Source organism: Rhinolophus sinicus, linkage group LG07 (genome assembly GCF_036562045.2).
Source record: "Rhinolophus sinicus isolate RSC01 linkage group LG07, ASM3656204v1, whole genome shotgun sequence".
In the NCBI taxonomy this organism is placed as follows: Eukaryota; Metazoa; Chordata; class Mammalia; order Chiroptera; family Rhinolophidae; genus Rhinolophus; species Rhinolophus sinicus.
In genome coordinates, this window is record NC_133757.1 from 3,170,710 (window position 1) to 3,314,888 (window position 144,179).

At 48.7% G+C, this 144,179-nt stretch overlaps 1 pseudogene; it reads left to right on the forward strand.

Annotated features, from left to right (window-relative positions):
• The first annotated feature begins 138,305 nt into the window (after positions 1-138,305).
• LOC109445727 (pre-mRNA-splicing regulator WTAP) lies at positions 138,306-138,730 on the forward strand (annotated as a pseudogene).
• Positions 138,731-144,179: the final 5,449 nt, after the last annotated feature.

A 144,179-nucleotide genomic window follows, 5' to 3' on the forward strand; every position in this document is an offset into this window, starting at 1 on the left:
CTTTTGCATGTTTCTCATGAACCCACAAAGGGAGAAAGAGACCCAAACAAACAGCAACCCTGTCCCCTGCCCCACAGGCCCGGGCAGGAGGTGTGGGGGGTGCAAGTCTCTAGTTCCTGCTGTGACTGTGGTGCTGGATGGAGGAGCCAGGATCAATGTCAGGTTTCTATTAGGCTCGCAGCCAGTCCCTGAGACTTCAAGTGCATGCTGCAGCAGTGCCAGACCCCTCGCTCGCTGTGCCTGAGTCTGTGGCCGTGTGCACTGCCTGGCTGTAGGGTTTTTCCTCAGGGTGGAAACACAGTAGACAAGGCCCATGCAGCTGCCCAGCCATGACGTCCTGCCTCCCTGAGCTCCGGCCCCTTCTCCGGCCACAAAGGCGCCCAGCCAGGGGCCCCAGCGCTGCCCAGCTCCACCTCCTCTCCCCTCGCGGCACAGACGCCTCTCCAGCCATCTGGAACCGCCTTCCTGTCTCCACCTCATTAATTCGCCATCTCATTTCATACTTCCTCAGAAAATGTCTCTTTTCTCCTCTGTCTCTCTTGCACCCTGTCCTAAAATACCTGTTTGCCTCAGCGAGTTTACAGTCCTGCGATTGCCCACGGCGTCCCAGAGCCCAGGGACACTGGACGGCACAGAACCCAGGAAAGGGGCCAGCCTTCCTGGGGGTCAGAGGCCTGGGCACCCGCACGTGGCTACCCCAGCATCCCCTGACCACAGGGGCTTCCATCTGCCGAGAGGGGCAGGTGGGACCAGGGAAGGACCCCAGCAGAGCGGCGGGCGACAACACGGGCCCAGCAGCTGCAGGGAAGGTGAGCAGGTGCCCCGGGGGCATCACTTCGGCTGTGGGGGGGGGCCCTTCCAGCCCCCACTCTCCACCCTGTTAGAGAGACAGATGGCAATCCCTGTGACATTCTCAGAGAGAGCTCCCCGAGGGTAGCGACCACTCCTGCACCAGCCTGGCTCTCGGTTTGGATGCTGTGACAATAACCAGAGGGAGGAGACGAGAAGCTTGCCCTGGAGGCCAGGAGGCAAAAGAGTGGGGGGGGGGGTGCAGGGGCCCCCACCCCAGGCCAGCTCCTGGGGCGGCCCCACCTTGTGCAGTGGCCATCTCTCTGGAAACCTTCCCATGCCGACATGTGTAAGCTGTCCCCTCCCAGGGTCACGTAGCACAGACACTAAAGTTGGAAAGATGTGTGGCTTCATGGGACCCTCACCAGGCCTGGGAAGGGGCAGACTCTCATGGTCACCCCCCCTGCAAACGAGGAAGTGTCCAGACTCTCTCCCACCCTCACACTGCATCTACCCTGGGTTGATGTCTTCGCCCGTCCCAAAGCAACCACTAGGCCGCCTCCTGTTGGGAGAGATGGCCACTGGGGAAGCTATGCCAACCCCAGTGGGGTTGCAGAACAGGCCTGAGCAGCCCAGACGAGGATCCCAACCCTCCTAAGGGCAGTCACAACATGATACTGACCGGCCTTGGTGCCCACGGCCACAGGAAGGTAGGCATGCCTGCCACTCGGCAGTCCCAAGAGTCTCCTGGCACACGGAGGAGAAACGTCTAGGAAGACAGATCCCAAAGTTTGAAGCAATTAGAGGGGTCAAGTGGAAGGTCACTGCTAGGAGTGCGATATTTGGGACTCTTCAGAGAAAGCTAAGTGTGTTGCAATGACCCCAGACACGCTACCACTCAATGTTTTAAACATGCCTCCACTCACACACGAAAGTGACAGGTGTGGGGAAGTGTGCCCCGTCTGCAACCCAACAAGACCCACGCACGCTAATTGAAAAAACTCAGAGACCCACTGTACACGCACCACTGTATGTACTTAAGTGTATTTGTACATATATCGCGCACATGCTATATGCTAAATAAATAGTTGTCGAGTGAATGGGTGTGAGACTGGAGGAACATCTGCCTGTAAAGCTGTCGGGTTGGATTTAACGCCCGGGCCGTACTACTTAGAGTTAATTTTCCTACTCGTACGACAAACACAAACCATTTTTTCCTTTCCTCCACCTTCTGTTCTCCCGAACTTCTCTTTGGAACTTGTCTAAGTGTTATTTTCATGTTTTAATGAACGGGTCAGGCAGGGTCCTTCGCTCAGGATTGCTGTGCTGGCCGTGGGGGGCCAAGGTCCGGGGGTAGCCCAGGAGGGAGCAAGTGCTCCCGTGGTGGTAGCTGCAGCCTGCACTTCATCGGAAGCCCCTGTGCTTGAACATGAAACCCCCTGCCCGTGTTTTTCAGGGTTCAAAGAGCAAGCTGACAATGAGTTAGGAACTCACTTCAGACCCCTTCACTTCAGACCCCTTGATTTGCTGTGTGCTACAACCTCTGCGTGGCTTCTGGAACTTAACTGCAAACCCAGGAAGAGGCAGCAGAGGAAGCAGGAATAAAACGTATGTCCTAATCAACGTGGGACAAGGGGGCACTCTTTTAGGAAAGAGGCTTGTCTGAAATGTGAATGAAAGAATCCCAGCGTCCCAACTTGTGCATTAACCGTCCAGCCCCGAAGGGCTGGCACCACACAAAGTCAGGGCCAGCCCGAGGAAAGCCGGATTTCCCCCAGGGCTGAAAACAGTCCTGGATGCTACCAAAACTGACGCTTCTCAAGTCGCGCCAAAGAATTAGCCAGAGCAGCCCCGACCCGACCAGCAGCGCGAACCCACCGCACTCTGCCCAGCGAGGCACCAAGGTCCTGAGCAGCTTTGGGCAGTGCCCAACACGCTGGTCTCTGGTGACAGGAAAACACGACTTTTACACGACTTAGTTCTGGGTGGACGTGGCCAGGAGGTGAGGTGGAGACAGAGGTCAGACATGAGGGCAAAATCAGGATCAGAACCACCCAAGAAAAGCTGCCCGGGTTGCTGTGTGCCCAGGAAAGGACGGAGCCCGGTGCCAGCCTGCGGGGTCATCCTTGGTGGCTTGTTGCAGTGGGTCCAACACCCCGGCTCTGAGACCATTGTTCGCAAGTCCGTGATACGGGTAAAGCTTCTAACCGCCACCCACCCCCATCCGTAGGTCAGTACCTGTTCTTCATGGTTCCAGTCACTTTTGGTACAGAAATGGGAGAGGACTGGTCTCCCCGACACCCTGCAAGTGCCCCCCCACCCCATCTGCTATCCCCATGTTCCAGGTACACAGCACCTGGCACAGGGATCTCTTCGCTCCTGGGAGGCCGAGGGGAAGCCAGCCTGGGCCAGGCCTGTGTCGTGCTCTGAAGCAGCCTCCAGGAGCATCTGTCCTGAGAAAGAGACACCTGCCCTGGAAACGAAACTTAGTGGGCGGTTTCATAGACCTCACATTTCTCTGGAAGGGCTTGAATGGGAAAATTCCACCACAGGACACCATTTATTGAAAAGAATGTAAGCGCTTTATTCACTGTAGAATGCTTGTCTTTGGGAAGAAAAAAGTCTATTTCAGTTTCATCATTTATACACCCTTCCCAAGATCCACCAGTTCTTTTAAATACAACAAAACAAAACAAAACAAAACAAAACAAAATGCTACTCTGCCTCATTAATAATAACAGCGTGCAATTGCAGAATATTCTCTGGTAATGACCACTAGAGCCTCTGTGGCTTTTGTCACCCTGATGGTAAGGTGAAATTGGGATTAGCAGGGCTTTCCATTTTTAAATAAGCCAAACAAATTTGAAAAAAATCTTTTTTTTTTTTTTTTTTTTTTTAAATCTAAGTGAGCACATTGAGCACTGCCGGGCACAGAGGGGGGTGGGCAGCAAAGCCAGGCAGGCCAGCGTGTTGGGGTTCGTCTTTGTGCTAGCAGCATGCTCCTGGCACCGGCTCTGGCAGCCCCGGCTGGCTGCCTTGTGCCGCGCCCACCTGGGGGACGGCACCGTGGCACAACCCCGGACATCTCACAGGAAAGGACACTGTTCCCGCTCCTCCCTCCCAGCCTGCCTCCTCTGTGCCCCGAAATATTTGTGTTCCTCAACAGGGCCCCGTCCTCCCAGCTTCCTGTGGAAGAATGCAGCCGGGCCGGCCCCTCGCGTGCTCAGCTATCTGCTTGGCACAGGCCCCGCTCAGCTGGGACTTTGCTAAGGATCTCGCTTTCCTGGGCAAACACAGCTTCACCTGCCCTCCAAGTCCCTCTCTCCTGCTTCCCCAGCCCTCCCAGCTGAGTTATGTTAATCAGGTGGGGGACACAAGGTAACATTGAAGTAATTCAGCCAATTAGGCCCTGAATTGTTTGCATCCAACAGCATTTTGTATTTCTGCAAATGTGTGAAATGCAAAGTGTGCCCTCCAGCAAAAACGACAGCAGCCATGTACTGGCAGCGTGTCAACAGATCCTGGGAGCGGGCCCTGCCGGCTAATAGAGGCGCGCATATGCTGGGGAAGGCTGGTCTTCTTTATGTGTGTGAGCGCCGGCGCGGGAGGCAGAGCTGGGGGTCTTGGTGGCAGATGGGCAAGGGTAACAGGGATTGGCTAATCCCAGATCTGCATTCTCTTCTTCACGTAGCAACTGGGGAAAGATGGGGCCAGCTGTCAAATGGAAGACTTTCATGGTCCCTTGCACACAACAGCTGCACACGCCCTGCCTGCTTGGTTCTAAATTATTAAACATCTTTTTAGTTTGTTCCAGCTGCAGGCATCAGTGTGTTTATGCAGCCTTTGTGCATTTTACATATGATTCCTTCTCCCCTCCTCTCATCAAAATGCTGTTTGTAAAAGTCATTATCCCATCTGTGCCCCAGTTTGGCCAAACAGCCTAAGACAAATCCAATGCCATTCTCCTTCTAGGACAATTTGGGAGTTGAAGATGATTGCTGTGACTTGAGACTTCAGGGGGCTGCCGCACTCTCTCAGCCACCTGTAAGAGGCGGTGTCATCGGCACAGCTCAGGGTGCCCGGGCATAATGGAGTCTCCGCAAGTAAGACTTCATTGTTGGGGGTTTACGGCTTGAGAGAAAACACAGGGGCAGAGGAAACGAAACACGGCTCCTCCGTCTGCACAGGGTTTCGAGGAGGGAGGGCAGTGGGGAGGCTTCTTAAAATCCTGGCTCCCTGGCAGCTCCTGTCCCTGAAGCGTTCAACAACACGAAGACGGTTACTATTTTCTGTCATGAATATTCACAAACAGGTATAAATAAAGTGCCACTGCTTCAATGGCCTCCTTTGGCAAAGAAGTCATTGATGGATAGGCCTGAACCATCTTGAAAGCGATAAGGTCACCAACACACCCTGGCAGGTCAGAGCCTGACCTGATGTGTCAATTATGTTCCTGAACCCAGAAATGATTTGTTGGAAGTGATTGCTTCCTGCAGGATATTGTGGTGGCAGCCAGATTTCAGCTCAAAATAAAAGTCACCAGCAACAGTTGCTGTGTTTGCAGCCAACATTAACTCCTTCATCCAAAGCTCGCCGTGCTCCCGGGCCATGGGGCCAGTGATCTGGGGACGGCTTGGCCGCTCTGTCCCACTCCTCCAGAGCCATGGCCGCTGGAGGTCTGGGTGTTGTCTTGCCCTTCACTCACCTGCAGTGTCACTTCCTGGCCCTGCTCCGTTGCCATTGGTTTATTTTTAGTGTAGTGACACATGCTTCAAACGGGCTTCATGACGGCGCCTGAGTATGGTATTTCCCAGAGAATGTCTGTCAGTAATTGTCCACAGCCCTGTTTCCCCACTATATCCTGGGCACAGCCAGCACAGTGCCCGGCGTGGCTCTCCTCACAGGGCCGAGAGGGGCAATAGGCAGCTTTCCTGGAGCCGCCGATGACTGTCAGAAACACTTCCAGACTGGGGAGTGGGGAGGCACTGCCAGAAGCTGGAATTCTCCCAAACCCAGGCAGCGCTTGCTAAAAAGATGCCAGGAGGGCTACAGAGAGAAGCCAGAGCGAAGACGCCCTAGTCTGCTCAGGGCTGGGGGCCGCAGGGGGCCAGGGCTATACCTGCGAAGCCTGGGAGACACGGAGATGCGGCCGTGGGAATCACCAGGGTATTGATAGTACATTTCAGAATGCCCAAGAGCCCCCTGAAATACCATCTCTCTGTCTCCAGAAAACACTGCAGTGCCGAGGCCAGATCAGGAGGCGAGGCCTTACAGCCCTCAGCAAAGCGCCCCTTCCCCGGAGGAGAGGGACAGCTCCAAGAATGAAGTTTTGACTTCCGTATCCTAAAAGGCAAGTCGGCTCCTTTGGCCCTTTTGTGGGACAGGCCTGCACTTGCAGGACGGAGACACCCTCGTCCTAACTGTCAAATATCACTTAGTGGGAACGGAATTTGCTCTGAAATGTCTTAGTGAAATCCTAAGCACTTATCAAACTTCACTTCCTTTCACTGCAGCTGCTGAAAATCTCCAAGGACGATGAGGAAACCAAAATTTCCAGGGGACGTGAATTCCAGCTTCGGCTAATTTTGAGGACAATGATTTCTCTCCTTTATGAGGTGCATAATGAGGCGGCCCATAGTCTCAGCAGAGCCAGGCTCTGGCAGGCAGGGCGGGGAGGAGAGCAGGGGTCCCCGTCCCCAAGGCTGGGGAACGCAGGAAAAGTGGGCTTCACACTAGACAAATGACTCTTTTGTTTTACTTCGTTTTTAATTAGCCTCCTTTTTAATGACCGGAGTTAATAAGTGTCAAAAGGTGCAAAACACAGCGTGGTTTTATTTCTAAAATAGGAATTTGCCTTTAATCTCTGGGGTGCTGGGTGAGTCTCATCTGCGCAGGCAGTGCCTCCGATTGGCTTTGCCATCACAGGCCAGCAGTCCCTGGGCACTTGCCTGCCGGCACAGTGGGTAGCAAGCAGCCGCTGCGATGGCTTGGGGTCTGGGCTCCCAGCACAACGAGCTGCAAGCTCCCACTGCAACACACCTCTGCGAGTTCGCTCTGGGTTCCCCTGACAGCCCCAAAGGAGTAAACTGGGGGCACCGTTCTCGGAGCTGCCTGTATTGGAGAGCAGGAAATGGCCAAAGGGGTGGCAGGTGGTTTTACTCCAGCAGCCCCGAAAGACAGCACAGCTCCCATGTTGCCAGGCGACGGGCAAGGTCCGAACTGCAGCGTTGGCAGCTGAGTTCACTCTCCTCCTTCCGCCATTACCATTGCCTCGTGGCTCATTTCACCTTCCTCATTTCCTTTACTTCCTCCGTCGGTGTCAAGGCACAGGAGGGACCCAGAAGCACATGGGGTAAAGGGCACACAGCTGCTGCTGGCTCTAAGACTTTTCCTGGTACTGCCTGCCAGGGTGCCAGAATCTCTTGTGTGTGTGCACGCGCACGTCTTCCCCGCTCTGGTTTTGGGGCGGGGATGAGTCCCATTCCATTAGACTTCTGTAGTATAAAGCCACCAAGGGGGTAAGAATCCTCCCTGCTGAGTGACAGACAGAGCCAGCATCCCCTTTCCGTTTCCTTGGACCCAGTGCTACAGGTGTGCAAGAGGCAGATGCTGGTACAGGCTGCCCAGACTGCCTCACCGGGGAGAGCAGTGGTATTAATTCTGTGGCATTTCATTTGTGGCATGGGTAAATATCCCCCAAAGGCCAGACTCCAACCACAGTGATCCATTTGTTTCTGCTCAAACAGAGTGAATAAACAGTTGATGGTCAGTGGTGAAGGGCTGACGCAGGATCCAAACCACGGAACCACTTGACAGAAATGTATTATCCATCACACAAGCCACGTTCGAAGCTGCTTCCTTTTCTGCTACAATAAAATCACATGAACGCAAAGCCTTGCACCTTAGTCTACCCTGACGGTTATCCGATCTGTCAAAGACTTTTGAGTAAAACCTAAAGCAAATGTGCCTGGGGGGTCCAGACGAAATGGGTGACTGGATTCCAGAGGCTATTTGTAACAAGAGAGCCGAGAAGCGGGGGTCCACCTCCAGAGACTTTCTGGCAAACTCCCAAGTCATTAGGAAAAGCTCAACTCCACTCAAGATGAGCAGACGTCCTGAAGGCCACAGAGGAGCTAACCGTGATGGGTTTTGCGGTGGATGTATTAAAATGCACTGCTAAATATATACACATAAATAAAAACAGGCTGGCAGTTTAGCTTTGTTTGTGCAGGTAATTTCCATAAAAATTAATATTCCTGACTTTACTGGAACTAAATAATTAAGGAAGAAAGTATATTACAATAATAAAATTATCAACAGAGTTTTGACAAGCAGTCATGTGCTTGTAAATGAAATTTATTTAGGTGCCACTCAAAACATTGTAATTAAGAGGTACAGAATGCATTACCAGATGGTTCCTGTTTAGTATCTATTTCCTTTAGAGAACAAGGGGATTGTATTGAGCACTAACTAGCACCCGAAATACCCGATCACCCCAAGCTGCCAAAACAGCACCCCCATATGACGTTTCTGTAGTGTGAAATACAGTTGCTAAACACATGCATAATATACAGTTATGCAATCACAAGTTAAAAATAGACAAAAGGATGGAGAGATAATGACTGTGAAAATATCAGGGCTTTAAAACCAAAACTTAAGAAGTTAGTAAAAATGCATTCTGATACTACACGGCTGCTAAATTCTTCTGCTGTGCCACGAAGTTACTGAGGAGCCCAAAGGAGTGAGTCAGGTGGCATGTGTCTGGTGAAGACACTAGGATCACTCCGTTCCTTTACTCAAATGACAATGACGAGCTTATTTTCCCGGGATGACAATCATAAAAGTGGTTACCTGCTACGTGGGGGAGACCGTCAGAGGCAATCACCTGAGAGCCAGAGGACTCAAAACTGCTCCTTGCACACGTAACGTCTCTGAGCCTCAGGGACGTACACCAAGCGAGCTGCCCAAGGTCACACAGGAGTTGGTTGGTACATTGCTTTGCTCCAGCTGCCTTAGCAAAGTCCCACAGACAGGGAGAAGGGGGCTCAACCAACAGACTTTGATTTTCTCACAGTTCTGGAGACCAGAAGCCTGCGATCAGGGTGTGGTTTCTGGGAGGCCTCACTCTTTGGCGTGTAGACGGCCACCTTCTCCCTGTGTCCTCACACGACCGTCCCTCTGTGCCTTCTGTGCCCTGACCTTTTCTTGCAAGGACACCAGTCACATGGGAGGAGACCACCCCAATGGCCTCGTGGAACCTTCTTTACCTCTTTAAAGACCCATCTCCAAATGCAATCACATTCTGAGGTCCTGAAGGTTAGGGCCTCAACATACGAATTTTGAGGGGCACAGTTTAGTCCATAACAGGCAGTGATCCTAGCGTCTCGTGCCAACCAGTCTTTTGCTTTGTCCCCCATATCCTGAGACTTAAGGATGCCCGGAAGCCCATCCAATGCAAAAGGTCTCTGTCAAAAATAAGCTGTTACTATCATGGCAAGTAAGTCTTTATAAGCACACGTGTCTCACAGGACAGGACAGGACAGAGCCCCAGCAGCCCCTCACCACGCAATGACCTCTCCCCATATTGTGGTGGGTGGGGAGAAGGAGGCGGAATTGGAGGCTGTGGTCTGGCCGGAAGTTCAGTGCCCCTGGTGGGAGGGCACAGCCTTGTGGTCCGGGCCGCTGCCGTGCAGCTTACTGACTCCTGGAGCAGCAGACAGCAGGGCTGGGAAGTGGGAGCAGTGTACCCCCAGCTGCGGTGGGCGGAGGAAGTGCCAGCCAGGGGCCAATCCAGGAGGGGGTTCAAGTGGGGCAACAGCCTGGCAGGGGAAGAAATTGGCTGCAACGGGGAGGATTGAGCAAATAAGAAACTGTATTAAGGCTAACGGGAGCTGGGTATTCATTGTCTAATAAGGGAGAAACGATTATCCAAAAGGGGAGCCTAGAGTGAGACCTGAGGCTGGACTGGACTTGAAGGTATTGGTGTAGAGACATGGTTTTCACAGATCGATGTAAGAAGAAATACAGACGTAAATGCATCCATTTCCTGGCTCTGTCCACTGAGCGAGGGCAGGGGTGGGGGGTGTGAACTTAGCAACACCCCAGTCACAGGGAGCACGTGTAGTGCCAGATCTTGGCTTCTAAATGCCAACCTCCACTAAAAGGAACCTGGGCTCCCCAGGGAAATGGCCGATTCCAGGGCTGGGCTGGGAAAGTGACAAGGATATGCCGGAACATCCTTTACTATCAGAAAACAGACAAGCTTGCAACACGAGGAAGGCATATGCAAAGGTAACAGGAACAACTTCAAGGGCAGCTGATGGCCAAACCTCAGACAACTGGGGCGGCAAGATACATAAATACATACATACATACATACATACATGTAATGGATTATAATACAGGGAGTGAAATAGGGCTTAATGTACACACAGTGACATAAACAAACAAACAAGCAAATAAATAAAGAGAAAAGAAGATGGTTCCTTACATTTGAATGCTGACTGATAAACACAGAAGGAACAATGGAGGTAGAAAATCATCATTTGGAAAACATGCTAATAATTCACATAAGCAAGAAACATGGATGGATGCTAAGTGAGTAAACATACAGTAAGAAATGGTGTTCCATAAAGTCTCAAAATACCTGCTCTCAGAATATGTGTCCATAAGAACGGGGTGGGGGTGTCACTGTGCAGAGGACAGACCTAGCAGATGTCACCGTAATCAAATAACCAAAGTGCACCCCACTAGAAATGACCCAAACTGACATCGTGCCCCATGGTGACAAGCACATAGCACTTCTTATGTGCTCTTCTGGAAAAAATAGAAACCACAGATCTAATCATGAGAAACCCTTGAAGAAACACACGTTGAAGGATACTCTGCAAAATGACTGGCCCATAGTCTTCTAAACTGTCAAGGTTATGAAGGTCAAAGACGAAGGAACTGTTCAAGATGGAAGGAGCCTAGACAGGCGTGACCTCAGGACATGGCGTGGCCTGGTCCAGACCACAGGTCCCAAAGGGACACAGCTCAGGGAGAAACATGAAGGCGAGAGGATATGAGGGAGGTCTTTGTGCTATGCTTGCAACCTTTCCGTGTTGGAAATTGTTTTACAATAAAAAGTTAAAAAAAAAAAAAAATACAGCATCGTGAAGTTCTTTGCCATCTACATGATGAAAGCACACCATTAGCTAACCTCTTAGAAAGGTGTGGCCGTGAAAAAGAAACATTCCAAATGACCAGGACACAGAGGGTGAGGAAAAATAAACATTTCAGATACAAAAGGATATTAAGTCATATTCTTTCTTACAAGGCTGGTGTGTGTGCACCTGTGTATATATCCTCTTTCAAAGGCATGTTGGCAGTATATACCTTCAGACTTAGAATATATTTTTTCCTCTGACCTAACAATTGCACTTCTGGGAATCTGTCCTATAGAAATAATTCAGGAAAAGGTTTATGTCCAAATTTATTCATTGCAGAGTTATTTATAAAAGCAAAAGTTTGGAATCAGCCTAACTGTTCAACCAGAGGGAAATGGATTCATAAATGTGGAGATTTACTCAGCAGAATTATAAGGAGCCACTGAAAGCAGTGTGTATAAGGAGGTCATGATATGGGGAAATTCTAGTATTTGTTTAAAAGAAAAAGAAACGCAACTTTTGGTAGAAAATGATTGAATGGACACTGTATATTTAAAAAGTATGTATTTAATCTAACCTTTAAAGACTAGAAAAATAGCAAGGTGCTCATCTATGAATGAAAGCATTAGTGATTTTCTTCTTCTTTCCATTTTCTGTACTCTCCCCAAACCTGGTAATATGTGTTTTATAATGAGAAAACAAGATCGACTTGTTTTTGTTTTGCTTTGTAAAGAAATTGAACTATGAAACTTTAAATGCTGGGAACTACAAAAGAAATAAAAAGTCCGACTGATTCAACGCCAGAGGGGACAAGAACTGGAATTCGTTATCTTACTCGTGATAAGATGAGGGTTCCAGGCTTTTGGGTCAGGACAGAACCTTTGCGGCGGACGGCAGGGACTACGAGGCAGAATGGAGGGATGATGCATTTCCAAGGAACCATCGTGGGCATTTGGACAGAGGACCGAGTCAGCATAGTGTAAAGGGGGGTGGCGGCGGCCGACTAAGAGACAGGAAAACCCTGATCCTGCCTTTGAGGTCTCCAACAGTCTGGCCCTTCCCAAAGACTCCTCAAAAGACCCCAAGGCTCTTACTCGCCCCACAGATAAAAAGGAGTTGATGCAGTTGTTGGGGTGATTAAGACAGCAGTTACCCTCAGGGCTGGGGCGCTGATAGGGAAGAAACCCTGGAGGCGCTGAACTAGGAACCCAGAGCCAGCAGGGTGAGAGACTCGGGAAACAGGTCCCCGCGGGGACAAGAGGAGCAAGATGGGCAAAGCTGAGGAGGAACGGAACCGGAGGATGCCCCGAAAAACATCGCTCTGCATGCAGGAGCATGAGGGGGCCCTGGATTTGGCATTTTTCTCAAGTATTTGGTCTTTAAAGGAATCGTTCGGAAGTCAGATTGCAAGGTTCATTTTAGCACCAACTTAAAATTATGGGATGGAAGCCTAAGCTTCGCCCATGACAATAAGGGCCAGACAAGGCACTTCATGGAATATTTCACCTGTTTTCTCATTTCTAAATGGTACTTAAATTAAGATCAACTGACTTGTTATAGCGAGTACAACATCCATATGCCTGTGAAGTTTCCTCGTGGACACAGGGAAGGAGAATAGAGAGACCTGGAAACGACCTACTGGCAATTTCACAGCCACAGGTATTTGTGACCAAGTGATTTAATGTCATTAGCACATGTTCAGCAACACTTACAGTGAAAGTTTGTTTCAGATATTCCCATCCCTGCAAACATAGCCGCCGTTGTTACATGGAACATACCACCAGCACCAGTGGTGCTGTTCCTACTAGACATTGCATCCCTCTGTACCCAAGCGTCAGTGACATCACTTGTTCTTAAAGAAACAGCATGATTTGGGGGCAGACATGTGGGGGTGACAGCAAGACTCTTTGAGGAGATCACTCCGGAGAAAATCTATGCTGGTGAGTTACCTGGCCTTGCAGGAGTCTCAGGGACAGCATATGGCCAAGCTGCGTGTCCAGGCAATTTTTGAATTTCCAATCTCCTTTGGAGTTAATTTATTGATAAATTGTCTCTCCGTTCACTCAGTTTTAAGTGCAAGAAATTTACTTCTCTCCACACCAATATGAAACGATTCTTAATGTTTTCTGCTTGCACATTCTAAAAATCTTAAATGGCGCAGGGGCTCAGGTCAAAACGCCTGGTAAGGAGACCCAGACCTCACTAAGTGACTTCTCATCGCACTGGGAGTCTCTGCTCCCTTACAGAGCACAACCCTTTGATGTCCTTTCTGAGTGTGCAGGGAAATTCTTCGTGTGTGGGCCTCTGATTTTCACAGAAGCACATTAATCTGCTCAAACACTACCTTCCGTGTCAGGCAGGACCTGTGTGCCCACTGCCAGGGACCAGGGCAGCTCCCATCGCAGGTGTATCACAGCCACCTCATGTTTGACCCCCAGCCCACCTTCTCTTCTCCCAGCCCCTCCACTGCACGTGCCTCAAGCTTGGACCATTTTTGGAAACATGGCCTTGTCACTCTTGAAGTCCCAGCAAATTCTAATTTATTGTCCTCATTCCATCAAATCACATCCAGTACAAGTGTGTCAGCTGGATAGCATAACTTTCTTCTCTCTACGCGCAACGGAATTTACCCACAACTTTATTTGATACTATACTAATTTTTCTCCCCCAAGAATGCAGCAATCCCGAGCCACCCAGGACTCGCCCATGCAAGTCTTTGCAAATGGTGTCCAAGAGGCCCACAACCAGGCGACCACGGGCTGATGGGTGCCTGTTCAGACTGAACTGTTTGGTTCTCCCTCCCTAGGTTTTGTGAGTCGAGGGGGAACATTTCAAGGGGTACGTGTCTGGAGCTGTAACAGGCAGAGAAATACAAGTTCCTGGGAAGAACGAGGTGCTTTCAGTGGTCCCATTGGTCCCAATTTCCCTGAAATTGGCCAAGTCTAAGACATCACCAAGGGTCCCCCGTATTCTAAGCAACTCCCTCTGACAAATCCATAAACTGTCAATCACACCAGCCCCTGGCTGCTCCCCAGTTGCCACCTCCAGCTTCTCTCAGTGGAAAACCCAGCCAAAGCCACCTCATCTTGGTAAACAAGTGAAGAAAGATTTTTCCAGAAGCCACAGGGTGAACTGCTTTCTGGAAATTGGTTGTTAGCTGCAGGCTTCTGTTTTTTCGTCTGTCTTCCACTTTAAAGCCAGTGCTGCTGCCACCGCCGCCAACACAATGACAAGAGGTCAGAGAGCACCAGTTGTGCATGAAAGATGTGAAAATTTACTGCAAATGAGACAAGAGCACTAAATTCATTTTTATTCAAATTACTGTCATCATACATTACCACGTCCCCTGTAAACATTGTGCTTCAGACAGGGTGACAGCATATTATTATTTGTGAGATTATACTATTATTAAGCTATTACCATGTCACCCCCTGCTTGAAACAATGACTCAGCTCAGTTCTGCATAATAGGACAAGTGAGGCAGACAAGCGGAGGTGACAGAAAGGTTAGTTTTAAGAAGGCAGGCGGGTGGAGAGTGACAGCTGGCACTTATGGGCTCACGGAATGAGAGGCCTGTGCATGTTTTCATTTGGGGACCTTCCAAATCATATCATGACACCAAAGACTTTGTTTCATCTCCTTCAGAACACCGATTGCCCCAGCATCACTGATTAGTGCAATGGCTGCCTTCAAAACCGAAAGGACAGGAAGCTTTCAGTGCAAAGGAGCGACCCCCAGGTTAGCACCTGCCTCCTGACGAGGGTTCCTTTTGCTGTGATGTCAGGCTAACAGTGGGTGTCCATCCACGCCTGCAGGGAGGGCAGAGAGCTGGTCCTGCTGGCACTCTGACCATCCAGGGGCACAGAGCGCGAGACGGAGCCCTTGCCAGCTCCACTGCCTCTGCACATCCTGCAGGAGAGTGGTCTCAGAGCCTTTGCCTCCGGTTCTCGAGGGCTCGCTAAGATTAAAATGGTATAGCCTGTGGGCTCACAGGCCATTGGTGTAGCACGCCATCCAGTTCCTGGAACATATAGATCACACTGGGCCTTCCTCTCACCTTCAGTGAATACTTGGCGACAACCCCCTATCAGAACCAACTAAGTAGCCTACTTGACAATGTCTGCTTGATTTGTGGGACTTTTTCTGTCTCCACTGCCGCTACCCCAGTGTCAGTGGAGACAGAGAAGACGCTGATCACCTGTGGTAGCTTTTGCATTTTCTTAAGGTTCCCAGCAGTCTGCACTGTCTCCTCCCACTGAGGGCGCACACCCAGGCCTGGACGAGCCCCCCGGCAGCCCTGCAGGTGTCAGAGCCATTCCCCCTGGCGTAAGACAGCCCCGTTCTGCAGCCTTGTTTGCTGTGCGTGGATCTCGGGTTCACCTCCCCACCAGTCCTGCTCTGTGAGGTGGCTGCTGGTTATGTGGGAAGACATTTATGTAAATTGAGTTTGCTTCACGCTCTCTTTTCAGTGTTTTGCAGGCTCCTGTGGACAAAAATGACATTTTGTGAAATCAGGTACAGAGCACGTATCGGATGAGTTTTGTTCTAAATTAGTTGGGAAGGAATCTTGTGAAATAGAACAAACCGAGGGGCACATTGGTGCCTTACTGATGATCACATTTCAGTCTTGGTGAAAAAATAACGGGGCAGTTCAGAAGGTTTGCAGCCTCAGAGGCTGTGTCTGTGTGGAATCCTGGCAACGCCCGTGCCACCCCGACTCCTAGGCTTGGCGGTTAGAAGCATCTTTTGAAAGACAGCGTCCCACGCTTTAAGAACAGGACTTTGATTTCTTGAAAGCTGTGTTGCACGTACTATTCTGATAAATTGTCCTGAAACAATTAAGAAGCTGAGATATTGGCAAAGTTGAACCATCAACAACAGGTTTTGAGCTGGATCTTTTCCCACTGGCAGGCTGTTTTTTTCATTCTGCCTGTGCTTTTCCTACTAGGTTCCTGGATGGCAAAGGCACGCCTCACCCCTCCCACTGGGGATCGTGTCTCTCTCCCTCCAACACCATCCCACTCATCTTTCTTTCTTCAAGGAACAGATTCTCACTCCCACAGCCAAGGGTCGCCTCTGCTTCGGGAACCCACCGTCCAAAATTGTCTCCACTCGGTCACCCCGGGGCTTCTCTTCAGTACTAGGGTGGACCACATAGCATCCCCCAACCCCACCATCACGATTACAAAAGCGTCCCTTCCCTCTTTTATCCAAACATGCAACTTAACTCTTGGTCATTAATCTCTCCCCATCTCTTCCGGTCACAAATCCTCAACAGACCAAATTCTCTTCTTCACAATTCGCTCTCAAGTTTCTGGCATCAGTGGAGTTCTGTACAAGGGGCCGAATATGCCGTTTTTCTTCCACGTCTGCTTTGTGTCAGAGCGATAACCATAATTGTGAAAGGAGAAAGTTGAAAGAGTTCGCTAGGTTTCATCAAGGGACAGTCTGGTGAGATATTGCACATGCGTGGCTTTGCAGAATCGCATGCTAGAAAGTGTCCACGGACCTTCTGGTCCGTCTCCTATCCTCACACACGTAAAACTGTCTGTCTTTCAGGAGATATGACCAAGTCCAGGGGAGATGAAATGTGATAAGCAAATTCGTTCCGTGGCGTGCCCAAGCTGGCTTGGCCAGCAGTGGCAGAGCGCGACTGACCCCAGGTCTGGCGGTGAGCCCTGTGCCCCTGCCCCTCTGCCACCTTGGAAAAAGAGCTCGGCACCCACACCACTCTACTTCCCAGCACAGCCAGGAGTCAGCACTGTTCTGGGGTGGAGGACAGAAACCAGTTGTGTGGTCCATCATTATGCCACATGGACGAAAAGAAATCTAGTAGCAACAGATTCCTGGAGAAGGAAAAAACGAACAGCAAACAGGAGAGCAACAGAGACCAAGTAGCTGTGTGTTTCTGTGTAATGTTAGGATGGTAACTATTTGAAGCACAGTTTCTGATCCTCAGAGCAGCTTTTGTCCACTGGCCCACGGCTGCCCACTGGCTCTGACAAAACATGAGATCTGCAGGAAGAAGGATGAATCCTGGAGCTCCAGGCTGGGCCAGCTCCACCAGCTATCCACACGGAAGCCCTCAGGGGGTTTTTCAAGCTGGTCATGCACCGAAGAAGTGGAGGGGCTGCGATGAGTGTGGTGCCACCAGCTCCCCCTCTGGCAGGATCGCCTGAGTCTTTACCAGCTACTACGTCCTCGTCACCTGCACAGCCTGGCCATTCCCAAACGGAGAGCCTCGAATCTAGACATTCTGACCACTTGTGGACTGGATGGACACCCAGACCAGTGGGCAGCTCTCCAGGCCCAGCCCCCACACACCTGCGTGAGGAAGTCTGCCCATAGCTCCAGAACACACCACGCCCAACCTATGAGAAGGTTGCTTCTGAGAGAAGACAGGTCTTTCCATAAGTAGGGTGGTACTGCATGCGAGCGGAATCAGAAGTGCCCCGGGAATTGTGAGGCAAATCTTTTACTGTGGTAGTTACAGGAGTGCGTTCCGGAGTCGGGATGCTGAGTTTGAACCTGAGGTCAGCCACATGTGACTCAGGCAGGTACTTAACCTTCTTCTGCCCCAGTCTCATGTCTGGGAATGGGGTGATAACACTGGGCCCTGCTACATGGAATCAGGCCTGCATTGAGGGTTGGATGACCACAGTAAGAGGTTGTTCTGCCCATGCAGGTTTCCTGTGAGGTGGCTTCCCAGAGGCAGCCCGCCTGCTGGGCTCTCCACTGTATACCCATTGCCTGGTGTAATGGGTGTTCAGTGTGATTGAATAAATGGACACGGCACATGTCGCCTACTCCACAGGCACATCGATGGAGCTCAGCCTGCCCACGAGACTCACGCATGGCAAACCCACAGCAAGCAGATGGCCACAAGGATCGCCTCAGCCAAACTGACCTCTGCTGAGTCAATATTCAAGCCAGCAAAATGGAAGACAGCTGCCCACCCTCCCACATCTGAGCTGACACCGGAGGGAGTGACTGTCCATCTTTCATTTTTAAGTAAAGCCCAAAGGGGCCCAAAGAGTGCGGGTGACTACTGTCAGGGAGAACAGGGACACCATCACTGTTTAAGATCGGCCCCTCCCAGCAGCTGATAAACCCCCTGATAGCAGATGCCACGCTTGTGGTTTCTATGACTGGATTCCCAGCACCCACCAAGTGCCGGCACACTGCAGGTACCTAACAAAGACGTGTTCACTAAACAAATAAGCATGTGTCTCACTTTCCCATGAGGCTGTGAACCCTTTGAGGTCGGGTCCCACATTCCAGCTCTGTATCCACCAAGGCTAACACGTGCCCAGCTCATAGCTGCCTTCATGAGTGATTGCTGCCGGAATGGAGGAAGGCGGCCATGGCGATTCCAAGGAAATGTGAGGTGTTTGGAGCCAACAACAAGTGTGCATGTGTGTTTCCTGGGCTGCCCTCCTGAACCTCCCACGTGGCCCCCTCCTTCCCCATGGCCAAAGGCTTAGGGGTGCATAGGGCACAGTGGAGGCTGGATTGGGGTGGCCCTCATGTTCCTCAGACTGTCCACCAGCCTCTTCCTCACCGTGGCCTCCATAAAACAGCATCCATGAAAGCCACATGCTGGCCTTGCAGACACATCTTCAATCAAAGGAGTCCCCTTACTCCTCTTCACGTCAGATTGCTACCTCGGATGTCCCTTTCTGGGGCCCTGGCTCTGCCCCCATCCCTGTCCTGTCTTACTAAACGTCATCACGCCGCGGTCCTTGCCTTGAGGACGGGACCATGTTTTGTCATCCTTTACACTCAGTGCTACAGAGCAACGGCCTCAGTGATAACTATCGAGCTGGACAATGACCTTCTCAAGTCCATTCACCGTCCGGCTTGAGGAGGGACATGGTGTTGTGTTTGCCTCAAAATTAAACCACCACAAACTCGCTCCTTGGAGTTTTCCTTGGAAAACGCCATGGGAAATACCTGTGCAATAGCACTGCAATTCAGCTGAAGAACCAACATCCACATAGATCCTATGAGCTCAATGAATAAAGACACACGGATTACTCTCTGGGAGTATTTTAAACAAACATGCAAATTATGTGATAACTCTTTTAGGTGGATTATACTAGAATGGACTGAAAATTATCAGCTATATCAAGTCCTCCCCCAAACAGGAAACAATTTTTTCCTTCCTTGTGTGTATGACAACCAGGGGTCCAGTATGGACAGAAATGGGACCATGCAGACAAAGAACATGGCCAGGAACCTTAAATAGTAGCAACTTGACTGTATCACTAGCAAAATCTTTAGTACTGGTAAAACTCTTTCTTCTCACAATGGTGCTAGTAAAGCCAAATCGAGTTAGATGCAAAATGAAAGTGGTTTAAGGTCCATGGGACACTGATGTCTGGGGACAATGAAAGTCCCCCTGACAACAAGATTTAAGCTGACCAAGACCAGCCCATGACCACTGGCGAGAGTGTACAAGTTTCTATCTGGGGACGGGGGGTGGTCATAGGCCAAATCTGGCCCTTTCCCTGTTTTTTAAACAAAGTTTTATTAGAACACACTCACACCCATTCATTTACCAGTTGTTTGTGGCTGCTTTCAGGCTACAATGATAGGGTTGAATAGTTGCACCAAAGACCGTATGGCCCATGAAGCAGAAAATATTTACTATCTGACCCTCTACAGGAAAGAACCGTGACATTGGTCCTAAGTGAATAAGCTAAGGAAGTAACATTGCAGGGGGGGTTCTGTACTGAGTCATCTGCACACCTTAGCTCAGCCATCCTTGTAACAACCCCTAACGTAGGAGTTACTATGGTCCACACCTTCCACGTGAGGTCACTGAGGTTCTGCCGAAGGACAGGACCAGCCTGGTTCCAATGGGGAGGGGGCAGCAGAACTGGGCCTGGCCCCAGGCCACGTGCGTCGACAGCCCTGCGCACGGTTCGTCTGACAACGCTGAGCACAAGTGCAGCTCCCTCTTGGAGGGTCCTCCCTCATCTCAGGGTGGTAACCTCTTCGCTACACCTGGCTCACCCCACCGATCCATCCTACAGAATTAAATGTGACTCCCAGGTATTGCAGTCGTATGATTTCAGGGTTTCCATGAGACAAAGCAAGGCTGAAAGTGGCATTCCTGGTACCCTGAAAATCTCCGCCTATAGTGTCACAATTATATTTCAGGTGTCCACTGATTTACGGGACAGGGGTCTAAAAAGTCTTCCCAGTGTGGTGAGGCAGGTGTGTCACGAGCTGGATGTGGGATAGATGTTTCTTTTTGAAACACGGGGGTATTTCTAGAAGCGCGGTCTTCATCCATTGTAGATGCTCTCGGAAGCTGTGATCTTAATTAGCCAAGGAGATAAGGGGGGAGGGGCAGTACCGAGGACAGATAATCCTCTAGTTCCAGCCTTCTCTGATCCCTCAAATCTACAGCAGCTCATAGGTGTTTCTGCGTAAAGAAATATTAGGTTAGTGCAAAAGTAATTGCAGTTTAAAAGGTTAAAAATAATTGCAAAAACCGCCATTACTTTTGCACCAACCCAACATGTTAAATTCAAATAAGGCATCTCCTACCTTTGCTACTAAAAGAAAGTGTGGAACTTTTTTTTTTTTTTTAGATTAAACACTAGATTTTTATACTGCTTCACAAACTCTTATTGTTAAAAAAAATTGTCTGGGACAGAGCTGCTGCTTCAGAACAAACAGAAATCATTTCAAACTGCCTGAAAGAAAAAAGCACTGGGGAGGGACGCTGTGAAGCACCTACCGCACATTAGCTGGCAAGCTCAGCCCTCCCTGCTGCCCGCCCTCCCTTCTGCGGGCCAGTCCCTTCCTTTTCTTGCGCCACGAAGAAGTCAGGAGTAATCAAGCGTGCATGCTATGCATACAGAGCAGAGGCAGCCGTGTGCCTGAAACAGCACTGGCCCCGGTAATGCAGGGACTACCACACGGCAGGCAGGGGACGTGGACACTGAGCTCGTGCTCTGCAAGCATTGCCATCTCCCCAATGATACCAGACTCAGACTCTCCCTCAGATGAGCTCCCGTCCCTCAATGCAGAGGCTGGGGGGCTAACGGACGGCCGAATGTAGGGGAGACAGAGAAGGAACGTACACTGCCTTCACTGATAGTCTGCCAGTGTCTAACCTGTGTGCAGAGCTCTGTCACACTGACCCTGGGGACAGTGCCCGATGGCACAGGAGCACAGGCCCCTGAGAAGATGCCTGTTCTCAAGGCTGAAGCCAGGAACCCTGGGGTGTCACCTCACCAGCAAGGCTCATGGAGTTGGCATGGAGTCTGAGCTCCAGGCCCTGCCAAGGTGCAGCCTGGCACCTCACCTACTCAGCACTGACCGGCCTGCTGGCCCGGCAGGCAGGGGATGGCAGGGGCCCTACCTCACAGCCCTGGGCCCTTCTCCTGAGCTGATTCTCCGATGTGTTTCCTGACTGGTTGGCTGCCGTTAGGCCTGCGTGGGTGCTGGGGGAGGAGTCTCCTGAGTCAGGCTGCTGGTGGGGACGCCTGCACGCTCAGCTCTGAAAAACCTCCCATCCGGAAGCCTGGCCGTGTCAAGCCCATGGTTTGATTTTTTGTATTTCACTGGAAAAGAAAGTCCCTCCATTGCAGCCATGGCCCTCCTTGAGCTGAGGGTGGCAGCTGAGGCACAGACCCTCAGGGTAAAACACGGGCACAGGTGAGCCCTGAGCTCAGCAAGGTGAGTGCCAGATGATGAGCAGGGTCAGGAGGAAGGGGGCTGGGGACGCTAGGGTTGAAACCCACTTCTCAGTGAGTGAGACAGGACCCCTGGGCATCTACAGTGGAGGGCCTTGCCCCCTCTGTTGGTCAGCTCAGACCCTTCGAAGGGGGGTGGGTGAGGAGGAGCAAGCAGACCCAGGTGGACTCATTACATCCCAGGACAGGCACTGAGGGAGGAGGGATAAGCGACCGCTCAGAGCCATGGCTCAGACCCTCTAGCTGCAGAGAGAACGGTTATGCCCAGCACCTACTGGTTTGAGCTCTGTCAAGTTCCTCATGTAACTGGGGCAGTGCCAGTCCGACCTGCTGCATCAGGGCAGAATTCCACCCCACAAAGAGCTAACGGCACGACACAAAGGCATCACTGCATCTCGCACGTGAACCGGCCGTGGACCTGACCCAGGGTCTCTGGCTTCACTCAGATCCGCACAGAGGATCTCAGGAAATCTGAATTCCAGCAAAGTTCCCAACAAAGAAGCTGCCCTTCCACATCCCTCGATGGCTGCAGGGGGTCTCAGGGTGGCTGGGTGTCAGGTCCCAAGTCCCACGTCAGGGGCCGTGCGTCCTCAGCTTTGCCTCCTGCCACCATTGTGCCCGGTGGTTGCTGGGTGCCTGGAACTTGTGAAAGCTGCTGGATGACAAATTCACCCACCTTACTCCAGCCCTTTCTGAACGTGGGATCGCGAGTGTTTGCCACTGCTGAAGCAACATCGTTTCTCTTATCCTACTGGGCTCCACACGAGCAGTGGAGGCACTTGCCTTGATTGCAAAGTCGCAGACACCAGGAGAATTTGCTGATTGCTAATGAGGAAGCCCAGGTTTGGTTCATACCATCTGGGACCCTCTTGCTGTGGGCTGAGAATAGAACGAGGAGTTTGACATAACACACCATATTAAGCAGGCAGTGACTTTGTTACGGGCTCAGCATAACTTTTCATGTCTGCTGTACGCCAAGAGCTTAGCCTGAAACACCTTTTTCCAGAATATGAAACATAATATCGCGTGCTCATTGCATTATTTAAAAAGGGGCAATGTGGTTCATAACTTTACATTTATTGCATACTTTTAAGCCACTTGACCCATATAAATATTGCTATAGAGTTGCCCTCAGTTATTAAATTCTTATTGCTTATAAAAGGGGCAACAGGAAGTATATAGCCTGCAGTGGGAGGTGTGCGGAGAGCTGCAAGGCCGGGAGACCAGGCGGGGTGTGCGGGTCGCAGGGAGCAAGTGGGTTTCAGTGCTGTTCTCTGCTTTCAAGCCTGGGACAGGGTTTTATTTTTTTCCTCCCTCGTTGTGGGCAGCAGCCTGTTTTACTTCAGCTCAAAGAATCATGTATTGACATGGCTAAGCGACATTTTGCCTTTCTGCTAATTAAAATGGAACCCCACTTTTAAAAGAAATTGGTTGAAATATTATTTTTTTTTTATTTCTTTTTTATTTCAGAGGCACAGCTGAGACCAGATGAAAACAGGGCCTCCCATGCATCAGGGTTCCAAGTCGAGTCGCCTCACTGAGAAAGGGAGCAGCACACTGAGCCTTCCCTGGCAGGCTCGTGTTCCTGTCAACACCGCCTCCTGGTTCTCCTAGGAGGCTGGCCGGCTCCCGCCGCAGCGCACACCTGCCCCGGTGGAGACAGGCTCCGCCAACACGTGCCGACAGAGGCTCTCTCCTGGTGTGCACATTTTGGAAATGACAGAATGACCATAAGCACTTGAAGACACCTCAAAGCTGTTCGACAGAGAAAGTTTCCAAAAAGCAAGTTTCCTTGAGTGCCAGTGTGGCCCATTCAGGCCAGCCCCACGTCTGGAAAACACACTGCAGGGAGATGGCATCTGACCGTCCCCAGCACGAATGGGAGTGCAGAGCCATGGGGTCCCAGGCTGTTCTGGAGACATGATTCTTCCACACATAGTAAGAACACGGGTGTGGGGTGATACGTGGCATCACCAGCCCTTGCATATTTGGGACACGGCACTGGCAACGTGTTAACAAGGGCAATTGCACTCCCCCCACCCCTTGCTTAGGGCAGAACCTCTACACTTACAGGTTACTGCTGTCAACGCAGGACCTTTTTCCTGCTGTCACTTCTTTCAGAGATGAAGGGGAAGGTTTCCCTTAGCCTACAGCATTTAGTGTGCAAACCCTCCACCACCACATCGTGAAGCCGCAGAAATCATGAAGCCAGCCTGCGACCTTCCAGTGCAGTGACAGGACAGGCGTCCCTGGAGCAGTGGATGGCTCCTCTGATATTTGGAAAAGTGTCATGTTTTCTTTACAGAAAAAGCTGTCAGGTTGCTGTTGGCATACAGCACAACACTTCCTGGGTTGTGATTTGCTTGGTGGCTACAAAATGTCACCTGGGCACATGACATGTTTTTGTTTTGCTCACAGTCACTCTGTACTTAAGATATTCAAATGGAGCCAAGAGAAAGGCCAGATCTGAGCCCTGGTCCATCCTCAGCTCCGTTACACACCCTCCACTTCCTGCAGAAGGAGTGACCGTTTGCAAACCCAGAATGCGCTCCTCTGAGGGCAGTGGCCTGACTCCCTCGTTTGGGCTGAATGAAAAGACTCTGCCAATGCTTGCTTACCCTGTTGATGTGCTCTTTAGAAAACCTCTGGAACAAAGACAGCAATTACGGACCACAGCTGGTCATGCTGTTTTAAAAAAATAGAGGATATAATGTGAATAACTTAAGAAGACCACCACCAGCCCCCCTCACCGCCCTCTACCCCGGAGGGTTGGCCAAGCTGGGCTGTGGTTCCTGAAAGAGGACAGATGGCTAAAGTTAGCTGGTCACCTGTGCATGTCACCCGCAACTTGTCAGTGTAATCTGGCCGTTGTACTGCGGTCAGCCTCAATCTCCCAGCCTGGATAACACTCATTTGCAAATTCCTTGTTTCTCCCATTCCTGGGTACTACTCTTAGAAGCACACAGCAGGATTTAGACGTAATAAATAGTCAGTGATTTAGGTGACATGAGAAAAGAGCTTGAGGAAATATAGTATCCGTGTTATTTTCTTTTTACTGCTTTGAAGACCTGAAATAGGAAAAATCTGTCCCTCTGCAAGTCTTGTGTCTGACAGACAGAAGTGCAGACGTTTAAATAATGTCCGTCTTTTTTTGTTTTTTGGTGTGTTATTTTTTTTTTTCTGTTGTGAATTTAGCACATAAAAGAAACACGATCTAAGGAAGGGATCCTGCAAAATTCAACTGACTATCCGAAAGTGGTGCTGGAGATAAAAGCAATTCCCTTTGCGGAGTTTCTCTCCAGCCCTAGGAGGGCGAAGCGGTTTGGTTCAAGGAACAGGGGAATCCTATCCTAAAGATGACAAATGCAAAAAAAAAAAAAAATCCAGCCCCAGCGACTCCCTGGTTTCCCGGTCCTTTTGCTCCAGGGGTTGGAGTCAAGTGCAAAATAGAAAGAAAACAATAGCACAGCCACAGCGAGGATTTATCCCTGGGTGATACCATCGGGGAGTGTTTCAGGCCACAGTGAAAAACATAATCACATTCCGAGCTGACCATACCAGTCATTTAGCCCCTAGAATGCAGACTTGAGGATGGAGGTGAAATGGCAGAGGGGTTTCGTTTATTTTTTAAAGGTTTGAGTGATTTGAAAAACATGTCGTGCAAACCAAAAACATGCCCTAATTGCCACCAAGAACACCCCTGTCTGCTGGGACGGTAGCGAGAGAGCTCTGTGGTTAGGGCAGATTTCAAGACATTCTCTCTCCTTCAACTCTTTGTGCGAAAAATACAGAACCTGTTACCATGTCTTTCCCAGAAGTCGGAAATTAATTTCTTGCATTTATATACATACAAATTGCAGCTCTGGACACCTGCCCTTCACGATCCTGCCTCTGGATTGTGATAACTAGCCAGTTCTGCCAGATTTCCATTGAATATAAATTAGGAAGCACCGGGAAATATGGCCTTAGTGCATTAGGACTTGCATTAAGATTTTTGGTTTTTCAGTTTTCTGTTTCTTTGTCTCCATTGTTGCTGAAATAAAACTGCTGCACCCTGCAACCACAGGGCCCGTGTGGCCAGATGCATGTGGCCAGATGCTGGCTGCATCCTTGGAAGGCAAACACCCTGAAATAGTACAGGGACCAGTACCTGTGACCTGCAGGGGGACTGTGGCAACATGGCATATTTCAGTGTCACTAAGAATGCAGCTGGCAACTTCCCACTTCCACCCCAAAGACAGCAGTCGGGGGTGATTCCTCCTGGGCATTTGCTGGTGGCCCTCCTGGTACTTTAAGGGACTACCTGAAAGGTATGGAGGGTTACAAAATCTACCGCAGACACTGGACAGAGAACAAGGTACTTGCCACTACACAAGATACTGTTTCAAGACAGGATTCCATATGTAATCTATTTTCTAAAGTCAGAGGTGATTTTAATAGGAAAGCCGAAAAAAAAAAAAAGAAGAAAAAGAAAAAGGAACTGGATGAATGGACTCCTCTTAAAATGGAGGTTTTTTCTGGGGAAAAAATCCTTCCCCTGGCATTTCCTTGGAATTGAACTGTGGCCAGCCACTGGCAGCTTTGTATAAAAAGATTCATGTTTCGTCCCTTTGGACGTCACCATTGGTCAACGGTGCTGGTGGCACAAATATACCTGCTGAAGAGTCCTGCTCAGAAGATACCCTTCAGGAGGACAAAAATCCACATTAACCAAATCAGGTGTTTTCACTTAAAAATATGAGCGTTCTTCCCCTATTGCATTAGAGCAATGTGAACATGTCTAATCTGGAGCAAGGCATGTTTCACAGCTATGTTTACATTATGCTTAGCTGGCTGTTCTGCTCACGTAACTCACTTCATACTTAAAAAAAGATTGCAGGAAAAAATTAACATCTTTTTTTTTTTCCTCCTTGAACATTTCAAGGCAAGCACCTACCTTCTAATGGTAGAACTTTATTTTCTTCCTCATAGTAATATATGGTACTGAAATTCCAAAGGTTTCTGGTGCATTTCAGCTGTCACCTCAAGTCAAAACCATAGACTCCAGCTATAAAAGAATATAATAAATTTAACCTGACCTAACTGGGGATTTTTAAGCAGCCAATTTTTTTTTAATTGTGTATCTGTGAGCTCCCTATGCCCACATATAAATGCTTTTTTTCTTGCCTGGTTCTTTCTTGAGTTCAAACATGTGTACCTATGTGAAATTATCTATGCTTACATAAAATGCTTTCAAAGATTTGAAGGGAGATGCCACTTTGGAAGAAAATGCAATTCTAAGATAAACTTTAAATGAGGTATTTGACCGAGCTGCCTCGCTCCTGAATTTTCCGTGCAGTCCTGTCCTGGGCAACTATTGTAGGATCCTTCCAGCGGGTTCTTCCTCTCCAAGAAAGGTGTATGGCCGGCCTGGGCCCAGGGACACCCTGATCCCCTCCCAGGCAGTTCACTATTTAGCGCTCACCAGCCTGCTATCTGATAGACCGAAGTAAAAACTTCCGCACTCCAGTTCAAATGTAATCAATGTTTTTGTTTAGCAGCCTTTGTAGATTGAGTCTTTGTTAGGCGGCGAGCACGTCTTGTTTCTCGAACACCCGCGGAAATCCCGGCGTCAGAGTGCCCCCAAAAGGCAGCCCGGGAAATGAGCAGGGGCGCGCTGACCTTTATCGAGACAGCTAAGGTTATGCACATAACATTTGCTTGTTTACTTTGCAAAATAAGCAACGAGTTGGAAACTCCGGGCTCCGCCGGCGCCTCCGCGCACTTAAAAAACAACAGCACAAACCAAGGCCGCTGGTCGTCCCAGCTCCGCGCGCGGAGCCCTTATCTGCTTTGCTCTGTATCTATCGTGATGCAACTTTAATAGCGTTCGCCAAGTCGGCTCAGAAAATCACAGCTGTAGCTGGAGGCAAAGAAAAAAAAGAGGAACAAAACCCCGCTAAAACGAGGTCCTTCGCTCTTGCCTCACCTAGGAGCCTGGTGGCGAGGGGGCAGGGGCCACCGGATCGATGGCCGCAGCGGGCTGATGGCCACTGGTCGTTTTGATGGATATGACTGTAAAAAAAAAAAGTCCAGATTGGTTCACAGTGGACCTCAAACCATGTCAGCTAAAACCAAAGAGACAAAAAAGTGACAGCTGTGGAGAGTGCACTGCAGGCAGTCAACGGCGCCTGTGATTTATTGTTCCATCTGCCTCGCGCTGTGAGGACAAGTTCCCCCTGATTTGGTTAAAATGAAAAGGACCTCAGAGAGCGCGACGTGGGTTTTGAAAATGTGCAGAAACTTTTTTTTATTTCCTGATTTATGTCCCTTTCCCCCTCCAGAAATTCAGCCCTGCTCCGGGAGCTTGGCAGGAGAGAGAGTTTGCCCCCCCCCCCCACGGCCGCCCCATTTCGGGGACGCAGGCCGAGCGCCCCCCCCCTGTACCCGCCGGTGCGCTGTGCGGGGGCGCGCGGGGCCCGCGGTGCAGTGGGCTCGCGGCGGCAGCGGGTGCAGATCCGCGGGGACAGGGCGGGTGGGGTGCCCAGGGAGCCGAACCCCAAAGATGGGGCAGGACCCGTGGAGCGCCCCATGCGGGTCCTGACTGCACCCTCCCCACACCGTCACTCCCCGGAAGTTCAGCCCCCTGTACTCGGATTCTAATAAAAGTTTTATGCCGGTCAGCACATTTTCAGCCAATTTCCCATGAAGAGGCCTGTTGGTTTCGGTGGTGCATGGAAAGTTCTGCTCTCGCCTGCCTTAGCTCTGGCCCCTGGAGCCCTGACCCGGTGGCCAGCACTTCCTGGCTGGACGTTTTAGACCTCACAGGTCCAACCTGGTGTCAAAAGCTGGCCTGTCTTCTGTCTCAGGATGTTGGTTTTACCTCTCAAGTGTTTCCTGAATTTGTGAAAATTCCTTTTCTAGCCGCTTGTCCATAGTGGCTTAATGTTCAAAAAATATTTACTTTTTTTTTTTTTTTTTCTTGAGAGAGAGAGAAAAAAGAAAAGGGGAGGATGGGGTGGGGGAAGGGACTGAGAAAGTGGCAGAAACAGGGAGAAAGAGGAGGCTTGGCAGCTACTGTGGAGCAGGGGCTGCCCCCAGGGGGCCAGTTCTACTTTGGGAACGTGTTCCTGTCAGGCCGGGGTCAGCATCTTTTACCTCTTTTTTCCATTATTCAAAATAAGTATTGATGTTATGTTTTAGCTATTTAAAAGCCAGCTGCCTTGCTCATTTCAGATACTTTTCCTGGTATGATTATATGTGGTAATAGCTGGTCTGTGTATCGTCTTTCACAAAATCTAGCCTTTCAGAGCCTCAGTCTTCAAATGATATCAATCAAAATTTATGCAATTCAAAATCCATATGTATAGAGTCCCAGTTCACCTCATTTCATGATAATAGTAAACCACATGTTGTGGACATGTCTAAAACACTTTTCCCGTTCTTGACTGTGTTAACCCTACCGGCACCCTATGCTGTGCAGCCTGCCCAAGTGAGCAGCGTAGTACATTGATTAATACTCGGCAACAACGGAAATCTTGAATAACAAACATGGTGAAAGAGGTAAAGGCAAACTAATAAAACAAGGAGAGTGTCAATAATACTTGAAGATGTGTGTTAACATGAACAACCAAGGACAACCAGATTGTCTCTTATTAACCATTTCAAGGTCGATCTTCATTCAAAATAGATGTAGTGACAAGTGGGAAATAAGCCATTTGGTCCAGCCGGGTCCTTCCTTGAGTTGGTGGGGGGGGCTGTGGAGACCTCACTCCGACCTGGCCAGCTCCTGAGGCTGGCCTGCTGCTTTTGCACGGGTGCCTGGAGCAGAGAGTGAGCAGGGACAGGGAGAATCACTGTGAAATTAACCCATCATTATTATGCCTTCATCCTAGGTGGGAAAACTTAAAGTGGGGTTTTGGAGAGTTCATTTGCATTAGCTTTGAGACCTGGTCAACAGAAGGCATAAAGCTTTTTGTTGTTGTTGTTGTTGTTCCTTCAAAGAATAGCTGATAAGTAGGTGCCTCCAGAAGACAGTAATTCCCGTACTTGGGTGTTAGGTCCAGATGGGCGTGTTAGAATCGTGCACAGACGGTTAATAACTACGCAGATATGTACCCTTTAAATGACGCAATCCTTCATGCGATCTATTTTTATCAAAGGCAAAATTGGTAACTGTTGGTAGTCACACAATAGCATTTGCCTCTGACAGGATGCATTATTTACTTCGGATTTAATATACATTACAAATAAGATTTGCTTTCATGGAAAAGCATTAAAACATTTGGCAGGAGGAGAACTGAACATTTTCCTTAATTTGTTTTGGCAACTCTGAAAAATAGAGGTCATTACACACACTTCTCCATTCCAGAAACATAACAAGGAACAAATATTTTAAGAAAATCGAGATATAATTAGAAATCCCACAAATGTCTTCAGAACCGAGCAGGCGTGAGGCAAAGGTGAGTGTAACCTGCACGCTGTAGCCACGGGGGCCCATGGAATGGACTTTCCAAGGAACTGAAAATGAGAGGTGAACATCCTGAGAGCATCACTTTTGGAAATCCTTAAAAAACACACAACATAACATCCATTATCCAGCATCCAACTGAACTGGTTTCATGTTTTCCCCCTGAAAACAGGGGTGTTTCATGCACCTCCCTGTGTATTCACATCTGTCACGTGATATCAAACGTTTATATGAAAATTAATACTGAAAAATTAAGCACACTTTTGTTTTGATTAACTGCAATCAGTTCCTAAAACCACAAGGTGGAAAAGCAGTGAGCACTGCAAATGTGTCTTCCCTCTCTGCCCTCCAAATGAGCCAAGCCGAAGCAGGAAAGCTGTTGACAAATTAATACTTTAAGAAAATAAACTATGGTCATGTTCAACACAGAGCAACTTTATCCTGATTAATTTGTGTTGGAGGCTCTCCAGCCCCCATTTACAAAGCCCGGCAGTTTGTACAAATGTAATTTCCTAATATTTACATGAGGAAAGCCTCAGCAGTTAAGCTTTGCCTCCAGTGTGAGTTTTGTGGTTTGTAAAAAGACAATAAAAATACAGAGAGGTAATTGTAAGCACATTTGAAAAAGAAAGGAAGAAAGAAAGGATTTTTTTTTTCTATCCTCCCTGCACAGCCCTATAAAAATGGGCTGTGTGTGCTGACGCTCAGAAGGGAAGAAGCGAGCGTTCAGCCAGCGGAGTTTTAAGTAATGTAACACCTCACGCGGACTAACACAGCCAGGCACTGAACACAGCTGAGAGCCGGCCGAACACACACGGTTGTTCCTAACGTGGATCTTTTGCGTCCTGACCTAATTCATCTTTGTCCATCTACGTGGGCTTGTCATTTTATGCCTTTATTTATATCTCATGGAAGGCACTGGTATGACTGTCTGATTTAATAAATAGGAAAAAAGAAAAATGCAGTTGTAATGTGTTGCTTTGTTCTGAGAATATTAAAAAAATAACCTTTAGTTTTAATGAGATTTTCCCCATCAGTTTACACAATTTTCCAGATGCAAAATGAGCTTTTGGCTGTAAAATATTTTATCACATTGTCTTACACAATAAAGATTAGATGTTTTCTCTCTCTCAACTGCACTGCAATTATTTTTTAGTGTTTGCAAATCATAATATCATTTAAAAACCATATTTTATACCTCATCTAAAATACTTTTATAGCAGTATGATGAAAAAATAGCATTCTATTTAACTACTCTTTTTAAGTGGCTGTTATGTGCTGTAGTATAATTTCCCAGGAAAAGGCATAGCTGAAAAGCTTAGCTTTCCTTGAAAACATCTCTCTCAAGCAGCATCTTTGCAAAAATCCTCAGAATTTAATTCCCCCGACTGGAAAGCCCAGAGTGCCTGAATGTAAAAATAGTAGCCCTGTCATTTCACATTCATTAAGTGTGAAACTCAGAAATTAATAATGTAAAAATATGCTTTTTAATTAGTCTTACATTCTGCCCAATGTACTTAAATGGGATCAGCAGCTCCCTAATGATTTTTTTCTTAATAAAGTATTAGCCTGTGATGCACTGAGGTTGACAGGTATGATAAACTGGAAAGTACTTTTGGAGGCGTATGAATGATACCAAAATAGTACTCGCCCATTTAAATGTAATTAACATCAGGGAGCAATATTACAAGAGAAGCCGGCAAGATTTTTATTTCAGGTTTTTTTTTTTTCATTTCTTATTTTATGAGTAGTTTGATGATTGCGGCAGTGATTTTATAATTTAATTACCTTTGCTGAAAGCTAAGCTTCCACTAATAGCAGGTCAACAGGACCATAAAGCAGTCTTCAAAAATATTAAAAAGAAAGTAAATTCCCTTAGATAGATTCTTCAAGTATAATGTATGCGTGTACGAGTGTGTATGGATATGTATGTACACATATATGTGCACATGTGTATGTGTATGTGTGTGTGTGTGTCTACACACAGATACATAGAGACAGACAGATAAATGGACATTTGCTGTGTCTGCGTTTGTCTACTCGGGAAGTATTTCACTTGTGGTGACGAGGACCTTTGGGAAGAAACTATGGCTACTTGTCCTCTGAAGAGAATTGATGGCAGGAATTCTTCAACACCTCAGTTTGGGAAAAGGCAAAAGAAGACCCAAAAAAGTGTATTTGATCAAACACATACATATGTCAAGTCACTGCAGAATAAGAAACTCAAGTCAATTGTCACCTGATTGTCCTCTAATGTGCAGCCTCCGAAAGACAGCTGCCACTTTGATTGGCTCTACTATTTTAAGTCACCAATAATACATGGGAAATGGATTTCTTAACACATATGCATGCTGACTATCACCGCTGTTTACTCAAGGACTTACCCTCAGATCTAGGAGTATCTGAGTCCCCAGTGATGGCCCCTTTCAACTCAGTAAACATGAGTGACGCGGCATGTAAAATATGACAAAACCCCAAAAGTCTTGAGTTTACCCCTTACCAAAGAGGGGTGGCCACAGACCAGGTTCCATACCTATTGTGGGAGGGTCTCCTGGGAGCCTGTGGGAAGCTGAGAGCTGGAGTGACAAGTGTCTGATAGACTTTCATGGGCAACCACACAGCAGCTGAAGACCATTGGGAGAGCGCCCCAGAACGAACACTTACGACCCACAATCTGTCTGTCCACGGAGCCCACAGAGTCTCAGGAATTCCTTCCTAATTAACCTCAAGGACCAAAGATAGAGCAGGCCCATGACTCAGTTTACCCAGACAGCCCTTGCTGAGCCCTGACAGCACCTACATTCTCATATGTTCCAGAAGCAAACTAGAGTAGGAAGAATGTCAGGTCAGTCAGTTGGCCACATCTGTGGAATTTAGCTCAGTGGTTGTAAGTCCTGCCTATTCTCTAATTGCATCTTCCTCATGGATACATTCCTCCTCATACACATATTTACACCAGCTTTCAACATTTATTGGAAACCCTTCAAGAGGAGACAGAGCAGCTGTGTTAGGGAGATTCCTGAGCCCTGGACAATGGGCTGTGATTTCTGTATTTACACGACTCTATCAATCATTTCTCTGGTGTATTTTTAGAAGGATAAAGGGGAGCACTTGTATAAGGTACACTGATTTTCATACTTCCTTACAATTCATGTGGACAAAGTTTCAACTGGAAGCTCCCTGAGGGCAGGTCACTGAGTCATTGCCAGCTCCTGGCACCAAACCCAAGCACATGGCACGTGTAGAACGAGTGTCAGATGAGTGAAAGAAAGTCGGATATTAAGTCTTCTCAGTGTCACCTCAGATCCAGTCAAAGCCTTGATAGGTGTTGTTTTCTGGGTGCTTTTCTGACATAAATTGGACATCCATGATTCAGTTTTTTAGCCCATCACACAAAGTACTTAAAAAGTTACTGCCACCCTGAAAACACAGTTAGAAGATGAGTAAGTCCTGGAGATCTAACACACAGCATAGAGATTATAGTCAACGATACTGTATTATAAACTTCAGAGTTGCCAAGAGACTAGATCTTAATTGTCCTCACAACACAAAAAGGAATGATAATTATGTGACGTGACAGAGGTGTTAGCTGGCACCACGGTGGTAATCGTGTTGTAATATGTGAGTATCAAGTCAGCATGTTGTACGTCTAAAACTTACACGCTGTTATGTGTCAATTAGATCTCGATACAAAAGAAGGAGACACAAAAGATGGCTGCAGAAAGCCAAGTGTTTGAGGCATCAGAGGACGGGGACCTGTCTTTACAGCCCTTAAGCATTCAGATGTCATCACTTCCTAAACCAGCCAGTGGAAAGCGAGTCTTCACTTCTACTGGGCATTTCATCATATGGATACTTCTGAAGATTGGCAATAAGCTTACCTAAAAACATGAATTATAGCTAATACGAAAGATTTCTGTTACTCCTATAAAATGGATAGTTTTTTTCTCTTACCATTTTACATGTTTGCCCTTGCTATAGATTCTTTCTACTTTGTGGCAGAAATATCAAAGTGTTGACTAAGTTTTGGACCAGTGATTATTTTAATTACATTCATTGTTTCATAAAGAATTTTTTTCAAAATGATTTAATGCACGTATTAATGTGTCCTTGAATCATATAGAATAAATAATTTAAACTGATTTTAGGAATCTGGGACTTTTATAAAATCTCACTGAACTTCAAGTTGTTTAGAGAGTATTGGGACTGCCATATTAATAAACTAGACTCCATAACTGCATTCCATACAAAAGTAAAGCCAATGAAAACTAAGTGAAAACTACCTATGAATAAACCAGGGTAATATTTCAGAGCAGAGCTTCGAGACATGATCATGGCCAGCCAAATAGACTCTACTTATTGGGCATGTGTTAATGACGTCATTTGCAAACGAGGGAACTGAGGTTCAGAGAGTGTGGCTTCCCCAAGGCTCCGCATCATCTGCAGGATATTCACAAGAGGCAAAGCCAAGAGGACACCAGAAGCCAAGGGGGTTGACTCACCTACTAAGTAACCTCTCAAAGGATGCTAGAGATGGTCCAGGTGTTGGGGGACCTTCACCTGGAAGAGTGTTGATAGCTTGCATTTGGTACCAACTATCTAGGTCCTGAGATGCAGAGATTTTTGAGTATGATGACTTGGGAAATATTTGTAGTCACCTCCATTTCACCAAGTATATTTCAGTACCCTCACATGTAGCATGAGGGCTGTGTGGGCAGTAATTTAGAGAATGAAAGTCATGCCAAGCTCACCCCATTTATTTGCATTAACTTGATTGCAAATTTCATTAAGGCAGGATTAAAAATCCAAGAAATAGTGACTATTACTAAAAAATGGTATCCATGAAAATAACAAAATATACAATTAATAATTTAGCTCCAATGAGTCCCCTGAGTTCCTTTGTCCTCTCACTTTTGTTTTCTTTCTTCTCTGCTCCTTCCTCTGCCCGCCTCTTTCTTCTCTTCCCTTCTTTCTTTCTCCTTTCCTTCCTTTCTAATTCTCAAAGCCAGCTGTGTGGTTGACATCGCTTCCTTTGTATCAGACTTTATCTTCCTGAAAAATACAGCCTGGGCCATTCCCTTCAGGGGGGTTTCATTTCTTCCCAAATGAAGGGATTTGCACTGAGATTTTCACCTTATGGGAAGGGAACCAGGGTCTCCCATACTGTCTGGACAATCCTGGGGGCCGGACACCTGTTTTCTGGAAACTTTAGTATTAAGTTTGTGGTCAACCAGGGTCACCACAGAGCAGACAGCCCACGTGTTACAGAGGGCTGCTGAATTATCCATCCCCCCCATGACAGACCAGTGGGTCATGGACCCTCTGCTTGCAGACCCACCAAGAGAGCAGCTCCAGGCAGACAGGACATGCCTGCTGCCCGCCCGGCCTCGCCTCCGAGGCCGCTCCAGTTACCAAGGTGCGATGGTCCCAAAGTGTACTTTTTGTGGATCCACAAAGGATTCCAGTTTGCTTGAGTGTGAAATGAAACCAGAGTCATTGGTGGAGACTTAAAGACAAATCACTGAACACAAATGGATGAAGCTAGAGCACACATCACTAAAATCAAAAGACTTGCTTCTAGGGGACACAAGAGTCCCAACCCTGGAATGGAGGAGCAGAGACATCATGCCGGGGACATGTTTCCTTCCCGGGAGGATGGGACAGCTCCCATAACAGGCTTTCTTATGGCCAAGCCATGCACTGGTATTTGTGCAGGAACCCGAGGGACTGCTTGTTTACTGACTAGATGAAAGAACACGAGGCAGGGTTAGGGACGCGGGGCTGGGAGAGACCAGGGACATCCCCGGGACACCAGGAAGATACAAAGCACTGCAAATGGTCCTGGTACACAAGTTCCAAGGATTTAATCACCCAAAAGTGTTTCTGCGTTCCAAGGAAAAGTTTTTCTGCATTTCCCTGCAGAGACCCAGGATAAAGATGCAACCTGGCCACCGCGGGTCTTTGTCCAGAGTCACTCTTGCCTCCAGCCAGACAAAGGGTGTGCCCGGCAGCCGCACTGCCAACACCTACACTTGCATTCTCCCATTCCATTCCACCCGAGGCCACACAAGGGAGACGCTCTACTGGGTCCAAAGTTCAGAAACAAATCAGGATTTCAAATGGAATGTCAATCTGGATATGCAAGATGACATTTCACCGAGAAAAGAAAACAAATTCATTATTAGGTTTCATAACTTGTCCAAACAGTGAAGTAATGGACGAAAGTTATAACAGTTGGTGAAGACTACAAAAAAAAAAAAAAAAACATTCTTGAGCAATCAGTTGACAAATATAATGAAATAATTCATCCCAGAGCTGTGTTTTGGCAGGAAATATTCCTAGTCCTGGAGCCCCCTCCATGGTGTGTGAAGTACACCCCAGCTCAAGCAGGACGAGTGTGGCTTAGAGAAACCCTCTTAAGGCCCGAGACTCGGGGGAGGCAGCTCATGGCTGCCCTGACCTGTCGTTAGAACTCGCAGTGATGGTGCATATTGCGGAGGGAAACAGCGAACTGAGTGCTAACGTTCATGCATCTGTTGTAGGCAGAGCAACTGTCTCCCAGCTCAGGAATTGCCATGGTGCTGCCAGCTGATGTTCAAAGGCAGGATCACAGTGCCGTGGTACAAACACACAATCTTCACATCCTGTGATGTGCAGGGCGAGTCACCTGCTTGGTGAAGTGCAACGTGGTGGCAAGAACAGAACGAGATGGCGTGGAACTACGAGCCCAGGACAGAGGCTGTCCAAGGGATGTCGGTCTAAACCAAAGTCCATTTAACTATTGTCAGAGGAAGAGACACTTGACAATTTAGCCTGAATAATCCTGACGCGGTTCTTGGCCAAATTGGGGCACTGAGCTCTTTGATCAGAGGTGTGACGGGCCTGGCAATTCGTCACACTTTTGGAAGAAGGCCTGCATGACAATGGCAGGGGCTGGTGATGGACCTGGAGGCTCTCTAGGGTTCACCTGTGAGAGCATCCCACCCTAGGGAGGGTTCAAATACTGAACTGAGAACCCACCTCCCTCCCATGAGGGCCAGTGAGGCAAGCTTGCCAAAGCTGACCTTTGCATGGGGGAGGCAAACATTGCCTGCTATCCAGACAACCTCTAGGATTAATCTAAAATAAGGACAGGTTGGTGGGCTCAGGAATTTACTCTGATGTCACAGCTGCCGAGGGAAAGGATTCTCTGCCCCAAGATCCATAGCCTGAAACTGAGAGGGGCTCAGCCTCTCGCTGAGTGCTTCCACAGATTTGGCAGCACAGGGAACTTCTGACTGCTTCCTGCTACAAGCGGCTCTCCCACCGTGTTTGCCTAGAGTGCACTCATCAGAAGACACAGTCACTCATCTCGCGAGGGGTGAATTTTTACAGAGTAAATCCAAAATGCTACTGGGAGTATGGGATGGAAAATCAGGTCTTTCATAATCCTTAACACTTCCACTAATGAACAGCAGATGGGGCTACAAAAACCACCAGATTTAAGACGTGGGGGAAGAAAGAACCTTCCAATCTAAAACCCGACTCACTCAGAACCATTTCAAAGTATAAATAGGGAGGGCTCCTCTTCGTGGTTTCAAGTATCAGCGAGTCTGTTTCCTGCTGGAACCTTGGCACAGGATTGCGGATATTCTCCTGAGTTAAAATTAATTTTTTTAACATGGTAGCCTTTTAAATAACTCCTCCTCCTGTGTTCCTCTAAGCATGTTACAATATGATTTGCTAGATGACAAAACAATTATCTGTAATTAATTTAATTACAGAAATCCCCCCCACACCCCAATTTCTCAGAACGGAGACAAAACCTCTAGAGTCCAGTCTTATTGCCGTGTCATGCAACTACACACACCTATGTATTCCATGCACGCACGTTCCTGAAATAGTCATTTTATCCAGTTAGGTTTAATAGCCTGAAGAAACCATCACAGCCTGAAGATACTTAGATATCAAGTTCAGGCCATGCACCGACTTATGTAAAATTACACAAATATGAAGGATGCAGGGGAACTGGACAAGTGAGTGTCTTGTTGAAAAACAGCACAGGCCGAACCCGGAAATCAATTTCTCCCACTTGACTCAGCAAGTGAAGACCACAAGCCCTTGGATTTCCTTGTGGCGACAGCAGAGAGCCCATCCTGAGCAGTCGCTGCAGCCGGGGCCATGCCTTCTGAGGCTTCCCTGGTTCCAAGATGTTTTCTTAGCAGCCAGCCGAGTCCACCTGGGGAAAGAGACGAGCCAGGAGCAGATGGATAGATGCCACTTCTGGACAAATTCCGTCCACACGTGTGTCAGTGAATCGAAAACTGCTAGATATGGCTGTGCACTGGGGTCCACTCTGAACCCAGAGAAAGAAGGAGAACGCTCCTGCCTCCGGCAAGAAGGAGATGCGCTGTAGCTGCGATTTTATGCTTGTGATATAGATTGGAGCAGTTAACAAGTATACATTGTTTCCAAACAAGCTTAAATCTGCATTTTATGTGTGCAAGTTTCCAGCTGTAATGGGATTATGATGTCAGCAGCTGCAGCGGGCAATAGAGGTAGCAGGCAGCTGTTCAAATAGAGGACTAATGGTGATTAATTCTTATTACATGTCTGAAGATTTCACAAAGAGTTCAAGACCCAACCCTTCCCACAGGGGATGAACTGAAGGAGGAGCATTCCTGGAGAAAGGGACTCGGAGGGCAGCGCTCCGTGCTCACGGCGCGGCCACGACTGTCACACTCGCCAGCCCAGTCCTTGCGTCGTTCAGCTCTTAATTCGGTTCAGTGTTTTTCCCAGCCAGATACTCCAGGTGTCTGCAGGGTCACACTTAAATAAGTCGGGATACAGTGACTGCTCACTCTGTCCCCCACCAGGCCGAGGCCAGGCGTTCATCACGTCCCCTCTTTGGAAAATGCTGCCATCAGTTCTGGGAACATGACCCACTCTGCCAGGGAGCACAGTGTCCCAGGCTGGGCTCACTGGCAGCCTGGAGCTTTACAGGCTTGGCTGGTGGGCAGCAGCTGTGTGTGGAAACCAAGATCTCTCACAGGCCCTTGGAAAACTCTTTTAAAAATCCATGTTAACTGTTATCTCCAACCATGAGTGCATCTTGAGTCAGGTAACAGGGCAGTAAGGCGTTTGTTCATTTCTGAGGTTTTCTGTAACTTGGATTCTTATAAAAGGTGGTCTGTTTCCCTGTACCTTTGAATAGAAACTTGAATATTATGTTCTTAATGGGGGAAATTTAAAATAAAATTTAAAAATATGATGCCACAAAATAAGAAAATTATATAAACTATAGCTAAAATTATGCTTAAAGTAACGGGATAATTTTGCTATAAAAAATTAAAATAAGAGAAACTTATTTTGCAAACTGTAATGCAAAATATGCTATAAATTGAAGTTTGGAAGTATGTAGTCTGGAAGTCAACAGGGGTTCCTCCTCCTGGGTCAGCAGTTGACTAGCTAGAAGGGACTGGAAAAGCAGCTTGTCCATTTGTAAAGTTTCTTTGTCAATCGAGGGTAAAGAGGGCACGTCCATCTTTAAAATGCGTTCCCTTTAAAGGAAGAACAATGATCTTGTCACAATGGTGTAAGTAGATACTGGACTCAGAACCCACCAACAGGAAGCCAGACAAGTCTTCACCACCCATAGCTGGACTACCATGTTTCCCCAAAAATAAGACCTCGCCAGACCATCAGCTCTAATGTGTCTTTTGGAGCAAAAATTAATATAAGACCCGGTCTTATTTTACTATAATATAAGACCAGGTATAATATAATATAATATAATATAATATAATATAATATAATATAATATAATATAATATAATATAATATAATATAATATAATATAATATAATATAATATGATATGATACAATATAATACCAGGTCTTATATAAATTTTTGCTCCAAAAGACACATTAGAGCTGGTGGTCTTATTTCTGGGGAAACACAGTAGCTTTCTTGCAGAAGCTTCTCAGGCGCCGTTTCCTGCACTGGGTGGAAATCAGCGTTGTTAATGTGTACGCTGACCGACTAAATTCAGAGGGGAAAGAAGCAGGCAGTGACTATTGCAGGGGGCCAGTAAGCAGAGGCCGGGTATGTCCAGGAAGGGACCCTGAGACCATGACCACTGAGGGTAGGACATCGTCAGGCGCTGCATGTTGCCCCTGGCCCCTCCTGGGATGGGATCTAGTACGTTGCTTCTTTTTGCATTCCCCTACACAGGTCAGGAGCAGACAGGCTGACATGGAAATGAGGCAGAACAATGACGGCATCATGTTCAGCTTGGCCTTCTGGCACTGACAGAAGTCCTGGGCTTCAAGGAGGGAAACAAAGAGCCCTTGTGTCCCGCTTCCTATCTCGGCAAAGATCAGATTGCTCAGTCCTCACTCCCCCCTTCACTCTATTACACAAAAAAAAAAAGGAGGAGGAGGAGAATTACAGCACCTAAGCCAGAGATCAAGTCTGAACCCCCTCACAACAGTCTCGCTCTGCTGGGGAGGGAGCAGCGGCTGTGGAATCCCACTTCGAGCACTGGATCCCTGATCCACGGCTGCTCACATAACTCACAGGTTCCGGGGCCTCCAGCCTTCCTACCCGGCTTCCCTGGGAAAACGTTTCGAGCTCGCCTAGTTTTCCTGACAGCATTACTGCACCTCAGTAACTTCATTACCACGGGTGACTGTTGTTGAGGTGATTTTATTTTGAAATGAAACTGGAGCAACCTAGCAGTGACCACTTCCATCTCGTCCTTGCCTGCATCCTTCCCTCAGGAAGGTCGAAGGGTCTTCCGAAGCAGATCTGAGCAGCATTCATCCCAAAGCGGGGTGTCCCCAGAGTGCCTTTTACTGGAAGCTTCCAACTGGGCAAAGTCAATCGGAGGGAAAAGCAAGAATTAGGGACGCACTTAACCTACAGTTTCCCTTGCTCAGGGCCTTGGTCTTGGGGCCCTGTTGACTTTGGTTGAGTGGGCACTGAGACAGGCCTTCTGAGTCCTCTTTAAGGACAATTTCCCACTGGAGGTGGGGGGGCTAGGCAGCTGGACCCTGGTCTGAGGGCTCTCAGCCCGTTTGTGCACGGGTGTCCCCAGTGCTTTGCAAGCTGCAGCAGATGAAGTTTCCATTCAGCCTTGTGTCAGGGCCCAGAGAGAAGCGGTCACAGCTGCTGTGCTCCGCAAGCTCTAACAGCCAGAGGTAGGGGTCCTGGAGGGGTGCCAGGAGCTGCCTGAGAGGTCAGAGGGAGGCGGAGGCTGTGGGGCTGCAAGGGGGAGTGCGGAAGGAGGTTGTAATGGGATGGCAGGATGCCCGGGATTCATGGGGCATAAAGACTGGGAGGAGGGTGGGGCAGTGAGGGATTGTGGGGAGGCAGAAGCCAGGCTGGAGCAACACGGAGAAAACTGGGATGTGTCACAGAGAGTGGCCCAGAAAGGCAGGTCAAATGGAACAGATGCAGCATCGAGACACACTTTCCAATCTGGTTTTAAAGTGTCAACAAAAACCTAGCAGCACATCTTAAATAATAAATTGCAAAATGCCGATTGGATCCCAAAGAAAGTATATCTTTCTCTGCACAAAGGCCAGTGTTTCCATACTTTGCACACTTTGCCTACGAAAATGGGCAAATTAAGGTATGTTTGTGTTGCCCAGACGAGGATGCTCCACAGGTTACAGACAATGTCTCGTGACAAAACTGCTCAAATTCCTGAGTTGCATAGGATAGATATATTTCTAAAACCGATTACTTCTGATTTTCCCACTGCTTTATTTCAATTTCCACTCCTCTGCTTCAATGAAAATAAACTTTTCTCCTGACAGAGCACACAGCCCTGCGCGGTTGGGCTTATTCAGATCATGCCTGCAATTCCTCCTCCTTGTTGGGCAAAAGAGAGACTACAATCCAGGAGGTGAATGAGCCAAGGGCAGCCATCGATGAGCCTCGGTGGGCATCCAGGGACCAGAGAACTAAAGGACAGTGCCGGGGCGTGAGAGGCAGGAGGGACGACGCAGACGGGGAGAAAGCAGCGAGAGAAGCCCAGGTGAAGAGGTGCATGGATGGGATAGACAGGTTAGGACAGGAGGAGGGCAGGCACATGCCTGGATGCCAATATTCTTTGCCAAGACTACATGACAGGCCCTAAGCTCAGAAAACTGGCAAGGGAGCCATCCAAAGGCCATTGCCATCTTCTGTTCATTCTCGCTTGCATTCATACCTACCACCTTCTAGCAAACCATATACCTCATTTGTTTCTCATGATTATTTTGTTCTGTCCATCCCACGCCACCAGAAAGGAAGCACCGTGAGGGTAGGAATTGTCTGCTTGCTTCATTGATCAATCCCCAGTGCCTCGAGCAGTGCCTGATACATGGGGGACGCTCCATAAATGTAACAATTAAATACCCCTGTAATAAATGAAAGAAGTCAAACGCATGATCGTTCTAACTGGCACTTCTGTAGTGTCACAAGGAAACAAGAACATGGAAACTTGAGGGACTTTAGAAATGGTTCTATCCGCCCAGAAACATCAAGTGGCGACTCAAGATAACTTAGGAAATTTGAGCCAGTCAAGTTTATTGCATGTCACCAGCAAGTACCTTCTGGGACCTAGGGAATTAGCAAACAAATTCCACAAACCACTGGCAGTTATTTTTAGCGAGGTAGTGGCAAACGAGAGCCTAGAGGAGAAATGGCAAGAATGGATGTGAGAGTGATTTTTTAACTCGAAAAGAAGATTGATCCTGATTCTTACCATCTGGGAGCTAACCTAAATCCCTAGGAAAATAAGGCTCCCTCCAGCCAATGTAAAATTAAGGAGACATAGCAATCCATACTCATTAATAGTTCCATAAAACACCAAGAAGAAAAGGACTCTCTCACTCTCACTCCAGTTTCCTGGCTGGTTGCAGGCAGTCGTCTTAGAAAGGCATATAGTAAATATATTTACATTGTTTATGAATGTGCCTTGATTGCAGTTAAACAATTGATGGAGGTTAATCCCATTTGGTTTGTATAAAAAATGGTTGTTCAGAGCCTGAAAACATTTCTGAGTGATGACAAATTGGGTTTACTGATTTGGGGAGATAGCCTGTAGGGATGGGAACTGATGAAAAATACACGGGCAGTTGGGATATCGAAGCAGGTAAATGATTTAAAGCAGATTTGGAAGCAGTTTGTTAAAAGAGGGTTGCCAAGAGAGTTGCCCACCCTCATCGGGGAGGTGGGGGTGTCTCTTCCCTTTAGCACACAGTCCAAAGCAGGATGTAACTGCCCCCTCCCCACCGCACCTCTCCTCTTGTCCTAGACCTTGGGGCTGTGAGCCAGTAACTTGCTAATGACTGGGTCAGTGGCCATGCCACTGGGTACCGCTAGGACCACCGTGCCCAAGCAGGCAGGGCCAGGAGAGCCCTACAGATCACTGCTGTCTTCAGCCACAAGAAAGCGGGCGCTTGGAGAGAGCAGAGCTCTGGGCATTCAAGGGGTGCCTGAACCCCCTTGATTTGCAGTTGAGAATAAAGTCAGAGAGAGAGGGGGAGGGAGCGCACTGCATACCCTGACTCGTGACTGATGGGGACAAAACCCCAACCTGCTTCCTTGGCTACCAGCTGCCGCCTCTTCTCTTCAAAGAGAACGGGGCCATTCTGACACAATCTAGTTCTCTCACCCTTTCCGGAAGGACAAGTTCTCATCCATCACTTATTTTTAGCCCACCTTGGCAAGTTTCCAGTTGCCCAAGGCACAGAGGTGACCTGTTATTTTTTTTCTACGTTTATAGAACATTCTGAGGAATGGAAAAAAAAGCATTAAAAAAAACAAACAAAAAAAACATTCTATGTACCCACAGGTGAGCTGCAAGAACAACACGTCTTTTCATATATTCAGTTATCTACGAGTTGATATATATATATATATGTTAACATATATGCATACACATATGTATATACATATATCAACACACACATACACATATGTGCATGGTGCAGTGAAAAGAATGTGGAATCATGAATTTGGGGTCTGTCTCTGAGACCTGCTGCCTCTCTATCCTGCCTGGGCAAGCACTGAACCTGTTTGAACACCTTTCCCTACTTATAAAACAAGGTATTTAACAAGTTTCCTACAGTTGAGCACAGGAGATAACTAAAATAATGGTGCTAACATAATAGCCATGATGGGACAATGAATACTTTCATCACTGAGCCTTCAGAGTTCCCTTCTGCTCCATTGCATGAAGTCTCCCTACTTGGCTTATTACATCCTTCCTATCAGAGGTAGAGGGGCCAGGGTCTGACCCTAATCACTGGTCCAGCAGAGCAAGGGGCAAGAGTGTAACAGCTGTGCTTAGAGTGCTGGTTCCTGGGACGACCCTCAGGAGGCATGTGAATTGCTCCACATCTTCAAATAGTTTTGAGTTTAGTTAAAGAGATGCCACAGCATGGCCATGACTGGAGTAGCAGTCAGTGCCATCTCCAGCACTGCCCAGCCCCATTTCGGCACCCAAGCCTCCTTGACCTTCCAAAGGTAGCTCAAAAACTCAACTCTTCTTCAGTGCACACTGCCGTTTTAATCAATTCATCCTCTGTGGCCAGTACCTTGCCCAGCGTTACATTTAGTATCACGTTTCATCCTCTCACTTATCCTCGTGTGGCCTTACTTTCATCATTTACTTCGCTTGTAAGGAAACAGAGTAACTGGACAAGTTGGGAACTTACCCGATGACCCACAGCTAATACAGCACTTCACTCGTTGTAGATCTCCATAAATATGTGTCAAATGGTTGAATAAAAGAACTGGGACTTGAACCCAGAGCTCCCTAGTGGTCAGTGACACAGCAGGGGCCAGAGTGAGTGACGGGAAGGGGTGAAGAAAGCATGGAGGGCTTGGTGCTAGAGGGGGTTAATGAGGAATAAGAGTGTCATGGCTCCCGTCTGAGCTGGGTGGTCGCTGAGAGTGCAAGAGGGCTGGTGGGGAGATGCCTGAGGCCCTTCTGGAGGGCAGTCCAGCAGGCAGAGTCCCCGTCTTTCTCTGCTATATGGCACCCTCCCGGTGTCCATCTCTGTCTGCCTTGGCTCGTCTCTCCTTCCACTTTCAAAATTTGGTGTCTTACTGATTGTGAGGCACCTTTCAGGGACTCTCCTCCTTAGACCCGCTAGCACAGGAAACTTCTGGATTCCTAAGGCTTGCCCATGGGAGCGAACGCCTGCACTCTCAGATTCTGTGGACTTTGTGTGAGAAATGCCTGGCTGGGACCTCCCACTTCCGCCAATGGCCTCTCTGGTTTCTTCAGTCACTGCAGAGCTGAGGTTTCCTGGGCTGAGCTTTGTGGCAGCTCAGGAGGGGACACCCGGACCGTGCTGTCAGCTGCAGGGAGGGCCCTGTGCCTGGCCCTGGGTGAAAAGCCCAGGGAAGGAGGATGACCCAGTTTCCTGGGAGAAGGACTGGCTGGGGCCAGAGCCTGGGATAGCTCCCCCTTCCTGCTCAGGGACCATAAATTAAAGGAGTCCTGCGGTAAGCAGAAGGTGGGTACTTCTTCATATGCTGACACTCTCTTACTTCCATCTCCCTGCAAAGAAGACTTCCCTTCAAAGAAAGACAGTGTCATAGAGGAACAGGCAGTGTGTATGTGGGGGGTGGGGGGCGGGGTCTTTACGTAAATGGAGAGAAGCTGTGCCGAGCCTGGGAAGCCTCAAGCACGAAACAGCCAGTGGCCCAGTCTGAGCTCTCTTACCAAGCCAAGGGGCCCCCCAGGCAGTTACCCCCCAGGCTGCTTTAAGCCAGACTTTTTTATAAACTCCTGGTCCCTAAATAACAAAGTCAAACATGAGACTCAAATAGGAGACCAAAATTGCAAGCAGCTACATTTTTTACTTCAGATAAAAGAGAAAATGCATTGACTGTGTATGCTCAGGGTTTCATGACAAATCCCACTTTGGGCTGTGAAACTGACAGGAATCCATCTCAAGGTAGCATTGGGCATCTCACCCCAGGTCTGCTGGTGACCTGGTGTGTGTGTGTGGGGGGGGGGGTTCTCTAGAAAGAGAGAGACACACAAGACGAGGCACATCTGAGAGCTTGGATCGGGGAGGAAACACAGATGGACAAATGGACTGAACACGCTCTGTCTCTGGGAGAAGAGTCTCAGATGAAAAACAAATAAAAACTATATTCTGCTGGGGGGTGAGGAACCCAGTTAAAATAGTCATTTAAACATTTTTCAAAGTGAAAATCTCATTTCTGTGCTGCAGAGATAAAAATTAACCTGACGTAGACCACAGGCTGGAGTTTTCTTTGTTTGGACAATCAGGGATTCTTTCCCAAAAAAAGTCACTATTTTCAGTTAGTGGCAAAGAAGGGGAAACGAGGCAGTGTCTCCTGCACTCCCTGGTGGAGATGTCCAGGGCAGGGAGGTGGCCGGACCAGGCTGGGTGGGGAGGGGAGCAGCCACGGGAAGTCAGCCCCAGCCTCACTCATTCGCTCACCCACCGTCTTGTCACTCATTCATCCATCTGGGTATTCGCTCAGTTACACACTCATCTTTCCCTTTCTCACACTCTCCTCCCAGAAGCCCCCCAGTTGCCCTGTCCCCCACAGTCTCCTGCACCCTTCCCGTAACAGATAATGTTCCTACTAGGCTGCAGCCCCTTGTGGGCCAAGATCTGCCTCATGAGGCAGGTGCACTCTCTGCTATGACCTGTCCCCAACTCAGTGCCTGGCCCTGGCTAAAGCTCATGGGAAAACGCAGAGTAGGATGCTTTGTCTGTCTCGGGGGCCACACCCACTCTAGTGGCTATAACAGTGGCATAGGCTTTATTGGGAAGATTTCTGCATGAGGGCGCTGTTGATAAGAGTGATGGCAGGCTACCAATGAACCACGGTGGGTTGTTGGAGGACCGAGGGAAGGTGCTGGCTCGGGAAATGGAAACAGGCTCCTGGGAGAAGGTCTCCACCCACCGCTTCTCCACTGGAGGAGTCTCAGTGGCACACCAGCCGCCTGCTGGGCACCAGTGACTAGGCAGCTGCTCAAAGCAGTGCAGTCCTTACCACGGGAGGTTCGCAAGTTGGGGGCGTGGCCCATGAGTACGCAGGAAGTCACACTGAGGGGTATTAGGGGCTGTGATGGGGCTTGGAGGATGTGGGGTGTGGGCCGGAAGAACACAGGCCAGGCTTCAGAGGCTGGGAAGGCCTCCCAGATGAAGGGTACACAGTGAAGGGCTGAAGCTTGGGGTGCAGAAGAGCGTTTGCAGGATGAAAACTCACATGTAAAGTGGCCTGGAAGGATTTCGCAGACACGAGTAACAGCAGGTCGGTCAGCACCAGAATGCACACAGCCTGGGCTTTTTAACTCAGACACTGAGAAGCCACTGCCGACGGCCCCACCCCCACAGCCGAGCAGGTCAGTTACCTAATCGGACTGAACAAACCTCAGAAATGGGGCGGAGGCAGGAAGACCAGCCTCCCGAACGGGCGGGCCTCGCTTTGATGTGCTGTGCTGCATAGAGCTTCACAGATGCTGCGTTTTTTCACAGATTGAAGGCCAGACACCCTCCACCAGCAAAGAGATTATGACACGCTAAAGGCTCAGATGATGGTTAGCAGTTTTTAGCAATAAAGTACTTTTTAAATCAAGGTATTACATTGTTCAGACATAAGGCTATCGCACACTTAATAGACTACAGCATAGTACAAACGTAACGTTTATGTGCACGGGGAAACCACACAATTCGTGTGACTTGATGTTTTGGGATCTTGCTTTATTGTGGTTGTCTGGCACTGAACCTGAAAGATCTCCAAGGTATGACTGTACCAGGGCCTTTGAAAGAAAGAATTGCCCTGTCAGATGCCACAAGGGCCAAGGAGACCCCCCACCCACCCCTGAGATGCCTCAATGACCGGACCGGGCCCCACGCACCAGAGCACTCCCTGGGCTCTCATGTACCTGGGCCACTCCTGGCTCGCTGAGTTTGGGAAGATTTCCCTTCTCTGTGCCCCAGTTTCTTCCCCTTCAAACTGAAAGGACAAAATGTTCTGGAAGGTTCTCTCAGTGCACGTGCACTGTGATGGAGGTAATTTCTCTGTGGGGAGCAGAGTGATGTGCACACAGAGGAGAATATAAAGGCTGCAGCATCTGATGTGGTTTTAACATAATGGGTGTCACACAGCGGGGGGCCCATCGTGGGGAGGGGACTTCTACCTCTGCAGGGTCTGGTGGGGGCATAGCTAATGGCTGCAGGGGAACCCTGGCATGGAGGAGGGGAGGGGTATGCTGCTGCTGGTGATACTAATGATACCGAGAGTTCAGCGCGAAAATTAGTCTACAGAGAACATGGCACTGCAGAGAAGGCTGGTGCCCACAGTAGGTCAGCCAGACAATGAGTCATTGGCCAGTGCTCAGAGACAGCTCAGGTGACTTAGATGATTGGTCCTTTGGTGATGGGGACACTGCTATAAAGCTGGCTTGTCTTTTCATTGTGACTTTAAAGCATCACTGTATGAGGGATGCCATTTATATTTGCTGTGATGTGGCCTAAAGTCTTTTTGATGGGAACAAGAGGTCCCCTGGCTTCCAGAACCCACTCTATTTGGCTGGGTGGATTCTGAGTGAGCATGGTTTGGGGGCTGTGGGGGGTGCGGGGGACACGAGCAGGATTAGTGTGCTCCATTGTCACCTCGCTGGTTGGCTGATAAACAAAAACCAAGGGAAGGGAGACAAAACAGAAGAGGGATGTTGTGTTCAAGCCAGAGGAACCCTGAGAAAGAGCAACGGCTCCTGCAACCTAGAGACTTGGGGGGTAGAACTGACACACAGCACACTGTTCAGTTTCTTGGGTCATTTTCATGTGTATCAAAGGACACCATTTGGGCCCTGCAGGGGAACTCCAGTGTCTACAGGCAGGCGGCCGTGTTTCACGTCCATCTCCCATGACGGGGAGGAAGTCCCTTAGAATGTACCGCTGCCCTCATTTTAGAATGTGTTCCTTGGTCATAGGGCCATTAAAGAAATAACGAATTTTCATTCAACACCTAAATGTAGCCTCAGTGAAAGCAACTGTGTAGAGAGAGTCCTTGAAAACAAAGTTTGAAATGTAGTGACATGGATTATATTTCTTTCTTTCATTTTACATAAAGGTCAGTTCTTGGTTTGGTGCCCACACAGGATCTAGGTGCCAGACTCAAGCCTCCTCTTCCAGTGTGGCATCATCAGAGTAGCTCTTGACACTCATATGGGCCGATCTGTCTTGAGTCAAATCTACAGCTTACACTTTCTTGGGGCTGCACAGCAGGACACCCCGGCACCCCTTAATCCAAGTCTCAAGCCAGGCATCTGTTCTTGGAGCAGAGACACAGGAAGCACACCATAAGAGGAGGAGAGAGAGACTCTGAACACAGACCCTGAGCGGTTTGAACAGAATCAAGCAAACCCTCACCCAGGACGGGTCCCCAGCTCGCCCGCCCTCCTCACCCTCTGGTTTGCATCACTTTCAAATATCAAAAGCAGCAAGGAGCTTCGGTGGGGAGTGAGGAGAGAGAGCATTCTGCCGCCTTGTCGACACTCCCCAGATGGCTCCAGCTACAGTCCTCTCTCTTGTGAGTTTCTTACCCAAACGAAATCATCTCGTCTGGGGCTGCCTCTGCCTGGGTTTTGTTATTGTTCATATTCTCCTTGAGAGAGAAGTGTGAGGCAGCTAAAAGCATTCCTTTGGAGATGCTATCTAATCACGGGGGATTTCCAGAGACTCTGGAGCCAAGGAGGGCGGTGTGTGTGTGTGTGTGTGTGTGTGTGTGTGTGTACGTGTGCGTACACTCTTACATGGGGGTTTGTCCCTCTGCCCTCCTCAGGTAGCAGTGAAACTTCTCAGTTTGGCAATGTAGATTGTTATGGGCCTCGGTCCTGAATGCATGACAGTGTTGCATTTTTAATTACGATTATATTAAATGAACTTGATCGGTGACACTCTCCTGATTCACAGAGCATTTTTATAACATTTATTAAAGACAGGCCAAAGTTTATTTTACACTCAGTAATAAATGGGGACACAAAAATGCAGCCATTGGCACAATGGCCCTAGCACGTTAGTTTCATCCACAAACGGCGTATTATTCTAGCTCAATAAGTAACGGGACAAATAAAATTGAAGTCCTATTCAACATTTGAGCATCTTACTTAATAACAACAGATGCTCTGAGCGGTGGCATTTTGAAAGAGCTCTGTCTGCTGCTGGTGATGAAATGGCAGGACATTTGGCACCCTCTCGCATCACACCATTTGAAAACCGTGGAGTCACATAAATGGCCAATGAGAGGTGGGAAGATGCAGCTCCGGTCTGCATAGCACAAGTCATTTCATTCCAGCGATGCAAAACAGCAGAGCTGCCTTTCAAAAGAAAAGTCTGTAAAACTTGCCAGACCATAGATAAAGTCTTTAGCGGCAGAGGGAACACACACACACACACACACACACACACACACACACACACACACCCAGCACCACCACACACTGGTGAAAAACAGACTTAATAAAGCAGTTTTAATAAAGAAATGCTATTTTCCCATCTAGTGTTGTGTCATGACTTGAACATTATTAAAAGTGAGTAGATCTACATCCCTAGGCAGAGCAAGGCCGGACTGGCCCCCTGAGGAGATGCCTTCTCCTGGCACAGCCCACACACAGACCCTTGAAGGGGAAGCAGACGGTGTGACGGGGGGACCCACAAGGCATGAAAAGCAAACCATCCAAAAGGATGGTCTGACTTCCTTACAGTCCGAGGCACTGCCCATTCTCCACCCAGACCCTTAGGAAGTGGTAAACATAGGCGAGTGGCTAACTTCCTGCTTTAAGATTTGGGAGCTCTCCACGAGGTCAGTGCGTAGAGTAAAGATGCCTAGGCCTCCCTCCAATACCGTCTGCCTCCTCACCTGTGGGATGAGCTGGATGCAAGAGTTCAAACCCCACACATCGGACATTTTCCCTTACTGTCCCCTTTCAGATGACAGCCCCCGCTCCCCGGTGTGACCTCTCAGCCAGCTGCGTGATACAGAGCGTGCTGCCCAAGTTAGGAGATGTTCTGTCCATTTCTCAAGGAAAACTGGAGAGGAGATGTGATTGCTCAGGTTATCCAAAATTGCTGGGACTCCAGATGCTTATGTGTTGGAGGCAGCAGATGAGAACAAGACTTCAGGTCCCTCAGGCTGCCTCAGCGTGTTCCAGGGCAGCCCACGGCACCTCCCTCTCCCCTTCCCAGGCTCTCACATCCAAAGGGGTCCTGAAGAACCAGTTAGCAGCAGGGCTTTAAGGTTTTGGGAGGGGAGCTTCAAGGGGTTCTCATGGGGCCCTCAAGATGGTTTGAGCAGAACAGAAAGAAACCAGAACCAAAATCCCTTTTATCTTCGAGAAAAGGGCTTGGATGACCAGGTTGAACATCCCAGAAAGAGACTACTGGGGCAGTGGCGTGGCTTTGGATTGATTTTACCTGTTGAAGGGCCTTGGCCCAAGTCTTTGGGGGGGGGGGGGGGGGGCGTGGCAGTCTTGGTTTCTCATGAGAATCCAAAACATCATCACCATGGTGACCGACACATGGCCAGGCCCAGCAAGGCCCCGTCAGCGGGTCCTGAGCTCTGGGGGACGTGCGTAGGCTCTTAACCATTTTGCAGTTTGGTCCCCTGAATGACGGAAAAATACAAATACGACCAGGCTCCTCCCTGCTGTTTTGTTCTCAGAACCCGCGTTAGAGAGAAGATGCATGGACAGGTGCTTTGCACTCTGAAGCCCCTTCTCTGAACAGAGCCCAGGATCCACCTTCCTCGGCGGGCAGCATGTCCGTCCCCAGCACTTGTAGGTGACACACGCCTGCAGTCGGCACAGATGTGCAGGGCAGCTCAGTCCAAACCACACGATGCCTGTGCAACCAGCGGCGTCTAGTCCCGCAGAGAACCTGTCTTGTCTTCCTAGGTTCAATTTTGACGTCTGTCATTCAACACAAAACCGCACTTGCCATTCGATGTGGTGAATCCGAGGAGGGAGAGTGCGAAGCCAAAACTTGGGGCCATCGCCACATGTTTGTTTCGAGTGTCATTGAACATAAACCTTTCTGGCTAAGAGCTGATTGGTTGGTTTTTATTTCAGCCCAGAGTGATTTTTTAAATGACTAATTTATAAAATCTTTGAAAATAAGAGTTTCTAATGGAAGTGCTTACACAACCATAACTCTGGCGTTGCAAATGGCACCATTGTCGTTAAGGGTGTGTTGTTGTTTGTTTTATGCTAATCTGCCTTCAGTGTGACAGACTGTCACCTGCACAGGGGGTACCGTTCAGCACTATATTAGCCCATATGGCACAAGCTAAATTGTATCGAAGCTACGGGCTAATTACGGATGAGTTAATAAGGCCAGGCAGAGCGAGCCCGGCCAGCCCTTGGAGGACCCCCTGCCAGTCCCCAAAGTGAATTAGCCCCATTTGAGCTTTTCAATGCTTCACAGTTTGGTCTCTGAGAACAAATCCGTAGCTCCATTTTCCGTATACTTTGTGTCCTGTCCATGTTCCCACGGTGTTGAAGTTAGACGTAAAAACTCTGGATGCCCTTGACACCTTCTCTAATAACTGATTTTCTTATAAAACAGCTTAGATTTCAACACAAAAGGAGGAACCACGACTCAGGGACAGATGCAGGCATTACTGACGTGATTTGAGTTTTAAGACAGAAAACTTCAATACACTGTACGCATTAAGGCTCTAAACACAGACGCTTTGGGCCGTTAATTAGAGTTGAGAGGTGGCAAGCCCAAGCTCATTGTGGTAACACGTCCACCAGGTTTGTAATCGGAAGAAGCAAACACTGAATTTAGATGGAATGCATTATCTCGTTTGAAAACCTTTCTTTTAAAATCTATTTTGGTTTTCTGGCAACTTCCTCTATAGCCCTTCACCCAAGCACCGGCAGGCTGTCCCTTCCTGTGGGGGGACGGACACATGTCGTCTGCCACTTCTCCCAGCTCCACCTCTGTCCCCAGCGAGGGGGGCAGATTTCCTTCCAGCCTGGAGGGTAAGCCCTGCAGGCCCGTCCTTGGAGACCCACATCCACGCTGCTCTGTTAATCAAGTGGCACTGGGAACACGGGACACATTTGGCTGCTCCCTCCCAAATCAAGCCCAGGCTGCTTGTGAAATGCCAGCCTAGGGAGTCAGATTTCTTGGGTGACACCCTCAGCTTCTCCCTGTGTAGTCTTTAGATGTCTCAATTAACTGGGACAGCGACTCGCAACGCATGACAATCTGCCACTTTACTCATATTTGCAAATAACTGCACTTTCCATCCCCAGGAAAAGTTCAGACTCTGAGACGCTAAGCCAGCCAGCCTCCCTTCGTCTTGACACCTCACATGAAGTTTCTGAGCACCAGCAAATGCCTCTCTCTCTATTTTGAATCAAACACAAGCTTTATTTTCATTGTCTGTCTCTATTCTCAATTAGGCCATTGGCATCTAAACTAAAAACCCACAAAGGCCAGGAAAAACAGAAAAAAGAAACAGGCAAGCCAGTCGGTCTGTCTGCACATGAGAGGCAGTGGGACCCCGCCGTCCCATCCCTGACCAGATGGGCTCCGGCCGGCCAGTTACCCTCCTCATGGCTCCACTTCCTCATCTCTGAAGGGACCGGCCAGGCCCACTTCATGAGTTTTATGGAGCTCAGTCAAGTGGGATCATCTGATGCTAGTGTCTGGGGCAGCGTCAGAACCCAGCAAAGAGCGGGAAACACACAGACTTATGTAGGAACCAGGCAAGCGAGCGGGAAGGTCGGAACAGCACGGACCTGGACTCCACAGGATCTGGAGCGCATGACTAGGGCTGGGATACAGCAGAGCGCTGAAGTAGCTGATCACACGCCCCGGTGCCCCCAGGCTCAAGAAGTCATGGGGAGAGGTGACCCTTCAGCTCAGGAACCCGGATCAGAGCCTTCCTTGGTCTAAAGAGGATGCCTACTGACATGTGTTCTGGCATCTATGACTCGGGGTCTGACACAGGGTATACATCACAAAGAATTCACTAGGCACATTTGTCCTTAAGCAGTTGTGGGACTAGATCCTCAGTCTAGGTGGGGCTGCCCTTCTGTGTCTGATGCTGGAGCCAGGAGCCCATGGGACCAGCAATCAGGGAGGGAGGATGGCTGTCAACGGGACGGGCAGGCCGAGCTGGCTCTGGGCTGGACCCCAGGGGCTGGGCTGGAACCTGAGTGTGCTCTCAGCACCTCTCGGCCCCCGGACTTGGCTGCTGGGGAGGAACCTGCAGGAGCAGGACATGGGCGCCTGCGTCACAGCCCTAACCAGCCCCAGGCCCAGGGGCGGAGGAGAGAAGGTCCGCTGGGTCGACAAGAGGGCCACATCCGCTGCTCAGAAGTGATGCTGCGGAAGCTGCGAGAACACCTGATGTCCACCCCCGGGCCCAGCCCCTCCCTACGGGGGCCCCTCTGTAGGGAAGGGACTCTAAGCTGACCCCTACGAACCCACCCAGTGCCAGACCGAGGGTGAATTCAGTAAGACAACTGAATCTCTCAATTCATGTAAAAGTAAGGCTTGTGAGAGTGGATCAAACGTGTCCATGCCAAGTTTCTACTCTAAGTCAGACGTGTCCGTGGTCCATGTATGGGCTTCAGAACTGAACTTGCTTGGGTGCTGAGGGGCTTCTGAGGGCAAGAGCAGGCCCAGCTGGGCTGCAAGTGCATCACCGTGGGGGGCCTTGCACCCAAGGATGGGTGGCACGGTCAGGCGTTGCCAAAGGAAAGAGAGACCCGTTTCCTCTCAGGGACTGCCCTCCATGGGATGAAAACTGAGCTGGTTTCACATTGAAGGTGAAAAGCCCCTGCGCTCTGGAATTCCTGGGAGGAGGGCCTATAATTCACTCCCTCCGGGCATTACTGAATCTTGCAGCATCAGCTGCTCAGGTAATGAACTTCACCCCCGAGGCCACCGTCTCCCTGGTTCCAAGTTCACAGAGGACCCGTGTTCCCACAAGCACAGGTGTTTTTCACTCTCGCTCTGGTGAGAGGCAGACCATGTATGAGGGAAAGCTGCAGAGTCCTGGATTTCCGTCCATGCCAATCACGACACCCTCACCTCATGCCCCCGCCCCTCTCCTCGCAGCAAGCCATACCCAGTAGACACACAGGCTCCAGGCAGGGATGGGGGAGGAAGGGAGGGCACCCACTGTGGGGCCAGGGTTTGCAAGGATAATGCGGTAGAACCAGCTTTCTGCCTCAGCAAACGCAGGGCGGATGCTCAGCTTTACCCTCCAGATAGCAGAGAACACACAAGTACTGGGCAGCACAACTTGGAGGGCACTGCTGGCATCTAGTGGGTAGTGGCTGTGGAGGCTGCTAAACACCCTACAGTGCCCAGGGTGGCCCCACCGGGCACTACCTGCCCCAAATATCGATAGTGCTGAAAAACCCTGCTTTATGGGGAGAAGTCGGTACCTCTACCTAATTCCACATCTTTACTTGCCCAGCCAAAGACCTGTCATCTCCTGCCAAGGAGTCATCGTGGGTGCCTGAGATGGAAGATGTCAGTTCTGCAGTTGTGTAGGAAAGGGCGTGGATTGGCCCAAAGAACCAAAGCAACAGGAAACGATAAGGTGATCATTTTCCCTACCTCTCCCAAATATCCAGAGAAGTGGGGTAAAACTCACTTTCCTGGTCTATAAACTATCCACATGCCCTCCTGCAAAGGGGACAGAGGACGAATTGTCCTCCTGCCGGTACCTTCTTCCACACCGAGGTCGTGGTGACCTGTGACAGGACCAATGTTTTAAATACAGAGGCCACCTAACTGGCAAATCTCAAGATCCGTAAAAGACATAGAACGATGCCAAACGTAGAACTCTAGCGACTAAAAGAGGCAGCGACAGGCCGGAGTGCCCAGAGGGAGCCCGCATTGCCCGGCGGTGCGTGAGGGAAAATGGCTAGCTCAGGCCACGCAGGAGGAGGGAACCGGGTTTACTGCCCGGAGAGCTGAAAGGAGTCCCAGGTCATCATGGACTCTCTGAAAACACCCCAGTGGCTCCCATAATAGATAGTGGCTGCTTCAAGCTCTCCACATAGCCAGCCATCATGGAAGACCTCAACAAAGATGGTTCCAGTACCTCCAGCAACCTAACCCATGGATGGGACCCAAGACAATCGTCCCCAAAGCCAGCCGCACCATCAGGAGGGCACCAATGAGTGTTCTGCTTGTTTCACCTGCAGCAAACGTTCTAAAATATAATGGCTAACACTTAACACTGCCCTTCCTGTAAGGCAGGCACTTGCTCAGCATTTGCATATTCTATTTAGTTCATCCCTGTGACGTAGGAGCTGTGATCATCTCTGATTTCCCCCATGAGAACACAGAGAGGTCAGGTGACTTGTCCAAGGCCACACAGTGAGCCTGATTTCAAACCCAGGTACCCTGACTTCAGAGACCTCACTGTTAGCTAAGATACCAGCCCAGAAGCTCTGCCTTTCTGAGGCTCTGTCTTCTCATTGGCGGAATGGCCTTGATGGCACCTAGGTGTGTATGGGGGGGGGTCACTCCACAAATATGGTGGAACCCACGAGCTCTGTGACTGCTGTTCCAAGGCCACACCAACCCATCAGTCCTGCCCAGCTGAGGGCCTGGGTCCTCACGGGGGCATGAGAGAATGTTGTCAGACGTCTCCTCCTCCCTGTCCACACCTGGCATCTGAGATTCTGTACTACAGTCCTGAGACGGGTTCTACCCAAAACTCCTGCTTGGCATAAGAGGACCACTGGCCGAAGCTGGCACATCTTTCAAGCGAGACATGCCCTTGAGCTTATCTCGGTGGGATGGCAGCCAGGCAGCCAGTGTTCTGTAACTTCCTTTAGAGACCCTTGTTCATATAGATAAGTGTTCCCACTGGTTCCTTCTGGTTGGTTATTCCTACTACCATGTTTCCTCGAAAATAAAACTGGGTCTTATACTGTATTTCCCCCAAAATAAGACCTGGTCTTATATTAATTTTTGCTCCAAAATACTCTTTAGGGCGTATTTTCAGGGGATGTCTTATTTTTTCATGTACAACAATCTACATTTATTCGAATACAGTCATGTCATCTTCTTCTGGAACATTGTTACAATATATTAAATGCATCCGTCTGGCTGACGATCTTCACTGGGGCTTATTTTCAGGGTAGGTCTTATTTTCGGGGAAACCCGGTAATACCCCTTCTCTTCAAAGACATCTGAAGGCTGGACCATTTAACAGCACACTGTGTTTGCAATACAAATTATTGATTGTCTGTTTTTAGACCATTTTCTCACACAGCCTCCTGTTGTGAGTTGAGAATGGAGTTCCACTAGGAAAGGGCACGCTTTTCTCAAGTTCAACCACCAAACACTTCTGTGTTACAAGACTCACAGGATGTTCTTTATTTTATTTCTTCCTAGAGGTGCTGCTAGTCAGGGCAGAAGGAAATGCACCACTCTGTGCTTTTCCAGGGTGCACCAACGTGCACAAACGACAGTGGGAAGGTAGGACTCCTGACATACAGAGGGGCTTTACTTATGATGAAACAGAGATCTGGAGCCAGAGCAATCACAGAGCTTTTTCCTTTTACGAAAACAGCGCTGCTGGCCTGATGGCTAGCACTAGGCAGAGGACACGTATGTGGCTGGGTTTTGAAAACTCTCACAAACATCTTTTAACGTCCTGAGCTGAGACGGAGAATTTCCCACAGGGCTCATCAGTGACAACAGATTGATTTATATTTGCAATTGGAAAGGTAAAAAGGAGGGTAAACGCTAAGGTCTGGGCCCATCACCAGGAGAGCTTGGGGACGGCGTGTGTGCGTGCGTGCGTGTGTGTGTGTGTGTGTGTGTGTGTGTGTGTGGATGGGGGTGGGTGCCTCACAAGCAATGACAGGCTGGGGGGGTGAAGCTGTGATTGTATATACTTTGCAGAGCATTTGGAAGTTTACAAATATCCAGATGTTTGGAGTCATAAAGTTAGCTTTCTGCCCAAAAGCGACACTGAAGTTGGCCATTGTCTCCAGAAGTTGGGGATCCTGCAACCCCAGCCAGGCTGGAGGTGCCTGGCACAAGCGTGTCTGCGTGGGATTCCTCGGTCACGCTGGGTAATTTAATTTTAGCATGAATTGTCATCATACGCCATACAGCTGGTGTTTTGCAAAGAAAAATAATATTCTAAAATAGATGCCTTTCCTAAGGTGGCATGTCGATCAAATCCCGTCAACTGTTTCACAACCTACTAATTAGATTAAGCCAATTTAATGATTCAAGCATGTAAAATGCCTTACCTTACCTCTCCCTCCTTCACTAACGCACACATAGGCAGAGAATTAGGTGGGATAATTTTAAGGCCAGACCCATATAAGCTGGGAGATTCAAATTAAGGTTTAATTAACCTGCTTAGTACAAGAATCTCTGAACAGCGGGAGATTTTACACACTGTTACGTGTGGTCTGTAATAACCGGGCCCAACAGGCTTCTCCACAACCATTACGGGCGCCAGGTACCTGCCTTGGCCTGTGTACTTGATCGAATGTCTGGAGCCTGTCGATTCCAGAAGAAAAACATTTGGAGATAGACTTGCAGCTCATCCTTAGGCAGTGTGTACATACTCAGAAGAGTCTGGGAAGAGAAGGTTGCGTTCGCTCCAGGACCTGTGATGTTGTAAACAGCCAGTTGGATTTGTCAAACGATTGACTGGTAAATATATGCGCTATTGATTGCCAGCTCAGACCGTTTCTCACACAACAGCCCGTGGTGAGTTGAAAGTAGAGCTGAACCTGTAACCCGGACCCTTTATTCCAATTTAACCGGTTGAACACTCATGGGACCAGCCGCATCGTTTGCTTTTATCTCTGCGTTAGATAAAGAATCGGTTGGGCTCAGTCCTCGGCATCTATGTGGCTGAATATATTACCACCTTTGCGAGCAGTGGAGAGTGTTGGAGGGTGACTTATACTATGAACTGCTGCCCACTTCCCTTCTTGTCGCAGCCTAATTCCATGCAAATATGAAGACCAAGAGTCTGGGACCCATTGATAGTCAAGGTATTTTTCTCTTTCGTAGCCAACACATCGCTTTCCTGAGCTAAAGAAACGGTCAGACGCTGTGCATTATAAGGACATCATGGGAAGATTGACATGCCATCTAAATCATGGCTTTGTGTGTGAGAGTGGGTTGACTAGGATGAAAAGAGCCTCTCACACAGACAAATGACAAGTAGAAGCAGGAAAGACCCTTCATTGACTGGATTAAAGGGTCCTTCGTAGAATCTTGTACGAGTTCGTGGTGAGAATTTTCACGTCAGTAGCTGTTCCCTTCCCCGTTTATGACCCATCACAACTTCCTCTCTGCTCCCCACCATACTCTAAATCTAACATGATAGAACTTACTTGGAAAATTCTTCCTACTAGAGACGCCAAGTCCTTCAATGAGATTTCCTGTGGAAGAGGGGTGGCCAAGGACAGTTACCAAGACTGGGGTTAGACGTGCCACAGTTTCAGGAACCTGCCTGGAGAAGGCCACACAAGCTAGCAAGGCCTCTGCATTCCAGCCTCCTGGGAGAGGAGGCAACTCCGTCGGCCTCCGGTCAGCCCACTAATCATTGGCTCTTCCTCTTAGCCCTAAAGTTGCAGCCAGATGGAGGCTCCTTGTGGTGAATCATTCCAGGTTTATATCATGAGTATCTATAAAATAAATATATCAATGTTCATATCCATTCACTGGGCAGAAAAATTCCAGACAACTGAAATTACACAGTGTGTAATTGCTCCTATATGAACTATTTTTTGAGAAGCCAAATAAACCTAGTTGATGAAATGAAGTCTGTACAGAAAAACTCCAGCTGATGAAATGGAAAGGACGATAGAATGAATAATCGCCAGTTTGCACACCCCAAGGAAATAGCTGATGTGAGAAATGAGCATCAGTGTCTGAAACCTGGGGGCGACACCTTTGCGAACTTTGCGACGGGAATATCAGGCTGCGGTGGGAACCCATTGATCAACTGTAATATCATGAAAAGTGGACAACTAGACAATGTGAGTCTCATGATGTCGTACGATGTGGAAACGAAGGATCTTTGCCAAATACGTTGAACCTAAATCTAATCAAGTCTTTAGAATTAGCTTCCAGTTTACAGGAAATGTGGGGAAACTCTAAGGTGTTAAATGACACATGAGAAAACGAGAGACATCACTTCCAAAGCACAGCTGAGTTAGTTCCTTCAGCAAGTCAGAGCCGTGACATAAAACAAAATGGAGGTGCTTTACATTTAAAGAGACCTAACAGCCAAAGGTAAAGGGTAAACCTTGTATGAATCTGGATTTACACGAACCAGCTTCCATCAGACCTGAGACAACTGAGGACGTTTGAGTAGGGGTGGGGTATTAGATGGTTCCAAATGTATAGTTTCCTGTGTTGTGTGAAATGATTCACCTCAAGGAGCCTGCCATCTACGTGTCTGACTGCATCTTACATGAGAAAAGGTCAGTATTAGAGTTTCACAATGAGATATATAGAAGTAAAATGAGATAACATCTAGAATTTGCTTTTAAACACTTCAGCAAAAAAACATCAAGTAAGGCAAAATTCTAATAATTATTGAATCTCACTGATGGGTATTGGGGAGTTCATTGTGCAATTTCCTTCTTCAGTGGCTGTATTTGACATTTTTCTTAAGAAAAGAAATCATGCTGTTGCTATGGATGGATGGACGGACGGACGGACGGACAGATGGACGGATGGATGGACGGACGGACGGATGGATCAGTGGATGGATGGATGGATGGATGGATGGATGGATGGGTGGATGGAAGAAAAGAAAGAAGAAAGGAAGGAAGGAAGGAAGGAAGGAAGGAAGGAAGGAAGGAAGGAAGGAAGGAAAGAAGTTGGGTGACACCCTACATTTCATATGCACACCTTGTCCATCAGAGGTCATCGTGCCCATATTTACCAAAATATGGTCTCATGTTACACACAAGACCCAACTGCCAAAGCAGACACCATCATCCATGGTGCTGATGAGAACCTGGTCCTTCCCAGAGTTCCAACAGAGCTTCTGCCTGAGAGCCGGGGCTCAGCAAGTCACCGTGTATCTGAGCTTTATTTGAATGCTCAGCCTTGATCAGAGACAGCCCTTTAATCAGTAGTAATTTGTCTTAAAACATTCATTTGAGGACAATAATACTTCAAGTTCTGTTGAATTATAAACTTAATTTTAAAATAGAGTACTGGAAACGTTCTTCCTTCTATACCCCTTTACTCTCAATTCTGAGTCCTGCGAAATATTTAAAAGAGGGAGAAACTTGCCAAAATCATAAATGTTTTGATGACTCTTGAACAAATGTTTTTCAAGTATCTGAACTATTAGAGGGCTATGAAATCTATTTAAAGGTTATGATCAGCATTTTTTTAAAAGAAAAACAAGATAGAATAAAGTAGATAAGCATCAACATGCATTTTATATAAGCATTGACTTCTCAAATGTTTGTTTCAACTATGTAAGCACGAGTCCTGAATCATGATATAAAATGTATTCTTGCTCTGTGTTGCCCTTAAAAATGTCGGCTGAACGTAGTTATAGAAATAAATACGGTGCTGTGGACTTTCACACAATTTACTCTTTTAACTCAGATGGACACATCATGTTTATTCATTATTAAACATCATTTCCAAAGACTGTACAAGGTTTGAATAAGTTAAGGAGAAATATATAACACAACACTGGATTTCCTTAAAATTACGGTCACCTGTTCTGACTTGGACATCTGGAATGAATTATTGTCCCTGTCGGATGTAATTGAGAGGAACAAGAAAAGTTAGTGCCATACAGAGCAAGAAAGTAGAGTTTAAAATATTTGGCATTTCTTCAACTAACACTACGCAACCCATCCCCATTACAAGAGTGCAAGAAAACATATGCTAAACAGTGGGCTCAGACACTACACTTGAGAAGTGTGCTTCAGAAGGGAAATGAATACACTCTAAATGGAGGAGAGAGCACTTTCTTTAATTAGCTCTTGGATGTGATGTCACTGTGAACTTTTCTGACCTCTAGGACTTTCTGCCATCCTACGCAGCTCCCTACTGTCTTTCGCCTTGCCAATGGCAGCCATCTTCTGGACCTCCACACCTGAGATGGAAGAGTCACCTTACAGGTGTTGGCACCTTGGTGTCTGAACCTTCTCACTCACTGCTCATCTCAGCTGAGAAGATGTCACTGCTTCTTCCAGGGGCTAATCACAGAGGCTGCAGCATTTCAGCTACTAAGCAACAGAGCCCAGCAGAGCAAGGTGTGGGTGGGGCCAGAGGAAAAAGAGCCTAGAACACACTCTGCCACGGCTGCTACTCCCAACCTGAGGACAAAGAAGGAGGTGGCCTGAGCACAGCTGCCTTGGGACCCACCCTGCCCCCTCACATTTGGAAGGTTCTTGCTTTGGACATTTCTCAATCCTTGCTTTTCATACCAATCTATCTGCCATGAGGGGTCTCCTGAGTCCCCATGGACTCCCGCCCTGCCTTCAGACAGCTTACTACAGCATCTCATTCTTTAACCCTTATTTTTTTGCCCATGCACTAGGTTGAATAGTGTACCCTAAAAATGCACCCAGCAGGAAGCTGTAAATGTGACCTTATTTGGAAACAGGGTCTTTGCAGGTGTTATCAAGTTAAGATGAGGTCACACTAGACTAGGACGGACCCTACTCCAATATGACTGGTGTCCTTAGAAGGACAGGGTGGTATGCAAGGGAACACGTACAGGGACAATGCCATGTGAAGACAGAGACAGAGAGTAGAGTGACGCTTCTGTAAACCAAGGATAGCGAGGGTTGCTAGCATCACCAGAGCCAGGATGAGACAAGGACAGAGCCTCCCCTAAAGTCTTCAGAGGGAGTATGGCCCTGCCCACACTTTGTTCTCAGACTGTTGACTTCTAGAATGATGAGAGAATAATTTGTGTTGTCTTAAGCTCTCCAGTTTGTGGCAATTTGTTACAACCACCCTAGGAAACTAACAGAACCCACAGGCTAAGTGCAGATTTAGGAAGACAGGGACAGTGAAGTACCCAAATGAGTGCAAAATGAACACTGCACAGAAGAAGCCCGGCTGCCATTTTCTTTGAATGTGGGCAGCCAGGGCGGGAAACACACACTGCCCTTGTAGATGCCCTTAGGCAGGTGGGCCTGCTCCATCTGGAAAGGGGCCAAACCCGGGGAGGCCACCAATGCCTTTCTCCATCCACCTGCAGTACTTATGGGTAATGGAATTTCTCCTGAGATGAGGACCTTGTTGGCTGCCTTGGGTCTGGGTGTGTGTGTGTGTGTGTGTGTGTGTACACGCTTCTGTCTTCTCTGGTGTTTGCAGAAAGGTCATGGACTACACTGAATTTTTGAAGAAATGGCACAAATGAGAGAAATGAATGAATAAGAAAATAAAGTGGATTCTTATTCATCGGTTATGGTTAGGCCAGACCTGACAAGCCATCCTCTGGGCTGTATGTAGGGAGCCCACACTTATCCACAGGTTCTTCTTCCCTCAGCCCCACCCGCCATTGCGGGCACACTTGACAGAAACTTCCTGAAGACAGAGCACTTCCAGGACGAGATGGAGGAAATCAGAATGGCGGAATCACGGGCAGCGGGTGCTTATGCGAGGCCTGGACTCCTCTGATCCTATGGGCCAGGCAGGCCCAGGAGGAAACACTGCCTCTCACAAGCCCAGTGTTCTGGAACCAGGTTCACTCACGCCAGCCCAAACATGGCGCTGTATTGGAAAGAGTACAGAGGGAATTTCACAGAAATCCAGAATAGGCCAGAGGCTTCCACGGGCTAAAGCCCACTCGTGGGTCTGGATTTCTAGAGATTCCTACGATTCTGCAGCAGGAGTTACAGCTGCTCACTAACCTGGTGCACAGAAGACGAGAGAAGAGACCAGTGGCAGCAGCACAGTCAGTGCTCTCCACAAGAAGAATATTGAAGTTATGATTTCCAAGGGAACAACCCCCTTATCTCAACTTGGTGAACCAGAGGTCCCTGATCAGCAGAAAAGTTGGTTATCTTTGGTCACGTGTCTACGCCAAGCCAATCCGTTGTGGGCAGCATGACAAGGCCCCATGACACAGTCAGGGCTGCTTGGAGGAGAGGGGCTGCAAGTAGGGTCTGCAACAGAGGGTCACGTGGCAGGCAGCCCAGCCAACAGATGTGTGGCCAGCGAGGTGTGGGATGAGCACGAGCCCCTGCCTCTGCCTGCTGCTCACACCCTTCTCTGACCTGCAGGTGCAAATACATGCACACCCCTGTGTGGAGCTATACACACCACACAGCAACACACACACACCACACAAGTCCTCGTGACCATGCTCCCAGCTACACTCAGACCCTCAGACCGGCGCTGTGTGCACGTGCACTCCTGCACACACGTTCCCATAGACCCACGGCTCCCTCCCATACACACACGCCCTCATGTGCATACGTGTGCAGACCTACAGACATGGCCCGTCAGCCCTCTGCAGAGACATATGTGCCTGTGCACAGCAACGCACGAATGTCTGTTCTTGTACGAATGCAGAAACTAACATGCACGGACAGTCCGAGACGACGTGCACACAGCACACACAGGCCCATGCGGGGTAGGTCCGAGCTGCGGGAGGTTTCATTAGTTCATGTGTCTTTCACCGCTCCCCACAGGTGGCTCTGCCTCGAAGACCGTCTGCTGAGAAAGCGGCTTCTGGGCCTTGTGGGCACAGGAAGCCCTGAGTTCACTATTGATTTCTGCCTCTCACTCGCACCAGGACCGGCTCATCAGAGATGAGCTGGGTGGTCTACAGGCAGTCCCGAGCACAGGAAACCCGGAGCCCACAGTTTGCTCATGACAAGAGGCTGCTGAGAGGAGCAGACGCCCCTCCGGCCAGAATCCTGACCTGCTGGGGGATGGGGGTGAGGGGGCCGCACACAGCCAGGAGGAGAAAGCCTCTGAACGTAAACCTCATGTCCAAGGCAGCGACCTGCAGTGTCACGAGCTGACCTCAGGATTCCTGCTGCCTGGTTTGAATCCTGATCCCCTTTCCTGGGGCTGCTCACCCTCTCTACTCACCTCCCTCACCTCCGAAAAGGTGGGGGGTCTGGGACTGCAAGAGAAGCCCCAGGCCCCTGGAGGAGAGCAGCGGGAGGCAGCTGAGACCGCCCCGAAGCGGGCCAGCCCTCTCGGAACTAACCCCCGTCCCTCCGCACCTCACCTGCAATCTCAAATGCTGCTTGCACTTCCAAACAGAATTTTTAAAAGTGAAAATCAATGTGCTCTAACAGAAAGCACAAATGTTCAATTACGAGAGAAATGGGGCGATAAAGAACACATTACGTAAGCCGACTGGTTAATTGTGCGGGTGTTAACCACCTAGAAACGCCAGTGGACTTGCGGCTATGCAATGAGGCACGGCTGCCTCCGCCGGAAACAAACCACAAGGCAACTCAGAGAATCGAGAACAATGAATGCTGCCACTTACTGTCCTGTCTGCAGGCAGGGGAACGAATCCCCACGCGCCCATCCTGAGAAGGTCCCACGGGGTCTTCCTCCGATTACCGCTTACCTTAGTAACCGCGGCTCCATCAGAAGCAGAGGCTGCAGCAGCTGCACTCCAGCAGTTACAGGAAAGGCACCCGCACTCCCCACCACCCCGCCCTGTGCATAAGCCTTTGTCCCAGGCAGAAAGTTAGTGTCACAGATGCATGACGTCCCAGAGAAAATGCGGGCGCTGCTTCAGGCCAGCACACCGTCAGCCCCTGTCCCTGCCCCTGGCCAGCCATGCCCCACAGTGCACCACACACTTATTCCTCCTTTGCTATCAGGTAGACCCTCCAGGCACCTTCTGTGTTTTTTCCGAGCATCTGCTGTATGAGGCCACTATGATGTCTGAGGACCCAAGGCCAAAGCTTGCTCTCTCAGCCACTCTGGCCAGCAGCCAGCAGAGTTCGGGTACCCCACCTGAGGGCAAGCACATTTGCACCTGTTTGGGCCCCTCCTGTCCTGAAGGAGGCTTTATGTTCTCTGGCTGCATCAGGTGAGTGCCCCGTGGGCAGTGAGACCTGGATGCCCATCGTCACCCACAGCTCAGCTGCCAAACTCTCAAGAGTGCAGGTGGTCACTAGGACGGTACCCTCTGGGCTCCTCTGTGTGGGACTCAAGGCCCTCTCTCCTGCGATTTTACCAGACCAGTAGTGGCATTCAGGGACATGCTTGTTCACACAGACCCTCCCCTGGCTGGCCGGGAGAGAGAGGACCACCTTGTATTAGGTTGATGCAAAGTAATTGTGGTTTAAAAGGTTAAAAATAATTGCAAAAACTATAATTGCTTTTGCACCAACCTAATAGAAAGCAATAAAACAAAAGGATCAGTTGCCCAGATTTTGGAGCCAGCCTGCCTGGGTTCAAACCCCAGCTCTTCTCATTTCCTGGTGGGGTGATTCCTCCAGGCCTCACCTGCAGTGACTCCGATGAAGGTCACTCACTGGGAGGAGTGGGTGAGAGAAGATCCAGAGCTCTTTGCCCGGCAGAGGGCCTGAGATGGGCACCCCCAATGTTCCCCGTTACTGTCATCATTGCATGTGAGTCTGCTCTGGCCTGGAGCCCCATGGAAACAGGACAGCTGCACCCTTGCCCTGCAGAGTGCTGGGTCCAGTGTCATGTCACCACATCATGGTGATGAGGACCCTGGGACACGTCTGCCCAGGGCCCAGACTCTCCAGGGATGAAGCAGGGGTTCCCACTGCCATTCAACTGACCCCAAGAGCCACCCCCCAACGGGATCCAGTGCCTGTCCAGCAAGAGCTCCGATTCCCTCCTCTCCCAGGTTCCTCCACCCACCTGAAGGCCTCTGGTCAGTGACTCGTGCTTTCGGGCAAGGTGGGATGTGGGGCTGCTGCGTGGCTCTGCTCAGGAAGCAGCTCACACGTGCCAGATCCATGCGTGCCCAGCTGGGGGTCTGAAAACGTCCTGGAAAGAAGCAAATGACTCGATTTCATCAACAGCATACGTGCTCATTCGAAAGAAATGATTCCCACTTCACACCTTACTGTAATTTTCCAATTAATTGTGATTTAAATATGGTAATGTGGCTAACTAGGTTGAGTATCAGCTTAAAGACTTTCCGAATAATGAAGCGAGAGCTCCTGGTACCCACACAGAGGAGGAAATTTCCACTGAGCGCAGCAGAAGCAGCCCTGGGACGGCCAGCCCCAGCCGGGCGGTGAGGCCAGACTGATGGGACAGATAGGTCCTGGCACCCTGCTGGGTCCCCCCTTGGTTCCCCTGGCAGACAGTGTCAGCAGGTCCCCTTATGGTACATTTGAGGGGTCCTGGGGAGATCCCTGACTCCAAAACACCCCCTTACCAGCCTGCTGTAGCTACCCAGTTCATCCGCATTACTGTTTCTTTATTCTGCCTCTGTACGCCTTGGCCCCAGACACAAAGTACCCAGCCAGGTCCCCTTGGACATGTTGACCTGGTCACTGCCAGGTGGAAGGCATCCTTCCTTCCCTGCATAGAGCCCAGGACAGGCAGAGATGAAGGCGGGCTTTTGGGCACAGCTGGCCCACCATGGCCTGAGCTCCCTGGGGCTCATTCTCCCCTCCCCAGGTGAGGTGAGCCGAAGGGGCCTCGGACAGAGTGGCAGAGGGAGCTGTCAGTGGGACAGATGTACACACAGCCCAGCTGCCATGTCCCAGCCCACGCATCATCCGCCATAGCCCATATCCCAGGGGCCATATCTGAATGATTGAGTTTGAACCGTGCTCTGCCCTCCCCCGGATTACCTACAACACAACATTCCCTCTCCAGACCTCCGCTGCCTCCCTGTCTCTTACCAGGGCTGATAAAGAGGCTGACCTTGAGCGTTGTTGTAAAGATTAAATAGGATCAAGTACATGAAAGCGAACACGAGTAGTAAAGCCCTCCACGTCAGGAGACAGAGGGTGATAGCCCAAAGTCAACTGGGGAGGGATAGGGGAACAGCGCAGGGGGTAGCTCTCCTCCTGGGTGACAGGAAACTTGTGCCTGGCTGATAAGTGGGCAGGATGGCCCTGGCATCAGGTCCCCCAAAACCCTAGGTGATGGTTGTAAGACAAGGTGCCCTTGAAGGCCTGTGACATCACTGCCTGGCATTGCTCCTGGCATTGCTCTTGACGTCCTCCCACTAAATTTACTTTTCATTCATTCATTCATTCACTGAACATAGATTTTTGAGGGACTTATACTACACCAGATCGCATGCTAAGCAATGAGAATGTAACAGTGGATAAGGTAGAGAAAGTCCTGCCCCAAGGAGCTCATGTGTTGATGGGGGTACAATGCACTGAAACGCATCCTTCCCAAATTCATGGGTGGAAACTCTAACCCTATGTGACTATTGGAGATGCGCCCTTTAGGAGGTGACTGAGCTTAAATGAGGTCATAAGGGTGGAGCCTGATCGATGGAATTGGTGCCCTTGTGAAAAGGAGCAACACCAGAGATGTCCCCTGCCCCCCTTCCTCCCTTGCTCTCTCTCTGACACAGTCAGAAGGCAGCCATCTGCACACCGGGTGAAGAGGCCTCACTAGAAACCCAATCTTGCTGGAACCTTGCTCTTGGACTTTTCAACCTCTAGAACTGTGAGGAATGAAGTTCTCTTGTCTGGGCCCCCCAGGCAGAGGTAGTTTGCTATGGCAGCCTGAGCTAAGACAGGAAGGACAGATAATAAGTAGACAGGTATCGTAGATCAGTATGTAAGTACTAATATGTAAGTGCTGGGGAAAATACGTTGCAATAAAATGGAATAGGGGGCGCAGCTCACCCCAGAAGGACAGGGAACAGGCAGGTGGACCAGCAGTGACTTCCAGCCTCCAGATGGAGCCGGGCAGGACCTGCCCGGTGCTGACAATCTGCAACGATTCGTTCCCGTGACCAGACATTAATGGTTCATTTATCTGAACATTACCTTCCGGTTATAAATTGGAGAGTTACTTCAGACTTTGCCAGTCACTGTCGATTTATGAAGGCGAGTATGATAAACACACAGCCTAATGGGGGAAGTTTGCTTACTTAGTGCCCTAATTAAGTAACGGAAGTGCAGAGAGCTCTGTTTGTCAGTACAGAAGGGAGCGTTTAGCTCCAATTCACAAGAGGCAGACAGGGAGCCATCGTGGCTGAGAGACAATAGCAATGACAATAGAAACACCAGAGAAACCGGTCAACACCTTCCAGGGACAGCCAGGATTTCCTCTGTGTTCCTGTCCGAGGGAAAGAATCAAAGACGTGGAATTGTCGGGCCCAAACCCACATTCAGGCAGAAGCTTGCACCTTCCTAAACTCCCAAGGTCCTGCCTTCCGTGGCAGGACAGATGAAGCCCACGGGAAGTCATGGACCCTCACCCCTCGGACCTTCAGGTCCAAGTCTGACATTTGCAACTGGCCTCAGCGCTCATGCTACAACGTCTTCATACAGCAAAGGACCAGGGAGCCACCGCCCCGGAGCAGCAGCTGCCTACTCAGAGCGACTTAATCTGCGCCCTTTGGTGCAACGGACGCAGGGCCCAGCCATCGTTTCCGTTTTAGAGACGAGGAAAGGCAGAAGCGGAGGGAGCCCCCGCCCCCTTTGGCCAGATGCGTTCTGAGAGGTATTCCAGCGACCGCATTAACGCTCGCTGTCAGACTGCCTGCGGGGGAGGTGGTCCCTACAGTATAGACCATGCAGACACTGGCCTGGGGGCCACCATGAAACTCCTCCCCCAGCCTGCGGAACATTCCTGAATGTGCAGCTTTGGCTGTGAACCACTGACATTCGGACCCTTTCCTGGGGTTTACCACCGTCTCTTCCTGCTCACTGCCCTCCCCCGGGAGAGTCCATTCCCCAGAGACTACAAACTCTGGGTGGACTGGCACCAACCAAGTCTGACTTATGTTTGGGTCTGCCCCCTGTGTTAGAAGGAAGAACTTGGCACACCCCAGCGCCTGCACGACGCATGGACGGACAGGTGGGGAGGCAGCGCGGTGTAACCCTTCCCCAAGGTGGACGCGATGACATTCTGGGTGAGCAGAGCACAGGCACAACCGCCAGAGTGATTAGGAACGAATGACCTGGGATGAGGATGCTCAGGAGACTGCAGTGCAGTGTGAGACGGCCAGGCCTCAGGGCTTAGGGGACCAGTGAAACCAAGTCTGGTTAGCGCTAATGAACTAACTGAGCCAGAAGTTTGCCATAAAAAATATCCAAAACATCACATTTCCAACATACGAGAATTTTTTGTGTCTGAGATTTAACATTGCTTATATTTTTAATTACGTATTGGAACGGGAAACCATTCCAGTGCTCCAACATTCTAACTCCTCCCACCACCCCCACCCCACCCCCATCACGTCCCACAGACAGCTCCTTCTGTGTCCCCAAGCAGACAGTGGCAGGGGCATTCCTTTCCAAGCACACCTTGCAGGCCCTGACACCTGATCTGGGGTTCCACTGTAGAGACTCTTCAGAGCAGGACTCTGGGAACACCCCTTCTTGCAGGCTTGAAGCTTGGAGAACCTCCCCTAGGGCATGCCACGGGCCCTGCCAGGAAACTGTTTTCACCAGCATTTACTTACTGATGTTTCATAAGAAAGGTACCAGTTTTATAGATGAAGAAACTAGAGATTCAGGGAAGTTCATAGATTTGTTCAAGATCTGACAGCTAGAAAACAGCAGGGTGGAGATTCCGCGTCTCAGACCGAAGACTCTGCCACCATGCGAGATGGCCTCTCCCGGGGGCTATGCTGCCCTTCTCCATGGTTTTCCCAACTCCCATACCTCACCCTGTCCTCCACACTCTTTCCGTCGACCTAAATCCACCCAGCCAGTCAGAGCCAAAACAGCCCTCTGAAGACAATGGTCTTAGTCCATTGCAGCTGCTGTACCAAAGTACTACCGACTGGGGGGCTTATAAACAACAGAAATATATTTCTCCCAGTTCTGGAGGCTGGAAGTCTGAGATCTGGGGACAGCGTGGTCGGGTGAGGACCCTCTTCCAGGTTGAATAAGTTCCTTAGTGTCCTCACATGGCAGAAGGGGCGAGGTCACTTCTGGGGTCGCTCTTATGCAGGCACTACTCCCACTTATGGGGGTTCACCCAGGACCTAAGCGTGTGCCAAAGGCCCCTCCTCCTACAGTACCACCTTGGGGGCTGGCTTTCAGCATGTGAATTGGTGTGGCGGGTGGGGGCAGGGGGACACAAACATGCAGACCCTAGCAGACATGTTCCCAGGAGTCCACAGTGACTCTCCTGCACAAATGTCGTTGTTACTGCTGCTCTTCTTACTTTCCAAACTTCTGGCATGTGTCCCTCCTTCCCCTTTGCACCTGTGTTGTCTGCCCTTCTAGCCCCAAAGCTCTTTCTCTGCTTAGTCAAACTCTTTTGTCATCACACCTCCCCTCTCCCGCTACTGTTCGGCCTTTGCTCACGCTGTTAGTCTTGCTGGAAGGGCGACCAGATTTCTCCAGCCTTCAAGCGTTAGTTTAAGTCCTGGCCTGACGCCCCCTGGGACTCCTCCATGGCAATTAGCAGAGCCCAGCACAGAGCAGAGCCCAGCACCTACTGATTCATTTATCCCTTCATTGCATTATCAGTTACGCAATAAAGTTGGTCTCTGTTTCAACCCCGCTACCTGACAGTTCGTATTTGTTTGTCTGTCACTGGATCCAGACAACTGTAACAGAGTTGTTGTAACCAAATGCCATCCATTTCGATTGGTGGCTTGGTACACACCATCTCGAAACAAAATGGAGCTGATAAAAACTGCTGATGTGTGTTTGTTAGTCTAATAGGATCAGTGACATGCACTGCGGAGATGGGGGATGAAGGGTCCTGGACAGACAGCTCTGGTCCTCCCAATTATCAGCTGATTTAATGTCCCTGACAATACACCAAGGCCACAAAACAGGTGGGAACCAGTGACTTCTCATGATATCTTACGCATGTGCCCTGTTTTGGGACAGCTTGAAGACCTAGTTTGTCGGAGAGTAGTTGGTAGCTGATTTTTCACTCATCCAAACACCTAATGTCCATGTTTGAATCCTCAGTGTCTCTGCCACTTGTCCATCTACTTTATGACATAGTTTTTCCCCATCTATCATTTTAGTCCATGTTCTGTGCAGTGTGATGTCCTGAGTACATGGAAAAATTAATCAGATCCCTGATCTTTTGGGTCTTTGAAATTTCCCCAACTCTCTCCCCTCAGAACCTGCCACTTCCTTTGCCTCCACTAGTTGTGTGGCCGACCCCCCACTCTCCCTGAAGGCCCCCTTTAAGGTCTCTTCCTCACGGGGGCGTTCCTTCACCCCCAGCTCCCCACACCAGGTTCTCTGCACTCTTACCACACATCGCGCGTCCCTGTTTACACAACTCAGAAGGTGTGCAGTCATTTGCTTGCTCAGCTCACTTTCTCTACAGATGTGAGGCTCCATCAGGGCAGAGACCTTCTCTATCTAGCGGTGACATGGTGTCACCACCTTGAAAGCATTAGTAAGTATTTCAACCAATGAATAACTGTTCAAATTAAAACCATGAATTCAGTGTGCCGATGCCAACAGCCCCCCAACCCCTTAATGCTCTGTCGGAGGGGCTTTCCTTCAATATTTTCCAAAAGGGAAACTCAAATTGCCCCGAGGCGCTTGGGGATGCAACCGCCACACACATGACAAGGCTTGTGAGAGAGGCCCCAACTTACAAAACAGCCAATTCTGGTGTCATCTTTCTTCCTTTTCCTCCACAGAACAGAAGTCGTGTGGAATAAGGTCCCATGGCCTCCTCTATAAACATGTTTGGATGTTTCTCACTTAGGTCAACATTGACAGTCATTGGAAGTGGCACATTTAAACACAAAAAGCACAAGGCATTAACAGATTCAGCCACTAAGGGCCCTGCACCCTTTACAGGAAAAGTCCTTAAATAAACGTAACAGGCCTAAATTGTGTAAATGTCAGGGCTTTCGAAGCCACTTGCTCCCGTGCCCTTGATGGGCCTTTTCCCAGCATTCTGCCTCTGTGTCCACAGAGGACACGGGCTGGCAAGTGGGAAGCGGGCATCCTGGCACTTGTCCGGCCACAGTCCCAGGGAAGCCAGGCGGGGATGGGCACGTGATCCCAAACTGCACTTGTGTGAATTATACCTGCTAGAAAGCTGCACCCCCACACTCCATGGCCCTGTATCCGGGGGCGGGGGGGTATGTCAGCTGTGTCCACTGCACATTTTGGGTGTTTTGTCCCCAGGAAACTGCTTTATCACACTACAGCCTCTCTGGGTGAGTGCACATAACACCCTGCAGCCCACTGGCATTTTTATCCTTCCAAAGCTCCTCTGTCTGCACTGTCTCAACGTGACCCCCCCTCCAGTGCACCTATGGAGAGGTTTAACAGGTAAGGTTCCCATGTGTTAATGGGACATCAAGGCATAAAGCAGATGCCTGATTAATCACAACTCCCTGGCCAGGGGCTCCCCTCCATGTAGCACACGCCCCTCCATTCACACCTGTACAGGTGTCAGCCACCCCATCAGTGAAGGCCCAACTCCACTGGGACCACTTCTGAGGTCCATGTGTCTTTGAGTTAAGGTCTCAGTGGAGCATCATTTCTCAGAGACCCAGCTCATGGCTGAGACGCTGGCCTGCGGAGCCACGGGCCTCTCAGCTTGAACCTGGGCCTCGCTGGCTTGGCACCCCCCTGGGGACCTGCCTGGCTGGACGCAGAAGTGTTCCTTCCAGGCACCGCTATGGGAGGACAGACACCCTGAGAGAGGTTTGACTCAGTAGGACGGGGGAAAGCCATTTTTCAGGACAAAGCTTCTAGCTTAGGTTTTGCCATGATCCCCCTAAAGCCAGGTGACTTCACTGATGGAAGCCTGGTCACCACCACCAGTGAAGGTGCCAAAAAGGGTGTGTTTAAGGGTCAGGTTAAGTCACCTGAGCCGCAACAATGGCCAGTGAAACAACTGTCATGAGGGCTTCTGTGCTCTTAGCATCAAGTGCAGTAAGTTGGGTTGGGGTGGAAGCCACGGATCCATCCTCCCCAAACTCTTTGCAAACTGAAACCAGGCTCTCCCTTTCCTCTCTGCCATCCCCTACTCTTGGTGTCTCCCGGACTCCCTGCAGTTGGCCTCCCACTGGAAGCCTGGACTTGACTTTTCCAGGTCCCAGCCAGAGGAGCTAGAGTAGGTACAACCATGAGGGCAGGTATCAACCGACTTTCCCAGGTCACTGGGGATGGGTAACACTCCTCCAGGAGTCACCAAGATGAAGTTAAGGAGCCTCAGGAAAACTGGTGCCTTCAGAGTCTGTGCTGGATTGACTAGAGTCCCCCAAATTCATGTCCACCTGGGACCTGGGCATCTGGCCTTATTTGTAAGTAGATTCTTTGCAGATGTGATCAATCCAGATGGGGCCACCCTGAACTCGGGTGGCTCCTAAATCCAATGGGAGGTGTCCTTAGAAGAAGAGGGAAACGTGCACATAGAGAAGGGCATGCAATCCGGGGACCGGGGTGGAGATTAGAGCGAGACACCTGCAAGCTACAGAGCACCGAGGAGCACCCGGGGCCACAGCAGAAGCTGGGAGAGGCAGGAAGGAGCCGCCCTGGAGCCTCCGAGGGAGCGCCACCCTCACTGACACGTGATTTCAGGCTTCTGGTCTCCAAAGCTGTGAGACAAAAAAAGTCTGTGGTTTTAGCCACACAGTTTGAGATATTTTGTAATAGCAGCTTCGAGAAACTAATTTGGGGTCCACGGCACTCTGCCCTCTCCAGGACCAGGAATGGGGACATTGTTCAGGAATACGCCGTGGAGGGTCCAGTGTGTGCCCACAGGCCTGAAGGCCACAGGATCACACAGGCGACCCACAGGTCAGGAGACCCCACGCACATCTTTTTCCACCATGTCAAACCATTCCCCACCCCCCTCGTCTTGTCCTTGATCTGAGGGGCCAGCAGTGAAGGTCATAGCGACAGGCCCAGTTGTCCTCATGGTAGCTCCACCCACTTGCAGCCACTCTGGCACCTGGCTTGTGACCTGCTCTCCAGATGGACCCGCGGAGGCTCGGCTCCGCACAGTGGCCTGTGGCTGGCGCAGCGGCAGGCGGCTACAGGTTTCTGAGGCTAAACGCCACTCACAGTCATTTTGCAGAGGCAGCGTGGGTTGCCCCAGACCCTGCCCCTTATTAGCATAATAGTCTCAGTCCAGAAGGAGAGCAGAAAGGGGAGAAGGCAAGCAGCTGCCCCTCTGCCAAGCCTGCCCGCCCCTTTGCTGCCGGTCCTGCCAGGCCTGGGCGAGGAAGCCTGGTGCCATCTGTCGTAAGGGGTGGGCCACTATTCCAAAGGGACCTGGTGCTCCAGAAATCAGGGGAGAGAGTCTGACTTCAGGGGGCCGTGTCCTTGTCTGAGCGCCCTGTGGGTGGGCCCACCTCTGGGTGGCTGAGGCTCCTGGCCATGTGTGTGGAGGCTGGCAGCATCTGAGGCCGTCACGAGGGTGGAATCTTCATGATGAGATCTGTGTCCTCATGAGAAGACACTGGGGTGCTTGCATTCCTTCTCTGCTGTCCATCTTGTGGGCACACAGCAAGAGGACGGTCATCTGGAACTAGGAAGGGCCCCCACCAAACACCGACTGGCCCAGAATGGCGAGATTAAACGTCTGCTGGGGGAGTGCCTGCTCTGTGGTATTTGCTATGACTGTCCACAGGGACTGCAACAGAGGAGAGCACAAGATTTGGACTCGGGGGTCCCTGAGGCGGAGATGAGCCACGCTGCCGAGGGAACACAGGCTTAGTCCTCCCTGCCGGGAAATGGGGACAACACGCTTCCCTCTGCTGGGCCTCGGTATCCTGGGCACAAATAACAGCCACCTTCTGCCGCCTCGGAGCTGTCAGGGAGCAATCACACTCCGTCAACAGGAAAGTTCCCTGAAAATGTCCCCACTTGCCTCTGGGGATGCACCGCGTCTGGACAAATGGAAACCTTCACGTTTAGCTTCTTCCCGGGCCTGCAGGGCTGAGATCCTTGCTCTTGGTGACATTCCGGGACTGCTGAGAAGAAGGCCTCATATATTGGAATTTTTCATCCAGCGAACTCCCATACGCTTTATTTCTTTCCCAAGACCTTCAGCACCGTGTTTGCTCAAACAGAGATTTAATAAAGTGGTAGAGTGGTCTTCCAGTGGGAGATTTCCCTGCTCTCTCCTTCTCAAACCCAGAACAAACACGACGCCCTAAGACTGCTCTTCCAAGGCAGAGGCTGGCTGGGAGCCTTCACTTCCTTTCAGGGCCACACACTCATTCTAGAGGCCTGTGCCTCCCCTGCACTTATATTGAGTCCCTAATCTCCAATATGATGATATTTGAAGGTGAGGCCTTTTGGGAGGTGATTAGGGTTACATGAGGTCATGAGGGTGGGACGCTGATGTGACAGGGTTGGTGTCCTTGTAAGAAGAGAGCCCAGCATTCTCTCTCTCTCTCTCTCTCTCTCTCTCTCTCTCTCTATCTCTCTTTCTCTCTCTCTCTCTCTCTCTCTCTCATTTTTCACCCACCCATATACTGAGGAAAGGCCACGTGAGGACACAGAGAGATGGTGGCCACCTACAAGCCAAGGGGAGAGTCCTGGGACTTAAACCTGCCTTGTGGGCCCCTTGACTTCCAGCATCTAGAGCTGTGAGAAATAAAAGCCGCTGTTTAAGTCCCCTGGTCTCTGGCACTTTGTTATGGCGGCTGGAGCTGACGAAGGCAGGGCCTGTCTTGCACGCCTGCCACCCAGCTGACTCACCCCTCTGCGCCCCACTCTATGCCTGTCTTGTCTGCCAAGTTCCTAGGGCAGCCCGATGCCGGGCCCTGTCTCAGAGCTCTTTGGCAGTTATGGTTTACTCAGGCCGGGGCAGCTCTCAGCAGGCCACGCAGAGCCACACCAGACATTCTGCGGTCATAGGAGGCGCCGGCCTGTGGGGTAACTGTTTCTGGACTCGTGTCCTTGCCGTGGGCCCCACCTGGGCAGCCTCCTGGGCCTCAGGCACAGCCATCCAGGCCTGGTTCCCTTCCAGCTGCAGCCGCCCTGTGGAGGTGAGCCTGTGCCCCTCAGGGAGGGCCAAGCACATTAACGCACGCGGCAGACGTGCCATGCCCTTGGCACAGGCTGCTGTACCAGCTGCAGCTCCAACAACTGTCATCTGACATCCTGATGTGGACCAGCGCCCAGAGCCAGGAGGCCTGGGCAGCCCACTGGTCTGTCCCCCACCACGCCCGGACCCCTGGGCCCAGCCGCCAGACAAACAGGTGTATGCCAGCCTGTTGCAGGTCCTCAGAGGAGGCTGAGGGCTCGGGAGAGGCCTCTGAGGGGCGAGCAGATGAAGAGAACAAAGGAGGTTAGGCCGTGCTTGACAAGCTCATTGATACCACTTTAGGGGGAGCAGGCCTGTGTGGTGAGAACAGGTTGCTCCTAATGGATGCGCCACCTGCAGACACCGCCAGAGAGAATAAGCTGTCAGGCTGCTCCGCGGGCCGTGCCACTCCCTGCCAGTCCCCAGGCTCTGTGCTCCTGTGGCCTTTGTGTGGCAGCTACAGGTAAGAAGGGATCCAGCACTGGGGGAATAATCGGGCTTTCTAATAAAAGCTGTCCGGTACCGAGTTCCACGTGTTAGCCTTGCCCTGGCAGGCTGGGTGTGTCAAGGGAAGCCTCACACCTGTGGGGCAGCTGTGGGGCCCCTGTGAGACAGGTGTGTTTTTTTTAAAGCCCCGTTTTGCACATGCAAAGACTTGGACTCCGAAAGGTTCGATTTTCCCAAGGTCACATCAAGGTAGAAGGCGGCAGAGTCCAGATCTGCACCTGGACCGTTCACATCCCATGCCTCCTGTTGCTGTGCAATTCTGTCTCACAGTGGAGGGAAGGTCCTGAGGGATGTTTTCCCTGCAGAGTTCAGCACCTGAGCGGTTGCCATGGAGAGGGGTGCTATGCCCCAAACCCTGTCTCCATAAGACGCCAAACCCTGTCTCCATAAGTCTTTAAGGCAAATGACAAGGCAAAGCCAAATAGGACTCAAAGAAAGCCCGAAGGCAGAGCCCACAGCCCAAGGTCACTCTGATCTCCATCACGTGGCTGGGGCAGTGTGGCTTGGCCATTCTTGGGGGCTGGCTCTAAGGAACACCTTCCTGACTTTTCTCCTTATTCTAGAAATAAAACAGAACAAAGTTACGTCCACATAGAAGACGCCCAGAGCTCCTGATGTGATGCAGGTCAGAAGCTGCCACTGTCTGTGAACAGCAGGCAGAATTGTCCCCTTTGTTCACGGGGGGTAGGGGTGCCATGGGGTGAGGACCCACATCCCAGCAGGAGGACAGGCCCTCATGACGCAGTCCCACCGGCGAGTCCAGATGCCTCAGAGCCTTCCTTAGCCCCAGCTCAGACAGGACTGGCGCTGGTGGTGAGGACGTGGCCCAGGGACTATGCACCCGACCGGTCAAGTCCGACTGTTCAAGAACAAATAAATACGCTGAGGGTCTGCACTGCAACTGCCATGGCTGACTATTTTTGTATCACGTCAATTAAAATAAAAATGGAACACTTCCTGCTTCTAATTTAATCATGATGAATGTATTCATCTGTTCATTCATTCTTTCCTTTGCCTCCCAAGCCGACATAGTAAATACCCCATCCAGTACCTCTGCCCAGGGTGGATTCATACATATATTCACCAACCGCATGGGGTTTCCGTGGCTGCTGTAACAAATTACCAGAAACGCAGGGCCTTAAATCATCTGGAATGTATTCTGTCACAGTCTGGAGGCCACAAGTGCAAAACCAGTTTCACTGGGCTGAAGTCGAGGTGTCGGCAGGGTTGTGGTCCCCAGGGCACTGAGGGGGCATCTGCTGCTGCCCCTTCCAGCTGCTGGTGGCAGCCAGCATTTCTTGGCTTATGGCTGCATCACTCTAATGTCCACCTCCGTGGATACATGGCCTGCTCCTCTTCTGCCATGTCGATCTCCTCTACCTGTCTCATATAAGGGCACTTCTGACGGCATTTAGTGCCCATCCAGACAATCCAGGATGACTTCCCCATCTTGAGACCCTTCACTGAATCACATCTACAGTCTCTGCTATGTAAGGGAACACGTGGGTTCCAGGAACTAGGACCTATGTCTTCGGGGGCCACTATGTATTCTACAGCACCCACTACTGTGGGGCCAGCTAATGGCAGCACACATAGATGGGATGAGATGCACTGTCAGCTATGGTGTTTTGGAAGATTACGTCGTATATTTTCCCCTTCCTTCACCTTAGGGATGCTACAGAAAATGACTCAGCAACCCCAGTGTGCGTCCAGGTCAATTTGACGGACACCCAAGCAGGGAATGCCTCTGGCTGCTAGGATAATGGATGCATTTGCTCTTTTCTATGTTTTCCAAATGTTTCTGGGACAGGGCGTCACCTTTTTCTGTCTGTCTGCTGTACTCTGGTCCCTGTGTATCCTGGCACCCACTCCCAAAGCAGGCACCCCACACATGCGTAGAATAAATGGACCTTTATGATCAGGAAAGAATGGGTATTGTGAAACGTAATGAGAACCCGTACATGGCTTACCAGCTGGTCCCAGGTCCGCCCCGCTACTGGCTGGCACGTGTGTGCAGCCCCTTCGGCTACACCTGCTGGACTGGGGTTCTATTGCTTCGATCTGCACCCTTCTCCCCTCCCCCGGCCCCCTTTGGGCAGCTGCTATGCAGCTCCTGCCAGGTTGGGTCTACAACCCAGCCACTGCAGCCTGGGCGCCCAGGGCACTCCTGGGAATTGCATTGATGTGGTAATGACAGCAGAGCCACACCTGCAATAGCTGCTGTTTATGGCCATAACTCAGCCCACAGCACTGGGTTTCTAAAGCTCAAACCCACAGGACAACGGCTGTTTTATTACCCTTTGCAGTGGAAGAAACAGGGGCTTGGAGAATTAAGTGACTTGCCCAAGGTCACTCAGCTGGTAAGTGGCCAGGCTGGGACTGAACCTGGGGCTGCATGGTTTTTAAGCCTGGAGTTTTCCCAGAAAACCAGAGCAAGACAAAAAATCAAGGAAGCCTGATCAAACTGGATTGTACATCACATATTCTTAAAGTTCTGTTTTCATTCCTTTCATCTAACACAATCAAACAAGAAAGAAAAAAAAGACAACCTCTTCCAAACTATACTAGCCTGCCCTCAGCTTCTCCAGATATTAAGCTGCTAAGCTTGCAGCCACGCCCACAGCACCCCCCACACACACACACCACGTGGCACAGCCACCCATTCCCTTAGGGCACTCCTACGAGTGCTACTAGATTTACTTTCCAGCTTCTCAAATTTTATTTGCCACCAATTCCTCAGTCCCAGCTATTGCCCGGGCTCCGAGTATCCCTGGTCTGGGCGAGGATGGCACCAGCGTCTGCTTGCTGCCCGGGGCGTCCCAGCCAGGACCCGTGGGCCTCGACTGCAGTGGGCCCATCGGCTCGGCCACTCCTGGCTGGTCCCATCCCAGACCCCGCCATTTGGCACCTGCGCCAATGCTCATGAGCGCAGTGAGTGGAGTGTCGACCTGGCAGGCGCATGCCAAGCAGGACAGGGCATCTGCCCAAACACCCTGGCACGGCCCAGACTTCTGGATGGAAGTGGAATGTTTCCCTTTGATGTTCTTTCACTCTCACCCTTTAAGAGCACTTAATTCACCCCGAAAGTGAAGTAGGTTATTTACGACCCCAGCCATCGCATGCTGGCAAGGGCTGCCAACACACAGATGACTGTTCTGGCATCACCGTGTGTCGGTGATGTTTGCTCAACAGCATTAAGCTGAAATATCGTTTGCCGGGGATCACTGCCCATCAGGCACTTAATTACATACAAAATTAGATTTCCTTGTGGTTTCACCGAAAGCCCAGGGTGTCAGGATAATTACTAAGAGGAAAGATAAAAATACAAGTTTATCACCCAAACTGTCCCCCCAGATAGCACCGAGCAGAAGCATGAATTGACATTCCTGAAACTCCCATCTTTTTCAGAGTCATTTGGTAGTTGGCCCCTCACCTTGGCCTGCCCAGGTGGGAATACCCTGCTGCCACGAGAAGCTAAGACTCGTCCCAATGCCCAATGTGGTCACCGCTTTTTGGGGATCTCTAAAAGAAGCCACTGTGGCCCCCCCAATTTTTCCTAATGGGTAAAATGAAATTCACAGAAATTATACCTCTGCAACTTCGGAAGTGGGAGGACCCGGACCTACCTCAGGCCTGATTCCACTGGCTAAGTGACCTTGAGCATGTCACCCACCCCTCTGAGCCTCAGGCATCACAGCTGGAAGGTGAGGTAACATGCCTCACCACCTAGGATTGCTGGGAAGGTCCTGGGAGACCATGTCTGCAGCCCCCGGCCCTGTGCCGCGGTGCACAAGAAATGGGAATGGGTACAGTGACTGTTCTGCAGGATTTTCCAGGAGGGAAGGCTTCCTGCTCCTTCCTGCTCCTTTCTCCAGCCTGGTGGCCCAAATCCCCTGCTTGCTGCACTACACGCTGCTTCACAGCCCCTTCCATGAAACGGCAGGGAGGTGGGGCTGGATGGGTTTTCTGGCCTTGGAACTCCAACTCCTGACCCCTCCACTCCTGCCTGCAGCAGCCTCCCTGCTGGAGAAGCCAGTAAGTAATGCATTCCCGCCCCGCTGGCAGAGGGGGCCGTGACCATGGCCCAGGGGATAAAGTGCTGGGTGTGAAAGGAACAGGGCAAGCCCACCGCCCACCAACCTTGCTCTCTGGCTCCTCCATGACCTCCAAAGCTCCCGCAACAAAGCCAGGCTCCCCTGCACAGAGAGTGACCCTCCATCCCTGCCCTGCCCTGCCCAGGCCCTGAGGGCCCACTGGAGGTGTGTGCCGGACTGCCCCTGATTTTAGGGGCCCAGGGCGGGGTTCCCACAGTGCCTAAGGTCCCCAGCCTCGGCTGAGGCCAGATGACGCTGTAAGTGATTTAAGGGCCAATCTGGGTAGGGAAGAGTCTGCAAAAACGTGATACCTCTGGAAGGCTGGAGGCAAGACTCATTTAAACAGCTTCTACTGTCACCGGTGTCACCAAGCTGAAGCTTGTCTTGTTTACCGGATGAAGGTTTCACACTGTGTCGACGTGCTGCCAGAACCGGCATTAAAATGAGCAGTTAGTACAAGCCAGTCATAAACATGGCAGATCCGCGAGACAGGCAGAAGCCACTTGGAGGTCCCTGGTGCGGCTTTTAAGCACTTGGCACGCTGCTAGCTCAAACTGGAGAGGGGGCTGTGCGCATCATTTGGGCCCGAGTGCAATGCACTTGAAATAATTACTTTAATCAGCAAAAGTTAATTACTTTAAATCATAAATTAATGGCAGAGCATTTGGCAGGGGCTGATGTGTGTGGCGAAGCTGTCAACTGAAAAGGCAGGTGGACTGCGACCCTGCCTCACTCACCATGGCGGGCAGGCGCTGGAGCCCACCTACTGTGCGCGCCACGGCTGCTCCATTAGGAAGAACTCTTTGTAACCGGAGAAGAGCCACCTTAAACTGTCACCTATAAAAACAGGGGCCATAAACCAGCAGACCGCGGCTAAGCAGGTGCTGCTGGAGAAGGCAGCCCTTGACAGTAATAACCTCTTAGAATGGCATCTGCCTTTATTTTATAGCACAATTGGAAAGATGGTTAAAAGTAATAAACCCAGCTGATATGTTTTATGAGTTGGTGGTTAGTAGTGTTTACTGTGGATGAAGATTTTGGAGAAGACGCTGCCGCCCTGAACGCCCCCTCCCCAGCATGGAGGGACTGAGCAGCTGGAAGGTGACGGGTCCTCCACGGAGACGCAGGCAGCCACCACGTGATTGTTTCTTGTTTTCCTCCCTGCACTGGAATGCGAGGAAGCCGGAGCAACATGGAGAGGAAAGATGAGGCTTTCGAAGGCACAGGGAACGTTTGTGAGCACATCCTTGGCGTGACTAAGCCTCAACTGGCTGTGTGGTGGGGGCGCGGTCACCCTTCAGAGTATTGGAGACGACATAAGACGGACTGTGAAGGCACCTGGCATGCTTGCTGAGGGTGTCAAGTGGTGTCCGTAAGTTTACACGAGGAGAGAAAGGGCCACTGGGGAGCTGGGTCGCCAGGGTGGCTGAGGAGCCCTCGTCCAGCCTGAAAGAATGTGTGAGGGCGTGGGGGGAAGGATTCCGCCCAGAGCCGTCACCCCACAGGGGCCAAGCAGATGATGGCCAGTTCTCCATTTGTTCATCAGACAAGGAGATCTAGTGTCCAAGTCTCACCCCAGGCACCGACAGTGTCAGGAGGAGCAAGCCAGACCCAGACCCTGCCCTGGCAACGCTTATGGTCCATAAGCAGATAGTCAAGCAGTGGCCATACAGTGTTATCAAGCTGCAATAAGAGAAGCACAGAGTTTAGGTCGGATGGACACACGTGTGTGAATCAGTACTGACTTGGGAGGGCCAGCAAATAAAATCTCCAGCCAATCTGGGGCAAGTGCAGATAGCATTCACTTCTAACAGTATTTGTGTAGAATGTCAACAGTGGTTTGATTTAAAGAGTCTCTAGTTACTAGGACTGCATTAAGAACCCCAGAGGACAAGCAGACTCAATGATCCTTTCCTCCGCGTGTATTCAAACTAGAGCTAGCAGGCAAGGCACAGAACCAAAGCACTCTTGTTTCCAGACTTGCCGATGTTGAGAGCAAAGCCTGGAGCACTCCAAAGTCTCACTAGACTTCGGGGGGTTCCATGCCACCCGCCTCAGTGCTCATGCAGGTATGACTGCCCAGCATCTCCTCCATGGGTGCTCACTCCACTTTCAGAGAATGCACAATGCAATCCCATTGGATGGCTTCCTTCCCTCACCCCACATCTTCAGGAAACCTGGTCCTCTCAGGATTCCCCAGACAACCAAACAGATCCTCGGAGATGTCATGCCATTGCAGTGTGGAACGTGCCTTTGGTGTTAAGGAGACTTGGCTTCAGGTCTGAATTCACCAGATCTTATGCGACATGGCCTAGGACTAGTTATTTGTCCCATCAACTTCTATGTCCTCATCTGTGTGCTGGACATGACAGTACTGACACCACAGTTCCTTAAGATAATTGGAAACAACAAACACAAGGAGGTGCCTAGCCCACTTCCAGGAATATCGCAGGTGTTCAGTAACTATTAGCTAACAAAATAATTGATTATCGAGGCCCAACTGCTCTCTCAGGTCTTCCCTACATGTTTTTACCCTCCCACTCATGACTCAGCGTCCAGGAACCCCGCTATCCAGGCCAGTGCCATGGACCACACAGATGGCACATCCTACGCAAGGGCACCCATACCCCCATTGCTTTGCCAGCACTTGGCCCAGCAGGGCTGGGCGTGTGGTGACGGCAGGGAGGTACCTGGCCTGATCTTAGTGTAGCCTGCTTGAGGCAGGTGATCAGAGAAGAGAGGTCCCTAGAGGCTTGAGCCACTGGGAAATCCACGGTAGTAGAACAAATTTAGACACTGGACCTGGCTTGTAACAGCCTCTCCACCAGGTTTGTTGGCCTTTGAAGGAGGAGCAGGGAGGACGGCCGTGACTGCTCAGTGTCGGTTGCAGTGAATAAAAATAACATCTCAGTACAGAGCCCAGGTCTTAAGAGTGTTGAGCACTGGAAACCAAGCGTTCCCCTGGCTGAGAACAAGGTGGGGTGCTCTTAGCAGTGAGCCTAGTCCCAAGGTGAGGGTGCTGAGAACCTGCAGACAGTTTCCTAGAGGCAAGACATCTAAGACTTACTAAATAACAAATAATGTGGCAGAAAATGAGAACCATGTCTCCCGTGTCGTTAACGTCAGTTAGTTGAGTACTCGAGGACATGGGTATTGCACCTGTTCCGAATCCTATTCCGTTCACATTCGTCAAAAGGGTGTTGGCAGAACCATCGTTAACCAGGCCCATCTTCAAAACACTCTGGGGCAAATTTAGCCTTTGGTCCCACATGGGAAATTTCCACTTTCATCAAAGTTTGTCAACAAGTCACAGGTCCACTGGTCCAACAAGTCCCGCAGGGGTTCAGTTAAATGTAGCCTGGAAGATGGGCATCTTCCTCATAATTTCCTTGGACTCATGATAAAACGCAACCCTAACAGATCCTTGTGCAAGAATGGAAAGGGCAGCTCTGAGCTCTCCACACGGCCGCCTCTCCCCATCGACTAAGCATTTGAAATACGGAGAGTGTGACAGAGAAACTGGAGTTTGAATGTTATTTACTTTTCACTAATTTAAATTTAAAGAGCCACACGCGCCTAGCAGCTGCAGTATTTCACATGGCCACCATAATCCACAATAGAAATGGCGACCACAGTCTTAGATTTTGAGGCAGCCCTTGAGGGGTGGGGTTGTAAATGAAGTCACAGTCTCCATCTCCCTGGGGGGCACCGTCATAGGGCATGTCCTACAGGGTAGGTATTCCTGCCACTGTCCACCTCACACAACTTTTTGGTGCATACACAACAGGTCCGTGTGTGTTCCACTTCCTTAAAAATCAGAAACCAAAACACAGGCCACTGGGTAATTTTCAAATGAAAAATAACAAATACAATTTCATCTCAAATTAAACACATGAAGACTACTAGGTTCATGATTTTGAAGATCAGAGGAAATTAAATGTGAATTTTGCACACAAAAAGGCAACATACACAATCCCATAAAAAAAATCATTTCAAAATAAATGTGTGACTCCCAGCAGTGCCAGTCTCCCAAGGGTTTAGGTCCATTTTCTCCCATGGGAAAGCTCTGGATGAATAAACATCGCAGGAGGCAGAGTGAGACCAACCGTGTTTCCCTGAAAATAAGACCTAGTCGGACCATCAGCTCTAATGCGTCTTTTGGAGCAAAAATTAATGAGACCCAGTATTATATGATATGATATTACATTACATTACGTTACATTACATTATATTAATTTTTGTTCCAAAAGACTCATTAGAGCTGATGGTCCGGCTAGGTCTTATTTTCGGGGAAACATGGTACCAACTTTTTCTCCCTACCATCAAAGCCTGGGAGAACTGTGGTACAGAAATGAAAGCACAATTACTCATCCACTTTATCTAGTAAACCTCAGAGAAATCGAATAGAAAAGGCACCTGTGGCCCATTAGCCCAGTGGTTAGAGTCGGGGTGGGGCGGGGGGGGGCACGGGTGTTGAAGGGACTTTGTCTGGGGTGAGTTGGAAGGATCAACCAATTAACTTCCCTCTTTAGGTGGCACTCTGAGCTCTCTAATACTGGAGTGCCCTCTAGGAATGGGTCGTGGGGACCTGGGAGCAAGAGAGAGCTGGACAGCTGCAGCTGGCTCAGTATACCCCGCCCCTCCAGGGGAAGACCAAGGGCAGCTCAGAGCGCAAGGCTGACCAAGAGGGGCCTCCCTGGGGAGGAACAAAGGGCTGCTCAGAGCCCAGCTATGGCTGCTGCAAGCACAGGATCCAAGCAGAAAAGCCGAGAAACCAACACAACCAGAGCAATCCCACACAAAGTACAAGTTCTGCCTCACACCAAACTTTAATCTTTTCCCCCAGGCATCTACTCAAGGAGCATTATTTTATTTAATTTTTTTTACTATTAATATTCCACACTCGATGTTTCTGCAAAGCAACTTCATGCAAAGAAAAAATGGACTTACCAGGAGGCCTCATTTGTCTTCAGCACCTGGGCTGTTTTAAATTAGAGAGCACCCAGCATGGGGAGCCCGTGCTATTTTAATCATTGCAATGTGTCCAGTGCTGGAGATGAACTCAAAAGGTGAATATTAAAAGTAGTTGTGGAATTCAGTCATTTCACGAATGAGCACGTAATAGCCAAAGGCAAAACCGGAAGGCAACTTCACTTCCAATCAGCGTTCCCATTTTATTGGAACCAGATTGGAATTCCTGGAAGGGAGCCTACAGATCACATCTTTAATACTCATTTTCATATACTCCAGTAAAACTGTCAGGGAGAATCAGTTGTTGAAGAGGCTTCCTGTATAACTTACAGATGTGCCTCCCCGTAGCCCATTATTTAGACCTGAAACAGAAATGTGTTTCTGATCAAGCTCCGAGACTTCCTCTCACCTGCCCAGGTTTTTGTTGGCTTTAATTTGTCGATTAATACTGGCCTTTGCACACTGCACTGACCTGCCACGCCGGGGACGTTACCCACACACACGCAGCCCAGACGGCTGGATGTGAACACAGCTTCTAGGGGAGACGAGCAGAGTGTATGGCTGAGAAACTCAAACCTGGGCTGCACCGTGACAACCTGAAATGGTGAGATGGGCTCTCAAGGAATTCTGGGAGTGCTTGCCCCGCTACACAAAGGGCCGTGATTCCTCAGCTCCGATGATACAGTCAGATGACACCGTGGGGAATGGTGACCCACCTGGCCCTCCCGCCCTTCCTTAGGAATAGGTCAAAACAAGCTGCAGTTTACTTATAATGCCTAGCCCCCCCCCCTTTTTTTTAATTCCCAGAAAATCCAGTCTCTGCCATGGGCCTGCCAAATCCCCCTGTGGAAACACTTAGGGGAGTGAGGGGCCCATTTCAAGCTTCTGTGTCCTCTTTCTTTCCCTCTTAGAGTCCAGCATTGTCAGACACTAGGCTGGAAAAATGGGGGTCGCAGTGCTGGTGGACAGGCAGGCAGATATCCAGAAAGCTCCCCAAGCTCGTGGGCCATTGCTATGGGGTAGGGGCCATGTGAAAATGGCACCCTGGCACTGCCCCAGCCCAGGCCACTCACCTCATGGCCATCTTTGCGGGGGAGTTTGGACTATTCACTAGGCAAGATGCTCAGTCAAATAGCTTTGTCTTCCCAAGAGCAGAAAATTCCCTCCTTTTTCCAAACCATGGCTTTTGAAAGGTTTTGTTAAATGAGGGGAGCCCCCAAATTAAATGAAATGCCTCTGAAACAAATGAAGCCCACAAGGCAATGGCTGAGACCCTGGGCTCCCTCCTTCCAAGACAGCCCAGCCAAACGGTAAGAGCGTGTCCCAGAGCCAGACCCCAGGGTTCCAGTCCCCGCGGTGACACACAGCTGTGCCCCCAGGCAAGTGCCTGCTCCTCCTGTGCCTCAGGTTACTGATCTGTCGAACGGGAGCGAATGTGGCGCCACCTCACACGGCTGTGACAGATCGTGGTGCAGAGTGCTCAGTGTCGGTACACAAACAGTGCTATCGCTGCTGCAACATTGTCCTTCTCAGACAAGTGTGTCTGGGCCTCCCTCACAGCCTCGGCCGACCACCTGGGCAGGAGGAGGGGCTGGCCGGCGAGGTCGGGGGTCTCTGCCGCTCATCACAGGGCTAGCTCCAGCCCTGGTGATGAGCCGTTGTGAGAACACTGTGACAGTATCTGTGCAACAGAGAACTTCACAAGAGGTAGGAAGGCCTGGCTCTGGGTCTTGAGTCTGCCTCTGCGGCTCTAGTTTGTCATTTACAAGGTGAAATGTATGACTCGTCCCCCAGCTGTGCCATCACTGACATGAGAACATATACAAGCGGGCAGAGGACAGCCTCATGCTGGACACACAGAAGACAGGGAGGAAGGGAAGCAGGTGTGGGCCGAGGGGTGGAGGGTTCCCTACAGCATCTTCACAAAGGGGATGGATTTGCCTACCACCACGTTAAGACTCTTCACTACGCACACACACCCCGACAACAAGATCACACAGCAGGCAAACAGCTGACATGAGAGCAAACACTAAAAGTGTTGCATGTAAACAGAAATTCCCTGACTTCATCCGATACACAGTGGCAAGTGTGTCATCCCACACCTAGGGATAGGACGCCACCATCTAAGTGTCCTCTGCCTTTACCAGCCTGTGGAAGCCAGTGAAATCACCACACCCACGTGGGTCCTGCTCAGAGGACTGGGGGAACGCTGCCCACATCCAATGTTTAAGCTTAGCCTTGGAAATATGTCCTCCTAGAAACCAGGCGCTATGCTCAGTGCAAGACGAAGGCCTCCCAGGCTTGGTGGAAGGCAGGATGGCGTCAGAAAGGTGTGCTCACAAGCGCAGAGTAGAGCCTGGTTCGTACAGCGTGCTCGTTCTGCTACATCAAGAGGGGTTGGGCTCTACCTTGCCAGTCACGACCTCCAAGAACAAGCCAGGCAGGTCTCACATCTAAATACCCAAGGTGCACGGAGAAATCAAGTTGTTTGCTATTCACCCTCCTCGTCTCCACAGTGAGCTTAGGGCTAAAGGCAAGACTACATTTCATGGAAAAACCCATTGATGGTGTGCTCTTTACCTTAGGACAAGATTGTCTAATGCAACCTTGCTATCTCCTCCAGTCACCTCGTCCCCAAGACCAGCAAGCACCCTGTCCGCAATATGGTGCCTGCCCCTCTGAGCTGGGTGCCTGTGACCAGGGCAGAGGGAAAGCAAATGACTCGTTCCCTGAATGAGATGACTAACGAAGGACGATGGAAGCACATGGTCGCTCTCTTACTACTTGCCAACACGTCACGTGAGTGTTCCTACCGCCCTGTCATGCAGTCACACAGTGCCGGGGTTTGTCACTCAGGATGGTGGCTATCATGCTGTCCCTCTTGCAAATATTTACCTGCTGAGTCTCAAAAAGTTAGCGTTTTCCTCTTAGAATGAATCTGATCATTTCCATGTCAGAACAGGAAATGAGAAACACACTATGGAGCTCCTTGGGACAGGCAACGCTGGACACAGAAGGAAGGGGGTCACACACAGAACTAACTGAGTATGTGGTGCTCAGAAGACATCCTAGAGCCACTGAATGGTCAGAGAAGACACTGGAAACTGCTGCCTCCAAGGCCACTCACCTCTGAGACGCCCTGCCTGCAAGTTCCCGTGTCATTGTCCTCAGACATCAAGTTTCCCTTGAAGCCTTGGGCACTTTCTTGAAATTCATTCAAACCTCAGCCTGAGTGGTGGGGTGGGACCCCCAGGAAGCTCTCTGCCCAGTAACCTACTCCCTTCCACCCCAGACGCCTAATATTCCAAGGCCACAGACAGAACAATCTTGTATTCATCAGCTAGAAAGCTCCCAACCTTCAAATTCCCACTGAGGATATAATGACTGCCCTTAAATTCATGCTAAAGTGTGAATGACTGACACCAGATTCTTTCCGACGGCAAATGAACAGAAGTAACGAGACGCAGCTTAGCATTAAAGGAATAGGAGAGAGGCACTCCTGTTTACAGAGCATCTACTATGCCCTTTGTTTATGTGACCTTGTTAAATCTTCACAGTATCCTTATGAGGGAGGTCTAGGTATCTCCATTTATAGATGGAGAAACCAAAGCTCAGAGAGGTGAATTAACTCACCTAAAGATGCCCAGCCAGGGAAATGCAGTCAGAGCTGCAAGTTGACCAATGTCTGGCAACTCCCAAAGCTGAGCTCTCACCGCTGCCTGACCTGGAAGCCCTCTGTCAGCGCTGCACTTAGCACCACACTCCTGAGTGTGGCAATGAGCGAGCTGGGGATCCCAGGGTGCAAGAGCCAGCCCCAGCCTCCCAGCAGGGCAGGGTGTGTGGGAACGAGGCTGACGGAAGTGCCCAGGAGGGAAGACGGGGCCCTGGGCACGCAGGTGCCTCTGCCTGCTGGAAGAGAGCCAAGTCGGGAAAATGAGTCATTGCAGGGCCTGATGGAGTGTGTGTGTGGGGGGTGCCCTCCCCCACCGTGTCTCCTATCAGGCCAGAAGGGCAAACAGTGGCTTCCCCCAGAGGGTGTGAGATTCCCCTAAAATGTCTGAATATCCTTTCTTTCTGGGTCCCAAAAGCCTCACCACCTATAGGGGAACGGGCTTCTTCCCTCCTCAGGCTTTCTGGGAAAACTGGAGGCCCTAGTCCTCAGATCCCAGCCAGGGCCCCTGGGGTACTGGGGCAGCAGGGAGAAATCCAGGTGAGCAGTAATGAACTTCTCACGAGCTTGGAGATAGCAGGCTCACAGACTAACCCAAAGCACAAAGATTCTTCAACTAGAAGAGAAAAACAGCCATGTGTCCATTTGTGTGTGTATGTGTGTGTGTGTGGTTTTGAGGTTACCACACAGATGGGCAGAAACAGGCCAAGGAAGCCCAAAGGGCCCCCAGCGATGGTGCTGATGGTTTGTGAAGTCACCAAGGCTGGGGAGGTCCGATGTCCTCTCAGGGTGTCAGTCTTTGTTTAGAAAATGTGAGCCTTCCCTGAGACATAGGGCCATCACATGTGCCCAGAAAGAGAAAAGGTCCCTGGCTACCCACAGCCAGACATGGGCGCTTCATGACCAGCTCCTCAAGAAATCCTGAGAAAACACATGCCAGCCCGGAGGGGAGGACGGACACACCATTCGCAGACAATTCATATTTCACACCTCCACCTTAATTCCCAAAAAAGTTCATGTTCGAGGCGAAGTTGTGTCGTCTGCTGCGTTTGTAACTACTTGACATAATGACGGAAGGGCTGGCATGCAGCGGCTACATTCTGAGGAGCCAGTCAGAGATGAACTTGAGCGGGGAGCGCAGGGAGGCCGGGCGCGGCAGAGCTGGCAGCAGGCTGCTCCCGCCCGTGCTGCCGAGCTGACAGAACAAGTGTTGCGTGAGACGTGAAGGATGGCTGCAGCGGCCGCGAGCCCTGGAGCAGGTGTTTCTCTGCCCCGCTTGCAGTGGAGCGTGGCCCCTGGCTCAGCGAGCCGCAGCCCTGCCTGGCAGCCCCTGGTGGACCTGCGTGCGCAACGGCGCTAATGATAATGGATGCGGGCCGATTAGCCAGCCCATTTGGGGTGGCACACCGAGGCCAGGCTCGGGCCACAAGACGGTGGCCCTCACAAGGGAGGCAGGGATGTTGGGGTGCTGGGGGGCTCTGGGCTGTCTCTGCGGTCCCATGCCCACGGCTGGGCTGGCCTGTGACTCGCAGAGAGGGAGCAGCACACTGAGCTCCAAGTCTCTTCTGGGCTCATCAGTGCCTGTAGTGACATTAATCCCTATTTACGAACACAGAAGGACATGTGGCCAGCTGCCGGCTCTCAGCATCAGGAAGCCGCCTCGGAAGGGCAGTCGTGCAGGCTTGCTGGCCGGCTAGGGCCGGAGCATGTCCCCGTGTGGTGCACTGCTCACCAGCCGACATCTGCCTGGTGGCAGGCTTCTGTCCACTTATCGTGTGCACCTACTGGGTGCTCTCACTGATTTAGGACACGACGTGGCCCAGAGCCAGCCTCCTGACATGGAGATGGGGCCCAGCTCCATCCACACTAGCTGTCCCCTCGGTGTAATCCCCGTGCTTCGGCGAACTCTCTCTGCCTCTGCTCCATCGCCAGAAAGTGACAGACCATGGTGATGGTGACATCACGACTCTGAGGTTATTGTAGGGGCTGGGGATAGGTGAAGTATGGGCGTAAAATTTTTAGCACTTCGATGATAGATACATATCAATTCAAATATGAAAGTAACATAATATAGTGTTGTAAATACTGTCATGTTGCTGGGGATCCGGCCATGGGAACAAGACAGATGTGGTGTTGCTCTTCTAGAAAACCCCTTTCCAGGAACAGAGGTAGTCATGTAGCTGGTCAGGTGCTCAGGGCTCCGAGAGAGGCATGTGGCAGCAGGAACAGAGGACAGAGACTTGAGGGGGCCCAGAAGGCTTCAAAGGAGGGTTATTGAAAAAGGTCCCGAGAGACCAGCTAACACTCCCTCCAACAGGAAATAAGGAGCTGGTGTTCCAGACAAGAATGCAGCCAAGGCTGGAGAGGTCGGCCCACGTGGACCAAAGGGAGGGTAGACGTGGGGCATCCACACAGGTGAGCCAGCAGGGAGAGCGGCCTGCCACTGTAGCCAACACCATCACAAACTGTTCCCATGCCAGTGCCACTGGGTCCCCAAAACAGGACCTGAGCAGGGCTGTGCCAAGTGCCCCCACAGGCAGCTGCCTGACTCCCTCCAGGGACACCCTGGGGGCTCCATTTTCTGCTCTGTAGAGGGAGAAGTTGGAGGCACAGCCCCTACGGGCTTTTTGTAAGCTAAATTTGGTGGTCAGTAATATTCAGAGGGCTGATTGGAAAGTAAGTGACATTACCTGAGCTGGTAAATTATCTCTCATGTGCCTGTGACATTAGCCAGCAGGACCCATAACTTGACTTATTAGAGGTGTGCCAGGGGGAGATTTTGAACAAGCTTCCTGCAGAAATTCAGATAACTTAGAAACTCTGGCCACCAACTTGTTTTAAGAAGCCAACTGGTCGACCTGTTTTTCTGTTTGCTCAGCAATGCAATTTTGGCATTGTTTACTGATTTTGTTTTTCCTTGGAAGAATTGGTCTGGACAAATACACCTGCTTTAAGAATTTTCCACATGTTAATAATGAAGTAATACCTTGTACAGGTAAAGTCTTTTGCTCTTTCAAAATGCTCCACAATTCATTTGTTATTTCATTTGAAGCTACCCTGCGAGGAAGGTAGGAAAAGCACAATCACATTTTCTACAGGGCAGGATGGTGGTTTACCCAGAGCTTGGTGAATTCTGGGAATAACCAGCCCCCACCTGGTTACAGGGGAATTTGGCCTGACTTAGAAGCCCCTGTCCTAGGCTGAAGTCCTGCTCACTGCCGGCAAGTCCTTGGAGAGAACAGTTCATTTTCCAAAAGGAGGCACTCTCTACACTCCTTGGTAGGCTGCTCTCTGATACGTACAAGTCCCTGCTTGTATGGGACTTGGAATAAACCAGGAATATATTGATTGAAAGTTTGGAAGCTCAAGAAAAGTGAGATTTAAAGCATGTTGAAGGGCACCCAGAAAAGCAATCAAACAGCTCGGAGTGGACAGAAATTGGGAAGGCCCACAAATGGGCTTAGAGTCACAGGGGCCAGGCCCTCATGGGCTCAAACTGGGGGAACCCCAGCCAGAGGAATGTCCACCCCCTTCCCATCCCAGGGCGTCCACAGACCTGGAGCAGCCAGATGACCAGAAACTCCAGCCTCTGGGAAGACAGCACCCACAGCCCAAGCCCCTTCCCCGCCCCATTCCCGTCTCCTTCAGGCTCCAAGTCCACGGCTGCCCTGGCTCTCTCCACACTGACCATCCCTCCACAGTGGTCCACAGGCATGACCCTTCCACTCATGGTGGACAACGCTCTGTAGAGGCAGGTTCCTCCATGCCGGCATATCAATACCTAATACAGGAGCAACTTCACTTCCAAATTTATAGCTGCAGCAAAAATATTTTCACACTGGTCATAAAATGTCCCCCTCCCCCTCTTCTCTGGGGTCTCTGGGTTCTGTATCAGGAGGTCTACCACTGGCATGGGCAGCGAGGGGGGGTGTATGGGGCATCTCTGAGGCAACGTGTTATGACGGTACAAGTTAGCGACAGGTGCAATAAAGATGTTTAGACTATCAAACTCCAAATGGAAAAATCTACCTGTCCTCTAGTTGCTAGAAAGCAGAGTTATCATTGCTGTTGTTGTTTGATGGCCTTTTTCATAGAAAAACTGTGGCATTATGGTCACAAAAAGTGAGGGTATAATTATACGTGCCAATACGCAGACTCACCAGCAACCCTCCAGGCTGTAGTGGCTGCAGTCGGCTGTCAGAGCCACAGGCCGTCCCAACGCCACCTGGCTCATGTTGTCCCTAACTCTCGATCAGGTGGAGTGCATGAGCCCAAGTTTCTGCATAGACTGCAGCCCCTTCCAGCTCAGCACTCAGCCTGGAAACAGGGTACCCCTGAAGCAGGGCCTTGTTAGTCACTGATTCTCAGCTCAGGCACACTCATCGTCACGTTCAGGTGCCACTTTAAAGGGTGCAAAGGTGACATAAACACACATGCAGAGGAAGAGGTGTCCGTGGTCCATGCCCACTCCCAACCTCCGCCCTCCTGGAGATGGCAGCGGGCACAAAGCGGTGGCTTCTCTTTAGAAGTCCACAGGTTTCCTGCCACCTCCTTCCTCCATGTCTTGCTGGACACATGACAATGACTCAGAACAGGGTGGGAGGGAACCCTGGGCACTGCCCATCCATCTTCACATCCATCCTGTGGGGTCAACACAGTCAGGCCATTTCACGTGAGGATGCTGAGCTCCGAGCCTGTGTGGCTTTCCCATGGCCAAGGGGGTCATGAGTGGCAGTGCGGGGGTTTGAACTCATGCTGGTCTAGCCCCTGAGCTGTGCTACGTCATCACCCACAGAGCCTCAGGGGTCAAAGGAACATTTCCAGCATCCACTCCCCCTCGAGTCCTCCGCTAATGCGGGAATGGCCTGGCCACCAACACAGCCATTGCCAGCCCCGCTGCACTGCAGTCACTCTCAAGACACAGCAGCCTTGCCCTGGCTGTTTGACCTGCCGTGACAGTCACCAAGTTCACCCACAGATGGGCACCAAGTGTCTCCACCGTGTGGGCACCACGCACAAACTGATGAGCATGACCACACTTGGCCCCTTCACGTGGGAGGCTCGAGGTGTCACACAGGAGCAGACAGGGCAAGTAGCTGTAGCCTAAAATGACGGTTTGGTTAGCTCGACAGGCGAGAAGGCATTTCTCCAGTTGGCTTGTTCTCTCTAAAGAAGTCAGGAGGAAAAATAAATCAGGGCCGAAAGCTCCAATCGTTGATGAGGATGGCTAAATCATATATCTGTAAAGAACACAGGTTTCTTATAAAACAGCACGCAGGACAGGTTGGAGAGGGAGATTGCCCCCGCACTTAAATCTGGGTGCCAGTTCTGCGGGCAGGGCTTAGAGCAAGTGAAACGTCCTTCTCTTTTTCAGATCAAAGCCAGAGGCAGGTCCGTGTGAGAAATGTCTATGGAGGCCAGGGAGGGACGCAGACTCCCAGGAGCCCGGGGGTCACAGGCGCAGGCTGACCCCCAGGAGCCAGAGCTGGACCCAGACCTGGGCTCCCATCGGCCCCCGGGAGGCCTCCTCCTGGAGAACAAGAGCACTGTCCCAACAGGGAAGCAGCACGCTCTCCCCCCTGCAGAGTCCCACCTGGGAGATCAGACACCACAGCTGGACAAGGGCCTGCCAGTCCCCAGAGGGGTGCCCCAGGGCACCATGACGAAGTCCATCCCTCGTGGGGGTGAGCTGCCCAGGTCCGGGAGGCACTTGTCCTTCTGGGGCCTGTAGAAGGCCCTCTGAGAAGGGGCAGGAGAAGATGAGGGCCATTATCACTTCGATATCACTCTGGGCACGGAGCACATCCCGTGGTGGAGAATTCAAGTTTGAGCAAATGCAGATTGTTTGGGGAATCGGCCCCACCACGTCCTGCCTCTGGGGTCTCGGGCGAGTCATGGAACCTCCTGAATGTAACTGTCCTCAACTGCAACAAGGGTCTGACACCATAAATGGCCTTGCAGGGCTGCTGTGCAGGCAACGACCGGAGTGAAACGCTAATTATCATTAGTATCACCATTTAATCCTTCCTGATGACTTTGTAGCAACATACGTTACCCACCCCACAGACAGTGTTTCCAGCCTGATTAGAAGAATCATGTGTGTGATTCTCACTCAGATGCCTCACACGGACTTTTCCATGCTCTGAGTACACAGCCGTCTTCTGCACCGGTGACCTTGAAAGGTCAATCACAGGTTGTTTATCTGTCCGTCTGGGCATCATCTGTGGGCCGTTCTCTGCCAGGGGCTACGTGAGAAGCCTGGCAGTGGTTGCATGCAGGGGCTGCCGTTCCCGAGGGCTGATTCCCGAAAGCCACGTGGGGGGAGCCCTGAGCACGTGTCATAACCAAGCTAAGGTGCCTGGGCGCACATGGAACCCCATCCTTCCATCTCCCACCCCCAGGTGGGGCGAAGAGGCCCATGTGGGAGCTTAGTGCCGCCGAACGCCACGGCCCACACCACCTCTTGGTCGTACAGGTCAGAATGTCACTTTTTGGCCCTCCTCTCTGCGTTGACACACTGGGGTTTATTAGGGCTTGTGAAGGACCTGAGACATGCCAAGTGGTGGGAACGGGGCAAACCGACTTCTGAACCTTGTGCAGCTTCAGCGGCTGTCCCTGCTTTCACCGAGGACCAGTCCTGGCGGGTCTTCCGTGTATGAGCCGGGACTGGGACATTGGATAAACTTCTAACGGGATCTGGAATCTGCGCCTCAAATGGACCTGCTGCATAACCACAGCAGCACGTGCGATTAGAACAGAGTGAAACCGGTTCAAGGAAGTGCCCCTGGACAAGCAGGGGACCCAGCCCTGTGTCCATGAGACTGACTGACAGCGCAGACTGGGCGAAGCCCTCACAGGCGGCTTTCTCTGGCAGAAAAACCAAATCACTATGGTCATTCCCTAATTTCTGCACTCACCAACTCCCCACCCTCCCCTCCACCAGGGCCACATAATGTTGTCTTCTTTATTAATCAATAGAGAGGAACCCTTGTTAAAGTCACAAATGGAAACGTCCTACAGGAAAGGATGTCATTTCATCCAGCTCTGTCTTCCGGGAGGGACCAGTTAGGTGATGCTAAGTCAGGTGACACGTTTCTAAGGAGGAGGGAAGGAGGGGCAGCGGGGAGGGAGGGGAGTGAAGGAGGGGCAGGGAGAGGCGGGAGCCCACACAGACACTGCACATCCAGTCTGTCTTGCAAATCGCCTCCCTTCTCCTGAGCAAACACACACAACCGGCCTGCTCTGAAAAGGCCCCTTGATTCCCAGGGACCATGGCTGATCGTTTCAGTCATGGCTTTGGGGACCGAACTGGAAATTTGATTCCATTGAAAGGGGAAGGGCAGGACAGGTGCCAGAACAGGACTTTGCCACCCTGGGTTCACTTGTTTGCATTTAGAGGCCCGGAAGCTGTGGGTCTGCAGTCCCGGGTTGTGATTTTACGAGCGCAAAGAGTAGGGGAAAGAGGTGGCCGCACAGTCCCGTCTGGCTAAGCCGGCCAAGGGCACAAGGACCCTCCCCTCCCTGGCTTCCTGGCCCTGCCCTCACAGGCTGGCTATGGGCTCCTACCCAGGACACCCCGTGACGGCAGAACAATATCCGCCGTGGCCTCCGGAGACAAGGGAAGCTGGTTCGGCGATGCCCAGGCCCTGCCTGTAGAAACCCTGCATCCGATCAAGCTGTCCCTCCCCTCGGCCAGCCATCATCCTCCCACAGGGGACGGTGCCTTCCTGACAGGCTCCGAGTGCTCCGGTCCCACGGTCCTTGAGTCCTGGTTGCCACGCTCGTACATCCTGCATAGCTATTATTTTGTGCAGCTTTTCACAGCAGAAGGAGAGAAGATAGGGCAAGAGAAAAGAAAGCTGAAAGCTTTATAATGAAATTTTAAAATCACAGACCTCCTGCTGTGAATATTTCCCAGCCTCCAAAAGCATCGGTCCTCATTTTATCCCACACGCTAGCCCAAACATACATGTGTACCACCACGTTTGGACATGTGAATACAGAGCTGACTCTTGAAAGAACAGTAATGGCAGCTGAGTGTTGTGGCCCTGAGACCAGGCTCTACATAGCTAATTGGTCACTTTGTCCAGCTGAGCAATGGGGGTGCCAGTCCGTCCCAGTCATTAAACGCTGCCAAAGTCTACGCTGCTTTCAATCATCTGGGATACCCTCCTGTTCTATGTTGCTTTCACGCAGCTGCCTGCGTGTGTCCAGCCTCTGACTGAAGCTTCTGGTTCTTTGATGAGGGTTTTCGCTAATTGAATCGAGTTCCCCTGGTTCTCTCCATAAGGAGAACGTGCTCCCCTCACTTTGGGGAAGAGTCAGGGAGCAGCACACACTCTCTCCAGTTCTTAATAAGCTTCCCAAGTGTGTCCGCTTGGTGGGGGGCTTATCTCAGGTAATGTATGAATAGCTCCACCAAATTGCCCGGAAGTCTGACACAGACCCAGGCAAACAGGGTCCCGGTTGAGAAAGAAGCTGATGGAGTGGCCACCGGATGTGAAATGTGAGCCATATTTTGGACATCAGACAGTTTGGGCTTTTATATTTGATTGTTTGGTGATTACACACACACACACACACACGCGCGCGCGCGCGCGTGCACACCCTGTAGCAGACACAACTTGAAAGATTGGCAGGACTAAGAATGGGGACGTGGACGGAAAGGACCAAGTCAGGACACACACGCGGGCTGGGTGGGCCCACTCCCCACTGGTCCCTGGCGTGGGCAGGCGCTGCCCCGGAGCAGCTCCTCTGGGGGGTAAGGACTGCACATCTCTCCCTCTGAGTGCATCGGCCAGAGATGCTGTGGCCCTCCCACCCCCCAGCCATCAGCCCACTCAAAACCACGCCAGCAGCATTTCTCATTTTGCTGCGTAATCAAGACACCAAGAGCATACTTTTCTGTGCTTTGCAAGACTTTGTCTTGGGGCCTCATGTTCCAGCACCCCCCTTAGGGATCACTTGGCTGGTGGCTGTGGGATGAAAAGGGACATTTCCATTTCTAAGCCCACAATCCCAGGCCTTTGCAGCTGGCAGAGATGTCTTTCTGCATAATAGGCACAAATAGACCCTAAAATGGCAGACTTTGTAGAAAAGGAAAACAACACGTCTTTAAGCCCAGGTAGGCCCAGAGCCCCTGGGGACTGGTTTGAGGGTGGCAGCCTCAAAAAGATTTCCAGCCTGTAGCTGAGGAAAACAACCTCTACGCCCCACGCAGCCCTGGAAGAGCTAAAATCTGCCTCGTGTTTCCTTCCACCAGCAGCCTGCACACATCTTGCCCTATTCCCAATGCTTCTGTCAGCATTTCCTCCGAGAGATCCTGCTTGCTTACTGAATCTCAAACTTGTGCCCTGAGACACCACCCGTGACAGCTGAATTGTCTTCCTAAACCTGGGTCACTAATAAGACCTTCGATTGCAAATGAGGGTCTTTTCTCAAGGATTCCTCTGGACAGAGGACCAAGCCCCCATCTGCCCCCCATTCCCAGGCTGGTGAAAGCAGAGCTGATGTCCCAAGACCTCTCTGCCGTCTCACCGCCAGACCCCGCAGGTCACCCCAGATGTCAGCTGATGCCCCGGGATATCAAGAAGAACAAAAGGCGTGCGCCCCCCATGCAGGGGGCCCCAAGCACAGCAGTACCTTTCCCCACCAGGTGGAAGTTCCTGCAGACTCTAGGAAGCCTGTACTTTTTCTGGGTCTAAAGTTGGGTGAATCGTACCCACCCCTTTTTTCTGCATCAAGAAGTCATTTCTCGTGAGCTCATGCTGGCTCTTTTTCGGTGGAAACTCCCTATAGAGCTGAGCCCTCGTGGATTCAAGAGGCAGCTGTGATGAGACACAAGAGCGCTGGGCCCAGACAAGAAGCCCTGTGTCTTCATTTACTAGCCCTGTGACCTTGAACCAAACACTGATCCCTCTGAGTCCCACTTTACTCTAACTGGGTGGATGCGAGCTTAAGTGAATCTATGTATATAGGACTGCTTTGAATAAATGGGAAAGCAAAGAAAAAATACCCTCTAACTGACATACATGCAAATATTGGGCAGGCTTCCTGCTTCAGGTCTACTCCCAAACTGGGTCGGTCCTCTGGGGTGCTGGACCTATGTCTGTCCGCAGGGAGCCCGTAACCCACCCAGAGCGGAAGCTGCTGCAAGCTCTCCCCAACCTGGCCTTTCTGGTTTTTGTTTTGTTTGGTGCTCAGGCCGCCTGTGCAGCATCTTCTGCCCAGCCTCCCGTTCGCTGGCCTCCTTATCCGTTCTCCTGAGCTCTCTCACACACCTGACAGGCTCTCATCCCTGCCACTGTTGGGCGTACCTGCAGAGACCACCAGCACCAGCCACTCTGCCTGTGCCTCCCCTCTCCACCTGCTCCCAGAGCAGAGAGGAAGTAAGACAGGCCAGGAATCCAGTGACTTGTATTACATAGGACTGGGTTCAGCTGCATGCAAAGGGAACGCACAGCACTGGTGGCTGCAACAATCAGCTGTTAGTCTCTCATTTAAGTTCAGAGGGAAGCAGTTCAAGGCTGGTTTGACCGTTTCATAGAGCCAGCAGGGACCTAAGTTCCTTTTTTCTTTCTGCCGTCATCTTCAGCACCCGGCTTCCATCTTCAAATTCACCTCATGGCCCAAAATGACTGCTAGAGTGTCAACCTTCACGTCTACATTCTAATCAGCCAGGAGAGGGAAAGGAGAAAGGGAAAACAACAGGTTCATCTCCCAAACAGGCCGACAATCTTTACCAGCCTTTCCATGCATCTCGCACAACATTTCTGCTTGTATTTCATTAGCTGGAACAAGGCAGCACCTACTTACAAAGGAGTTGCCTGAGCACCGCTACCCCCCATAAAATCTGAGTTCTCTTGCTAAGAAAGAAGGGGCAGATGGATAGTGGATGGCATTTAGCCACCTTTGCAACATTTGCCCAAGATCATCTCTAATTAATGGATATAATAAGCAGGTATATACTATGACAGTCAACCTGAGTTCATTTGACTCCTAAGCCCAAACTGGCGACTTCTAAGTGAAATGTTCTCAGTCACTCCATCCCATGCCCCCCCAGAAGGACCTGACCCAGGTCTGCTAGCACAGCCCATGGCATAACTGTCCACCTGCCAAGCACCCCACCCCCTCCCTACAGCCTGTGACACCCCCCATAACACCAGGAAGGGAGCAAGAAAGCACCTCAACTTGTTCTGGATCCCCCAAAGGCCAGGCCCAATCTGGGCACCTTCACCTGTTATTACGGGAATCCTCAAGATAAACTTGCAACCCTGAGAAGGCAGAGGCTCTGCTCCATTTGGACAGGAGAAACCAGGACTCGAGAGGTGAAGTAGCCTCCAAGACCTGGGCTAAGAAGAAGAAGGCCTGGGACTCACTGGGTCTGCTATGCCCAAAGCCCCATCTCCCCTCCACCTCACTAGTCTGCTTTCCAGAAAGCCACCATCTTTGGGTTTTCCTTCCGGGGAGGAAGACAAGTCTTTCAGTGAGGCCTGAGGGACCAAAACACCCGTGTGAGTCTTCAAGGTCTGGCTGCTCTGGAACCATCAGAGATCGGGGCAGTGTGTCCTGCTGCCCTCCCCCCCTCCCTCCCAAGCGAGGCTGCCTTTGATGAGCTCTCTTATGCTTGGGTGGGGTCTCCCAATGTTTCTGATGCATTGTAATGGGCCAGTGAATGTATACTGGGCTTCAAAGATGTCTCATTTGGGTGTCTTCTTTGGGGAATGAGGTGGGACAGAGAAATTAATTTTCTGGATAACTGAGGTTTCTGGATAACCGTAGGAGCATAACAAAATTGTGGCCATTTGTATGGAAAACTTTATAAAATGTAGCATATGCGCCCCTACACAGAACAACATAATTAAGCAGGGTATGAACATCATTTAACTCCCCCTTAATGACAAGGCCATAATTACGAACATCAATTACAGCTCTGAGCTCTGGTTTGCAGGGCGCCCTCAGGAGTCGCAGACGTGTGTAGGGCCATTTGTCCCCACACAAAACGGCCCCATTTGTTTTGCTTTCCTAATTCCTCTGGCTATTACTTTTATTAATGTATCTGGTGACTCCCTTCTCAACAAATGGCTAAGGTGTCTTGATGTCGGCACTGGTCCCAATTGCTCCTGGTCTGTCACTTTGTTTTCTCTCTGTTGTTCAGCCCTGGGCCTCCAGGTCTCTCCTCCAATGGAAAGTGCCCGGAACCTAGGCTGAGGTCCTCAGGAGAGGCCCATCGTGCTTATCCCCATGGTCACAATTGCATATTGGATGCCTGAGGTTGGCCGAGGGTTCAAGTCTGTGCGTGGAGGGGCCAGTGAATCTTGGAGCCCCCCCTTGGATTTGTGGTTGTTGCTGACATGGGACTGCTTGTCCTTCAATAGATCTGACCCCTAGTAATCGGACCAGAAATGAAGAGACAGAGCGTGGATGGCAAGCCTGCACTTACATGCTGTCATCCGCTATCTATTCCTGGGAAAATGCCTTGAGTGTCCCAGTTATGCTGTGCATGGCAGCTGGCTTTCCAGTTCCCACCAACGAGAGCTTTGAAAAGTGTACCCAGTTTCAACCTTTACCCCTTTGTATGGATTCTTGTTATCTATGAAGAAATAAAATTGAAGATAAACATGGAATCTCACTTCTGTGAATTCTGAGCTATTCAGACAATCATAAAACAACAGCAATTTGCAAGTGCACGATTTTCCCTTGAAGCAAATGAATATGTAACAATCCATTAATGTGCTGAGTTAAATACAGCAAATGCAAATCATTGTAATGATCATATTTACAAAATAAGTTCCCTTTATTTTGAAATAACTACAATTAGCTCTCCAAATGAAATCGGGGAGGTTGAAGGCTCAGATTTGATCTGCCATCAGAAACAGGATGAGAAATTGATCCTGATGCAGGTGTGCCCCCACGGATCATTTTGGTACCCTGCTGATACTTCATGACCACGAGATCTTTGGTTGTCTAGCCTCCTCAGACTGGGTTGCAGAGTCACCAAGATAATTGTATTACGAGGTTTCATGTCCAAGATGCACATGCTGTATTGAGGCGCCCATTAGATGCTGAGGGCAAGGGACTGAGGTCCTGCCTTTAATGTGAAGTTGGTCACAAGTATCCTTGTGGCTGTAGGCAGAGGAGAAGGGGTCCCAGCTCAGGGCTGCCTGACCTCTTCAGTGCCCCCTGGGGGTGGAGCGCAGGCCACATCTCCATATGCGGTCCCCAACATCGGCATCTCTTTTAGGCCACACAGGTGCACACACACATGCACACACATGCATGCACACACATCCTCCTCTGTTCCCAGATGAAGGAATAAGTGAGAGTCAAACATAATCTCCATCAGACTGCATCCCTCTTGCTACCCTATGAGCCACCACTAAATTTTCCTCATCATTATCACCTAAATAGAACTAAGTCAGGATTCTAAATATATTTCTAAGTAATGAGACAGGTTCTCAACTACATGAAGAGGAGAAATGTTACTGGGTTTAAAGGATGCTGGCACTTGTACCCCCTTGCTGCTGGAAGCGCCAGGTAACTGGGTCATCTCCTTTCTGAGTTGCATTGACAAGAGTCAATGAAGACAGGGGATGACCAAAGGGGTCATCTAATGGGCTATTACGGAATTGTGTGGCATCCTCAATAGAAGACTTTTGACCATCATAAACTAAAGTGTTATTTTGATATGCAAGAGGAGAGAAACGGTGTATGTCCTCATATAAGCTGAGACGTTGTCATGGAAGCTTTGAGGAAATTAGTAAACAGTATGAGAATGAGGGATTATGGGTATTTCAAACAGACACAAATAGAACTTAGAAAAACAGAAGCTGAGAAATCATGAAACATACTTATCTATACCCTGTAATAGAAGAGGAAAGACATTTAAAGTTATTCAAGATTCAGCCATTAAAAAAAAAATGAAGCATATTTACTACCGTCAGAATGGCAAAGCCATTACTGCCAGGGGTGCCAACTTGGTTCTGTTGTCTTTTACTCAGATAAGTCATCTTAAATTAAATATTAAAGATTAGTAAATATAATACCCATAATAAATGACACACACTAATTTAATTAAAAATAGATGGTGAATTTTACAAATGGGGCCTTATCATAATGATATAGCACGGACTTGTTATGCAGTCTTGAAAATGTGCAATCTCCATGCACATTTCACCCTTATTGTGTCTCATTAATATTTTAAAAATAGCTATTTTAATTGTCAAGCATTTGACAGACTGCTATAAAAAGTTGACACTTAAGTTTCAATTTTACAGGATGCATTTTAATGACTCCTTTCACTGCATGTTTTGTTATCCACAATCCAGTTTAAAAAAAAAAAATTAAAATGTCATTTTCCAATAGTTTTTAGAGAACAGAGTTGAGCTTGCTGCAGGCCTGCAGGAAAACATGCTTAAATCTTTACAAATAAATATGAAAATTAGAACTGTATTTTATTTCCGTTGTAGTCTGTGGTTTAGTTGTTGATTTCAAAGCCTTCAGGGGGCCCAGGAAAGGAAAGGGAGATACTCGTGGGAGTCAAGCTACACCAGAGGGAGCAGGGGCTGTCAGAGAATTTTAGCACCAGCTTTTTAAAAGGATTTCCCATTTACTCCACTTGGGATGTAAGACAAGGTGACAGATGTGACTCACAGTAGCCACTGCAAAGGAATCTTCTATTAGCAAAACAGGACACTTAGAAGCGGCATCTTGAATGTCACTGTGGAAAACGCCTATGTTATCCAGAAAAGCTGCATGTGTCCTTGAGGGCGTTAAAATCTCCTTGGCATATTCTGGGAGGAAAATCATGTCAGTCAGAGTTCTCCAATTGTCCAACCATTAGAGGAATTTGAGTGTCCTAAGGTCCCACCTGATAAGAGCCCAGTAAACCCACTGTCATCAATCCAGGAGTTGCTTTGGATTTGAAAAAGCAGTATTTGGATAAACAAAGGGGACAGATATTAAACTGATGTAGTCACATGTTTGATACTGATGACGATTTGCTGAGTGTCCACGGGACACCAGATGAAGCTCGGCGCTGCAGCTTCTTCCCTTCAAACAACCCGAAGAGGTGGGTCTTCGGACTCTATCTCTATACACAGTAACGCTGCGGCTCACAGAAACAGGCGACCTCACCCAGGGAGGACGCCCAACTGAAAGCAGCAGAATGTAACAGAAGTGCGACCGGACCCTATGACAGCAAGGGGTTAGGAAGCTTCCACTTGTAAGACATCCTGAAGGTCTGATGAGGTCGTGCGCTGACAAGAAAACTAAGGTGAGCTGTTTCCAAGTGTCAAGTCCGCGAGCTCGTTCATCAAGGTGTTCAGCCACTGGTAACTGGCGACGGTTGGTGGGGATCCATCACTCACTGCCTCACCGCATCCTTTCCCAGGGAAAAGAACAAGTCCCTCCTCAAAGTACCAGCCCTGACCCTCGCCTTCCTTCCGAATGTGCCTGGATGGATGCTGAGAGCAGAGCCCTGCCCAAGGTCGGCTGCTTTGGTGCACTGGCCACGTGCTGGTTTCTGTGCACTTCCTGCTCTGGTATGCACATCAACCAAAGGGATGCCTCAGAAAGAGAGCGTCATCCTAGACCTGCGCAGGTCTCACCTGTTTACAGCTGGACCGGGAAGGGGTCATTTGCAGAATAACAATAAAAAGGAAATGTGGGTCATGTACTTCTGTGAACTGAAGTCACTTCTGATGAATTCCTTAGAGGCCACTCTTTGCAGAGTCTCATCTGAACCGGGAGCAGAGCAGGGCTGCCCAAAGCTGTCACAGAGACACAGGGGAGTGTAATGCAGTGGATGCTGCCACGGGGTCCTATGCTGAGGGGCCTTCATTCCATGACAAAGTAGGTACAACAGAAGCTCCAAAAGCAGCTTGCTGGGCCACTGGCAGGGCGTGAGAAGCAGACGTCCCCCAGCAATACCCAGCATGCCCTGCGTCTCTTGTTGTGGCCTCTGACAGCCATAGCCTTGTATACAGAATGCATAGTGAGTCCACCACAGACTGATGCCCAGGCCAGGTGGTGGCACCTCTCCATGCCACAGGTCTAAAGGGCCCTTCCAACCTTGCCCAGGAGTGGCTCCTTGCGTGCAGATCAATCCCGTGCTCTGCACTAGTCTCCCAGGGCTATTCCGTTGGACAGCCCAGGGTCCCAGCGGGAGAGCCAATGCTGCCAGAAGCTCACTAAATGCTCACAAATGAAGTCAAGGACGAGCATAGGTTTCATGTCACCCAGCGTGCCAGGGTTTTAATCCCTGCCCTTGCCGTCTTTCTGCTTGGAATGCTTCCTTCTCTCTTATCTTTCCCCAGAGACATACTTCCCCAGAGGGGCCTTCCCTAATGAGAGATCAGGCCAAAGTCCCCTGTTACATTTGCATGTCAAGGCGCTATCTGGTGGCTACTGCTTCTCACAGTTAGGGAGAGATGATGACAGATGGATGGATAGATGATAGATAGATAGATAGATAGATAGATAGATAGATAGATAGATAGATAGATAGATGAGAGAGAGAGCGGGGGGGCTAATTTGATCTGGGCCATTGGGTACGTATTTGGTTAAACATTATTCTGGGTGTGTCTAGGAGGCTGGATGAGATTTAACACCTGAATTGCAGACTGAGTAACGAAGCGTGGCCTCGCCATTGTGTGGGCCTCCTCCACCCACTGAAGGCCTCACTAGCACTAAACAGCAGCCTAAGAGAGAACGTGCTCTCTGGTCCTGACCTTCGGAGCTGGGACACTGGTCTTCTCATGCTTGGGACTTGGACTCAGAGTGGAACTGCCCCACTGGCTCTCTTGGTCTCCAGCTTCCCGACTGAAATTCTCAGCCTCAGTAACTGCACGAACCAATGCCTTATAATTCCACACTGGTATATATAATATACAAATTTCACAAAGTGTATTTCAGCAGCAATTTTTTGCCATTTGTTGGATTATGGTTTACAAGTTCTTGCTATTCCCAGTAACACTGTATAAGCTACATGGTTGTCGCAGCTTTACCCCAAGCAACGTATGAAAGCTTCCTTCTACTCCATTCCTCACCAACACTCGGTACTGTAAGTGTTGACAAGAGGGTGGATGGAAATGCTATCTCATTGTGTTCATTTATGTCTCTCCAATTTCCAGTCGAACATTTTTCATAGGCATATTATGATTTCTATGCCCTTTATTATGAATTATCTCTTCAGACCACTTGCCTATTTTACTATTGGGATGTTCATTTTTTTTGTAATTGATTTTTAAGTATTCTTTACAAATTCTGGTAATATATATATTACAAGTGTTTTCTCTTCATCTTTGGCTTAGCTTTTATTTTCTTTGCTGTGCAGCACTCCACACCCTCAAAAAAATACGGTCAGATGTAACAACCATTTTCTTTATGTCTTGTGGTCTTCAATCTCCTTTAAGAAATCCTACCCTACTCCAAAGCCATGAGCATATGTTTTAAGATTTTCTTCTAGAAGTTAAAGTTGTGCCTTTCATATGTGAGTCTTTAATTCTGCTGGAATTTACTTTTACATGTGTCTAAGGGAAGGGTCTAATTCTGTGTTAGTTTTCTGTGGGAATAACCCATTGGTACAGCTCCGTGTGTGGAATGGCCTGGTCTGTCCCACTAATTCAGTGTCCCCACTCCAATGTACAAGGTCCCCAGGGACGCACCGCAGGGACTCTCTCTGGGCTCTTTGTGCTCCCCCTGTGGGCCTTGCCTCCCTGTCTTGATTATCAGAGCTTTACCAACAGTCTCAAAGTGGGTAGAGGGAGGCCTCAGACATTGTTCTTCTTCAAAAGTATCTTGCCATTTCTCTTTATAAATATTAGGGTCAGCTTATCACATTCCCCAAAACATCGTACCAGAATTTTTCTCAGAATTATTTTGGGTAGACTTGCTATCTTTAAGATACTGAGTTTTTTCATCTATGATCATGGTATATTTAGTTCTAATTGTATGTCTCCCAATAGGTTTTATTATTTTCTTCATCAAGATTATTGGTGTGTTTTTTCCAGGTTTATTCCTTTTTTCTCCCTAAGCTTTTTATTTTGAATTGCTCTAAAACTACAGAAAATTTGGGGGAAAAAATCAAGTAATGTATACTCAGTCTCCACCAAAATTCATGAATTATCAATATTTTACCACATATTAATGTTCATGAATAATCAGGAAGTAAGTTGCAAAAATCATGACACATCCCAAACTGATTTGCCTCTATTTCCTGTAAAAGAGAACAGTTTCCTGCATCACCACAGTACTGTTATCATAACCAAGACACTGAACATGGTTAAATATTACCAGATATATAGTTCACATTTAAATTTCTTTGCTGTCTAAAATATGTCAATAGCTGTTTTCCTCCGTCACGGAGCCAATCAAGTATTCCTCGCTGAGTTTGGGTTAACATAGCACCCATTTCAAAGTATAGCGTCCCCAGGACATCATTTTCCTTCGATCATTCATGGCACTAACACCTGGGAACTGCCCAGGTCCAGGCCAGTTGTACTGCTGACTGTCCCACAATCTACGAGTATGATGATCTCCTCATGATTGGATTAAACCTTGTCGCAGGAAGACTGCGCATCAAGAGATGCAAATTGTCAGCCGGTCCCACTGATGGTGATGCTAAGTTTGGTCTTTTGTTAAGTTAGTATTTGAAGGCTCTATTTCTCCTAAAGAGACTTCATCCTCTTTTTAATTAAGAAGCAATCTGGAGGGTAAGAGTAGGAAGCCATGTGACCATCCAGTTTCATCCAGTCATTTTGGCAACCATGCATGATCCTAGTCTGAATGAATTGTATTATTGGTCAGACAATCATATTTTCTAATTTTAAGATTCTTTCTGCATTTATTAGCTGGCCATCTCCTGTAGAGGAGAGGTTTCACCCTTCCCCTGCCTTCCCTGCTTTCCTTTCTTGACCATCACTATGGATTCATGAGTTTCTTTTTTTGCCCCAAGTTTTACAACTCATTACCATCTTTTCTTTTTGTAAAGTGAAAAATGGCGTTTGTTGTGACCTTCAAGCAAACTCAAATGTGGACAGTTTTAAATCTAAGCTTCCTCCTTTGTCCAAATACTTTTGAAACATTTCTTCTATTTCTGACAACAGCGTAATCTAGACTCTTCTTATACTTTCCCTACCCATCCTCAGACTTAGAATTGGCAATTTTTCAAAGAAGACTGGTTCATTTTAGTGGGATAACACATTTCATCAATAAGATTCTTTTACATTTTTTGTGCTATTGACTTCTTCACTACAGTGTTTGTGCTGTGAATAAATAGTATCTTGAAAATTACATTATTGGTTGCTTATTGCTAATGCATAGGAAAGAACTGATTTATGCATATTGATCTTGCATCTAGAAACTTGCCAAGCTCTTTATTCATTCTAATTATTTGTCTAGAGTTTCTTGGGTTTTCCACATATACAATCCTATCATCTGCAAATAATGACAGTTTTATTTCTTCCTTACCAATATTTATAACTTCTTGCCATATACTGTATTGTTTTATTGTGTTAGTCGCAATGTTTAATGGGGATTATGATGGCAGCATATTTATCTTGTTTGTGACATTAAAAGAATGCTTCTAATGGTTAACTATTAAGTGTGATACTTGCTATATAATTTTGACAGATGCCATTTTCTAGTTAAATATTTTTCTTGTTCTCAGTTTGATATATTTATCATTAGTTTCCATCAAGGTTTTACTATTCATCTATTGAAATTGGTTTTTCTTTCTTTTTAATCTGTAAATGTAGGAAATATAGAAATTAGCTTCTTAATATCTAAAATTTTTATAAGGACATGATGGAGTAACCTGGGTGACATGTATCCTTCCACCATGTCAAAACCAGAGGACTCAGATTTCATTCTCAGAAAATGATTGCAGCAATTGAATTAGAGTGTCACCTCAGAGTTGATTCCTTTACATTTAAAAAGTTTGGAACAGATAAGATTCCAAAAGCATAATACTTTTGCAACTAGGCACCTGCAAGATGAGACTCAATTCTGATGCCTGAGAAGCAAACTCTAAAACATACAGTTTTGTAAAATATCTTCAGGATTAATTGTATTTAATCTCACAACATTTGCTTGGAAATCACACATTAAAGAAATCATTGAAACCCTCTCCTCCGCCAACACCAGAAAAAAATAAAATACCTAGATGACTGGGCCAAATAGATGAAACAACTGTTTTCAGACATTGAACAGGGATCTTAAAACTGTGAACCTTAAGAGAAAGGCAACAGGTAATCCCCACAGTTAACTAGAATTTCTAACTTGAGGCACTTTTTATTTGACATAGAAAGGGTGATGCTAAACAGAGCACAATGGTTTTATAGAAGAATTGAGGATACAGAGATCATAGTTTCATGAGGGTGAGGCAGCTGGAAAGTGTGGGGCATAGAACTGGAGACAAAGGAGCTACACAGAGAAAGACTCCAGAACTATGCATAGTGGGGCCCTTGAACTTCTTGATCAATAAAATAGATTGATAGACTGAGAAACCATAAGCTGCACTATGCCTAGAACTCACAGATGCCTGGGAGATGTCAAAGTTCTAAGGATCCAGATTGGAGAGTCCTCACTGAATACTCAGAATATTTAAAGAAGACTCTAGAAGGTTCACACATTGGTAGCAGAGATGAGCTAGAACAGACTCAAAACACCTCTAATGAAGTTTAAAACCAAGCCTTGTAAAAATCAAACTGATCTTTAAGTAACTTAAATTCCTGCAAGAAAAAACAATCCCAGCATTTCCTGAATGAAGAAAACAAAACGAGCACACAATACCACAAAATTTACAGTGTCTAATGTTAAACAAAAAATTACAAGACATAGGAAGAAGCAGAAAAATGTAATCCATATGCAAGAGAGAAAACAAAAAATGGGAGCAGGGATAGTTAGCAAACAAAAATTTTTCAAAAACTATTATAAAAATATTTAATAATATGAAATGGGAACAAAAATGAATACTAATGAAATTTTAGAGATGAAAAGTACAATATCTGAACTGAAAAAAATTCACTCACTAGTGTTAACAATGGATGAGACACTACAAACAAAGATCAGGGTCCTGATGGCATAGCAACAAAAATACTATCCAATCTTAGCACAGAGATAATAAATGACTGGGGGGAAAAATAAATAGAGCCATAATGATATGTGATGTAATGCCAAATGGTCTAACATACATATAGTAGAAGATGCAGAAGGTGAAGACAAAGGGAGGTAGAAAAAAATGTATAAGAAAAATAGTAACTGAAAAAATTCCATGGGTCAAAAAGCTTAAGAAACTCAAAGCAGAATAAACATAAAAAATACTAAGGGATATAATCACTTATGAACAGTGATATAGGCATTAGTAAATATACTAAGAGATAAAAAGCACAGTATGTACAAAGGAGCAAAGAAATTATGACCTCTGATGTCTCATATGTAAGCCAGAAGACAATGGACTAACATCATTAAAACAGTAAACCTAGAAATGCATAAACAGCAAAACAACATTTCATAAATAAAGATGAAATAAAGACTTCACAAGCAAACCAAATCTGAAAGAAGCATTAACAGTCCTTCACTAAAGGAATGAAGATGGAAATTCTTCAGTTGAAAGATAATTATACTAGGTGGAAATATGGATTTATACAACAAATGAAGAGTCAGAAAAGGAATTATGTGGGTAAAGATAAAAGGTTTTCATCACTTTTTAAATGACCAGCATTAAGATCAACAAATATGGTTGTGAAAGTTTATCAGTAAATGAATAATAATGAAAACAAAATCTCTATTTATTTCTAATTAAAGATGTGAACTAAAACATAACATTTTTAAATTCCTAGGGTCAACCCAAGTTGTCATGAATTTTTTTGTTTCCAGATTTGTGCTAATGTAGAATATTTGGTATAACTTGCCTGTAAAATAGACAGTTTATAGATAGTTTGTGGATCTATTTTAAACCATAGGTCTATTAAATAATTCTATATATTAAAAACATTTCATCAATTATTTTTATTTTATAGGATGTGTATCTAAGGAAACTTTCCCAAACTCAAAATTAAACAAAGTTTTTGTTTGTTTCTTTGTTTGTTTTTCATATGTCATCTTCTAGGAGTTTTACAGATTTAGGTTTTACATTTAGGTTTATCATCACTTTGGGAATATATATATATATATTCCCCAAAATTTAATAAAACTAATATATATATGTACACACATATAGTTTTATTAAATTTTTCAAAGAACCATTTTATAGCTTTTTTGTTTCTGTTATTTTTTTGTTCCTTATTCCTTTAATTTCTGCCTTTATTATTTACTTCCTTATATTTCCCTATTGATTAAATTTACTGGTCTTTAAAAAGATTTCTTTAGATGGACAGTTAGATGGTGCATGTGCAGACTTTCTTCTCTTCCCATATAAGTTAAGGCTACGAATTTCCCTCTAATCATAGTTTTAGATGCATCCTACAAGTTTTGATACGTAGTTTTTCATTATTGTTTATTTTGAAAGTAATTTTCACTGTGATTTTTTTTCTTTAACATATTGGCAATTTAAAAGTATATTGCTTAATTTGCCAACCCTTGGGTTTTTTTCATTCTGTGCATGAATTTAATCAGCTGAAATTTATTGATTTATTACCCACTATATCACTATATAATTAAATTTTAAACATTCCCTAATCACTTGAAAAATATATATATTGTGTAGTTGTTTGGGGCAGTGTTATCTACCTATCTATCATCCATATAGACATATATTTTGATAGATATCAATTAGGTTAAATTTGCAAATAATGTTTTTCAAATCATTAAACTTATTTTTTGTCTGCTTAGACAATTATTTACTGATAAATGTGTGTTAAATCTTCTACTTATTTTACATTTGACTATTTCTCCTTTATGTCAGATTTTGAGACTATTATTTGATATGTATAATTTTTAAATTCCTGTATCTTCCTGATGGATTAAATCTTCTATTATTTTAAATCCCCACTTTATCTGACAATACCTTAAAATGTACTTTATCTGATATTAACATAACTATGACAATTTTCTTTGGTTTATATTTTCAATGAATGTTTTACCATCAGATTCCTTTCAGTTTCTGTTTCTATGTCTGTTGTAAACAGCATATAATTACCTATTTTTCATCCACTCCAATAATCGTTGTCTTCAGTGAAGAGTATTTAGTCTAATTACACTTAGCAATCACAGACCTTTTGGTTTTAACTATGGTGTCTCATTATTTGTATTTTATTGCCCACACTATTTCCTATGTTTATTTTTCTTTCCCTTCCTGTCTGGCCTGCTTTTGAATTAAGTATTTTTACTATTTTTTTATTTTTCCCTTTCTTATTCTAGTACTTCAACAGCTTTGGACTGTTGTGTGGGAAGGAATATTCTCCTGCTTGCCTGAGCCATTGAAACTCAGGCCTTCCTTGTTACAGCCTAAGCTCCCCTTTGACCATTGAGGGGTAGATACAGGAAGGTAAGAACTTTGTCATCGTCCATTTTTCTAGCTGCAGAGCAAGTAAGGACATTAGGCAATGTCTGGACACAGTTTTGATTGTCATAATTTGGGGATTGGGGTGCCACTGGCATATCAGAGGCCAGTCATGTGGCTAAACTACAACGAATGGAACAGCCCATCAGGATGAAAAACTATACAGTTGAGAAGTCAACAGTGCCCAGGGAGAGAAACCCTGCTGTAGAGAAATGCTTATCTCATACCTATTGCTGGAAAGGTAGGTGTTTTAATGCTGTCTTTATCATGGGCCATTCCCTAATCAGTGAACGCTCTTGTCTCCAGTGACCTTTATTAGGGAAGTGCTTAGTCTTTTGTCTCCCAATCCCCAGACTCCCAATCCCCAGTCTGGGACTCAGCACTGAGTAGACACGTAATAAACGTTATCCTTCTGACCTTTACACGTGTGGGTATCAGCCATGGTTATCCTTCCCTGCCCGTCTGTACTGAACTACTCCTTGCAGGCTGGTGGTAGCCTGCCCTGTTCTCTCTCCCAGACTTATTATGGGTTATTTGGTGCCACTCCTCTGTGCTCCCCACGCGTCTGTAAGTTCTTCCATTGACGTGCTCATCAGGTAGTTTTAGCATTGTGTATTTGCACACTGAGTAAGGTAGGGACTGGGAATTATTTCATTATCCTGTCAAATGAATGCAGGCATGAATATGTATGATTTTAAGAGAATATATCAAAAAGAAACTACAGTTTGTTAGCCAATAGATATTCGTGCATTTATATCTAGCTCAAGGAGGGACAGCTGGCTACTCCACACACCTTTTTTGTCAGGTAAGGCTTGTCCATGAGTGCTAATTTTGAAGATAGTTCTGGCACATGAAAGGGAAGCTAGGGAGTTTGGAACTGGAGTGGAATAAGGGCTCCGTGTGACTGGTGGAGCATGAAGGGACCCAGAATAGGACAGGAGACTGTCAGTTGTCCTCATAAAAGGACTTGGTCCATTGATCTCGGGAAGCTGGAGGTGATGGGCAGCCTACATTGATCATTCAAGAGTCACTTATCTTTGTGGCCTCACTTAAGAATTCAGGAGACATCCAGCAAGGCCCGTGATAATCAAAACCAGCTCACGTCATAAACAGACATGCCCCCATCCCTTTAAACAGTCACTTGCATAGCTCTTAAAACACTCTGTATCTTACACACTGAGAATAATTACATTAAGTCAAGGACATCTAGTTACCAAATAAATACTCAGTAAAATCACTAAGCCCCAGTAGGTACAAAATTGAGGACCTAGTGCCTTTTTTTTGTTGGGAAGTCCCAGCACCATTGTGTAACACGATGTAATTAGTTCTTCAGAAGTTTTAATCACTTTTCCTATAAGTTGGAGTGACACTGACAAGCAAGGCTTTCAGAACCCCCGCTCCACAACAGTGGCGTGGGGCCTTCCCCACTTCAGGCTGGCACTGTTAGTTGTTCTAGAACTTTTCTAAAACACTCAACATACTATCCCCAGCTGAGGGGCTCATTACAAACATTCCTCTGGAATAGAGGATGAGATCAGAATTTCTCATCTTCCACAAATCATTTGCTGGTGAGCATGTTATCAAAATATGAGGCGGCCCCTTCAAATGTATTTTAAACACTGTTAATGCATTTGCACATGTCACCGTCTGACAGCTCCACCGTCCCCAACTTTGCCACCAGGGAAATTTACATGCATTTGAATTCACTGGGCCAAGCACAGTCTCCCCGCACTGACAGCCCATTTAGTTTCGTGATGTGTTAATCTGTGCGGTGTTTGATAGATTTCTGTCTTTTACCCAAAACAGAGTTTGCGAAAATGATTCAGGAACAAAATTTGCAAAACAGTCACACTCCAGCCTCTTGTCACTGGAGGAAGCCTTGGAAATGTTGGGTTCCTTGTGGCCAGCCAGGCCCCAGCTCCGGGTGACCTCCCGTCGCCTGCAGCCTGCCTTGCAAGCTCTTTCTCCTTCATTTTTTTATCGTCTTCATGCACTTATTCAATTAGTCAACAGTAAAATTGATCATCCAATGTGTCCAAATGCAATAAAATGTTAAAGAATTAAATTTTCTGCCTATTTATTTTATGCCAATGAGCTCCATGTTACAAATCCCCTGATGTTTGTTTGATCATTGTATTAGTTTCCAGGGCTGCAGGAACAATTTACCACAATCTGGGCAACTTGAAACTAGAGAAATTTATTCTCTCACAGTTCAGGCGACCAGATGTCAAAAATCAAGGTGTCAACCATGTTGGGTCCTTTGGGGTTCAAAGGGAGAAACTGCCCCAGGCCTCTCTTCCAGCTTCCAGTGGTTGCTCACAATCCTCGACATTCCTTGGCTATGGCAGCGTCACTCCAAATTCTGCCTGTCTTCAGGTGGCATTGCTCCCACTTTCTCTTCCCCTTTTTATCAATTTTTCCTCCTCACTTTCTCCAATGTCATTCTCCAATGACAATTCATGAAGGTGATGGGGGAACAGAGGCACCTAAGGGCTTTCTGCCTGGCTGCCCACAGCACATCCATCCCTGCGCTCTACAAGGACATGCTCAGGTGGCTTTAGGACAGTGCAGCCAGCAGCACAGGGAGTACAGACCACAAGGGCAGTGGGACGTGGTCAGCATAAAGCCCATTGGGAGACTTGGGTCCAGGCTCTACCCCAGAAGAGTGATGAGCTCATGAGCAGTCTTCTAACTTCTAGCTGACAATATAGTATCCAAAAACAAAGCACCTGATTCTCAGCCTTTCATGGTGATAAGTCTACAGAGAGGCCTGGGCCTGCCTTGGGAAGGAGGTGACCAGCCCAGGAACTACTGAGGTTCTCCCTGTCTGTAGAAGAACAATCACTGGATTATCAGTCGTGGTTTTCTGTGTTAGGGATTTGGGCAGAGATTGGCTGGTGATTTTCCTTTTCTACATGGTATCGAACAATGTCACCCAATGGTATTTAGTTGAAGGGTCCAAGACGATCTCATTCACCTCTCTGGCTCCTTGGCAGAGATGGATGAAAGACTGGGTTTAGTGGGGACTGTTGACCAGTACCTCCATATAGCCCAGAGCAGGTGTTTCAAAAGAATCAGGTGGCAATGCGTGGCCTTTCATCACCCAGCTTCAGAAGTCACATAGCCTGACTTTTTCCATGTAGTCATAGTCATAACCTGACATGATTTAAAAGGAGGACAGAGATCCCATATTCTGATGGGAGGCATGGCAAATCATTAGTGTCCATGTGTAAAACTGCCCAGAAAACATATCCTACTGCCTAGGAAAGATATCCTAGCTCTTTCTAGCAAATGAGCTTGGGCAAATAAATCTCTATCCTCATCAACAAGAAGAAATAATACAACTTCATAGGGTGTTCTTAGAATTAAATTGTGTAATAATGTGAAGTGGTTACAACCTTTAATAATCATTAGTTATTTTTATATGCACCCTCAAGTTCTCATGAAGAGAACCCTTGAGGACATTTCAAGCTCTGACATTATATGTGACCATTCCCTTATTCATTCACTCATTTATTTACTCATTTATTCATTCATTCATTGTGTTAATATCTTAATGAACAGCCAATATTGAGGGTCTCTTATATACCAGGTCATGTGCCAGGCATTGGCAATGTCATGGTGAATGGAAATGCACATGGTTCCTGCCCCCAGGGTTGCTGGTGGGAGAAATGTATTAATCAAAACATACCCAAATATAAAGCTTTCATGGTGCCAGGTTCTACAGAGGCTCTGCAAGAGCTGGTAGTGGGAGGGATTTGATTTCAGGGAAGCCAGGAAAATAGGTTCCCTGAGGCGGTGACACTCAGCCAAAGTCAGAAGGCTGGTTGGGCATCCACTAAGCAAGGAGGGAAAGCAAGAGTGTTTCCACACAGGAAGCAAAGGTCTGGGACTAAAATGAATTATCATCGCAGCACAGGGCCCAGGGGAACTAGAGGCAGTCACCTCATCATTGCACAAGCAGAAGAAATCTACATTCACTCTTCAAAAACCACTGGTGGCAGGGCCGGCCCGATGGCTCAGGTGGTTAGAGCTCCGTGCTCCTAACTCCGAAGGCTGCCGGTTCGATTCCCACATGGGCCAGTGGGCTCTCAACCACAAGGTTGCCAGTTCAACTCCTCGAGTCCCACAAGGGATGGTGGGCTCCGCCCCCTGCAACTAATATTGAACACGGCACCTTGAGCTGAGCTGCCTCCGGGATGGCTCAGTTGGTTGGAGTGCATCCTCTCAACCACAAGGTTGCCGGTTCAACTCCCGCAAGGGATGGTGGGCTGTGCACCCTGCAACTAGAAAACGGCAACTGGACCTGGAGCTGAGCTGCGCCCTCCACAACTAAGACTGAAAGGACAACAACTTGACTTGGAAAAAAGGCCTGAAAGTACACACTGTTCCCCAATAAAGTCCTGTTTCCCTTCCCCAATAAAATCTTCAAAAAAAAATCACTGGTGGCCAATGCACAAGCACGTGCCTCACCCAACAGGGGCTTGGCCTGAAGCAGAAATGCCACAGTGGCTGGATTTCACAGGGGCTCCCGGAGCAGCATCTCCTTAAGACGAGATACCCTCCCTCCTGTGCCATGGGATGCGAAAGGCCATGACCCAAGGGAGAGGGAAAATGAAGATGCCAAGGACGGGGCAAAACTGCAGATGCAAAGACCCATAAAGGCAAGGGGAGAAGGGTCCGGAACGTGAGAGGAGCAGGACACCGGGTTCTCTGGGACGTGAAGCAGGAGATGAACCAGTGGCAGGTAGCTGTGGTGGTGGGAAGACAGTGGCTTCCCCTGAATTACTTCTATTTGCTCTGAGAGGTGTGAGCAAGGTCTCCACTGAGACATTGGAAGGGGGAGGCTACACGGGGAGCTTGAGAAGACGGGGAAAGGGAGATAGTGTGCACTCATCGTGTTGAAGAGTGGAAGAGACAACATATGGAAAGGGCAGGTGGGTTGACCTGCGTGGCTGAATGGCCTCTGAACTGGCGGTCCTGACTTTGGGTTGAGGTCACAATGGTAGATTTTTTTGCCAATGGCACCCAGCTCTGGGACTGCACATAGATGGAGAAAAAGAAGGTGCAGGAACTGGCCACACAGTGGGTCACCTGAAGAGTTTTCACCAAATGATCCACTCAAGACCATGCCTCAGGAGAGACAAGAGAAAAGGAGGGAGACACGCGTGCTAGGTGTCCAACTCCTCTTCCTTCAGATATGGGGGAGGCTCACCCGCCTTGCCCCACCCCAGGCCAATCTCCTCTGAAAGAAGTCTCTTGCTTCGGACAGCCAGGCTTCTATCATTCCCTGTCTGGAGTGACCATCTTCTATCCTACAAGCCTTCAAATGCCAACCCCAGGAAGCATTTCCTGCCAGCCTCAGCCAAGCAGCCCTCCTGTCAACGATATGGATAAGGTTGCTACGGCCCCCACTTCTGTAGCTATCTGTGTGTCCCCCACATCCCTGGTGAGCTTGAAGCACCCCAAGGGTAGAATCCATGGCCGATTTGCTCACCACTGTCTTCTAGGTCTACCACGGTTCTTGACATGCAGTAGGCACTCAATAAATGCATACTGTATTGAAAAATGTCCTCTATCCTTTGTTGTACCTAATACATCCAGGAGGACGTAAACATGCATTTGTTAGAAGTTTGAATGACCAAGGTGGACGAAGGGTGCTCTGACAGCGTCATCCCTCCCAGAAGCCCATGGAACTTTCTCTTTTACCAAAGTGGCCAAAACTAGACTCGTGAAGAGCAGCGTTTACTTCTTCAGGAAGCCGTGTCCTGGCAAACTAGCTGCATGGAGCTCATGGGCTCCCGCAGGAAAAGCCAACAGCCAATCAGAAGAGGAGGAGGCTGCCCGACCACCCCGACAGCCTCTGTGGATGCCTGCTGCCGATCCAGGTGTGCAAAGTTGGACAGCAGCCCAAGAAACCAGGCCACGCCAAGAAACCTCGAGAACTTGGGCATGATTCTTAGAAATACGAGTAAGGCTGCCAGCCAAACACTACCAAACACAACACAAATATACAACACCCAGCTCAGTGAATTGGGGGGAGAAATAGTGAATAACTTTTAGTGTAAGTATGTCCCATGTAATGTTTGGGACATATTTTATGCTGAAAATGAGTCATTTCTCTGAAGTTCAAATTGACCTAGGCTTCCTGTATTTTATTTGGCAACTCTAGGTAGGTACAAACTACCGTCCTCCCCGCTCATCCAACCATGTGGGCCACATGAGGATGGGGAGGGAAGAAGCCCTGCTCATGACAGATAGGCCTGGGTCCCTCGCCATTGGTTCAGCTCCTTCCCACCAGGAACATCAGTTCCCTCAGCCAATAGATCTTGTAGGCGTCGGCGTAACTATGCTGGGAGAGTGTAGGGGTGGGGAGTACAAGGCACACCAGTGGTTCTAAATACCAACCAGCTAGGTGGCTTCTAGTCTCGATCCAGAATGCCAACCACACGGAATGTCCAATATTGTATTTCTGGATGGGGAAATACCCAGGAACAATTTTCCGCATGGAATCATGTGGAAACTTCCGGTGTGGGTCTGCTTGAGCACCCCCTGAGCTCTTTTCCAGGGGCTGCCGTCAGAGGAGGTCCCCGAGTCTGGGCCAGGCTGCCTGCGTACTTGTGGAAAGAACAGCGTTCCCATGTTCTGCCACCAACTCAATCCCCTGCAAGGCCCACAAGGGATGAAAGCAGAGAGGACTAAAGAGGGCCTGTTCCTTCCCCAAGCACCGCACTCACGCTTGAAACAGCGGAATGCGGACCTCCTGGGCAGACTGCTGATTGTTCAAAAGAAGCCAGAAATCGAGACATAATAGTCATCAGTCTTGACGGCTGATGTGAGTATCATGATCGCAAAATTTTTTGAATGAGCTCAAGCCATGTCCACAGGCCAGATGTGGCCCCAGACCCCAGTTTGGCGCCCCTGGGGGGCTCTGCTTGGCTACCTTCTTGCAGAACAGGCTCTGGCCGCCCCATTTTCCATCTGATAACTTGAGTGCCTGATAAGCTCTTCACCTTCTGCTCTCACCTCCCTTCCCAGGACGCCAAGAGCCCAGAGGCAGGTCTGACGTGACAAATCTCCTCTGAGCCCTCTGTAAATACCGGGATATATATGGGGCGCGCGGCGCTGGTGAGGATAAATGCGTTCTGGACGCAGATCTGTCAGCACAGACCTCCGGATCACAGCTTCGTCGGCCCACGCCGTGCACACCTGCCGCTTGTCGACAGTACAGAAATGAGAAATTCGGAGGCAATTGAACACCCCGTGAATTCACACAACCAACCCACACAAAGGTATTTAGCACAGGTGTTTCCGTAATTGTGATGCATTAGGACGCTGCCTCGTGTGCAGTGGCCCTCAACACTGACACCTCCACCTGCTGGGGGAGGCTGCGGGCAGGTCTGGGCCCACGCGGGTGAGGAGATGACAGGCAAGCTTGCCAGCAGAGCCCAAACGCCCCCGGTGAGTGTTCTTGCTCACATCTCACCTCTGGGGATTCCTGCCAGCCAAACAGACCTTAAATGTCTTCTCAGCCCTGTCCTGGCCTCGCTCCCTTTCTGATTACAGAGGGTCTGCTGCGTGGCTTGCGGGAAAGGCCCCGGAAGCAGCAGCAGACAGACAAGGAAGGCAGGAGAAAAATGATCAGGCTCGCACGTGCAGCTGTGATGAACTTGGGAGATTTAAAAGGAGGTCAGTCAAGTGAGCTGTCAACTGGTAACAAGAGCCCCGGGGTGGGAAGTTCAAAGTCACACATCAGCCTGAGCCATGCACCGGGCGCCCGGGACCAGGAGCTCCGACATAAATGGATGGGGCCAGAGGTATGAGCAGCCGGGGTTGGAGTGGAGAAGGAGGAAGCCGGGCACCAGCGGGAAGGCTCCTTCGGCGGAGTGGCAAGGAGCTGAGGCGTTCCCTCCTGCACAGTCAGCCTGGCCACCTGGCTGCGCCAGCCGTCCACCCCAGCCCCAAGCTTCCTCACCTGCCAGTTGTAAGGGAACAGGTGACCTGGGGCACTGAATGCATGCAGCAGGGGCGGGAAGCCAAGCAGCAAGCCGACTTTGTAGGTACTAAAAGGGAACTCAGAGCCCCAAGTCCACCTACTCTTGTGCCCTGACACCTTGTCAACGAAGGAGAGAGCAGGGACAGAGCCAGCCAGAGGCTCACGGCTACGCACTGCAAACCCAGACACCGCTGTCTGATTGCAACAGGGCCATGGGCTGGCTCTGCAGACTGGAAATGGGGGTGGGAACACCGCAGAATGCAGTCTGAGTCCATGCCCAGACTGTGCCTGGTGCCTTTGCATATGGCGGGCACTGGCAGCAAAGGGGGCATCTGCCATCCTAAACGCCATTTGGCACCTCTTTCATTTTTTAAGTAGATTTCAATACTATCTCTCTGTCACCACATGTTGAATTTTGTCCTTCTGAGAGCCAAAGACAAGCACGAAGGGGGTGGCGTCCTAGGGATGGGAGCCTGGTGGCGAAGCCACCTTCCTGGGCAGGGCTGGGAGCCTGGCCTGGGGCCGCCGAGGGGCACTGGGGCAGGAACGAGCAGGGACCCCCCCACACCGCTCCACACCAGCCAGAGGGCCCTGCTGCCTGCAGTGCTGAGGACGAGCAGGTGACGCATGGCACACGTGTGCGTGTGAGTACAAACACGGTCACACGCATACACATGCACCGTTCACCCCTCTGTCGGCAGGGGCCAAGTCTGGCAACCGAAGCACAGTTAGTGCGACACGAGTGGGCCCAGGAGCGAGCCTCGTCCAGCTCAGTCCAGCTCTTCCTCAGATGTGAGGCCCGCAGAGCTGGGCAGCCCACCTCACACGTGGGTCAGGGACCACTGGCCTCAGATCTCCTGTCATCTGCAAATAGTCTCCTTTTTCCCTTTTTCAGTATTTACTTCTTCTTTTGCATGGATTACAAAATTAGTCTGAACTGCCATAACTGTGTTAAAGAATACCATCTAAGATGTGTACAGGATGCCAACATGGCAGAAGATACTTGCTATGGACTAAATTGTGTCCCATCAACACCCCTCCCCCAATATTCATATGTCAAAGCCCTAACCCCCACTGTGATGGTATTTTGAGGTGAGCCTTTGGAAGGAGACTGGGTTACGATGAGGTCATGAGCATGTGGCCTTCACGATGGGTGTAGGGTCTTCATAGGAAGAGACACCAGAGAGCTTGTTCACTCTCTCCCCACGTGAGGACACAGGGAGAAGGCAGCCACCTGCAGGCCAGGGGGGGAGCTCTCACCAACATCCAGCCACGATGGCACCTTGATCTCGGGCTTCCAGCCTCCAGAACTGTGAGAAGTAAACTTCCGTTGTTTAAGCCCCCAGTTTGTGGGATTTTGTTATGGCTGCCTGAGCAGACTGAGACAAATACCCTGAAGGATAGAAGCTAGAATTGGCCCTTTGTCAAACTTAACAAAAGATTGCGACCTAACATCTGCAGGTTTATCTCCCAATTTATGGGGGCAGATAAGGGACATACCCTCAGTGACACATCCAACATCCCTTCTCTGAGCTCAGTGACATGAAGAGAGCCTTCCTGAAGCAACCAAACCCTCATCCAGACACACACCTTCCTGTGAGGGTGGTGCTGGCCTCAGAAAGATCCTCTACACACACATCGAGACCCGCAAGCAGCCAGCCTCCAGTTGGGAAGTAACCCCCATAACACTACGCCCAGCAAATCTGCAGCTGCAGCCCCCAAACCCCACACCTGCCAGCTGGCATTCTCACGCTCAGGACCCCACTCCAAACCCGGGAAGAGACAGCCCCCCTGAAAGCCACTCTATGCTCATGTATTCCCCTCTCACTTCTAATTTGCTTTGTGTTGACTTTCCCTTTTTACATGAGTTAGATTCACCAGCGATGTGTAAATGTTATTGTTTTTGCTTTTACTTTCAAAGAACTGGCTCTCGGATGTATTTCACGTTTCACTAATTTCTGGGGGTCTTTTCTCTGCCGACTAAAGAATGAGGCCTCTGAAAGCTTCTGTTCTTTGAAATTCATTTAGATTTTCTTCGGGGCTTTGTTTGGTGTCCATTTGCTTTTGTATTTGGATCAAAGGGTAATCTTTTAATTGGAAGATTTTATCATTTTTATTTATATCCTCCCTTGTCACAGAAAATTTCCCATGAAGATGAGTAATTTCTGCTTTGGCAAAAGAGTCCTGCATATGTCTGTTTGCTTTTATTATTTGTATTAAAAACTTTCCCTCTGCCCTCATTTTATTTGTTTTTCCTGCCAATAGTGAATGAATGTCTTCTCTTATAACTGTATTTCTTTTATGACCCAACCATCTCCACTGCTATTTTTAATATATTTTATTTAAAAATACCTCGATGCTGTATTATTTGACCCTATCCAAGAAGTTGAATATCATTTATTCATTATTTTATTTTATTTTTTTATTTTAATACTTTATCAAAGTAAATTGACTTTTAATCTATTTCTACATTAAGCATGCTTTATCTGTATTCCTGCTCCATTTCTAATCCTTTTGTGCAGATAGACATGTAATGAGCAACGTCTTCTTAGACTTTAGTTTAAACTCACCATGGACTTGACTTTCTTTTTTTTTTTTTAAGATTTTATTGGGGAAGAGGAACAGGACTTTATTGGGGAATAGTGTGTACTTCCAGGACTTTTTTCCAAGTCAAGTTGTTATCCTTTCAATCTTAGTTGTGGAGGGTGACATTCAGCTTCAAGTTGTCCCTCCAGTCCTAGCTGTGGAGGGTGCAGCTCAGCTCCAGGTCCAGTTGCCGTTGCTAGTTGCAGGGGGCGCAGCCCACCATCCCTTGTGGGAGTTGAACCAGCAACCTTGTGGTTGAGAGGACACGCTCCAACCAACTGAGCCATCTGGGAGGCAGCTCAGCTCAAGGTGCCGTGTTCAATCTTAGTTGCAGGGGGCGGAGCCCACCATCCCTTGTGGGACTCGAGGAATTGAACTGGCAACCTTGTGGTTGAGAGCCCACTGGCCCATGTGGGAATCGAACCGGCAGCCTTCGGAGTTAGGAGCATGGAGCTCTAACCGCCTGAGCCACCAGGCCGGCCCTGGACTTGAGTTTTCTGATGGGTCAATTTAAACTCTTGTGGTCCCTGATATGATCATGCACAGATTCTTGCTGTCCTCACTTAGAGAAACTTCATCACCTACGGTTTGTGGTATTTGAACCATGACCTATCGGCCTACGTCTAACACAAATTATCTGGAAGGTAAATATTCCTTTCTACTGTAATCGTCAGATACCATCCATACATGTTAAACCAACAGTACTTATTAGCATCTCATCAACATTGTCCTTTTAACTTCTTTGATGGAGGAGGAGGGTGCTGTTCTCTTTCTAGATGTCCTTGCCCACTTTTCCTTAGTTCAGTCCCAAATTCTGGGAATATTTTTTCACTGTTTGCTTTTTGCCATCTTGTCGTCATCCTGCATTCACTGAGTAAATATGTATTTGGCTCCATTCTGCAAACTCTGCTCCAGGCATAGAAGATACAGCCGAGAGCAGAACAGCAATAGCCTTCGGTCTGAGCCCTGAAATCCTAGCAGGGGAGCAGACACTAAAAGCAGACATCATACAGCAATGAGCACCAAGGAGAAAAAGAAAGCAGAGCAGAGGAAGAAGAGATGCTTCTCAAGGGCGGTTTTCTGCAATGGTCAGGGAAGCTGATAGGTTAAGTTGGCATTTGAACCAAGACCTGAATGAAGAAAGGGAACGAGTCATGTGAGGAGCTGGCAGGGAGAGAGTCAGGCAGAAGAACAGCCAGTGCAAAGGCCCTGGGGCACGTGTGGCTTGATAATGACCAACAAGGAAGTGAATAGGGCTGGAGCAGGGAGAGAAGGGAGTCGAGACCAGTGAGGTTGGGTCATAGGAGTTGGGGAGAAGGGCTGGAATAGGAAAGGGAAATTCTGAGCAGGTTTTGAACAGAGAAGTGATTTAAATTTAAGTGTTCTCATTAAATTTTTAAAGGCTCTTTCTGGCCGCTAAGTGGAGACGAGGCTGAGGGAGAACAGGCAGGAGGGTGCGGTCCCGGTCCAGGTGCCGTGGAGTCTGGTGGAAGCATGGAGGTACTTCAAGGTCAGAGCAGGGACACACTTCAAAGCAATGCCAACAGTTTGCTGATGCATTAGAAGCAAGGAGAGAGAAAGAAAAAGGGAGTTGAGGAAGTTGGCAAAATCCTCAGTTGTTCCAAAGATCACAAGTGGGTTCGACATATCAGTTAGCCCCCCACCCGGGGTGTTTGTATTTCCTCCTGCTCTGTCAATAACTGTCCATCTCCCATTCATAGATTTCACTTAGCTCTTAAATTGGTTGTTAGTTTCACAAGCCAGCAAAAGTGTTTTTCCACAATTACACTTTTATTCAAGATTTCTTTATTTCAGGCATATTGAAGCCTTCCCGGGGTCTCTGAAGAAAAGATATATTGGTGGTAAGTTCTGGAAAGGGCAAGTCTTACAGGGTGTTTCCATTGCCTTCATGTGACAGTAATAGACTAGCTTATATTATGGGCTGAGTTATGTCCCCCAAATTCATCTATTGAAGCCCTAACTCCCCAGTGCCTCAAAATGGGACTGTATTTGGAGATTAAAGCCTTTGAAGAGATGATTCAGTCCAAAAGAAGCCATTTGGGGGTGGGGACCCTAATCCAATGGACTGCTGACCTTGTAAGAAGAGGAGACTTGGACACAGACACCGGGGATGCGAGTGCCCAGAGGAAAGGTCACGTGTGGACACAGGGAGAAGGTGGCCATTGGCCAGGCAAGGAGAGAGGCCTCAGGACTATCCAGCCCTGCGGACACCTTGATCCTGGACTTCGAGCCTCCAGAACCATCACAAAATAAATGTCTGTTATTCTGCCACCCGGTCTTTGGTAGTTTGCTGTGGCAGCCATGCGACTGCTACAGCTCACACCTTCCTTTAGGAATAATGAAAGCATGATCGCACTCTCTTCCTGCTTTGTTGCCGTTGAGAAGTTAGACGCTGTCTGATTTTTGTTCCTCTGAATGTGTTCCATTTTTCTTTTGGAGAACTTGGAGAATTGTTTGTTTTCCTGGCAAGTGGAGACTGTGACCATTATTCAGTATAATCCAATATATGGTGCAAGCCCTTTTCCCCGGTGCCGGGGTTTCTGTGAACTGCCACTAGTATAAAGGGAAACGGACACGGCCCTCACAGTGAGACCCTCCTGGTCTGGCAGGGCTCAGTTGTTCAAATACAACAGACCGTGACAACTACCATAGCAGGGGAAGATCCAGGTGCCTGGTGGTGCAGAAGACACTGGCGTCCAGATTAGGGGGTGAGACCCCAGAGAGACTCACCAGGAAGAGGCCTCGATCTTTGTCTGGACATATAAGGTTACCTGGTGCATCCAAGAGGGTGATGTGGGCACAGAGAGGGCGTTCCAAGAAGAGGGACATTTTGCAAAAGCTCAAAGGTGTGAAAACAAACCAAGGCTTGGTATGGCTGGCATCCTGGGATAGGGTCAAGAGGGCCTGGCTGGGGGGGGCTGGACCATGTTGGGAGCTAGGGGTGGACAGTGATCGAATTTGCATTTCAGACACGGAAACACGCTGTACTGCAAAACAATGGTTGCAGAGAGGAAAAAAGAGTCAGCGAGGATGGTTTTTCCTTCACAGATCAGCAGCAAACTCCATTGGCTTAAATGATGAAGAGACATGTTGGTTCTAGCAGCCACAGGCCCAGGAGTAGGGCAGGCTTCCCTCACATTTGCTCCACTGCCTGGCCTCATGCCCACCCCTGCCCATGACCACGGCCGGGAATGGAATGTGCAGACGGCCTGGAGTCATCCAGGTGGCTCCTGGACTGGAATGCAGGCAGCTTTCTGTGAGAGCTGAGGACCCAGGGAGTGGACAGACACAAACTGCCCAAAAGGAGACGTCTTTTAGGACGAGGAAGGAGGACACGAGGTCAAAGTCCAGTGAGAGCTTGGGGAGCTTTGGGGCTGTTCTGCCAAGAGGAAGCAGAGGTGGGAGGGGGTGTCGGACTGTGAAGCAGACTCACCAGGATTTAGAACAGTTCTCGGGGCCTTGGTGCTGTTTTCTACTTAACTTACCTGGATCATTACTCTTTCATTTTTGAGGATTGGTTTTCTTTTATCAATAGTTACCTAGTATTTTTATTGTATTGTATTGTGTTCTAGAACGTAATAGGGACCCCTGATGATAAATTCTTCTCTTCGGGCTCTCCAAGGCCCTCAAAGCCATAGCCTCCGTTTTTCTCTCATGTTAGTCTTTCTGTTCATTTCTTCTACATTCCAGAGGCAGTGCCTCCAGCTTTAAACTTCAGCATGACCTGTTTTCAATGCCAGCGCCTCTGCTTTGCAACACTAGCAATTGACTTAATCTCTCTAAACCTCAGTTTTCTTGTCTATAAGAACGTATTTACCTTGCTATGAAAATTAAGTGAAATAACGTATGTAAAGTGCCCGGCAAACAGAAGCTGCTTAATAAAAGCTAACCATTCTCTTTTTCGGTTTTATTTTTGTGATATCTCATTTTCACCATGATTAGGAGTATAGTTTTTGGAACGTCTATGGGTTTACAGCATCAATCCTAACTTTCATGTCCCCAGGAAGAAACTGACTTCACCGCTTCATAAGTACATCCTTCCTGAGAATGGATCAGAGCCCTTTGCCAAAATCTTCTTAGGTTTCCCATGGGAGATCACTTCCAGAGCGAGATTAGCCTCTGTACTTTTTCTTTTCTTTTTCTTTGAAACGAGGAAAGTTTTGCAATAGGATCAGCTGTTCTTTCTAATATGTATGGGAGCGGGTTGTCTGGGAGGCAGCTGGGAAGTCTCCTGTCGCTCAGTTAACAGCAAGGTGACGGCCAAGGGCAGGCTTCATGGTACGGTGAAGGGGTGACGCTGCTGACATCACAGCCCTAGGAAATGCTATGCACTAAAGAAAGGCATGTGTGACACCCCTGTCACCTGGAAGCAGTGCCTTCCTCCCTAATCCCACCACACCAACCACCCAGCCCTTGACCAGCAGCCCCAGACCTGAACTTGACATTGGGCCACATGCAAATATGTTCTCAAGTACCTACGCCAGACTCCTCTTGGGACAATTCATTTAGTACATTTTATTGAGCACCTACTATGCTATTCCTATTCTAAGAGCGGGGATGTCATTACGAACACCACCGCAAAAAGCCTTGTGGTTGCAGAGCTCCATTGAAAGGGCTGAGGCCCCATGTTGAGGCCACATTGGAACCCACTGACTTGCACCCTACCTCTGGCCAAAGGCTCCCACTCAGCGGGTGCCTGGACCTCTGCCCCCACCTGGGGCACACCGGGGATGACTCACCTGCCCCAGCCAGAGACTTCCCAAGCCCCAGCCTGGAGCGTCGCTTTTCAATGGTTCCAACTCTTCAGCTCAGTCACTGAGGTGGAATACAGGAAGTCTTTTGGATTATTCTGGAATCCCAGCTTCCTTAGGGAGTGGCTTTTATTAAGAAATTCTTTTCTTTTTTTTCTTTTTTCAACAACTCCCCCACCCAATGATTTCATGAGTATATTAATGGGAAACAGAAAGTGGGCCCAGGGGCACGTCGCGAATATTCTCCGCCACCACCAACTGTGTCATCTCCTTGGAGCTCTATCTCCTGTGCTCTTTTAAACACTCCGTTTCCAGTAAATTTAAGGTTGCCCCACTCAGTACCATGTGTCCTTTTAATGACATTTTTTTTGCTGGATTGTGTACTCAACCTTTTTTTATACAAGAGGTGCTCCTTTGAGACGCCGCCAATCTGATCTCATTGGAAGTTTATGAGAAAACCCAATCTGCGCCCGTCCTACTGCCGAGAGGGCACGAGCCAGCCTGCCAGATTTCTCCGCAGCTCCAGCGCAAACACGGCTGATCACTCCCCAGCTTTGTCCTGTGCCGACTGGCTCCAGAGTGGTCTCTGGGGCTCCACACTCCTGCCAGAATGCTCATGACATCACTCATATTATTAATAATTACAGGTTATTCACAGATGGACGGGCAGATGGACACACGGCGACAGAGATTTGTTTAATCTCAGCAAGGCTATTTCCCCTACACAGTTCCCTTTGCCCACTCTTGCTGCCTCCCTGGAGAAAAAAATTAATGAGAAAACAAAATGTCTATGAAAGAAAAATGAAAATCCTGTCAGACGTTTTAGGTATTTATTTATTTTTTTGCATTTTCCCCTCTAGGAGAAAAAATGACCCATCTCCCTTCCCTTTCTCAGAATGGTCTGTGGGACGTGTTCCTTTGTGAGCCTTTAAACTATAACCATTCCCGAAGAAAGACGAAGCCCTGTCCCTCCTCCAGCCCTCAGATCGCTGCAAGGTTTATCTGTGATGCCACGTTCACAGAGGAGGAAAGAGTGAGAGCTGATCTTCCATATGTGTGTCCGCTGCCTTGTCCACAGGGACCTCCCGGGGTTTCTGGAAGGGAGATGGAGCATTGCTTTGGGTCTCGAGCAGCAGGGGCCTTGCAAGAGGAGTTGCACTTGCTAAACACTGGACCCCTGAGCACATCTCCCTGGTCAGCTTTAGAGGTGACCAGCCCCAATTGTGCAAGACTTGAAGTCATTCAGCCAGACCACAGCTGTGCTTGGTACAGGCTGTCTGCATGAGGATGGGTGGGGAGAGCTGCCAGCCAGCTATAACCGTACAAACGATGGAGCATGTGACAGTATGGTCTGTGACATGACATCCTCCTCAGCTTATAACCAGTTGCTCTCAGTTTTTCAGTTGCACCAAAGGTCCATACTCTACCCTTATTCTCGGAGCTTATACTCCATCTAAAACGTGCTGTCTTCTATCCCTCCGTTTCCTCACTCTTCCCTTCTCGTTCGTCTCGTCCAACAGCTCCACAAAACAGGCCTTCCTGCCTCACAGTGAGTCACGGTTTAGTAAAAATGCAACACACTCCTCTGCCTTTGCAGATATCACTGTGTCTCTTCAGCTTAGTTCTGGTTCATCTCTTCCCCTAAATATGGAAGTTTCAGCCATCTTTTCTGGGATCTTAAAGGGCAGACAACCTTAAGATCTTTGCACGTCTTTGAGCCAGGCCTACCCAATTCCTGTTAGCACCGATTGTCCCTACGCACTCTAGACTTGTCACATATGTGGTCGTGGATTAAGAAACACAGCGTGTGTATTTGCAGTTGGAACAAGCAAGACAGGATTGGAGCATCATCCAATCGGCGGGGAAGGAAACCACACTTTCAGAAAGCAGCTTACCTTATAATTATCTCTCCACACAAAGTATGTTGGGGCAAAGAGATACTGATTGTGTCTTAAACACCCAGGTACTTGACTGCATTCAACCTGCATCATGCTGTTTTCCTGCCAAGTCTCTCCATGTGTTTAAACCACCTGCCATCAGCGACTCGGCCACCAGGCTTTGATTCAAGTTGTATAAACCTGGCCTACAGCTGCCAAACATTTCTCGATTGTCGAAACCCACAAATAGTGGGTCTTCCAGGGGTTCATCCCAATCCCACATTATCGACTGAGTCTGTGTTTTCCTGACCAGACCTACCCCATGCTAGACAGGTTGCCAATGCAGCTATTCTACAGAATTTACCAGTTCTCAGCTGAGGTCTTAGTTCATAGAGCATGCCTGCTGCACAGTAACTATTTAATAAATACATCTTCTTCGATAAAAAGATTCATGAATATAAAAACGTGGACTCCATCTCCCCAAATGAAATCTCCTTCATCCCAGAGCAAAAAGGGTAGGGTCCTTTTGAAATAAGTTAATGGCAGCGAGAAAAAGCCATCAGGCTGCATGGTTGACACACACTGCACACAGCTTATTAAATATTGAAACTCTTTAGAAAAGTCGCCTGACCACAGAGTCCAAATCATCCGTGATAACTGAAAATACCTGATTTCTACAAACCACACCCAACCATCCCAACCTGCTCAGTGGAAGCACCAGCCACTGGCATCAGGTTATTTTTCGAGCGCACACGTACATGTATGCCAACGCCTTCTCACTGTTCTCACCCAGTAGAAAGGCACGTGCAGACCCTTTGGCCAGGCCGGGGCTCCATTCCAGAAGCCATCCTCAGCGGCCCAGCTAACTGGCCCACATGGGGGCCCTACCCTTGACCTCAGCTTCATTAGCGCAGCACTTTAGCCTCCTGAGCCAACGAGGCCACTGAAATATAAATCAACTTCCTCTCCCCATTCCACGAGCAGAGGTGCTAATGAACGGTGCAGTGGCCAAAGAGTGCAGGGGGAGAAGAAAGAGCTTTGGGGAAGCCACAAATTGGCTACTCTACCTCTGGACAGTGGAGAAGGGGACTGTACGCTTCCTACGCAGAACTCACCCACCTAACGGGTCCTCTAGTCGCCCTCCCCCACCCCCACCAGCATATCCAGGCTTCTCAGTCTCCCCAGGGCCCCTCCCTCACCCCCTGTGTCCTCACCCACACACACACCACCTCGATTCATCCTTGCTGGTTCCAGGACTTCAAAACAAGACGGTGGTCCACCAACCCCCAACACCTCCACGCATTTAAAAAAACACACACATGTATGCTGAAATGAAAGTCACTTTGCTTCCAGATTTCCTGACCATGAAAAGATGGCTAAGCTTATCAGAGCTGGAGTTGGTGCTGTGCACGCACCTTGCCAACACCGTGGGCCTGGGCTGGTCTGCCTGTGGGACCCCTGCCATGAGGGCTGGTGGAGCCCACACCGACCACCTGCAGCCGCCCCCTCTGTCCACATCATCCCCTCTGACCAGTCACCTGCGATCCCAGAGCAGTCTGGTTCCTCTTCATAAGCATAGCTTCCACTCCCCTCTGAAACCCACATTTGTTTTGAACTTGTCACCTTGATTGCCCTTCTTGGAGTGGATATTTTCAACATCATTGCGTTACTGCTCCCTGAGCCTCATCTATGCACTGATGCTGAGGTCGGTGTGGCAGTTCCATTTTTCTTAGCAGCGCTAAGCAATCACCATTTATCTTAAGAATTGGCATCTTCCTCAAATACATTCATGAGAAGGTCGGGTGTCCCCTCCAATGAGAGTCACAGTCTTACAGAAAGCACCTCCACCGACTTCCACATCCTAAAGCTAATAGGAAAAAGAGGTAGAGAGGATGTGTTCTATGGAGGCAAGGATTTGGGGAAATAGACATTGAAATGCATGAGGTAAAAGACATCCAAAAATATAAGCTCAAAATTTCATTCCGTAATGAAACAAATACCAAGTAGAGGGGAAAATTCTAATCGCATACATAGCGATCAAGAACATATTGCATTTCTATGTAAAACAAACTGACTTCTCACAACTCCACAAGAAATTAGAATTATTCATTCATAACTTCCTAGATGAGGTTGCGCCTCTAACATCTCACTAATCCCTATTTTCATCACAACTGGGAAGGAAGAAGTAGTCAAGCTTTTCACTTTGGGGACATCTGAGCTCCTCAGAGGGCGGAAAGAGATGGCTGCAGCCTATTTTGTTTAAGTGTGCCAGCCATAATTCTGGGCCGAGGCTATGCCCCCCGTTTCTCCCCACAGAGGCTGTGGGAGGAAGACCCCCTGCATGGACACCCGTGACCCACATGCCGTGCACACAGGCCCCTGCTCCAGAGTGGAAAGGCCAACACGAGCCAGTGACCAAGGGCGTTAACAGCCAGACATCAGAAGTAAACGTCTTGGCTTCAGTCTGCAGACATTTTCTCCAAGATGAAGAGAACCCAGGTGCATTAGCTAATGGCTCATAGCGTAGAAGAACATGGCCTCCTCCTCTGATGGGTAGGTCTGCTTATTACCCCTGCCAAAATAAACACAGCTCTCCATCTGAAGTAGCGCCGGCTATGTAAAGCTGCAGCCCATTTGTGAAGCCATCAGAGGTCACAAATGGGACCGTCTCCATGTTCAGTAAAAAGGATGAGGGAGGCAACCCCCCCCCCCCACACACACACACACACTCCACCCCTACCCCAGTTTAGAATCGGTGTAGATACAAATTTTATTTTATAATTCTAAGCACAAGAACTGACTTCTAAAAAACGACAGGCCCCAACTGGACAGAGCTTCTTCCAGGTAGTTATGGGTTAGCTTGCGTTCCCGAGAGATGCTGAAGTCTCACCCCCAGGACCTGTGAACGTGACCGTACTTGGGAATAGAGTCTTTGCAGGTGATCAAGTTAAGATGAGGTCATCAGGGTGGGCCCTGAGCCAACGTGACTGGCGTCCTTATAAACAGGAGACATTGGGGCACAGAGACACACACACATAGAGGGAAGATGATGCAAAAACACAGGAAGAAGACGGCCCTGTACAAGCCAAGGAACGCCTGAGGCCACCAGAAGCCAGGGGAGAGGCCTGGAACGTATGCTCCCTCACAGGCCTCAGAAGGAACCAACCCTGCTGACACCTTGATCTTGGACTTCTGGCCTCCGGAATGTGAGACAATAAATTTCTGTTGTTGAAGCTCCAGTCTGTAGTATTTGTTATGGCAGCTGAGCTGCCTTATACAAGTGGCTGAACAATCTACCCCCTCGTTACCACTACGCCTTTGTCAGGTCACGTTTGCTCCGTCCCCTGTGTGGTCCTTCACCCACATCCTAAAGCTCCTGAACTTCCATGGTGTGATTATTAGGTGATTAGACGTAGGAGACTGAATATACAAATGAACAATGGCCAGACCATTTATAAAAACAGAACTCTGACCTACAGCCTCTGTAGCGACCAGCCGAGGAGGCCAAACCACAATGTCTACCACAATTGGCCCAGGAATGTCAGGTCAATCAATACCTGCCGGCATCCCTCGTCTTTGCTCTCACTTCTAACGCAGGACCAACCGAGAAAGCCAAATATGCTCCCCAACGAATCCCACAGTGAGCTGCCCCAGCTTCCCCAGGCCAAAGGCCTCCAGCAGGCACACATGACGTCTCCCCTTTTCTACTGCAAACCTTTCCCGCCCCTCCGCCTGCCACTGAGTGTCTGCCAGACACAAGAGAGGGTGGCCAAGCCCTTGTTAGAGCCGCTCGGAGCAATCAGCCTCTGTCTATTCTCATTGGATGGTCTTCATTGATTTCTGCAGCCGTCTCCCTTATTAGATCACAAGTTCCGTGAGGGGAGAGCTCAGTGCAAGGCACATGACTGGTTTTAGGAAATATTTGTTGAATGAGTGAATGGGTTTTGTACAACTTGTACATCTGGGAGAGAAAAGTACTGAAGAATGTGAGACACTGCCATAAAACGGGTTACTAAGGTTTGAACGCATTAGGTAGCTCCAAGCTTTGGTCAAACTGGGGGGAAAGGCCAAAGTGTGAGTTTCTAGCTTCCAATACAATATGCATTATTCTTTCAGCCTTATTTATTGTGCTATTTTTCAAATTATAATAAATTTGCTTTCTTCTGAATATTCAGATGCTTCAAAAGGTACCCAAAGGATGCAATTAGCCCCTGGGGAAATATGCTATTATGTGCACATATCATGTTTTGCATAGGCTTTCCATCATCTACATAATTTATGTGCTTCTGCATAATTTTTCCTCTTTTTATGTTTTCTATGTGTTTGTGAGATAATCTAGAAGTCAGTTTCCTACCATCACAGACACAGAAAGAACTCAAGTCCGTTTCTTCACCCAAGCTGCTTTACCTCCAGTGAACCCCCTTACAGGACCCTCAGGAGATTGGCGCCTTTCACAGGCACCAAACATCAAGGCATGGAAACCTAGAAGGTTCAGGGAGCTTTCAGGAATGAAACAGGACCTTGTCCACTTTCATAGTCTTCTGGGTATTCGCTGGGGTCTCTGATGGATGGTGCCAGCATTTTAAAGCTCTTTAAACTGTTTATAATCCTCACTTTGGTTTTGAAACAGAAAAACAATGCCAAAATTAATGGCTTTTTAAAGCTTCTGATGTGAGTCAGTTGCATACAAATTTCCCTAAAACTGAGAAAGTCCCTCATCTAGGGAACAGGTAACTTGTGTACAACTCTGGTTGGACTTTATTTTTCTTCCTCAATAGCCTTTGTGGTTTTCCACATTTTTAATTTCCATCTCTCTTGTGCTTCCTTTGCTGCTCAAATCTCCTTACAGCGCAGTTATTAGATGTGGAATAGTTGCCTCGCAAAACTGATTCCACGTGGACATGGGACTTGGGCCTGAGCAGGCTTTGTCAACAAGTCAGCCCTCCAACCAACCTTAACAAAATCCAGAACATGCCAAAAATTTTTCCTAGCCTCCTTTTTCATGAAGAACTAGTGACATACATCTAACACTGCACATGGCCCTCTTTTGGGCCAAAATATGAAGGGAAGGGGAATCACAGGTAGTTTTAGAAATTACCATACCATTTGCCTCATTTTTATTGATAAAAAAGTAGAGACCAATAGAGGTATAGTGGCCAAGCAGTGGAGGAGGGTCACTCTGGATGAATCACTGCACCGTCTGACCCTTAGTCTAGAATGATTAGGGGGAGGGGAGGAACCAGGAGGTTGGGTTTCACTAATTCATGCACATCTGTCAGCCTGCAGCATGCCCTTCTGGAAAGTAGCCAGCCAAGGAAGAGGGTGCTGCCCCCATAGACTAGAGCAAAACCAAATGACCACAGGGTCTCAGGCCTTTTCCAGGTGCCTGTGAACACAATGTACTCACACATTGCTCCCCAATCTCAGTCATGAGACCCTCTGTGCAACATAACCAAGGCCACCAAGGCCACCCCCTGAAACATCCCCACCCCCTATATATATATCATCATTGCAAAAATGCACCCAGCAGCCACCAAAAGAGGCCAAACAGAAGGTACCAGAAAACAAAGTGGCCCAGCAGATAAGACTCCATGACACATTTTTTCCAAACATGCTTAGAAAAAAACAAACAAAAAAAATTCCTATTAGAGCACAATAAGTACTTACATATTGATCATGGAAATCATTGTGTTTAAAAGAGAATGTTGGTTCAAATTTTATAATTTCTACAGAACAAATATCAACATCTCTGAGAGCCAGGCTAAACCCTCATAGAACTGACATGAGTAAGACATCCAAATGAAACATAGCTCTTCCTTTTCCCAACACAAAACATTTTCAAAAGATCGAGCAAAGGGGGAGGAAAAAAATCACTTACCTTGCTTGACATTGTTAATACCAGGTATCTGAAAATCACACCAGAAACAAAAACCCACAGCGCAAGGAAATGTACCTTCAGGCTTGTAGAATAATATGGTGTCTTTGCTTTATCGAGTTCCATGCAGAATTAGCACAGATGTGTTAGCTGAAGGACAGCCATTTCCACTGGGAGTCTTTCGTCATGACACTGACCAGCACACCACTGTCCACCACTCTCCCTCCTTCCAGATATTTCCTTTGATCTCTGCTCTCCTTCTCTCTCCTGTTCATCCCTCACTTTTCTGCCTCTTCTGATTGTTCTCCTCCTTGTCTGTTATTCTCCAAACCTGACACCTTTATTCTGATAGAGATGCTTTCTCACGTAACTTACAGAATATCCAGAATTCTTTCTAGCTTTAATACCCAGATCAACTGCCCTCTTTTGATGAATGAGCAAACTGAAACCCAGGGAGAAGAGATCAGGGGCTAGTTGAGAAAAAGGTAGGGCGAACCATAGTCCATAGTTAGCTACTCTGTGCATCTCCTGGAAGTCGTCCAAATAAAGAGCCATTGTCTTTTGGTAACAATGGAAGATGTAGCCACATGCCCAAAAGTATTAAAAGAAAAAAAAATAGCAAACCTTTGGAGAAAAGTAGTGATCTCAGTCCAGGTGTCTAACTATTCATCTCAACAAAAGTACAAAAGGAAACTAAAAATAGTGAAGAAATTGCATGGGTGTTATCCTCCCATGCCCATTGCATTTGGCCACGCGCAAGCTGAAGCTGCGTGTGAAATGGGGCACATGCAGGGAATATTCCATTTGGAAGGCATCTCTCCTCTGTAGATCAAAATTTTACATATGCCATCCACTGGAAGGACCCACGGTTTATTCAACGGCTTCACCAAGCATAATTCAACCAAGGAGGGGGTTCCTACCGGAAGCGACAGGCAGAATATTAATGGCACCAAGGTGTCACTGAAGGATTCTGATCCCATCAAGAACTATACCTTGCGCAGGAGCAGAGACCAGCAGATAGCTGGGTATTAAAGTCTAACTTGCAGGTCCCCGCCAAGCCTGCTGCACTCCGGGGACCACAGGGCCTGTCCCCAAGGGGCAGCCCCTTCCACAGAGCTTCAAGGCCTCCTCCTCCCTGACTGGGTGCCATCCTTACAACTTTCCTTCCAACGGCGGGTCCCAATGGCAGCCCAGTGATTGAATCCCTGTCGGGAGGCCACTCAAATTCCAGATGACCAGCAAGAAACCTCTTCCCAAAAGGTTCAACTGAATGAAACAGAATTCAAAGTTGAGGCACGAGACGAATAATTATAAGATGGAAACAGTATGAAGCATCTGACAAGCTTTGGAGGGCAAGTACACAGATCTTAGCTCTAATGAAACTGGCTTAAGGGAGGAGGAAGAAAAACTAAAGCAACCACAGCAAGAGTCTGCACGCGTGGAAAACATCCTTGTAATGGATGAGCGACCAAGGGGCGGAGATGCGAGAGGGCACCACTCAAACCCAGTACCGCAAGCACGTCCAGCTGCCTAGTGTTGCCCAACTGAGATCAACAATGGTGGACCCAGCCATCAACTTGTTTTTCCTAAAAATGAAAGGTGGAACAAGGCAAACTGGAACAAGCCCAAAATGAACAGAGTGCCTGGAATAACTGAGTGAACGAGTAGAGTGAGGGACTCTGTACAGAAGGACCTGACTGCTGGAATTGCCCAGGACCCCCTTCCCCCCCAGGGGGTGGGGGCATCTCATAGGACAGACTTGTCCCACTAAGATTCATTTTTATAGCACTGGGGCGAGACGGACACACCCGCTCTCTTTATGACCATTCACCAGACCTGGAGAGAACTTTCTGCATTCAATATGAATGGTAGAGAAGAACAAAACCCAAAGATTCTGTGACATCAAAAAAAAAAAAGTAAGAACTCACAATATCCAAAAAGAGCACTTCTGGAAAATGCGTACAAAAATATACTGACAAAAGGAACTTCAGTAAAGTTGCAGAGCACCTATGGTTGCTCTCAGAAATACCTTTTAAAACATAGAAGAACTCTCAGAATCAAGAGTGAAGGATTAATGAATAATCAACAGGATGAAGGCAGTGAATAATTAAAAGGGAGTCATGAAGAGCAAATTAAAGGAAAGAAATTATGTCAATACAAAATAAAAGGCTCTAAATGAGGGAAATTACCCTCAAGAAAACATCAGCTCGGTGAGCAAAGGAAAGTCATTCCTGACTTTCCATGGAGTGAGATGGGGAGGAAAAGTACAAGACAATTACAATAATGGGAGAGGATACGGCAGGTAAGAATGCAGAGGATGGAGGTGGGTTGGCTTTTCATGAAGAAGAGCCCAGAACACATGGAATAGAAGCAACAAGTGCAGAATAAATCTTTGTTAAAGATGGGAAAGCTTGACTCCGAAGGCTGAAGTGGTTTCTCACTAACCAAAACTGGATTTGCACTTAAGACAACCTCACAGACATATATTGATAAAAGTCTTGAGTTTGAAGGGTTAAGTGAAAAACAGGCAAGCATCCACGCATCAAACAAAAATAAAAGCAAAACTTGAAAGAGGTTGCTGAACAAAAAAGTAAGTCAGGTTGGCCTCAGATTTCTCCTCTACGACATTAGACATCTTCAACTTTCTGAGGGGTTTAGAATCCCAGGAAGATGGAAAGGAGACTAAAATTAATGAGTGTCTTTCTACTGTACAACTGGAAACCAAAAGACAATGTTTTGCTTGCTATTAATAGAGACTATGTTTTAAATATGCATTTTAACATTAAAATTTAATTTTAGTTAAATTAAAATTTCATTTTATTAAAATTAATTTTAAAATAGGTAATTAAATTTAAGTTAAAATATAAAAAATGTAATGTATTATTTTTAATTTAAACATTTAAAAACATAGCCACATTCAAAATTAAAACATATCAGTCAATAGGGAAGATGCAGTTACCAGTAATGGTAGCTAAATTATTGGGATTAACTCTGATTGAAAGCAACAAAAATGCTCCACAAAACAGACATCTCCTTAAAAGCAGAGGAGAAGTGAAATGGCAATAGAGGATCCCAGACCATATTCTGGAGTCGCCCAGGGAGGCAGGAATCTCAAACCGACTCAGGACCTCCATGGAGACCACACTGTTGGGCGTGGGCAGCTTTGGGGATGATGAGGTAAGACCAACACACAGCCCTTCTTCTCCCATCCCAGCGACCACAGGGAAGCCCCACTGAAACTGACCACAGGAGGAGAAGAAAGGGAAAGCAAACACATCCTATCCCTCAGAGGTTGTGACCCACACTAGCCATGGTTCCTGGCTGTGCCGTGGGCTCAGGGAGCCCAGGTGGGGCGGGTCAGCTCAGACAAGAATGAGGATTGAGTTGGGTCCAGCTACGGTAGTACCTGGAGAGACAACCGCAGAGCCTGTCCGAGGAGGGCACAGTTGTACAACATTTTAGAGTAAATGTTCACAGGGCCGCACGAGGAATTAGGCAAGGTGAGCAAGAAAGGGCAGACATCGCCGACAGCAGGGCCAGTCCCACAGACTTCATAGGCACGTGGACTGTCCACAGGCATGGTGACTTTCCCGTGCTTGCTATGGTTAAAGAAATAAACGAGAAGCCTGAAACCTGCAGGGAACATAAAACAGTAAAAGTGACGTGGAAAAGAGCCTCTAGAAGTGAAAGATACAATGATTGCAAATTTAACAAAACCAGTGGAATACCTTAACCCCCAGATCAAGAGATCGAGTTACTCCCAAACAGGAAAAAATAAAGAGAAGCACCTAGCAAAGCCACTTGGAACTGCAGAAACCGCAGGCGATAAAAGTGTTTTAAAAGAAACTCAAGGAAGATGACCATCCCCTCTGAAAGGCCTTTAGTGCAGGAATGAGTTCTTGGGCAAATAAAAATGACGTAGTAATAATAATGTCTAGTGGGGCTAAAACAGACAGAAAGACCAAAAATACCAAACAGGAGCTAGTAAATAGTTAAAATATATCAAGTTGTTTGTAGGATCTTGGAATAGGAAAAAAGATTTTGATTAACTTTAAACTTGAATAAATTAAGTTTGCATGTTGCAATTTCCAGACTAGCCCCTAAAAATGGAATCTGAGACTCTCTGAAACTTGAAAGAGCAAAAACAACGAAATGACTTCAAGGAAAACCACAAAATCTCCAATTGAAGGCAATCACAGGCAAGCAAGGAGACAAAAAGAAAGCTAGGACAGGTGGGAAAAAGGGAAACACAAAACAAAGCAGTAGATTTGAACTCCAAGCACATCAGTGAATGTGAGCTGCAAAACGTTTGCCCCCCCTTATTCGAAGTTCTTAGACATGGCCTTCCTCCGGGCAAAGAGTCCAGCCATTTCCAATAGAGCCTATTTTCCATCTCCAGCCTTCCAAACTCCAGGAACCTTAAAGAACTGGAAATCCATGAAGCCACTGTGTCGGCGATGCCAGTGGGGAGGGCGGGACAGAGGGAGAGGCTGAGAAGCAGAACGCAGGGGTGGGGAGCGAGCAGCTTGCAAAGGCTTACAGATGGCGGAAAAGAGGGTGTTTGGGTCAGGGCTGTGGATGGGGTGTGTTAGGTCCTGTTCTAGGACCCTCAGCAGATCCCAGGGATACTTCAGGCTGGGAAGTCTCTCCCAAGATGTTGGGATCCAGGCCAGGAGTCCAGGCCATTACACCTCTGCAGTGACCAGCACTGTTGGACACTTGCTGCTCCCAAGGAAGGACTTGACCTTGGGGAGGCAGCTTCCTGCCTCCAAGGGCAATTTCTGGGGAGGGACTCAGTAGTGAGCCATTAATATCAGCCAACCTTTCTGGAAGCTGGAAAAGAGAGCCCCGCCCTGAAAGGGAACCTGGGCATCTGGGTGGCTCAGCACAGCGTGCACTTCTGGGGAGATGACGTCAGGTGTATGCTAGCCACCTCCAGACAGATGTGATTCCAGCCCCCGGCTTTGAGTGAGTGGGGCTCTCTACCTGCCTTCCGGTCCCACCTGTCCTCGCCATGTCCACCTTCACCCATCCCAAAGTGTGGCCAGTCCCATTTCAGCTTCAATTTTCCTACCTGTGACCTGGCCGGGCATCACACTGCTTGCCTCCAGAAGGTGCCATGCAGATCGTAGTCTACGCTGACGCACCCCTGACGCTGTGCCACCCACAGACTGGGTCTGGATTCAAAGATAGCCAACTGGGAGAGCTTCCCGGTATTCAGACATCTCTCATGTGCAAGCTTTTCAGCCACGACTGCCAACTTTTCCAGAGTGGGTTTCTCAGTTTCCCAACAGCGTCTTCACAGATACCACGCTGAGGCTGCCCCTCTGATGGCCCTCTGGACAGGCTCTCAGGGAGACTCTAAATGCAAACAAATAATTCAAATGCATTTTGGTTAGATGTCTCCCTCAGTTTTGTTTAGATTGTTTATTTCAAGTGTAAATGCAAAGTTTTGGGAAGAAAAGGGATCAGACGCTCTGCTGTCTGTGGGATTGGTGGCGCTCAGAGGAAGGGACATAGAGCGCGTCACCGCAGCTCCTGATGGTACAGAGGTGGCGCCCTGGGCCCGGTATCCTGCCTGATTTTCCCACCTCCTCGTCTTCCTCCCTGTGCAAGGACAGGCGGGACACTATCTCTCTTCTGGGCAGCAAACTGTCTTTGCAAATATGTCCCCGTCCCTAGACCTCTAAGCTGCCTGGACATCTGTCTAGGTTCCAGCTGGAACCTAGAAGGTCACCCCCAGCTCCCCACACTTCCCGGGACAAATCACCAAACTTCTGGCAGAACTTGCAAAGACGGCACCTAGGAAGTGTCCCTGTGCAGAGCCCGCAGCCTGGCCCAGCAGGAACCAAAAAGCGGGGACAATTGAAACAATTAAACTATTTGTGGAACATGGGAGGGAATGCCTGCTGCTTCTCTTATCTTTTATTTATTATAATTAATATGTTTAACTCATGCATCTTACAGATGCATGAAACAGATACTGAGAAAATAATGAATATGTTTTATTAAAAAGTTCAGATGAAGTTGAAAAAATTGGAAGGTTAATTAATCACCCTGGTATCTAGTTACATAAGAGCATATGGACAGATGCTTTAAATTCAGTTTTAAAACAACTAGCAAAATATCTAGTTACGATCCAAATTCTTCCCCACGGTCTTCTTGGGGTAACAACGATATTATATCTTACATATTTTGTTCAACCGGGAAGATGCTATAAGCCAAAAACCAATGTGTTCATGATTCTTTTTACATATCCTAAAACATAAATACTATGATCGCCATAAATCTGACAACATTAGAATTGTGTACAATAAGATTAATGGTTTGAAATATTCCTTTCATCGTGGGGTCCAAGGTCAGGGGTTCGCAAATATGTTCCAGGGCATTTTATCAGTTACTTGAGAATTTTTAATTTTTCTTCTGTTGTCATTTGGCTGAAAGTCTAAAAAAATTATTTGTGCGATATAAAAACCTCTCTTTTACTGTGATAATTTCCCATCAAAAGCCACGTCTGTGGAATAAATTTCAGTTTCTGAAGTGACTGCTTCTCTTACTGAGGCCTGTGGAATCCCCAGGGGTGTCTCAAATATACTTGTGGGATTTTTCCTTGGCTCTTTTTCTTATAGAAACATAATTGGATTCTGATGCCACAACTTAAGGAAATAATACACTTCAAATCAACGGGCCCCTCATGCAACTGAAATCCTATTTTTCTCTTTTTTTAAAGAAAAAAGAGAGAACATCTACATACACACAAAAGCTTATATTGGGTATTTCGTTATTCAATTTTTTTTAAATGACAAAACTTGACATGTGTGTCCTGAGATCTGTGGTGGGCAGATCCTTCCCCCTCCAAGGTGGCTCATGAACCCCCTCATGGTGTCCATGCCCTCATGTAGCATACTTCCTGCCCTGGGAGTGTGAGGACACCTGTGACCTGCTCCTAACCAATCGGATCTGGCAAAGCAGTGGGATGCATGATTTTACATACTCGTGACCACATTGCCTACGATTGTAACACCTGCCTCACTAGGACACTCACCCCTCTGCTGGCTCTGTGAGCTGACCTAGAGGGAGGGCCATGTGACAAGACATTGAAGGT